Consider the following 104,001-nt stretch of genomic DNA (forward strand, 5'->3'; position numbering starts at 1 on the left):
ACATTTATGAATATAAAATTTTGCTAGGAGAAGTAATAAATTTATAAAGTAAAATTCTTTCTCAAAGTTTTTCTCCGTATTAATAAAACCAAATAAAACATATTTCCAAAATAAAGAAAAATGAGGGTACACAAAATCAGTAACATACCTGCAAAAGCTCTTCCAAAATGTTTTTGTATAGTTACAGTCCCAAAACAAATGTACAGTAGTTTCATCTTGTTCATTACAGAACTCACATTGTATGTCAATGTCAGGTTTAAACTTTTTTAGATAACTTTTCACTGGATAGAATATATGAATTAATTTAAATGAGACTTCTCTGACTTTATTTACAATAAGATATTTATGTGGCAATAACCAAACTTTTCTCCAATCCACAATATTCACAAAATTGCTCCAATAGACAATTACATACGATTTGGTTACTATATCTTTCTGAAAGAGAGCCCGAATAGACCTGTTATTAGAATATGGAACTAGACAAATCTTGCCCACCATTGTTTGAGTGGGATCTAGAACAGGAGGAGTGGCAAACAAAGTCCTATCAAAACCTCTAAACAATGCAATAACACCTGTGGGAATAGCATCGAAAACGATAGCAAATTCTTTAGGCGTGACAGGAAAATTAAATTTATCCAGAAATGCACCATATGTATATAGACATCCATTTTCATTAAAAAGATCACGTACTAATGTAATATTGTTATCATGCCAGTTTTGAAAAAATATGGACTTGTTTTTATAGAGAATATTATGATTGTTCCATATGAAATATGAATGTGGGGAAAAGTTGTGTTTATAAATAAGAGACCAAGCCAGAAGCATTTGTTTATGGAATGAAGAGAGCTTTCCAGGTAATTTCTCAATGTTATAATTGCATAATGAAAGAAAATGTAGGCCACCCAGCTGGGAGAATATATAATTTGGGATAAAGTTCCAGATTGAAGAGGGGCATTTTAAGAAGTGTTTCATCCAATTAATTTTAAAAGTATAATTTAATGTTTTAAAATCTAGAAAATGTAGACCTCCATTTTCATATGTGTTCATTACAACAGTTTTTTTAATATAGTGGGTGCGATTCCTCCAAACAAAATTGAATAAAAGTTGATCTATCATTTTACACGTTTCATTGTCCAAATGTAGAGCTAATGCTGCATATGTTAATCTAGATAACCCTTCAGCTTTAGTAAGCAAGACCCTGCCTTTTAATTAAATATTTCTTTGGAGCCACTGGTTGAGTTTTTTACGGGTTTTGTCCATAGCAGGAATACAATTTTCAGAACATCGTGAAGCTTGATTCTTAGTTATTACAACTCCTAAATATGTGACTTTTTCTCTGACAGGAATATTACAAATGGATAAAATATCACACTCTGTAATGGGTAATAACTCACACTTTGATATATTAAGGTATAGGCCAGAAGCTTTAGAGAATGCATCAATTACCCCTAAAGCTACTGCAACTTGATCACTATTTTTTAAGAAGAGAGTGGTGTCATCGGCCAACTGGCTGATGATCACCTCCCTTCCTGCAATTGAGATACCTACAAGGTTGCTTTGCTTGATATGTTCTACTAAGAGTTGAGCTGCTAATAAAAACAAATAGGGAGAGATAGGACAACCTTGACGTATACCCCTATTTACATCAAATCTAGAAGAAGTCCCATGTTTTAATTTAATTGAACTGTTGGCATTACAATATAAAGTTCTTACCGCATCACTAAAAAAAGGACCAAAACCAAATCTTTCCAAACTAAGAAAAATAAATTTGTGCTCAAGAGTATCAAATGCTTTGTAGAAATCCAAAAATAAAATATAGCTTTGATCCGAAACCAGATGAGAATAATCAAGAACATCTAAAACTAATCTAATATTATTGGAAATATGTCTGTTCTTCATGAAACCAGATTGTGTCTGATCAATAATCAAGTCTAGGACGGTCTTAATTCTCTCAGCAAATATACACACCAGTATTTTGTAGTCATTGTTTAAAAGACAAATAGGACGCCAATTATCAATAAATAATAAATCCTTTTTTGGTTTCGGTATCAAAGTAATAAGACCCTGATTTAAGCTAGGTGGAAGTTGGCCAACAGAAATACTTTCGTTAAATACATTAAATAAAAACGGCATCAGTTTTGGGGCAAAGCACTTATAAAATTCTCCAGTAAGCCCATCCATCCCGGGAGATTTATTATTTTTTAGACGATCAATTGAATGTGCTATTTCTTCAATACTTAGAGGTTTGTCACAAAGATCTTTATTTTCTGGTAGTATACTCTTGGATTTTTCTAGAGAGGCAAAAAAGGAGGATGTTGATTGATCAGAGTAATTAGAAGTATAAAGCTTACTATAGAACATTGAGCAGAATTTAGATATCAGCTTCGAATCAGAAGTAACGGTGCCATTAATGTTGATTTGGTGTACTGTATTATAATTAGCACGCTGTTTTTCCAAGCGGAAAAAATAAGCAGAATTCTGCTCCCCCTCCTCGAGCCATTTCTTTCTGGAGCGAATAAAAGCGCCCTCAGCTTTTCTTTTGTAGATTTCGTCTAATTTGTTTTGCAATTCTGCCAGACTTGATTGATCTTCATTTGTATGCATATCTAATCCCTTTTCCATAATAGAAGAAATGCTTGAAATAACATTATCCTCCTCTGCCCTCCCAGCCCGGATATAGGAACTACCAAAAGATCTTAAAAATTTAGAGGATTCGTACTTAAATAACTCCCAATTATTCGAAAAAGAATTTTCTGTAATAGCTTTCTTTAGATAGTAATCAAGTAAGCGATTAATTTCTAACTTAACAGTTTCAATTTTTAAATATGAATTATTGAGCTTCCAATAAGACGTTCTGATTCCCTTCTCTGGTGCGAAAAAATTAATACGTATCAGAATTGCTTTATGGTCTGTCAAAGGAGTCGGGTGAACAGAAACTGAAATATAATCTTTATTTAAATCCTTTGATATCAACCAGTAATCAATGCGCGAGTAGCTACTAAGATTCTTGTTGGACCAAGTGAATCCTGAATCGTCTGGAAATTTTTCCCTCCAAATATCTCTTAAATTATATCTATCTAAAAATAGATTTAATTGCTTAGTTGTCGAAGAATCCTTACCAGGGGGCCAGCGATCAATTTGGTTATTAAGAGTAATATTAAAGTCCCCTCCAATAATAATATATGCACTAGGAAATTTAGACAACCAGTGTTTCATTCTACTTTCGATCAAGTTGAGTAGCCGTGAATTTTCTGCATTGGAGTTGTAGCCGTACATATTAATAACTAAAATCGTAACATTAATAACAGATATAACATGAATAAGAAAATGACCATTACAATCCCCTTCAGAATGTGAAACATTACCATTTAAACGATCCAACAGAGTAATAACACCAGCTGAACGTTCAGAACAATCGGAGAACCATACATCATTCCCCCATTGCGATCTCCAAAATTTGCTATCCTCAGGAATAGAATGCGATTCTTGTACAAAACAAAGATCAGTTTTAAATTGCTTGACAAACAAAAAAAGAGCTTTACGCTTTAAGGTATTTCGCAATCCTCTGGCATTTAAAGATAAAATCGAAATAGACATTAACAAACTTGAGAAGAAAAAAGAAAAAACCCAATGTCACCTTTGTAACGGAAAGTAAGTATCCTTGAAAGAATTAACCGAACACGGCGCATCAACACCAACAGTGACAAATTAAGTCAAATAATATCTGAGCAAACAAGAACTTAGGTGATCTTTACCTGAATTGAAAAAGTCCCAAAAGTGCCTAAACGGGCAACATATACGGGCATTAACATTAAGACATTTTGTCCTCGTCACCCATTGCATTCCGCTGATCTTCCTCGATCTGTTGTAGACGAAGTTCTACGCCACCGATGAAGGCACGCGCCCCGACAAAGTACGCCGGTTTCCCTTCACTACGTGCCTTTTGAATGGCTGGCCATAATTTAGCTCTGATCTCCTTAACAGCCTGCGGAAGATCTTCCGCAAATCTGAGGCCCTTTTCACGTAGAAATGAGTTGTTCTTCGCCGCGGCCCAGACTGCATCCCGATATGATCTCGAAAGAAAGCGAAGTATGACCCCTCTTGGTTTTGACACACCCGGTTGCCTCTTTCCAAGTCGATGCGCAATGTCGATTGCCTCCGGCAATTTATTCTGATCTTGAGGAAGTATGGCTTGGCAGATCTGAATGGTCTCGATTTTAACATCAACAATCGCCTCCGGAATTCCATAAAGTTTCAAATTCCATCTTCTTGAGTAGTTTTCCAACTCTGTGACTCTTACTTTAAGACGAGCGACCTCTTCTTTTTCTTTTTTCAAGCATTTCTCCACATTTTCAACCTTTTTTTCACATCCTTTATTTCTCTGCAGGCGAAGTCGATTGTCAACTTTAGACCTTCTATTTTCACGGTATTTTCACCTACCATTTTTTCAATGGCGTCCGATCTCGTGTTGATCAGTGTCGAGAGGGTATCAACAATGTTCGAGTTAGATGGAGAGCCCGCACAATCATCTCTCAGGAGAGCTTTTTTAGATGCAGGAGGCTTACATGGTGTAGCCGGATACGAGGGAAAATCGTCTTCAGAGGCCATCAAGGATAGCTGGCCTACCGAATTATCGTAGTCATGACAGCTAGACACGAGAGGGTTTGTCGAACCTGATGCAACTGCCTGTTTAGCTGCCTTCATCACTCTCTTTTTTTCCCGTGTAGACATAAGTATGAACGAATAATCACGTCTAGGCTCTGCTCAGAATCTAATTACAGTCAGTCACTTAGTTTTTGTATATTTTGCACACGCGCTCAGTAAAACAGGAACGGTTAGGTCGCCATCTTGGAGAACCCCCCTAACATAACATTCGTAGGATATAGGGACGTCCCGCGTGACGTCACGCCATTTGGAGCAGCCATCTTGACGGAATAGAAAATGCTAAACCACCGGTGATACTACAGCTCGTCGTGAAATATTCCTATCATACCCGAGCGATGCTGTGCAGTTGGATGCGATCAGATACGTGATCATACAAAAGTAATCTCTTTATACCGTATCCCAAAATAAATAAAACGGAGAAACAAGTGGTTGGTGGCAATAAAGAGGTGATTTTATTTTGTGTTTTTCCCTGTAAACTCAGTTTTAAAATTATTACAGGTAACGTTACTATAATTTGGTGATTAAAATACATTGACCAACCTTGCGGTGATGATTGAAAAATCCTTCCCCGCTGGTGTCCAAATCAAATAGTTGTTGACCCAGCCGGACTCATGATACCGATAGCCTGCTATGCTTTTAATGAAGCTCCGGTGTAGCGTCAGCGTGATGGGAAGTGAATAAACGTTAGCTGTAAATGTCACCAAACTCAATGTCAGGAAGTTTTTCTTCACATTTAATGCCTGTAAAAAGAACTTGTGGTGCTTCATATGGATCTTTTATTCCTAATTCCTTTATCTTCCTCTTGTATCTTTTTCTGATGCTAATAAGTGCGATGATATGACGGCTGACGGCCGCTGCGCTAATAATAGATAGCCTAACGTTAGTGGTGGGGGAAAAAATAGATTCTGTTCAATATTGAGAGATATTTTGCGCACGCAATTATATCAATACTGTAGTGCAAAGTATTGCAAATACTTAGGCTAATTATAAAATAATTATACTAATAATTATATTATAAGTATAATAATAATATATATTACACACCCCTAATAATAGATCCATTGCCACTGAGTAGCTGACGGATGTATTCCGTCAAAATGGCTGACACGCGGTTAGGGGTCACGTGACTGGGAGATCCCTATATGGTCGTGTCAAGGGCGCCGTAAAGGGGTGGAAGGTTAGGACGATTCTAAGGGCCCAGGCTGATTTAGGGCCCAGAAGAGCAGACCCCCTTTTTCTTTTCTTATTTCTTTTCTCTTTTTTATACATACATTAAATATGCTAGGGCCCCTCATTCATTAAATGTGTATTTTGTCCGTTTTGACCATATATTTAATATTTAAAAAACAAATAATGTATTTATTGTTTCAGACACACTCCTCCCTCTCACAATGGTTCATTCCACCTGCGCTATCCAAGCTACGATCGCTAGTGTAGCGTGAGCGTCTGCTTATTGCACTTGCTATGATGCAGCGCAGACACACGCAGGCATGTCACATCAAAAGTCAGGGCATCAAAAACGGAAAGAGAAGACAGAGAACGCCGAAGTCGACAGTGTCACACAGTTTTTCAAAAAGAAAGGTAGCTTGCCCTATTCATGTATTCCAAAACTTTCAGTTACTTATTTTTGTTGCTACATGACCTGCTTTTATCTAGCTAGCTTAGTAAAATAATAACTGAATTATGATTGACATCCAACAATAATAACATCTCTGTTGTCTCCGGGTTATCATGTCTCGTAGTCGACACAGATTCAGCGGCTGTTGCACACCCACGTCCTCCGTCCCCGTCTCAGCCGAACAAGGTGAGCCTGAGCGCGAAACTTCACGAAGATTGAAGCCTCTAAACACGTCTTATCTACTGTGTTCGCCACATGATGATAACTTTACAAAACAAAAAAGTAATCTACACGCTTCAAAAATTACAAAATCAGTTTGCCGGTTCGTGTATTCTGTGAAGTGACAGACAGTGCTGCTGCTACGATCGATGCTGTCAAACTTGACGTTCTTAATATGAATGCCCCAGAAAAAATAATATAAAATTTAATAAAACATGTGTCTGTAGTAATCATTGACTATAAGGAGTTTACAAAATAGATATATTTAATACTTACTTATACTACTTACTTATAATATTAAGTAGCCTATATTACATACTTAATATTATATATTAAGAAAACTAAATAGGCCAATCAAAATAATATGGTTATTACGTGTGTGTCTTGATTTTGAGCCCTTTTGGCCTAGCTAGTTTTATTCCTGGACTGATTTAATTATGGGTTAGTTCTAGCTGATGTTTCCTGATTGAGCAGTTTGACCCAGCTAAAGCTTATATATCTTATATAGCTTAAAGTATATGTCAATATGTGTACAATTATGTTCTGTTATGCTTGCAATTGCAATTGAGATAATAAATGTTCTCCCTTTTATGTAAACAAGTACACATTTCTATATATATATTTTTTTTTTGTAGGCTTTGTAGCCTACTCATCTTTAGACATTTTAACTATGCAATGTGCTAAGTATTTTTTTAAAGTACAAGCACACGAAAAAACTACTTAATTACAGTAACGTGAGTAGTTGTAATTCGTTACTTCCACCTCTGGATTTCACAGAATGTGGCATGTGTGTTTGTCTTCATTAATAAGAGATCAGAGGAATATTACAGTTTCGGGGTTTTATGGGATGTTGCTGTGAACCAGTCTGGAATAAACATGCGTTGTATTTCTGCTGGTTATATAGTGATGGGGAGTCGACTACAAAAGAGTCGACTCCATTTCTGTGTCTGAAATCTTTCACCCGTTCACTGATTCTCTAATCCCTATATAGTGCATGGCAGTTGAGTACATTATATCAGCAAGGAGTGAAGGAAATGAAGCGGTGAATTCAGACACTGGTGTATTTCATGGTGCGTCAGAGAGCTGGAGCAGAAACAACCGTCATATACATTTATCCTGCATGTAGCTTACTTTAAACAACAGATAACAGTCATAGTGACTTCATATTGTAATTATACATGTCTCCTTGCCAGCTTTGTAGTTTAATTGATGTTATATTAATGAAATTAATATAAATTTGGTTCCCTTTCGAGGGAACTTGCGTTGCGTCGAAAGACTGAAGCACCTATGGAACGTCAAGGTTACGGATGTAACCCTAATCAGGGAACGGAGACGTTACGTCGAATGACAACGAAATGGGGTTCGCTTAGAAGTAATAAAACGAGCCAATGGCAAGCAAATGCCATGGGTCTGCTGAATTTGCATAGCGTAACTCTGCCCCACCTCGTGGGTATAAAGGAAGTGCGCCAGCAACATGCAGATATGTTTCTTCGCTGAAGGAGCCAAGGCTGAACTCGGCTGTTCCAGCGGTACAGCGGAAGTGGCAGGAAGATGTAACGTCTCTTTTCCCTACTCAGGGAACGAGGGTTACATCCATTACCGAGACGTTCCCTTAACTCGAAGTGACAACGAAATGGGGTTCCCAGTCCAATCACGCCACCTCGGCTGTCTTCCAGTGCCCTGCGCAAGTCTGAGCTCCCTGTCGTGAGACTAGCACTGACGAAGGACTCCTACTTAACACAGGAATACCAAGGTACACTGGGAAGCATATCTCAGTGGAAATATGCAATCAGCGAGTACACGGGAGGACACTGTCTCCACTCAGAGATTATTGAATCTAGCGAATGTGTTGGGTGTCGCCCAGCCTGCAGCTCTGCAGATGTCTGTTAGCGAGGTGCCATGCGCTGGAGCCCAAGAGGAGGCCACACTCCGAGTGGAGTGGGCCGTCACACCAAGGGGGCACGGTCAACCTTGCTGCTGGTAAGCCAAAGCAATGGCGTCCACTATCCAGTGAGACAACCTTTGCTTGGAGAGAGCCTTTCCCTTCAGCTTCCCACCATAACAGACAAAGAGCTGGTCTGAGGTCCTGAAACACTGCGTTCTGTCTACGTAAGCACAGAGGGCGCGTACTGGACAAAGCAGTGCCAAGGCTGGGTCTGTCTCCTCCAGGGGCAGCGCTTGCAGGTTCACCACCTGGTCCCGGAAGGGAGTGGTGGGAACCTTGGGAACATATCCAGGCCGGGGTCTCAGGATCACGTGAGAAAAGGCCGGCCCGAATTCCAGGCACGCTTCGTCTACAGAAAATGCGTGCGGGTTCCCTACCCTCTTAATGGAGGCCAATGCAACCAGGAGCGCTGTCTTAATAGACAGGAACTTAAGCTCCACTGATTGCAGAGGCTCAAAGGGAGCAATCTGCAGGGCAGTTAGAACCACTGAGAGGTCCCAAGAGGGAACGAGAGAAGAGCGAGGAGGATTTAGTCTCCTCGCTCCTCTCAGGAACCTGATGACCAGGTCTTGCTTTCCCAGGGACTTACCTTCGACTGCGTCGTGATGTGCGACGATAGCAGCAACATACACTTTCAGGGTGGAGGGAGACAGCCTTTGCTCCAACCCATCCTGCAGGAAGGAGAACACGACACTGATCGGGCATGATCTGGGGTCTTCTGAGTGAGAAGAATACCATGAGACGAAGAGGTTCCACTTCAACGCGTAGGCATGTCTAGTGGACGATGCTCTAGCGGAAGTGATGGTAGCCACCACCGCTGGTGGTAGGGTACTCAAACCTACCTCGTCCCGTCCAGGAGCCACACGTGGAGGTTCCAGAGATCGGGACGAGGGTGCCAAAGGGTGCCCCGTCCCTGAGAAAGGAGGTCCTTCCTCAGAGGAATTGGCCAGGGAGGTGCTGTCGCGGGGAGTACAAGTTTGGAGAACCAGGTTCAGGTGGGCCAGTGCGGCGCAACCAATATGACCTGCTCCTAGTCCTCCCTTATCTTGCACAGGGTCTGTGCAAGAAGGCTCACTGGGGGAAACGCATACTTGCGGAGGCCCCGCGGCCAGCTGTGCGCCAGTGCGTCCGTGCCGAGCGTGCCCTCGGTCAGGGAGTAAAACTGGGCGCAGTGGGACGAGTCGTGGGAGGCAAACAGGTCCACCTGTGCATCCCAGAACTGATCCCAAATCAGCTGAACCGCCTAGGGATGGAGTCTCCATTCTCCAGGAAGAGGCTGAAGCCGTGAGAGCTCGTAGGCTGCACAGTTCAGGTCTCCCAGGATATAAATGGCTCGAAACGACCTCAGATGCTTCTGACTCCATAGGAGGAGGTGGCGGGCGAGTTGCGACATACGGCGGGAGCGTAGACCACCTTGTCGGTTGATGTACGCTACTCTCGCGGAATTGTCTGATCGGACTAGTACGTGCTGGTTCTTGAGCAGTGCATGGAAGCGGTGCAGAGCGAGACGTACTGCCAGCAACTCGAGGCAATTGACATGCCCTAAGCGGTGGGGTCCTGTCCAGGAAACCGCGGCAGCATGCACATTGCACATGGCGCCCCAACCCGTGGAGGAGGCATCCGTTGAGACAACAACATGCCTGGAAACTCGTTCTAAGGGTACTCCGGCTCGTAGAAAGCTGAGGTTCATCCACGGGGTGAAGGACTGACGGCAGGTCGGAGTAACTGGTACTCGGAACGTACCTTGATGCCATGCCCACCTTGGGACTCGATCGCGAAGCCAGTGTTGAAGCGGTCTCATATGAAGCAATCTGAGCCGTGTTGCTGCGGCTGCGGATGCCATATGCCACAGGAGCCTCTGAAAAAGTTTCAGTGGAACCGCACTCTTGCCCTTGAATTGTCTCAGGCAAGTCAGCAGTGACTGCGCGCGCTACTCAAGAGCTGCGCGCACATGGCGACCGAGTCGAATACCATACCGAGAAAAGAGATCCTCTGCACGGGGCAAAGTTTACTATTCTCCCAGTTAACCTGAAGGCCCAGACGAGCTAGGTGCCGGAGCTAGGTGTGTTCGCAAAACTGGTCTCGAGAGTGAGCTAGGATCAGCCAGTCGTCGAGATAGTTCAGGATGCGAACCCCTTGTTGCCATAGCGGCACAAGTGCTGCCTCGACGACCTTAGTGAAGACGCGAGGAGACAGGACTAGCCCGAATGGGACAGGTTGGAAGCTCTAGCCAGGCTTGAAGCCAATGTTGATATAAACAAGTCCAACTCGATGCTCACATGGAAGAGTTTTCTTGTCTTCACCTTGTGGATTTCACCATTTCTTGGTACCCATATAAATAATCCCTGATGTTCTGAAGTACAGCAACAATCAGTACAACAGTCCTTTCATAGCATTCCAACTTTTGAATTACCTTCCTCACATGAAAGAAAGCACAGGCATAAAAGGTCCATTGATTGACCAAAAGGAAACAAGTTCCTCAATCATAGGACCTCAGAAATACATGTGGATTAGCACAAGGAAGCCATTGCTTCCTATCCAACTGCTTGCCTCTTCTTCAGGTATAGTACCTGGCTAAATACTCAACTATGAAGATGGTTAGCGCCCCCTAATGGGTGACAAAACATAACCTCTATAGTAACAGGGCTAGAGCTGTTACAAGCTCGCTGGAGGGGTCAGGCTGCATAATCATCTCTAAAACTTCACTACAAGTCAAGCCCTTTCTCATGTTGCTTGCTGTTTAACACTCATTAATATGCTATTATACTCCATATAACTCCATGTAAAAGCCAGAAACTAAGCTTTTTTTTGCACAGGCCTATCTAAAGGGTTAATGGTTCCACCTGGTTATACAAATTTTACCTCTTCCCAACAGAGAAAACCACCAACAATCAAAAATGCATGATTATATGGTGTCATGGCTTTGCAGTCAAAAAATGTGGTTATAATGGAAGTCAATGGGGCAAAAACAGCCACGAACAGTAAATGAGGGAGAAAAAGTTCAAATCTGATGCTACACAAAAACTAACAATGCATCAAAACCAATGTTGTTTCTAATCTTTGACATGTCCAAGACTGTGATAAAAGGTTAAAAAAAAAATCCAGTCCACAATCAAATTTTATATTGAAAATAAGTCATTTTGTGTGTTTTTCCCCAAAATCAGTGACATCATTTATGAATTTGGCAATTAAAGAGTTAAAATCCTGATTTTTTAAAAACATTTAGTAGTTTTGATCAGGACTGAGGTTGATTAATAGATTTATGCAAAAGAAATTGAAAAAAAAAAACATTTATCTGATACATGTGTACAGCAGTTTAAAGTAGTGGCTGTTTTCAGCCACGAACATAACGAAAGGGTAGTACATGTACAATCAAGGCATCATATGAAAGTGTATCTTCCACTCTTTTGAAAGGTTTGCTCAGTTTGTTTCTAGCATATAGTATCAGGGAGATATGGCTCAGGATTCATGAATATAATTAGACCTTTTTAGCATGTTTGGGTGATTCCGGGGAGTTAAAGCAGAATTTGAGGTAGCATTGTTTCGACCCTAATTACAAGTTTCCAGCAGCTTGTTGCAGATTTCATTTTTATATGACAACCTTTTACAGCAGCCCATGTCTGCTAAGCCCCCTTTGCCCCCTGGGTAAAAAATAAACTCATCAAAAAAGATGTTATAGTGTTTGTTCCAATGTAACGTTAGGCTATATTAAACTAATGAATCCTTAACTTTGAAATATGTATGATACTTTACAAAAAGAAAGATTACACTTAAAATATTGTTAAAATTGTAATTGTTGTTTAATAAAATAGCAAAAAATATATTTACAAGGTAGATGTAAAATAATATTTATAGGTCAATATAAGCCTTCTCATTAAATTAATTATTATTGTTTTTTTTTAGTGACACATTTTGGGCAGAGGATGTATTCCAAAACTTTCTGAAAATACAGTATGAGAATTAACTGCACAATTACTAGAAATGTTTACCTTGGATATTATACAATTTGCATGTATACAAAAAATTGTGGGGAAAAAAAGAAAAGTTTCCAAATCTAACTTTGAACCAATTCTGTAGAATGGCTCATATAGCCTATTTGAACAGTATTTGTTTCCAGGTATGACTATGTACTAAAAATGTGCATTTGACTTTAATTTATATTTGGATTATATATATATTTATTTATTTATTTTGTCCTCACATTCTTTCTTGTGTGACACACCTGAATGAAAGGCTCATTATGCGGGGTCATTAAGCGGGTCATTGTCTTCTCAGGTGTGAACCACTTACTATACATGATGGTGTTGGATCAGTCACGCCCCTGCGCATATTGCCTTCCCAAACAAAAAGTGTTTTACAATATGTAAATCAATGTGTTGTTTTATGTGAATGATTAGGTAGGATGATTTTCAGATCATTTTGAAGGAAAAACTCTAGGCGACAACATCCATTACTCAAAAGTATTGTGAACACATATTTACTATGCGTTTTGAGGCGTTATTTCAGACACTTTAATTTTTTGTTTTTTGAATAACCATGCATAAACATTATTCTCTCAAAAATACAAACATGTACATGCATGTTGCTCACATATTATGGTAGCCCTGTTTGTGATAAATAGAGTGTAATTACACCTTTGCCATTAATATGTTTATAAGCAACTGAAAAAAGCACAAATGTCAGGGCATGTCAGAACATCTCAAGGACCCCAAAAACACCTTGGTCCCCAGAGGGTTAAAGATAAAATAGTTCGCACTCCATCCTCTGACTAATTTCAGAACTGGCAAGTTTGTGTCCGTGAGCTCACATTCCCATTGTGCAGTCTCAAAACAATACCGGGTCCCTTAATGAACCAATAATTGAAAGTATGGACTACCCAGAATAATCAAAGATCTAAATTAATTCATAATCAATATTTATGATTATTTTCTATTAATAAAAACAATCTAAAGTTGATAATCATTTGAAATTGGAGTCAGATTAAGCGCAGAGCTAAAGTAAAATTGAAACTAAATTCTAAAAATGAAGTGAACTCTACAGAACGCTGAAAAAACATACACTCATTATACCTTCGCCCACACCGTTGGATTCCGTTGTTGGGCCGACGGGGGTGGTCTTTATAGCAGCATTGAGAAAAGCTTTTGAAAGGGAACAACAACAACAATGTCCAGACGTCTGTGGTCTCTCTCTCTCTCTCTCTCTCTCTCTCTCACATATATATATATATAATGTATCGACTGTGCTCTCTCCTTCCACGCTCATCATTCCTCCTCAACTCCTGGCGAAACTCGAGAAACGCAGGTGTCACTCGCTAGCACTCATTCCTCTGGCCTGAGAAAGCCAGTGAAGAGCAGAAAGCAGGAGACAATATAACGATAAAGAATGAGCAGGGTTTATTGAATAATCTCAGTTGTAAATGTTTCATTGATCAGGCTTCGTCTGACCATAGAGGTGTTCTATTCCAGGTTTTTTGGAGTTGACTCCCACCGTAGGAGTCGATGGATTCAATTACTCGACTTTATTTACTTTACACAAAAACAGGGTCAGTAATAATACAAGATTGCAGTCCTTATTACATACTTAATTAATTTGTATTTCCCCCAACACAAACCTTAAAATACCCTTAAAACTGTCACGACCCACACTCAAGGAGACAAGGGAGATCCAATCGCAGTATTGTATTTATTGAGAGGGTAATCCGTACTCACAAACAAGTCAAGGCAGGGGTCAAAACCAAAGAAGCAATCCAAACATAAAACAAGAAACAAAACAGGAACAAGCGTGATACATAACAAGGACTTCGTGACAAACATGTACATGCATGTTGCTCACATATTATGGTAGCCCTGTTTGTGATAAATAGAGTGTAATTACACCTTTGCCATTAATATGTTTATAAGCAACTGAAAAAAGCACAAATGTCAGGGCATGTCAGAACATCTCAAGGACCCCAAAAACACCTTGGTCCCCAGAGGGTTAAAGATAAAATAGTTCGCACTCCATCCTCTGACTAATTTCAGAACTGGCAAGTTTGTGTCCGTGAGCTCACATTCCCATTGTGCAGTCTCAAAACAATACCGGGTCCCTTAATGAACCAATAATTGAAAGTATGGACTACCCAGAATAATCAAAGATCTAAATTAATTCATAATCAATATTTATGATTATTTTCTATTAATAAAAACAATCTAAAGTTGATAATCATTTGAAATTGGAGTCAGATTAAGCGCAGAGCTAAAGTAAAATTGAAACTAAATTCTAAAAATGAAGTGAACTCTACAGAACGCTGAAAAAACATACACTCATTATACCTTCGCCCACACCGTTGGATTCCGTTGTTGGGCCGACGGGGGTGGTCTTTATAGCAGCATTGAGAAAAGCTTTTGAAAGGGAACAACAACAACAATGTCCAGACGTCTGTGGTCTCTCTCTCTCTCTCTCTCTCTCTCTCTCACATATATATATATATAATGTATCGACTGTGCTCTCTCCTTCCACGCTCATCATTCCTCCTCAACTCCTGGCGAAACTCGAGAAACGCAGGTGTCACTCGCTAGCACTCATTCCTCTGGCCTGAGAAAGCCAGTGAAGAGCAGAAAGCAGGAGACAATATAACGATAAAGAATGAGCAGGGTTTATTGAATAATCTCAGTTGTAAATGTTTCATTGATCAGGCTTCGTCTGACCATAGAGGTGTTCTATTCCAGGTTTTTTGGAGTTGACTCCCACCGTAGGAGTCGATGGATTCAATTACTCGACTTTATTTACTTTACACAAAAACAGGGTCAGTAATAATACAAGATTGCAGTCCTTATTACATACTTAATTAATTTGTATTTCCCCCAACACAAACCTTAAAATACCCTTAAAACTGTCACGACCCACACTCAAGGAGACAAGGGAGATCCAATCGCAGTATTGTATTTATTGAGAGGGTAATCCGTACTCACAAACAAGTCAAGGCAGGGGTCAAAACCAAAGAAGCAATCCAAACATAAAACAAGAAACAAAACAGGAACAAGCGTGATACATAACAAGGACTTCGTGACAAACACTGAAACTAACAGGGTATATATACACAAGTGCTAAACGAGGTGACGAGAAACAGCTGAACACAATGAACACTCAGTGACAGACAGGATCATGGGAAATGTAGTGAGAATGCCTAGACACCGTGAAAACTGAGGACCTCTAGTGTTTAACCCAGGGAAACACAAACCAGACACTGTGACGTGAAGCTCAGGCTCGGCAGGCGTGACGTGAAGCTCAGGCTCGGCAGGCGTGACGTGAAGCTCAGGCTCGGCAGGCGTGACGTGAAGCTCAGGCTCGGCAGGCGTGACGTGAAGCTCAGGCTCGGCAGGCGTGACGTGAAGCTCAGGCTCGGCAGGCGTGACGTGAAGCTCAGGCTCGGCAGGCGTGACGTGAAGCTCAGGCTCGGCAGGCGCGACGTGAAGCTCAGGCTCGGCAGGCGTGACGTGAAGCTCAGGCTTGGCAGGCGTGACGTGAAGCTCAGCCTCGGCAGGCGTGACGTGAAGCTCAGGCTCGGCAGGCGTGACGTGAAGCTCAGGCTCGGCAGGCGTGACGTGAAGCTCAGGCTCGGCAGGCGTGACGTGAGCAGTCTCTGGATCGGCAGACGTGTGCTTCCTCCATGCATGCAGAACCTCCAACGCATAAAAAAGGAAGACCGCTCTCTTGGCCGTGGCAGGACTGATGGTGGGATCGTCCGGGGCGACCGGGGTGGGATCGTCCCGGCCTCCGTGACGACAGCGGGCTGCACGGGCACGGCCTCCGGGACGATAGCGGGCTGCACGGGCACGGCCTCCATGACGACAGCGGGCTGCACGGGCACGGCCTCCGGGACGACAGCGGGCTGCACGGGCACGGCCTCCTGGACGACAGCGGGTTGCTCAGGGACGACCTCCAGATCATTAGGGAGGCATGAAGTCTTCCTCCTCCTCCGCCGTGTTCGAGAGCGAGTGGATGCTGCTGTCTCCCCAGAATCTACCGGGTTCCCACCAAGCGAAACACTCAGATAAGGGCATCTGAGGCTCCGCCTTTGGTTCCTTGGGAAGACTGGAGGTCTTACCCTTCCTCCGCTGTTTCTGATGGCTATGTGCCAGCTCTGGGCTGGATGGAAACCGCGGCGAACCAAGCTCTGGGCTCGGCGGAATCAGCGGCGGTTGGGGATTTGGGATGGGCGGAGTCAGTGGCGGATGGGGCTCTAGGTTGGACATCACCAACCCAGGGTCGAAAAGGGGCCAGAGTGGAGAGTGGTGTAGGGATTCCTCTCGACCACTTCCTCTACTGCGGCCTCCACGGGTCCCGCGAAATTTGACCAAAATCCCCTCCAAAAATTGTCTTCTCTCCCGCTCGATGGCTGGGGAAGAGACATTGACAAACATACCGCTGGATCTTGAGTATGACGGAGTCCTTCTGTCACGATCCACACTCAAGGAGACAAGGGAGATCCAATCGCAGTATTGTATTTATTGAGAGGGTAATCCGTACTCACAAACAAGTCCAGGCAGGGGTCAAAACCAAAGAAGCAATCCAAACATAAAACAAGAAACAAAACAGGACTCGGAAGTGGCGTGATACATAACAAGGACTTCGTGACAAACACTGAAACTAACAGGGTATAAATACACAAGTGCTAAACGAGGTGACGAGAAACAGCTGAACACAATGAACACTCAGTGACAGACAGGATCATGGGAAACGTAGTGAGAATGCCTAGACACCGTGAAAACTGAGGACCTCTAGTGTTTAACCCAGGGAAACACAAACCAGACACTGTGACAAAAACAGTGTCCAAATTAGTCAATTTTAGCGACAACATTACCTTGACTAGACGAGGAGCTATCAACGTTGTTACCTAGCTGTAGCTGATACCTAATTTTACAGAGGGAAAGAAAAACAGCTGTGGTCGAATATTATGTCAGATTAAACGGGAAAGAAGGTATTCCTTTGTGAATTCATCTCATCATATTGAGCGGGTGATGGCTCTAAGCGCACATGATCGTTGTCTTAAAAAACAGCTTGGACAGTCTGGTTCAAGATATTAAAATATACAATACATACAAAAACACAATAATGTACACTTGTTGATGTGTTTATCCTTGATGTCAGTTTTTAATGATTTATGGATAGTATTAATATAACATTAATTCAACTACAATGCTGGCAAGGAGACATGTATAATTACAATCTGATTCTAAATCTAAATCTGTTATTTAAAGTAAACTACATGCAGGATAAATGTATGTGACAGTTGTTTCTGCTCCAGCTCTCTGACGCACGGTGAAATACCCAGTGTCTGAATTCCTGTGAGAGATTGACCGGAATAACCTAAACATGTTATTTTCACTGACAGAAGTTCAGCTGTGTTAGTAATGTAATGAAGAGAAAATAAGAGACTCTGTAACATCTCACTGTTACTGATTTATCATGTAGCCCAAAGCATTATGGGTAGAATCTCTCTACAGTCTAATCTGATTCATCAACACAGTATCACTGATGATCCAACACTATAAAGGCTAAACCCAGAATAGAGTGTGTGTGTGAATGTGGTCTGGACTGTGTGGATGAGTCTCATTGTGTCTCTGTCGACTCTGTAGAATGACGTCACATTCCCGTTTTTATAGCATAAAATAACTAACTAAAACCAAACTAATTAAAAAAACTAACACTTAAATTTACATCAGCGTGGGGGGAAAAAACTACCTAAAATGATAGAAAACACCTTTGGAAAAGATTTATTTAAAGTATTATTTGATTGTTCAGATATATTTATTTGTATAAATTAAATATAATTAATCCTTATTAAAGCTATTAAACAGCAGTGAATTTTCTCTTTTTATTTTGTTATTTGATCAATATTAAGTGTACAGAAGGCATTAGGTTTATTACGCACTGTCACTTTAAGACCGAGTGTGCAGAATGCAGATCCAATTGCACTGATGCACTGTACGTTCTGTAAAGACATAACCGACTGTGTTTACGTGAATGCTCTCCAAAACTGACATTTAGACATAATGTTGTGTGTATTTGTCCATTCAGATGCGAAAGAGAGCTCAATTCAGTCCTTGCGCGCTGTCTATGTGCAGGACTGCACGCTTCGGGTCGCGTATGTGTGTGTGTTCGCACAGAAAAGCATACCGAATAAAGCTCTCTTTCGCGTCGTCTCTCTTATTCAGATCTATCCATGTCTGCTCTTCTCTTTATCCCAGACGTTTTTTAACGATTTGAGACATGCATCAAGCGCATGCCAACTCGTGTGCGCCGGGTAGATCAGCACGTTACAATTCAAATGTGCGCATCTCTACCACAAACGCAAATCAGTTCTGACTGGATCTCTTCCCCAATCGTCCCTCCCTAATTTCCGTCTAGTTTTTATTCGTTGACGTGGTCGTCATTTAAAACGTGAAAAAATTAAATGAACACTGCCTATGTTGCATTTTGGCGACAGTTACCCTTAAAGTACGCAAAGGCGCGTACAAGTGGCATTACGCATTCCTGATTTTTGTCGCGCATGCGTACCTGCGTACCAGTTATGTGCACCCCTGCTTATATGACACTGATATAGACACACATCTCCCACTCCACTCGATCTCCCAGTAACAGCGTTCACACACAGTCTCTTCTACACAACACCTGCTGACGCATATCAAATCTGTCTGGATGATCAGGATACGACTGATCTGTATTATTGTTGGAAATCACTCTGTTCTCCTCAGACAGATGAAGGTGTTTATGTGCTGTGTTCGGATCCAGAGTGAACTGATGGGAATCTGATGGAGAGAAAACGCAACAGAATCAGGAATTATGAATCTGATCTTTTAATGTACACTGTAAAATGATTTTTTCTGTTTGTTTAATTTACTTTAAAAACACACAATTGCTGAACATTTTGTCTTTACTTAATTTTACTGCGTAAAATCCACTTAAACGTCTCTGGTTACGTATGTAACCTTAGTTCCCTGAGAGGGAACAAAGCGCTGCGTTTACGCAATGGGAACACTTCCAAGTGTTGCATCATTAAGCACGTGTATAATAAGTCCAAAGAATGAGTGGGACATCATAGGTGACGTCATAGACCAGGAAACTATAAAGCGCCCCTGAACGCAGAGCGTGACAGCTTCTGAAAAGCCTGAAGCAAGTCGATCAGGGCATGCAGGAAGTATGGCAGGCGAACGCAGCCCTCTCAGGGAACTAAGGTTACATACGTAGCCAGAGACGTTCCCTATCAAGGGAACTCCCGCTGCGTTTACGCAATGGGAACCCCATGCCCACTACACCATAATGACAAGTGCCCGTTCTGTGTGAAGTCCTTGCGCACACTAAGAAGCAAGCAACCTAGCCCCAGGAGTGGAGAGGTCTGAGTCATAAAATTTGACTAATGTATGCGGTGAGGACCAGCCTGCCGCATCACAAACGTCGTGAAGGGAAACTCCCGAAATTAGAGCCATAGAGGCAGGCATACTCCTCGTAGAATGGGCCCGGACAGCCAAAGGTGAAGGCTGTCCGGCCGCTTCATAAGCAAGTGAGATAGCCTCAACTACTCACTTGCTCATTATCTGTTTAGAGGCAGGGCAACCTAACTAGTTAACCCAAAGCAAACAAATAATTGCTCTTATATACGCCACAGGGCAGCTCTGTTGACATAAGCATCCAAAGCCCGGACAGGGCATAACAGATTAAGTTTTTCCTGATCTGGGGTATTAGGTGGAGGACAGAAGGCCTGCAGCACAAATGACCCATACATTTAGTAGGGACCTAGGAATACAACCCGGCCTGGGGTGAAGAAAGACTATCACCCTACCAGGTGCAAATCCAAGTACGTGCAGGCCTCAGCCTCATGTACCATGGAGAAAACAAAATTAAGGATCTCTCCTCAGAGATAACCCAGCAAAGAAACATTCATTGCAGAAATCAAGTACTGTACCATCAGGGCAGATAACAAGATTCAGAAGGTGTTCTCCGCACCAGGCAGAGAACAGTTTCTATTTCAATGCATATTCAGTATTCTCGAGGAGGGAGCTCTAGACTGGAGTATGGTCTCCATGACCTCGGTCGAGAGATCTGAATCTATGAGCTGGGCCCCCTCAGAGGCCAAGCCCACAGTATCCATAACTCCGGAAGAGTGTGAAATATTGTGTTCCTGATTGGGACGCTAAGTCCCTCCTGATCGGAATCTCCAAGGGAGAGCCATCTAGAAGGGACAGTAGATCTGAGAAAAACTCTCGGGCCGGCCAGAATGGGGCTACTAATAATAGATGAGCCCCGACCCGCCAAAACTCCCGGGAGCAAAGATATCGGGAAATGCGTACAGGTGTAGCCTCAACCACACCTAGTACATCGCATCCAGTCCAAGCGGAGCTGGATGCGTCAGGAAGAACCACAAAGGGCAATGCGTTGTATAAACGATGCGAAAGGTAGACTTCAGTTTTACCGAAGTTCTCCCAAAGGAGCTCCACCACCTCGGGGTGAAGTGTTCATTCCCCGGGCCTCAGCCCCTGCCTCAACAGGATATCTGCTCTGATATACGAGACCATCAGTGTGTTGTCCGGAAGGACAGGCACATGGTGACCTCTCGGGTCTGACAGGAAGTATTGAGATTCTCGGAATACCGCCATCACTTCTAGCCAATTATGTGCAAAAAGGAAGATGGTCCTGCCAAAGAAAATCGCAGCATGAGTGCCTCATCGCAGGGAGGAGAAACTGCAGAGCGTACTTCTCACCGAGATAAGGCACTGGATCTGGCAGATGAAAGCTGAGATAGGGCGCGCCCATCTCAACCCCCGCTGTCAGATCCGTTTGCGAACCCCACGATACGAGTCACCGCCGCGCCTCGGCAACAGCGGGACCCACGCCTCGGGGAACGCAAACCAAACCGTCCTCCTCGAAGAACGCCCGGCGGGTGCGGAGCGTCCTCACGGACAGCTTCTCGCAATGCTCACAGTCAGTCCCCTCGAGAACTGACTGTTGGCATGCTCCACTCCCAAACAAGCTGATGTGTGTGTGTCCCCGCTCATAAAATAACGTGGGCAGGGAACAACACAACGCTTGTTTTTTTTGTTTTTTTGCCATAAAATATATATTGCAACTTGACAGACAACAATAAATAAGACAAGACAGATTCACACAGAGAGCGCTTCGCTGAAGAAACAGAAGCTGTCACGCTCTGCGTTCAGGGGTGCTTTATAGTTTCCTGGTCTATGACGTCACCTGACGTCCCGCTCATTCTTTGGACTGATTATACACGTGCTTCATGACGAAACACTTGGAAGTGTTCCCATTGCGTAAACGCAACGGGAGTTCCCTTGATAGGGAACTGAAGTTTACTTAATCATTTGTGTTGGAACTACCTGAAAAATTTGTTGCATTGCATTACTTGTTGCCTATGAAACTATAGGTCCGGTTCAGGAGAGTAAATGTTGAAATTACGTGTAATTTTATGTTTTTGAAGGAAATGACTGTTAGTGTTTAATGTTCAGTTATGTTTGACGGCATGTTCTGGCGGCAGAATACAGCGTTTTTAATGGTTTTCGCGAATCTGTGTGAACAGGGATTGTTTTGACAACGTTATCGTCTGTACAAATAAAAAGTGCAAAGGAAAAACTTTTCAGTATTTAGTACATCGTTGTTGTGTAAACGTACCCTGAGACCAGTCTCTGCTTACTTGCTCATCCTGTACGTTACATAATAAAAATAATTATCATAATTGTCATTAGTATGCTAGCAAGATTTTGCTAATTATTATATTAACACAGGAACGTAAATCTTTTAAGTTGGATTTTAATAAAACTTTATTTGTTTAAATTAACTTGTTTTAGTCTTGTTGTACAGACATAAATTAAGAACAACTTTTTCACACAATTAGTTTGTTCATTGAACAAACTATTTTTTAGTGGACAGAATAATTTCAAATGATGACATCTCAAAAATAACTTGTCTGTTTAATCTAAAAAATAAAAATAAAAGAAGCTTGGTCCAACGGTTTAAAAACTATTTACCTTGGCATTCAAAAATACTTTGTCTGAGTACAATTTACTAGATTTCCTGTGCAAATCATCATTTAAATGATCAACTCTAAAACTCTTCTGTCATGTTTTCTTTCAGCTTCTACAGGAAGAACATGAACACACTGAGTTTTCTGCTTGTTTTCTTAGTGACTTACATTGTAGGAAGTCGTTCCTGGTCTTGGGAACAATGTTGGAGAGAGTGACTGTGGAAATCAACAGACATGAAGAGTGTGATTATCATGTCAAGAGAAAATGATCCCTGCATCCGTTCCTAAGAGATTTTTAATACGATCTTCTACATGATCTGAGATGATTGAGGATTATTTCTGAGAGAAAACGGGCATAGAAATGTGCATATGCAATTTTCTACGCATATATCGGGATTTATAAAAAAACAAACTAGCCGTAAATATGTGTGCACCGTAAGGGCTGTGTAGACTGTGCGTACGCACTCTTTTACCTTAGTGAGCAGCTAGAGTTTTTGTCCAACATTATTTATACTGTTGTAATTGCTGTGTAACTGCATTCACCTCTAAGATTAGGTATTAACATGGTTAGAAGAAAAAAAGCACCTGGAAATCTATTTAAGTGGTCAAATATTGGCCCTTTATGGGAAAGTTAACTTCTGTCATTTCCCTGTAAGTGATATTCCATAAAATATATAAGAAAAGTTCAACATATAAAATTTATTATAAAAACAAATTTACACTTGTGAATTTTCCTTCAACTGTTTTATCTTCAACATGTTTCTTATAATTGTTATATAGGCCTAGTAATATAAAAAAAAAAAAAAAACACTTATAAATACATAATATAATAAATAAATCAATGTATAAATGTATTATTAAGAAAGTTCATAATTTCTGAAGGAAAAATAAGTAAGGTCGAGGCAAATATAAACTCTACTTGTTTCTGTTTGGTATTATGACTTGCTCCCACCTCTGCTGAAAGGTATTTTATACAATTGTGTCAAGCATAATTAGTTTTTCGGCTATATGGGTATTTTTATTCTAAAACGAGACAAGGATTTTTAGCAATGTAACGTGACGGCACAAATGTCATTTGCAGTCCGTATCTCATATTTCCCAACAAGTGTCTTACCGCTAAACACAGAAGTATTACATGGATGGGAATCTGCATGGAAATGACCTGCAGATGATAATATGCATAGTACAACTAGGTGTTGTAAGCTCCATATATGGTTATTTCGGGGAGGAGATGGGGTGGAGATGTACATACATACAATCTTCCACTGGCTGGGATTTATAAAGGGAATTTTGCGCAGATTTGGGTATAAGTACGGTTTTACCAATCTAAACAATTTGTGCATACTTTATACACACCTTTAGGATGAAATGTAAGCAAAGTTTTATACATGAGGCCCCTGGACTTTACCTCTGTCAGAGATCTTCTTGATCTCTTCTTTGCAGAAATCCTCCAGTTTGTCTCTCAGCTGACGGACAGATTCTCTCACGCCATCAAAAGAGGAGAGAGAACTGAAGGGATTGTCATTTATGTCTGTAGATTCAGGAGGAGCTGAGAGAGACTGGAAACTCTACAGAAAACAGAAATCAGAGCTCATCACCTCCACACTTCATCAATAATCTGCACTACTGTCAGATTTGTGCAGATCTCATTGATCTTTAGTAACTCTCCTCAATCCAGCACTTTCACAGCATCAGCTTAATTCTTCTCATATTCATTATTTCATTTTACAGCAATAAGTTCTAGCGTTTGCCACTTACATTAAGTCACTTTGAGTCCTCACTAAGTCTGCCTTCTTTCACCTACGTAATATTGCACTCCGTTTTTAAATACCAATGATGCTGAGACCCTAGTTCACGCTTTCATCACTTCACGGCTTGACTACTGTAATTCTCTTTTCTATGTTTTACCCAATAAATCAATAAATAAGATCCAATATGCTCAGAACTCTGCAGCTAGGGTCCTCACATATACAAAGAAATCTTCCCACATTACTCCTATCCTATGAAGCTACCCGTTCGCTTTCGTATTAAATACAAGATACTCCTTATTACATTCAAAGCACTCCATGGTCTTGCCCCCTGCATACCTAGACCTTGAGTGTGTAGAAAGGCGTTATTTAAAATAAACGCATTATTATTATTATTATTTCACTATATGTGAACTTTCTCAGAAAACCTTTGGCTGATAAAGAATCTGCTAATAATAATTAAGGGCTGTTTCTATCTAGACGGGGTCCCAGTGAACACCCTTAATGCTCCCGTTAACACAGCAACACAATGAGATGAGGATTTAATTGCAGCATATGACAGGTACTCAATATGCCTTTATCTAAACAGTAACAGAAACCAAACTATTTTTTATTCACGGATACTCTGGCTCCTCCTCTGATCTCCAAGTCCATGACTTCTCCTCAGCCGGTCAACTCATCGGCTCCATGCTCTTTTGGCTGCTAGCCACCCGAAGGATTCATAAACAAACAAAAACCCAAAGTAGAAGGAAAAGGGGTCCAGAACCATCGGGTCCACAGTGGCACCGGCGGCGGAGGAGCTGACCATGGAGGAGCTGTTGGAGGAAGAGCCGATGGATGGAGGTACCAGGGTGGAGCCTCGGCGTTGGGTCTGGGTGGAACCAGGGGACCGAGGCGAGGCGGAGCTGGGAGAGGTTCAGATCCGGACAGAGCTGAAGTGTGAAGAGCCAGGGCAACACCAATGATCTGGAGGGCCAAGGCGGAACCACAGGGTCGCGGGACTGAGGAAGAACCGAGGGCTTGAAAGACAAAGGCAGATCCAGTGGGAGCAAGGATGGAGGAGGAACCAGAGGGAAACAGGAACTAAGGGGTGGAGGACAGAGGCGCAACCAGAAGTTCGGAAAGCCGTGGTGAAACCAGGGTAATGCCTTACCAAGGCAGAGCCGGAGAGACGAGGGAGCCCAGGGGCATCTGAGGGATGATGAACCACTGTGGAGACAAAGGAGCGTGGAGCCATGGTGGAGCCGATGGGTTGACAGACCGAGGTGTAGTCATGAGCTTGGAGGCCAGGGGTGGAGTCGAGGAATCTGAACACCTAGGTCAAGCTGAAGACCAGGAAGCTTGAGGCACAGCAGGGAATCTGGGTGGAGCCAGAGGAATGGGAGGAGCCGAGGCGCTGGATGGAACCTGCCAGGACGACATGGCTTTGGATGCCCTCCATGGTTGGGACGCAGGAGCTTGGAGGCCGGACAGAACCAGCAGAGGAAGGAGGGCCAGGGAACAATTCGAAACCAGAGAGGCCTGGTGGGACCGGTGGAGAAGAACAGACCTCAAGGGTGGGAGCATGGGTAGAAGTCCATTCCAGAATATGTAGCTCCGGGACCACCATTGTATGAGCCTTTCAGTGTATTTGTTAATGTCAATATAGTGACACTTGCTGGCTGGTGTTATCGCTGTTTACAATAAATTTGTTTTGGATAACTTACAGTGTACTGATTGTTTATTTTTGTTTATTTCCTTTTTTATGTGAATAAACTAAACCATTGTATCATACCATCTCTTCATTGGAGCACTATTGAATTCCCTGTAACAGCATCTAAAGGAAGTGACTAAACACACTTTAATCAATACAACCGTATTAGGGATCCTCCTCCTCTTCAACCACTGTGAAGGGGGAACCACAGTGGGAGAGTACAGACTCCACGTCCTCACAGAATATCCCTTGAGGGCCATCCCCAGGCATGCACGCCCTCGTCTGCTCTTTGAGCCCGGCATGATATAAGGTGCACAGGGAGTCATCTAGGTAGTGCACCATGCGATCTAGATTGAGATACTCATGGGTGTGATCCTCAAGGGAACGGTCAGACAATTATGAAACTGCACTTCCATCAGGTTTGAAGATCACCTGAAGCAACTTTGGTGAACATTACTCAAAATTGGTACCATCAATTTCACCATGATGTAATAAATCAGAATGAAAATATTTGAAAAGAAAAGTTTAAATGTTATGGAAGTTTTTAACTGTTGGTGGAACTAGTGGAGTTTGGCAGCTGAATAAATCTTTCAGAAGAAAGAGCTTAGAACATGTTTTCTTTCCAGAGCTGAAATGCATTTGTAAGATCAACACTTCAGTCAACGGCGAATTCTGCTCTCATGAAATGTTTCTCTGTGAGTCTCTTGCTCAAGTCCACTATGACCCTGTTCATCTAGATCTCTGTTACCTGCAGGAAATGGATGTGATCCTGTGTGTGTGAAAGCTGCTCCAGCTCAGCGTCTCTCCTCCTCAGATCATTGATCTCCTGCTCCAGTCGCTCCAGTCGTCCTTCAGCTCGACTCACTGCAGTCTTTTCCTGATCTCTGATCCGCTGGGTCGCCTCAGAGCGTCTTCTCTTAATGGAGCAGATGATCTTAGTGAAGATCCTCTCACTGTCCTCCACTGCTGTCTGTGCAGAGCGCTGTTAGGACACACATCACAATCACACAGTGAGCTTCAGTGAGTCCTGACTGAGACGTCTCAAACTTCTCTTCTTCTCCAGACTCACCTTATGAGACTCCACAGCCTCTCTCAGCTGCTGAAGATCTTTCTCTCTCTGCTGGATCCTCTGCTGAAACGACCTATGCGTCTCCTTCAGCTGGTGCTAAAGGACAAACCAATGACAGAGATGTCACTTTATACTAATGTCACTTTATCATCATTAGAAGAATTTAATCTAGTAAATGGTTGTAGGTTCAAAGTCCTGAAGGGATAATTCATCAGATACTACCACTGTACATTAACATGAACCATAAGGCCTATTTCACACGGCAAGCTAAAATTGCATGTTTATATGTCTATTTACTATGTTTATGGTGTCTTTCACCATATTTTCTGTTAAGTTCAGTGCGGAGCACGAATACACTCAGCAGTGAAAGTCCACTTACATTTACATTTAGTCATTTAGCAGACGCTTTTATCCAAAGCGACTTACAACTGAGGACTACAGCAAGCGAGTCATCGTGAAGAGGCAAAAATAACGCAAGAAGTGCTCAAAATACAAAGTTCAGGCATTGCTCCGAGTAGCATAAGCCAAACAAGGGAGGATAAAAGTTTTTTTTTTTATTTATTTTTATTTATTTTTTTTTTATGTCAAGTGCTCACGGAAGAGATGAGTTTTCAGTTGTCACTTGCAGCTTCTGTTCACTTCTGCTGACGTCTGCGGTGTGAATGATGTTTCCTGATCATATGGTGCCAATATAAATAGTGTCAACATTATATCATCAGTGTCTAGTTTATAGTTCATACCTGTTTCTCTGTCCTCTGTGCTGCTGCTGATACAGTGTCGTGGTTTTTATGTTCATCCATCGTACACAGCAGACATATAAACTTCTGATCGGTGCGGCAGAAAACCTCAAGGAGTTTATCATGTGTTTGGCAGATCATCTCCTGCAGTCGTCCAGTGGCATCAGTCAGATTGTGTCTCTTTCTTTTAAAGAAACTCTCGTGTTGTTCAAGGTGATTCTGACAGTAAGAGTTCAGACACCCCAGACAGGACTTGACGGCTTTGCGCTTTCTTCCAGTACATGGAGCTATTATTCTGACAAAATGATTTGAATTTGAATTGTGTAAATTTGAATTATTTGCAAGTGTAATCTAACAAAATTGAATTTTAGGTGGTAGTTTAAATAGTTCTGAATTTGAATTTTTTTAAACGAATATTGAACATTTGAAATTAAACAAATTGAAATGTTTTTATGGCTGAATTTTATAGACATGTATTTTCAAACAGTAATATTCAGTTTAAAAAAATTCAGATTCAAGTTTTCAAGATGAAGAAATTCGGAACTTCAAATTCAGTTTTCTAAAATTCAATGTCAAAAATTCAAGTTCAAAAATTCAGATCTGACAGAAAGTAGGTCACAGGTCATCCACAGGGAAGAGTAGATGATCTCAGAAAAGTCGAACAGAGTATTTTGGCCAATTGGGGACTGCAGAAGTTTTCCAGCGCGAACGTGGTGGTGGTTCAAGAGGTTTCCACTCTCTGAGGGACATTCTAAAACGCTTAACGTGGCTCACTGTACGAAGACAGTGATATTAAAGGACCAAACCCAGTACAAATCATATTAATAAACCATACTTTGTATAAAAAATCAGATGAGCCCAGAATATGAACGCAATACGTTTAATTACGCGTTAAGCATGTTCTTACATAGAAAACCGTTATAAGAAAACGCTTAACGTGGCTTAATAAACCTTAAATGGTCCTTAATAAACCATACTAAGGACCATTTAAGGTTTATTAAGCCACGTTAAGCGTTTTCTTATAACGGTTTTCTATAACATGCTTAATTAAACGCGTTGCGTTCATATTCTGGGCTCATCTGATTTTTTATAGGTTTATTAATATGATTTTTACTGAGTTTGGTCCTTTAATATCACTGTCTTTGTACAGTAAGCCACGTTAAGCGTTTTCTTATAACGGTTTTCTATGGTAAGGAAATGCTTAACGCGTTGCGTTCATATTCTGGGCTCATCTGATTTTTTATACATACTATGGTTTATTAATATGATGTGTACTTAGTTTGGTCCTTTAATATCACTGTCTTTGTACAGTAAGCCACGTTAAGCGTTTTCTTGACGGTTTTCTATGGTGAACATGCTTAACGCGGAAACGCATTGCGTTCATATTCTGATTTTTTACACAAAGCATGTTTTATTAATATGATTTTTACTGAGTTTGGTCCTATCACTGTCTTCGTACAGAGAGCCACGTTAAGCGTTTTTCACGTTAAGCGTTTTAGAATGTCCCCTCTCTGACTCTTGTCATGAATCGCCCGGAAGTGATTCTTAAACATGAATGATTTTGTGTTTAGCGTTCTCAGCACGTGGGACATTTGTCTAAGCGGTCTCTGGTGTTTGTTTTAAAGTATATTTTGTGTAAAATTGATTAGAACGCCACCTTGTCTACTAGACCTCAGTTACACAGACAGGACGCGAGCGGCGCGACGCAACACAGTGCTTGAAGCGACTGTTGCAAAGAGCTGGGACTAGGTCAGAAATAGGATGGGGAATCCGTGCAAGGCTAGTGCTGTCTCGTGAATAATTTACGTCTGAAGGGGTTGCAAGCACTCTGGTTTGCGTCGTATTCACGATACAGCACACCCTCTCGTAGGCTACCTTATGCTTACATGTAGCCTACGACGCAGAGACCGGACGCGACCCGTGAAATCCCCAACAGCACACGGATTCCCCATCCTATTTCTGACCTAGTCCCAGCTCTTTGCAACAGTCGCTTCAAGCACTGTGTTGCGTCGCGCCGCTCGCGTCCTGTCTGTGTAACTGAGGTCTAGTAGACACGGTGGCGTTCTAATCAATTTTACACAAAATATACTTTAAAACAAACAACAGAGACCGCTTAGACAAATGTCCCACGTGCTGAAAACGCTAACCTAACATATAAACACAAAATCATTCATGTTTAAGAATCACTTACCTCCGGGCGATTCATGACAAGAGTCAGAGAGTGGCAACCTCTTGAACCACCACCACGTTCGCGCTGGAAAACTTCCGCAGTCCCCAATTGGCCAAAATACTCTGTTCGACTTTTCTGAGATCATCTACTCTTCCCTGTGGATGACCTGTGACCTACTTTCTGTCAGATCTGAATTTTTGAACTTGAATTTTTGACATTAAATTTTAGAAAACTGAATTTGAAGTTCCGAATTTCTTCATCTTGAAAACTTGAATCTGAATTTTTTTAAACTGAATATTACTGTTTGAAAATACATGTCTATAAAATTCAGCCATAAAAACATTTCAATTTGTTAAATTTCAAATGTTCAATATTCGTTTAAAAAAATTCAAATTCAGAACTATTTAAACTACCACCTAAAATTCAATTTTGTTAGATTACACTTGCAAATAATTCAAATTTACACAATTCAAATTCAAATCATTTTGTCAGAATATTAGCTCCATACCAGTACAGACGTCACACTGCACATCTCCAGCTCCAGCGTAACAGTCAGCAGCAAGTTTAGTCTTCAGCTTCTCCACCAGTTCAGCCAGCATGGTGTTTTTAGCTAAAGCAGGTCTGAAGGTGAAGCTTGGACTGAAGGTCTGTCTGCACTGAGGGCAGCTGTAGACTCTCTTCTGATCCTCCTGATCCCAGTGACATGTAATACAGCTCTTACAGAAACTGTGTCCGTCAGGAGATCCAGACACACTCCTTCAGATCCACTGAAATTCTGGCTTCTGCCATTTTACTGCATGAGACAGACAAACACACAACAGTATATCTTTCCCTGAACTAAAGAGTTTCCTGGTTCTGTGTTTGAGTGACGTGTGCAAAACAGGTGTGTCTGCAAATCTGTAAAGCAGTTTCCTCATTCCTACTGTGTTCAGTTTCGATCAAACTCTCACACACCTGATTGTTATTTTAAATGCAAAAACCTTTTGTTGATTCAAGTGTGTTCAGTAAGAGCTGGAACCAGTGGCGTAGGTTTGATTTTAAAATTGGTGGGGACGGGACATCAATATTTTAAGTTTTGATCGAAATTATTGCTAGGGATATATCAGTGTCACTGTATATTGGTAGGGACATGTCCCTAGCGTCCCTACTAAATTCTACGCCCCTGGCTGGAACTAAACTCTCGTGTCTCTCTCCAGGAATAGAAAGAGGAACCCTGCTGTAAAGTCACATATCATAAATCATCCGCTAGATTTCATTCTCAGACAGTCACTCAAAGAACACAAGTTATTGTGTTCTTCTTTGATCATCTTTGATCCCACCCTCTCCTTTGTACCGCATGTCAATCAGGTAACCAAAATTGCCTTCTTTCACCTTCGCAACATTGCACGCCTCCGCCCATCACTGTCTACCTCTACAGCTGAAACACTCATCCATGCACTCATCACTTTAAGACTGGATTATTGCAACAGCATTCTTTATGGACTTCCAAACAAAATTATCAATAAACTTCAATATGTCCAGAACTCAGCTGCCCGTCTTCTCACCTCCTCCCGCCATCGTGACCACATCACCCCTGTCCTTTACAAACTCCACTGGCTCCCAGTCAAACACAGGATCAACTTCAAAATACTTCTCCTCACATACAAAGCACTTAATAACCTTGCCCCTCCATACCTCTCTGACCTACTAACCCGCCGCACTCTTGCCCACCGCCTCAGGTCCGTTGATGCTGACACACTAAAAACCATCAGGACTAAGCGCCGGACCTGGGGCGACAGAGCCTTCTCAGCTGCTGCACCAACACTCTGGAACGCTCTTCCAGACCACGTTAAAAATTCAAGCACCATAACATCCTTCAAGCTGGCCCTCAAAACTCACCTCTTTGAACTTGGCTTTCGCATTTAACAGACCTTTCCCAGTTCTCCATCCCCCCATCCTTTTGCTTTTGTGTCTATCTTATTTTTGTAAAGCGTCTTTGAGTGTCTTGAAAAGCGCTATAAAAATCAAATGTATTATTATTATTGAGAATCAGGACAACACCTTTACTAACTGCAGTAATACTGTCACGATACGGTGGTTGGAGTGAGGACTTAAATGCAGGTCAGGGTTTAATTTCTTTATTAAACAATAAAATAAAACAAACACAACAAAAACTACCCCGAGGGGGAAACACAGAACCGAACAGACTTGACGGAGGGAAAACATGAAGGGACGCAACATACAAAGACATACCATGACCAACAATGACTATCCAGCACAGGACAGCAAATACAGGGAGACTAAATAGGGAGCAAACAAAAGAGGGTAACGAACAAAGCAGGTGCGGAAGATTAATCAATGATCAGGTAACGAGATGGGAGGGGCTAGACAATTGACAGGAGAGCACATGGCACAAGGAATACAAGACAAGCCATGTGCTCACAATAAACCAGACTAAACAAACACAAGACAAACTGGGAATGTCAGAGCTCTGTCATCAACCAGAATATAACCCAGACCGAAGTGACAGAACCCTGATAAATACTGCATCCTAATTACTATACATGTACTGCAGGACTGAAAAGTGTACCTTATGCTGGGTACACACCAAAAGATAATCCGGCTGATTTTGGGTCGATTACCGTCGGATTTTGGGTCGGAGTGTGTTTATGGGAATTTTTTTCCATTCTTCCAGAAGCGCATTTGTGAGGTCAGGCACTGATGTTGGATGAGAAGGCCTGGATCACAGTCTCTGCTCTAATTCATCCCAAAGCTGTTCTATCGTGTTGAGGTCAGGACTCTGTGCAGGCCAGTCAAGTTCCTCACACTAAACTTCTCATCCATGTCTTTATGGACCTTGCTTTGTGCACTGGTGCGCAGTCATGCTGGAACAGGAACATCCCCAAACTGTTCCCACAAAGTCGTGAGCATGAAATTGTCCAAAATGTCTTGGTATGCTGAAGCATTAAGAGTTCCTTTCTCTGGAACTAAGAGGCCAAGCCCAACCCTGAAAAACAACCCCAGACCATAATCCCCCCTCCACCAAACTATACACTTGGCACAATGCAGTCAGGCAAGTACGTTCTCCTGGCAACCGCCAAACCCAGACTCTTCCATCGGATTGCCAGACAGAGAAGCGTGATTCGTCCCTCTAGAGTCCAGTGACGGCTGCTTTACACCCATGTATACGGCGCTTTGCATTGCACTTTGTGATGTAAGGCTTGGATGCAGCTGCTCGGCCATGGAAACGCACTGTTCTTGAGCTAATCTGAAGGCCACTCGAAGTTTGGAGGTCTGTAGCTGTTGACTCGTAGTTTTACGTGACCTACCACTTCGTGGCTGCTGGAATTCACTGAGCCCCTGAGAGCAACCTATTCTAGGTTATTGATTTTATACAACTGTGGCCATGGAAGTGATTGGAACACCTAAATTCAATAATTTGTAGGGGTGTCCCAAAACTTTTGGCAATATAGTGTATTTAGCCCATGTATTAAATATAATGCATAGCTTACAATGTTATTTATTTATTTTTGTTTGTTTCTAAGAAATGCCTTATACTGTACGGGCATAGATGTACAGTAATTGTTAGTTATGTATATGTATTTTACCTACCCATGAGGAGGAGGAGATAAACTGGACTGCCAGTACACAGAAGTGTGTGCTCAAGGCACTAAGAACTATGGTTCTACTACTAGAACCCACAGACAGTATATAAGATGGACACAGCGACCCCATAGATTTCAACGGAGAAAAGTGAAGCCCATTAGATGCATCACTTCCTGATCGCCAGGCGAACTGCTCAGGCTCAAACTGAGCTTGGTGACGTGAGCAACGTGTCTGACCGTTTGCAGTCTTCTAGTAGCTGTGCCGAGAGAAATCTGAATCATTCACTTCTGAATCTCACAGAGACGGAGAGCGTGAGCATTAGCTGTCCATGAGCTAGCAGCGGGAGCAACTTTATCACTCTCTGTGGGCTTCTCCCTTGACTTTATACCTCCACGTCCCCCCGATTGCCCGTAAGCTTCTCCGCCGGTCTATACGGTAATTTCTCTACAGTGCGACAGAGAGTCGCGTGGTTATGACGTTAGCCTATTTTTACAAAAACTGCTTCTACGGGGCCATAACGTGAGGTACAAGGTAATGGAGCCTTTTATACATTGTCGAGTTTCTTTAGAAATAAATAATGGACAAATGGAGTCTTTGGACGCCTCAGATGTAAAGTTATTCGCTGTCAAAGTGACGCCAAAATGAATGTGAGTCAATGGGATGCTAACAGCAGGTGAAGTTCTGCTACAATGGCGGCGCCCGGGGAGGCTTCAGTTTCCGGCGGATGGATTACCCCCTTGCTAGAACCTGAAAAGTAAATCAGCCATCTTTGTTGAGTTTACTGGAGTTCAAGGACATGAAGCAGCATCCAGCTTGCACCTGCGAGGCCTTGAGAAGGATCTTGGTAACTTTGGGAAAGTTGCAACTTATGTCAATCAAGCGGATTAGAATTTAACTTCAGTGGTAAACAACACGAGTATAAAAGACTGATGAGTTCATTGCCTCTTTGGATACTGATACTTTAGCGGGATTATTGTATTTTATACTTTAATGAGGAAGTTTTATTAGCCTTTAAAAAAAAATTATTACAAAAAAGTAACCAATTAATACATTTAATTGATTAATAAAAACTGCCTACCAAGGCTTTGATTTATAGTGTTTTAAGACTTTGAACAAGAACTGACCACAGAGAAGTCTTCTGACCAAATTTTAAGCATTTTTAATGCTTATAATTTGGACCAGGCTCGACTTACTTTACCTAACAAAATAATAACTCATAATAAGGTTAAGAGTGTTAAGATCAAAGTACACACTGCAAAACATTACTGTAAATATGCAAGCAGAGTTCGTGCATTGAGCACATTGGAAAATCAAGCATTTTTCTGTTGTGGATTTCCTTTTCTGTGAATCAAAGAAGAAAAGATTAAAATTTTTTTGGTTCTGTATTATTAAAAGAAAGTAAAAAATATGTCTTTTAGAGCAAGCCGCCCTTTTCCGACTGAGAATAACAATCATTCAAAACAATACCAAATCATAAAGTCAGTCGGAAAAGGGTGGTTTGCTCACTTCAGGTTGGTGGAGAGTTCCTGCCTCAAGTGGAGGAGTTCAAGTATCTTGGGGTTTTGTTCACGAGTGAGGGAAGGATGGAACGGGAGATTGACAGACGGATCGGTGCAGCTTCCACAGTAATGCGGTCGATGTACCGGTCTGTCGTGGTGAAGAAACTCGATGTACCGGTCAATCTACGTTCCTACTCTCACCTATGGTCATGAGCTTTGGGTCATGACCGAAAGAACAAGATCCCGGATACAGGCGGCCGAAATGAGCTTTCTCCGCAGGGTGGCTGGGCGATCCCTTATAGATAGGGTGAGGAGCTCGGTCACTCGGGAGGAGCTCAGAGTAGAGCCGCTGCTCCTCCACATCGAGAGGGGTCAGCTGAGGTGGCTCGCGCGTCGGCTCCGGATGCCTCCTGGACGCCTTCCCGGGAAGGTGTTCCGGGCGCGTCCCACCGGGAGGAGACCCCGGGGAAGACCTAGGACACGCTGAAGAGACTATGTCTCCCGGCTGGCCTGGGAACGCCTCGGTGTCCCCCCGGAAGAGCTAGAGGAAGTGGCTAGGGAGAGGGAAGTCTGGGCATCTCTGCTTAGCCCCCGTGACCCGGCCCCGGATAAGCGGAAGAAGATGGCGTCTTAAAGAAAAATCATTTTTAAAATCATCTTTCTAAAATGAAAAATGAATGACCAGAAGGAACACGAAGCAGTTATTCATCAAATCAGTTCTTTATTGAATTAAACCAGTTTTCCAGATAAATCAACCACCTTCATTCATGTTTGATAAATGTTCATAAATGACAAAAAACAAAAACATATATATGGCAATGAGATTAATAAGGCTTCAGGGTAAACGATTGTCACATCAGATCATTGGTAGTGTCGTCATCAACTCTATATTATACAGCACATAAAGCCCTTCTATGAGCAGAACACCATCACATCCGCCGCTCCGATATCCTCCTCGTGATCAGCCAACAGTTAACCTGCATTACTGTAGGAGACAGCTGAAGAACTGGGTTTAGATCTCAGAATAGTGCAAAAGTAAACGAGTGCAAATATTTCACTTCAATTACAGATGATATTTGGTCCCCAAAGCACACATAGTGTCCCAAATGACAAACAGAATCCCCATCAAACGCATCAAATGCCGCCCGACTAAATATGAAACAGAAGAAAACAGACCAAAGCGATGGTTGATAATAAGCTCCTTCACGCAGTATCGTAGTGTCTGTGGCGGCTCCAGCGGCGCTCATGTGCCGTAGCGATCCTGCAGGAGCACACACAGTTTAGCCGCGCACATCCACACAGAAGAGCGGGTTCAGCAGAAGCAGAAACTGACCTGTATAGAGGACACCACTCCGCTGGCCATGCCCGACAGCTTTCCCGCCACCGACCGAACGCCACTCTTCAGCTGCATCATGTCCGGCACAGCGGGCATCATGTTACTCAAGCGGGACGAGCCGCCGGACACTGGGACACAACATCACACAGAGGAAGATTTACAATCGATTCAACCGGAGATCACTGTGCAAAACAATAACCAATCATAATGTCAACTCAGAATTGTTTATTTAATGGCAGCGGCTATTTGCAAGAGAAAATAGCAGTATTGTCTTTCCACTAAGAGTGAATAATTGTTAGATGCTCTTTATACTTGGCACAAGAAGTGGCAGAGACTATTGTATAGTATTAAACAGTACGCGATAACAACATATTCAGTGTATATGAATATATTTATTAAAATCATGCTTTATTGGGACATTACTGTCCCTAAATCCCTCCACTGCACGATAAACACTGAATTCCCACTATTACATACCCATTAGGCACTTCATTTTCTTCACTTTTATTTTAAATAAACTCCTCTCTGATCTGATGTGTGATGGAGAAGGAGAAGAAAGAGTTTGTAAAGTCAGGTTAACCGCTAACAGAAACCTCTCTGCTCTCCACGCCACTGCTACTGTTATCAGACAGGTTTCCTCTGTCATTCTCCGGCTCAATCATTAGTGGGCGGAGTCAGTGGAAATAAGGAGAAGTGCGATTGCAATTACTGGAAATAGACAATACATTATTTCATTTATTTTTCTGGAGTCACGTATTTTTAATGATCTTAAACGTGCTGCGACATATTCTAACGCAACTCACACAATGTAATTAACGTCAAGCATTAATTATGATAGAAAAATATCAGATGGAAAAAATAAAGAGAAAATATAGAAGATATAAAGAAGTTACTTTCAGACGAACATGAATAAAAGCTCAGTTGATATTAGAGATGGATATTAATATTATTGTGGGCACATGTTAGGATTTATTATGTAATGTGTGTGCATGAAAAAATAAAATATTCCAGCAATTCTAATTATATTATGATATACATCTTTCAAGAAAAAAAAAAAGATTGTATTGTCGCACAGAGGAAACCTAAGCGTGTTTATTTAGCAACCACAAGCCCTATTAAGATCCATGTTTAGAGTCCAGCGGCTCGTGGACAGACCGACTGAACGACACTTTCACTGCAGCTGGATATCAAGTTACCCGGATTACAGTTTACAGGGCACATGAATCTAACAAAATAAAGATGTGCGCTGATAAATCATCTATAGTAAACACTGCAATATTCCATGAAAGAACAAGAAGTGTTATTTGTGAGGTCATGCTGAGTGTAGAGTACGGCTGAGTGCGCAGATCTCCGAGTAGAGACACGCACCTGCGGACTTCTTCTGCTCATCGAACAGATCCGCGGAGCTGATGGCTGAACTGCCCGAGTAGTTCTCCAGGCGCGCGCGCACGTCATACTGAAACACGAGAAACAGCAGCGGTTAACACAGAGCTCCGCACGCCGCCTCGAGCGCTCGGCGCGGGCGTCACCTCAGAGTAGTCCTGCTTGCCGAAGAACATGTCGGAGGAAATGGCCTTGGCGTTGGCGAACTTCCTCTGGGCGTCGTCAGAGACACACTGTGGCTCCGTCGTCCTCCTCACCACGGCCCTGTGGGACAGCACAACAACACTGCGTTCAGCGCACGGCATGCTGGGACAGGACTGTTTAAGAGCTCAGGAACTCACCTCTCTGTGTCCTGGTCCATGTCAGCCGGCTGGAAGAAGAACGGACCTGAGGACTCCTCGTCCGGGAGCCTACGGGAAGAGGCAGGACACACTCGTGAGCGCACACACACACACGCGCACACGCACACACGCGCACACGCGCACACGCGCACACACACACACACACACACACACACACACACACACACACACACACACACACAGCGCTCTCGGAGGTCAGCAGCGAGGCGTCACCTGCAGGAGAAGCGCTGGTCCTCCTCGTCGTGAGCTCTTCTGCTGGAGGAGCTCAGAGCCGGAGCCTCTTGCTGGATGATCCGCAGGTCCTCCGTCACCGAGTGAGACAGGCCGCTGGAACACAGGGAGACACACGGCTTAGCCCCGCCCACACTGGCATCTCAGCAGTGACACACACTGGCATCTCAGCAGTGACACACACTGGCATCTCAGCACACACACACACTGGCATCTCAGCACACACACACACACACACACACACCTGCGTGCACCGAAGCCCATGCCGAGTCGCTCCGCCTGCTCCTTCCTGTTGCCGTCCAGGCGGCTCATCTGCTGCTCGTCCCTCCTCGCACTCCTCTGCAGCTCCAGACTGTCAAACGAGCGGCTCAGGGACGATCCACTGAGAGCACACACACACACACACTTTTTTTCCAAAATTCCATGTTTCCCATTTTAATTTTCTGGATTCCACTTTCATGGTTTAATGAAAATTGAACAATGCATGTTTAACCATTTTAATTAATAAAACTTTACCCACGTCCCTGTGAAAGAAATTCTGTATTGTTTATGGATTTATAATTGAACACAAGCTCATGATCAATGAGTCTTTAGACACGTGATGAGTGTGAGCCCGTGTTGTCTCGTGTGCGGGGCTGAGAGGCTCACGTCAGGTGTGGAGGCTCGGCGGCGCTGCTCTTCATCTCCTCCTGGAGTCTGTCCACGGCCTGAGCTCGCTTCTGCTGCGTGCTGAAGCTCTGACTGCTGACCTTCTGTGCGCCCAGACCGGCCTTCCTGCCGCCCACCTGACACACACACACACACACACACACACACACACACACACACACACACACACACACACACACGGATGAACGACCTCTGGAACTGGCAGGGGTGATAGTAGAAAAAAATCCTGAGCCTGAGCTTTTTCCCTGGGAGGTAAGCGAAGCCGAGATATATGCCCTGATCAACATAATTGTCGAGCGGGATCCAGCGGTGTGCTCCCCTGGGAGAACATTTGGATAAATAGTCCCTTAAATTATTTTGATATTAAAATAATTTTTTCAACAATTTTTTACAAATATGTTTAATTAGGGATGCACCGATACCACTTTTTGCAGAACGAGTCCGATACTTTCATTTTTGGTTCTCGGCGATACCGATCCCTGCATTTTCACTACATTTGTCATTTTTAAATATATTAGTAGATAAACCAAAATAATATAAATCATATTAGTTGGCTTAATTTGTTCATCAAATATATATTTATTTCAGTTATTTTCCTGCTTAATTAAGCCTGCTAAAATGCATTGTATGGGCTTCTGTTACTCTCACTCTTCATTCTATTGCTCTATCATATTTCATCTTTCATGTAATAGCACAGCACATGTTTAGAGCAGCTCCAGAGGGCTCAGTGCTGAGGATTGGGTCAGTGCTACACATTTAGACAAAGGCAGGCTACAAATGAATTAAACAGTGTTTTTAGAGTTGTTCGGGTAGATCTAACAGGTACAGAAATTTTAATAAAGTAATCAAATGTGAAAAAATGGCATATTCATTTCTGTATAAATGATATATAGATGTATATTTTTGTAAAGTTGAAAGGGTAGCCTATAGTTAGTCAAGAGCAGTGAGTAATTTATTTGACCTTTGTTTATTAACATTAAAACACAGCAGCAGGTTTATTAAACTGCGGCCCCTTTAAGACGAACGCACGGACCCCGTCTGAACATGGCTACGTTCACCTGAGAGAACCGACTGTGTTTACTGGGATACTCACCAAGACGGGCGTTTTTACATCATTTTGAGTGAATTCGTCCATACAAGCACAAGACGTGAAAGACAATTTAATTCAGTATGAGCGCCGAGACACTGGTTTGCGCGGCGCGCGCTTTGGATGTCTGCGTTCATGGAACCAAACGTCCAGTAATAATGTAGGGAACCACTCGTTATACATAAATCGGGTAACAGTTATTTTTTACTTTACTTAAGTTACATATACGATTTAGTTTTCATCCATATAACACGCGCTGAGTGTCAGCAATAAGAGCATTCACCAGAATTGTGCGCGCGGGTTCTCTCTCTCTCGTCAGTAAAGTTAATAATAATCTACATGGCTCGTTGTGATGTCTGTGGGATGAGCTCGACCCTCTCGCGCGTCTGTTCCGCTGCACACTTAATCCACCGCACGGTTTTCTCTTGTCAGCTCGCGCACCACAGCTGTCTGTCACTACACACGCTGCATGGTAGTTGGCCTATCGGTTGTTGCTCGGTATCGATGCATCCCTGGTTTTAATAATTCAAGCACTTTTCAAGTACCTCTTAAAAAAATATGTCTGTTTTACAGGACTTACATAAATAAAAAGTCCAATTCAAGCACTTCAAGCCCCTTGTACGAACACTTGCACTCCATGACTTTGGCTACGTTTAGCGCGGCCAGTGTGGGAAACACATTCGTCGTGTGGGAAACACATTCGTAGTGTATGGGAAACACAAAACAAATTCGCACGTGGAGTGACTGCTGAATTAATCTGATTGGCCAAGATCAGCCCCTACCCTATTACCGATTGGCTGAAGTAGGCTTACTGGTGTGGTTTAGTGAAAGCGCCTCTCAGATCTTGGGAATTGTCAGATCACGCGAACACGAACCTGATTTTTTTTTTCGCAGGCACGTCAGTACGCCCGAGCGCTATCGGGCCTGAACTGGGCATTACTAGCTCTTCTTCGGATTACTGCCGCTTTATGATCCATCGCTTGTTGTGTTTATAAATATTGGTCATGGTGAAAATGACTCTTCTCAACACCCTGAACTCATGTCATGACATCACTTCCTGCTCTACGGCCCGCTGCTGTGAGGAAAAGTGCCAGTAAAGGATCGTGTGTGTGTGTGTGAGAAACTCACGGTTTTCCTGCCGGAGGTGGCGGTGGGTTTCCTCTTGGTCAGAGAGGGCAGCTCTGTAAGAGAGGGTTATGGGTTATGAGTTATGAATATGATGCTGATTGCAGCGGTGCGTGTCTGTCTGCGGGGTGAGGGCGTCACCTGATGAAGATGATGAAGGAGATGTGCCGAGCTGCTCCACACTGGGACCCTCCTCCCCGGCGCCGGCGCCACCACCTGCACCCATCAAACACCAACAGCGTCCAGACACACCACACAACATCTACTGTATATGCCCACACCATCATCATCATCATCATCATCATCATCATCATCACACCGTTATTATTCCTGTCCTGGGCGGAGTCCTGCTGTCGGCTGGTGTTCAGCTGGTGTCCCTCCTTCAGCATGGGCAGCTAAACACACACACACACACACACACATATAACATGAGAGCAGCATCACACATTAACACACACACACACACACACACACACATAACATGAGAGCAGCATCACACATTAACACAGAAACATCCTGTTGATTGCGGAAGAGTTCTGGGAGGTTGATTGGGTGTTGCCAAGAAGTTGCTAGTTCTCACAAATGTTTAATATGGAGTTTTTAACATGTTATTATCATGTTTTATCACATAGCTAGACCATGCTAACATGATTTTGTATGATGCTAGCACATTTAGACTTGTTTTTAATCATGTAGTTAGTATTTGAGCACTTAGCTAATTGCTTTTAGCATGAAGCTATTCACTGCTAGCATGTGTTGCATGTTGGAAGTCCTGTTTGCAAGCATTAGTCAAAAGATCCAACCCCCATGTTTCTACGATGTTCTGATGCAGATGTAGGTCTTGCTAAACGGTTGCTAGGGTACTCTGTTTGGTTGCTAGGAAGTGGCTTGGCAGCTGCCAGTGACAATGATACTCCAAAGGCTGCATGTCAGCACGAATGATACAGACCTACCGCAATCCCTCTATGACATTCAGATGTGAAGATATCGCTCTTTGATTATGGGTTGCCAGGGAGCTCGACAATGGTTGCTAGGGCGTGTCTAGAAAGTGTTGAAGGTGATTGGCTGCCCGGAGCCCACCCTCATGTTTATATGACACTTCTCTCCAAAGATAACCCTTTGATCTCTTTGAATAAAAGTCTATGGATCAGTTGCTAGGGTGCTCGACGACGGTTGCTAGGGCGAGGCTTGACGGACTGATTGATCATCACCAGCTGACCTGAATGTGCTGCGTGAAGAAGTCCTCGTGTCTGTCGACGGGAGACGAGGGCGAGGGCGGAGCCTGGATGTCCAGCCACAGCTAGAGACACAGAGAGAGACATGAGCTTCATCACATGGGTCAGCACAGTGGCGGTCAGCTGACCAGTGATGTCATCACCTCGGTGCCGTGTTGGCGCGTGGCCTGCGTGGCCAGGCTCTTGATGCGCTCGCGGTACAGTAGCGCCGCCCTGCTGCTGTATTTGATGTTGGCGGCGCCGGCGCTGCAGCCGTGCTGACTGAAGAACGCACTCTGTGGAGAACACACACACACACACACACACACACACACGGTCAGAGTCAGTCACATGACTTCATCGTCATCGCCGTCGTCTTCATCACTCACCGCGCTGGCGTTGCCGCCGACCTGCATGCAGCGCAGCTGGAACCAGGACCAGTTGGAGTCCAGCTCCGTCGACCTGCAGACACAGAGCAGTCCGTCATGTGACGTGATCATGTGACCTCCCCCGGCCCCCACAGCGCCCTCTGGTGCTCGAGCGCTCACTGCTCAGGTGTAGTGGAGGAGAGCGGGGAATAAGGGGACGCTGAACGCAGACCTTTATGGTTTATTAAAGTTGATTAAAGGGACAGACTGGACTGATGAAACCAACAACAATTAGACATGATTTTGATGTAAACAATAAATCTGCATAATACTATTGACATGCAGTTCATATAGGGGATAACGTATTAGTCCTACATATTTAAACTTCATTAAAGGTAGGGTAGGTAGGATTTATATACCAAATTAGTTTAAACTGTCTTTATATACCAATACATAATTAAAATGTAAGTACTCTAAAAAAGAGAGTATACAAATCGAGTGTGTGTAGTCCTCTCAGGGATGCAATAAACACAGCTACTTCTCTCCAGTCGGGACGAATGAAATGACCTCGTGTGTGTGTGTGTGTGTGTACCTGATGAAGGACAGGTGAACCCCCAGAGAGCTGTGTGTGTGTGTGTGTGTGTGTACCTGATGAAGGACAGGTGAACCCCCAGAGAGCGGTGTGTGTGTGTGTGTGTGTGTGTGAATACCTGATGAAGGACAGGTGAACCCCCAGAGAGCTGTGTGTGTGTGTGTGTGTGTACCTGATGAAGGACAGGTGAACCCCCAGAGAGCTGTGTGTGTGTGTGTGTGTGTGTACCTGATGAAGGACAGGTGAACCCCCAGAGAGCGGTGTGTGTGTGTGTGTGTGTGTGTGAATACCTGATGAAGGACAGGTGAACCCCCAGAGAGCGGTATGTGTGTGTGTGTGTGTGTGTGTGTGTGTACCTGATGAAGGACAGGTGAACCCCCAGAGAGCAGTGTGTGTGTGTGTGTGTGTGTACCTGATGAAGGACAGGTGAACCCCCAGAGAGCTGTGTGTGTGTGTGTGTGTGTACCTGATGAAGGACAGGTGAACCCCCAGAGAGCTGTGTGTGTGTGTGTGTGTGTGTACCTGATGAAGGACAGGTGAACCCCCAGAGAGCGGTGTGTGTGTGTGTGTGTGTGTGTGAATACCTGATGAAGGACAGGTGAACCCCCAGAGAGCGGTATGTGTGTGTGTGTGTGTGTGTGTGAATACCTGATGAAGGACAGGTGAACCCCCAGAGAGCGGTGTGTGTGTGTGTGTGTGTGTGTGTGTGTGTGTTCCTGATGAAGGACAGGTGAACCCCCAGAGAGCGGTGTGTGTGTGTGTGTGTACCTGATGAAGGACAGGTGAACCCCCAGAGAGCGGTATGTGTGTGTGTGTGTGTGTGTGTGTGAATACCTGATGAAGGACAGGTGAACCCCCAGAGAGCGGTGTGTGTGTGTGTGTGTGTGTGTGTGTGTGTGTGTTCCTGATGAAGGACAGGTGAACCCCCAGAGAGCGGTGTGTGTGTGTGTGTGTGTGTGTGTGTACCTGATGAAGGACAGGTGAACCCCCAGAGAGCGGTGTGTGTGTGTGTGTGTGTACCTGATGAAGGACAGGTGAACCCCCAGAGAGCGGTGTGTGTGTGTGTGTGTGTACCTGATGAAGGACAGGTGAACCCCCAGAGAGCGGTGTGTGTGTGTGTGTGTGTACCTGATGAAGGACAGGTGAACCCCCAGAGAGCGGTGTGTGTGTGTGTGTGTGTACCTGATGAAGGACAGGTGAACCCCCAGAGAGCGGTGTGTGTGTGTGTGTGTGTGTGTGTGTGTGTGTGTGTGTGTGTGTGTGTGTGTACCTGATGAAGGACAGGTGAACCCCCAGAGAGCGGTGTGTGTGTGTGTGTGTGTGTGTGTGTGTGTGTGTGTGTGTGTGTGTACCTGATGAAGGACAGGTGAACCCCCAGAGAGCGGTGTGTGTGTGTGTGTGTGTACCTGATGAAGGACAGGTGAACCCCCAGAGAGCGGTGTGTGTGTGTGTGTGTGTACCTGATGAAGGACAGGTGAACCCCCAGAGAGCGGTGTGTGTGTGTGTGTACCTGATGAAGGACAGGTGAACCCCCAGAGAGCGGTGTGTGTGTGTGTGTGTGTGTGTGTACCTGATGAAGGACAGGTGAACCCCCAGAGAGCGGTGTGTGTGTGTGTGTGTGTACCTGATGAAGGACAGGTGAACCCCCAGAGAGCGGTGTGTGTGTGTGTGTGTACCTGATGAAGGACAGGTGAACCCCCAGAGAGCGGTGTGTGTGTGTGTGTGTGTGTGTGTGTACCTGATGAAGGACAGGTGAACCCCCAGAGAGCGGTGTGTGTGTGTGTGTGTACCTGATGAAGGACAGGTGAACCCCCAGAGAGCGGTGTGTGTGTGTGTGTGTACCTGATGAAGGACAGGTGAACCCCCAGAGAGCGGTGTGTGTGTGTGTGTGTGTGTGTGTGTGTGTGTGTGTGTGTGTACCTGATGAAGGACAGGTGAACCCCCAGAGAGCGGTGTGTGTGTGTGTGTGTGTGTGTACCTGATGAAGGACAGGTGAACCCCCAGAGAGCGGTGTGTGTGTGTGTGTACCTGATGAAGGACAGGTGAACCCCCAGAGAGCGGTGTGTGTGTGTGTGTGTGTGTACCTGATGAAGGAAAGGTGAACCCCCAGAGAGCGGTGTGTGTGTGTGTGTGTACCTGATGAAGGACAGGTGAACCCCCAGAGAGCGGTGTGTGTGTGTGTGTGTGTGTGTACCTGATGAAGGACAGGTGAACCCCCAGAGAGCGGTGTGTGTGTGTGTGTACCTGATGAAGGACAGGTGAACCCCCAGAGAGCGGTGTGTGTGTGTGTGTGTGTGTACCTGATGAAGGACAGGTGAACCCCCAGAGAGCGGTGTGTGTGTGTGTGTGTGTGTACCTGATGAAGGACAGGTGAACCCCCAGAGAGCGGTGTGTGTGTGTGTGTGTACCTGATGAAGGTCAGGTGAACCCCCAGAGAGCGGTGTGTGTGTGTGTGTGTGTGTGTGTACCTGATGAAGGACAGGTGAACCCCCAGAGAGCGGTGTGTGTGTGTGTGTACCTGATGAAGGACAGGTGAACCCCCAGAGAGCGGTGTGTGTGTGTGTGTGTGTGTGTGTACCTGATGAAGGACAGGTGAACCCCCAGAGAGCGGTGTGTGTGTGTGTGTGTACCTGATGAAGGACAGGTGAACCCCCAGAGAGCGGTGTGTGTGTGTGTGTGTGTGTGTACCTGATGAAGGACAGGTGAACCCCCAGAGAGCGGTGTGTGTGTGTGTGTACCTGATGAAGGACAGGTGAACCCCCAGAGAGCGGTGTGTGTGTGTGTGTGTGTGTACCTGATGAAGGACAGGTGAACCCCCAGAGAGCGGTGTGTGTGTGTGTGTGTACCTGATGAAGGACAGGTGAACCCCCAGAGAGCGGTGTGTGTGTGTGTGTGTGTGTGTACCTGATGAAGGACAGGTGAACCCCCAGAGAGCGGTGTGTGTGTGTGTGTGTGTGTGTACCTGATGAAGGAAAGGTGAACCCCCAGAGAGCGGTGTGTGTGTGTGTGTGTACCTGATGAAGGACAGGTGAACCCCCAGAGAGCGGTGTGTGTGTGTGTGTGTGTGTGTACCTGATGAAGGACAGGTGAACCCCCAGAGAGCGGTGTGTGTGTGTGTGTACCTGATGAAGGACAGGTGAACCCCCAGAGAGCGGTGTGTGTGTGTGTGTGTGTGTACCTGATGAAGGACAGGTGAACCCCCAGAGAGCGGTGTGTGTGTGTGTGTGTGTGTACCTGATGAAGGACAGGTGAACCCCCAGAGAGCGGTGTGTGTGTGTGTGTGTACCTGATGAAGGTCAGGTGAACCCCCAGAGAGCGGTGTGTGTGTGTGTGTGTGTGTGTGTACCTGATGAAGGACAGGTGAACCCCCAGAGAGCGGTGTGTGTGTGTGTGTACCTGATGAAGGACAGGTGAACCCCCAGAGAGCGGTGTGTGTGTGTGTGTGTGTGTGTGTACCTGATGAAGGACAGGTGAACCCCCAGAGAGCGGTGTGTGTGTGTGTGTGTACCTGATGAAGGACAGGTGAACCCCCAGAGAGCGGTGTGTGTGTGTGTGTGTGTGTGTACCTGATGAAGGACAGGTGAACCCCCAGAGAGCGGTGTGTGTGTGTGTGTACCTGATGAAGGACAGGTGAACCCCCAGAGAGCGGTGTGTGTGTGTGTGTGTGTGTACCTGATGAAGGACAGGTGAACCCCCAGAGAGCGGTGTGTGTGTGTGTGTGTACCTGATGAAGGACAGGTGAACCCCCAGAGAGCGGTGTGTGTGTGTGTGTGTGTGTGTACCTGATGAAGGACAGGTGAACCCCCAGAGAGCGGTGTGTGTGTGTGTGTGTGTGTGTACCTGATGAAGGACAGGTGAACCCCCAGAGAGCGGTGTGTGTGTGTGTGTGTGTGTGTACCTGATGAAGGACAGGTGAACCCCCAGAGAGCGGTGTGTCCCGGAGCAGTCGATACAGAGAAACACACCGTATGTGATGCTCGCCCAGCTGGGGTTCTTCAGCGAGCAGTCGAAGCACATCTGGACACACACACACGGACACACACACACACACACACACACACACACACACACACACACACACACACACACACACACACACGGACACACACGGACACACACACACACGGACACACACACACACACACACGGACACACACCTTATAAGTGACAATTCGTCTATGACACTTTAAATGATGTTATAATGCTTTGAATTCATTCTGCTTTGCATACAGAAACATTTAAACACACACTCTTATGCATAAACACGTAACATTTTGAAGTTTTTCCACTTTTTGTTTTGTTGTGTACAAGTTAGTTTTCCTGAAAACACGTTCGCCAGAACGCCACGTCCGCTTCTGTACACTAGTGTCAGAGTACAGCTGGTGTTATGAGCAGCGTGACGCGGGCAAACACGGACTTCTTCTGCCATATGCTCCACATATGCTCCATATAAACATGTCCGTGTCAAACAGCAGAGTTGAGCCGGCGGTCGGGCCTCGGTCTCGGGTCGCACTCACCTTGTTGGTGGGCAGGGAGCGCAGTCGCTTGAGGACCGCGGTGATGTCGTGTTTACTGGGGTCCGTCATGTTTACAGCTCTGCGTCAAACCCCGAGTGAACAAACACTGCGAACATCCGCGCTGCACTTCCGCATGCGCTGCTGACGCCACGCGTCGCGCCGCGCGCTGATTGGCCGAAACCCGAAAACACACGTGTGCTCAACTCATGCAAAACAGTCGGAACTAAAATAAGTGGAAAATAAATAAATGACAATAATGATGAGAGGTTGGCCAAAAAAGAAAAATTTAAAATGAATAATAATTCCCATATTATATATTATACAACATATTTTAGTTTTCTATTACTTTACTATAATAACAGTTTAGTAGAAATAAAAATAAATAATTTAATTTAATATATACTAATGTACTTAATTACGAATAATTACTTTTTAAAGTTAAAATGAAAATACATAGATGAATAAAATGTTTTAAAATAAAATACAGCAACAAAGATAATAATTGACTTCACTAGTAATAATGCCAATAATAACTCATGAAAGCAGAGTGTGTGTGTGTGTGTGTGTGTGTGTGCAAAACAGCAGTAAGTCAAAGTTACTTCCATTCTTTTATTATATATATATATATGTTTATTTCCTCCGGTTTATACACAGGCAAGTAATGTGAGGAAAAGACTCAGAAGGAAAATGATTCATTTATTGCCAGCTTGACAAAATACAAAAGTAAATAAACTCCAGCTGTGTAACCGAGTTCTGCCATGTGACGCGTACAGCGATGCTAACACTCATCAGTCCGTTCGTTTGTGCACATGTGTGAAGAACAATGGCAGTCATGTGACACACACACACACACACACACACTCAGCGGACAGCATCCGTATACGACTGCTGTGACAATGACACCTGAGAGGCGGAAGGCTTTGGCGTCGACTTATTTACACACAACGCTAAACCATTCAGCTCAACATTCACAATACATTCTCAGTGCACTGAAACACACACACTCTCTCTCACACACACACACACACACACACAACGCTAAACCATTCAGCTCAACATTCACAATACATTCTCAGTGCACTGAAACACACACACACTCACACACACACACACACACACACACACACACAACGCTAAACCATTCAGCTCAACATTCACAATACATTCTCAGTGCACTGAAACACACACACACTCACACACACACACACACACACACACACACACACACACACAACGCTAAACCACTCAGCTCAACATTCACAATACATTCTCAGTGCACTGAAACACACACACACTCACACACACACACACACACACACACACACACACAACGCTAAACCACTCAGCTCAACATTCACAATACATTCTCAGTGCACTGAAACACACACACACTCACACACACACACACACACACACACACACACAACGCTAAACCATTCAGCTCAACATTCACAATACATTCTCAGTGCACTGAAACACACACACACTCACACACACACACACACACACACACACACACACAACGCTAAACCATTCAGCTCAACATTCACAATACATTCTCAGTGCACTGAAACACACACACACTCACACACACACACACACACACACACACACACACACAACGCTAAACCACTCAGCTCAACATTCACAATACATTCTCAGTGCACTGAAACACACACACACTCACACACACACACACACACACACACACACAACGCTAAACCACTCAGCTCAACATTCACAATACATTCTCAGTGCACTGAAACACACACACACTCACACACACACACACACACACACACACACAACGCTAAACCACTCAGCTCAACATTCACAATACATTCTCAGTGCACTGAAACACACACACACACACACACAAACACACACACACACACACACACACGCGCTTGCTCTCTCGCTCTCTCACACGCACGCACGCACACACACACACACACACACACACACAACGCTAAACCATTCAGCTCAACATTCACAATACATTCTCAGTGCACTGAAACACACACACACACGCACGCATGGTCTCACACACACGCACGCACGCACGCTCACACACACACACGCTCTCACACTCTCAAGCACACACACACACAACGCTAAAACATTCAGCTCAACATTCACAATACATTCTCAGTCATCACAACATCGGTGCACTGAAACACACACACACGCTCTCACACACTTTCACACACACACTCTCAGACACGCTCACATACTCACATACACTCTCAGACACGCTCACACACACACTCTTACACACACACACTCTCACACACACACACACACACACTCTCAGACACACCCTCTCACACACTCTCAGACACTCTCACACACACTCACACACACACTCACACTCTCAACACACTCTCAACACACTCTCACACACTCTCACACACTCTCACACACTCTCACACACTCTCACACACTCTCACACACTCTCACACACACACTCACTATGTATAGTATAAGCGTGTTCAGGAGTGTGTGTGTCTACAGCATGTGGTCCAGTGCACACGTCCAGGTCCAGCAGAAGACCGGACTCATGACCAGAGAGTAGCAGCACACAGTGCAGTCTCAGTGGCCTGGGGGTCGGGGGTCAGGGGTCGGGGGTCAGAGGTCAGGTGTTCAGACGGATCAGTGTGATTATGTTCCTAAAAGCAAACAGCATCGGTAAAACTCTTTAAAATCAGCGGCTCAGTCAGATCACTGTGAACTCTCTCTACGCTCGGCAGCTGATGTGTGTGAGGCACTGTGATGACGTCTCATGATGGAGTGTGTGTGTGTGTGTGAGGCGGCACACACACACTCCGTCTCACTGGATGTCCTCCGCGTAGTTGGCAGGATAGAGTCCGACGGTGCCGTCGCTCAGACGTCCTCTACACCAGCCCTGCTCGTCCTCCTCACCGATCTTCGTGAACTCCTCTCCTGCACACACACACACACACACACAGTCACTGCTGTTCTGCCAAAACACTCGTCGTAATCCAGCCTGGCTAGTGCTAGCGCTCTTCCCGCGATGTTCCGCGTCAGAGAACGGTCATCTGCGGCTGCTTGAGCACATCAGCGTTTACACCACACACACACACACACACACACACACACACACACACACACACACACACACCTGCTCTGAAGCTGAGCTCGTCCTGCTCCTGGCCCTCGTACTCGTACACCGCGCGCACACACACCGACACCGCTGGGGAAGAAGGCTCGTCCTCGAACGGGTTGCCGTTAGCGTTAGCGGAGGCGAAGGGATTCCCTGCTTCCTCATCCGAGCCGTCGGCCACCGGCGTCTTCTTCACCACACTAGCGCTGAGGAAACACACACACGTGTCAGACACGCGACACCGAGCGGGAAGAGCGAGAGGACACACATGACGTGAGTGTGTGTGTGTGTGTGTGTGTGTGTGTGTGTGTGTGTGTGTGTGTGTGTGTGTGTGTGTGTGTGTGTGTGTGTGTGTGTGAGAGAGAGAGAGAGAGAGAGAGAGAGAGAGAGAGAGAGAGAGTGTGTGTGTGTGTGTGTGTGTGTGTGTGTGTGTGTGTGTGTGTCTGTGTCTGTGTCTGTGTCTGTGTGTGTGTGTGTGTGTGTGTGAGAGAGAGAGAGAGTGTGTGTGTGTGTGTGTGTGTGTGTGTGTGTGTGTGTCTGTGTGTGTGTGTGTGTGTGTGTGTGTGTGTGTGTGTGAGAGAGAGAGAGTGTGTGTGTGTGAGAGAGTGTGTGTGAGAGAGAGTGTGTGTGTGTGAGAGAGAGTGTGTGCTGGTGTTTTCAGTGAAACTTCACCACCACTGCAGGCATGCAGACACACACACAGCAGACACGAACACACACACAAGCACAGGCCGGAGGAGGAGAGAGAAACACAGAGAAGGAGGAGAGGAGATCATCTGTGTGTGTCACCAACGTTTGCTCGACCGTCATCACTTCCTGTGGTGTGACCGTGATCTCGGGCCGCTGCTGCTCCACCGGCTCTTCCTCATCCTCGTCATCCTCCTCCTCGAACGGGTTCAAGCACACGGCCTCTGAGCTACTGGCTACAGTCACGCTAACAACACAGAGACAGCGTTACACACACACACACACACACATACACTGTGTGCTCAGCTAGTGCTAACAGAAGCTCACACACACACACACACACACACACACACACACATACACTGTGTGCTCAGCTAGTGCTAACAGAAGCTCACACACACACACACACACACACACAGTGTGCTCAGCTAGTGATAACAGAAGCTCACACACACACACACACACACAGTGTGCTCAGCTAGTGCTAACAGAAGCTCACACACACACACACACACACACACACACACACACACACACACACACAGTGTGCTCAGCTAGTGCTAACAGAAGCTCACACACACACACACACACAGTGTGCTCAGCTAGTGCTAACAGACGCTCTCACACACACACACACACACACACACACACACACACACACTGTGCTCAGCTAGTGCTAACAGACGCTCTCACACACACACACACACACACACACACACACTGTGCTCAGCTAGTGATAACAGACGCTCTCACACACACACACACACACACACACACACACACACACACACACTGTGCTCAGCTAGTGCTAACAGACGCTCTCACACACACACACACACACACACACACACACTGTGCTCAGCTAGTGATAACAGACGCTCTCACACACACACACACACACACACACACACACACACACACACACTGTGCTCAGCTAGTGCTAACAGACGCTCTCACACACACACACACACACACACACACACACACACACACACACACACACTGTGCTCAGCTAGTGCTAACAGACGCTCACAGCCTCAGGCAGGATCTGTATCACACAACACACTGACAGAACCGGTTTCACATTTACATATTTACACACACACACACACACTCGATGATGGCTGGCTCACGACTGCACGGGTTCACACTCTGACATCTGATAATTCACATTTACTAGATTAAAAGTACAAATTATGTGACAAATAGTATCTTGTGTTTTTAACTTTCAACAGTGACCGTTGGCGACAGTGACCGTTGGTGACCGTTGGCGACGGCGACAGTGACCGTTGGCGACAGTTGGAGACGGCGACAGTGACCGTTGGCGACAGTTGGAGACGGCGACAGTGACCGTTGGCGACAGTGACCGTTGGTGACCGTTGGCGACGGCGACAGTGACCGTTGGCGACAGTGACCGTTGGTGACCGTTGGCGCCGGCGACAGTGACCGTTGGCGACAGTTGGAGACGGCGACAGTGACCGTTGGCGACAGTTGGAGACGGCGACAGTGACCGTTGGCGACAGTTGGAGACGGCGACAGTGACCGTTGGCGACAGTTGGAGACGGCGACAGTGACCGTTGGCGACAGTTGGAGACGGCGACAGTGACCGTTGGCGACAGTGACCGTTGGCGACAGTTGGAGACGGCGACAGTGACCGTTGGCGACAGTTGGAGACGGCGACAGTGACCGCTGGCGACAGTTGGAGACGGCGACAGTGACCGTTGGCGACAGTGACCGTTGGCGACAGTGACCGTTGGCGACAGTTGGAGACGGCGACAGTGACCGTTGGCGACAGTTGGAGACGGCGACAGTGACCGTTGGCGACAGTTGGAGACGGCGACAGTGACCGTTGGCGACAGTGACCGTTGGCGACAGTTGGAGACGGCGACAGTGACCGCTGGCGACAGTTGGAGACGGCGACAGTGACCGTTGGCGACAGTGACCGTTGGCGACAGTGACCGTTGGCGACAGTTGGAGACGGCGACAGTGACCGTTGGCGACAGTTGGAGACGGCGACAGTGACCGTTGGCGACAGTTGGAGACGGCGACAGTGACCGTTGGCGACAGTGACCGTTGGCGACAGTTGGAGACGGCGACAGTGACCGTTGGCGACAGTTGGAGACGGCGACAGTGACCGTTGGCGACAGTTGGAGACGGCGACAGTGACCGTTGGCGACAGTGACCGTTGGCGACAGTGACCGTTGGCGACAGTTGGAGACGGCGACAGTGACCGTTGGCGACAGTGACCGTTGGCGACAGTTGGAGACGGCGACAGTGACCGTTGGCGACAGTTGGAGACGGCGACAGTGACCGTTGGCGACAGTTGGAGACGGCGACAGTGACCGTTGGTGACAGTGACCGTTGGCGACAGTGACCGTTGGCGACAGTTGGAGACGGCGACAGTGACCGTTGGCGACAGTTGGAGACGGCGACAGTGACCGTTGGCGACAGTTGGAGACGGCGACAGTGACCGTTGGCGACAGTTGGAGACGGCGACAGTGACCGTTGGCGACAGTTGGAGACGGCGACAGTGACCGTTGGTGACAGTGACCGTTGGCGACAGTGACCGTTGGCGACAGTTGGAGACGGCGACAGTGACCGTTGGCGACAGTTGGAGACGGCGACAGTGACCGTTGGCGACAGTTGGAGACGGCGACAGTGACCGTTGGCGACAGTTGGAGACGGCGACAGTGACCGTTGGCGACAGTTGGAGACGGCGACAGTGACCGTTGGCGACAGTTGGAGACGGCGACAGTGACCGTTGCCGACAAAGAAAACTGATCATTTGTCAAATTCGAATGAGGTTTTAGTAATTTTTGACAGTATGAGTGAGTTTAAGTTGTTGATAGATCATTAATCTGGTGAATTTAATTGAATGCACTGCTATAGTTTATATCACTAACACTCTCCAACAGCAGAATGCTACTTACATTATTTGAAGCCTAATTCCTAGTCAAATTAAAAGGATATCTTATAATATTGTATCAATAACATTAGAGCGACAGCACTGGGAACGCCCACTCGCGACACAGTACAGAGACTAGCGACACACTCACGGCTTCACTTCCACTGGGAAAGGACCTGGACAATGAGACAGAAATCTCTCGGGTCATCATCCATGCTCAACACTCACACACACACACACACACCTGCTGCTGGTTTTGGAGGCCGTGGTCTCTGTGGTGTGACTGATTCCTGTCAGAGTGACTCCATCAGTGGGTTTCCTCTTAGTTTCCCGTCGACTGAGCGTCCGGTTCAAGTCCATGGACAACTCCTACAACACACACACACACACACACACACACGTCCGTGTCACAGAAGTCGTCCGTACGACACTTTAACAGACGTTACGCGCTGGAAATATCTCCCTTCAACAAACACCACTTTATCTAATAATTATAACGAAATATCTAATATATAAATGTAAATGCTAAATTATTAAATCCCATATTTTAGACTACTTCCTCATAATTATGACTTAGTTTCTCATAATGATGATTTTTTTCATCTCGTGATAAACCAAAAAAGGTCCTGATTTAAACTTTTCCTGTTTTTAAACATGTCATTTGGTCCTTTTAGCTCAACATATTGACTTCTCTCCAGTTGTAGTTGCAGTCTCATAATCATGACTTAATATCTCATGATTCATCTTTATAATTATATTTAGACTTCTTTCATAATGACTCAGTATCTCACGATTTAGACTTTTTCCTTATAATTATGATTTAGTTTCTCAGGATTTGGTCTTTTTATCTTGTGATTTTGACTTAATACGTCATGATTTTGGAGCTTTATCTCATAATTCTGACTTTGAATCTTTGAATGGCCCTGTTCTCTTTCATGAATGTCTCGCGTCGTGATCGGCAGAAGACGGGTTTGGAGGTGCCTGTGAGTGTGTGTGTGTGTGTGTGTACCTCGAACTGAGGCCAGTTCATGGGCATGCCGGGCCCGTGGTTGGAGCGGAACCAGCGGAGGTCCTCCTGCGCGTCGGCTGCCTGGATGGTGTCCTCCAGTGTGTGATACACCGTCTTGTACCTGAGGCACAGAGTTTCACTCGTCACACACCATCACAGCTGGAGGCTTTGCGTGAGAGACACACTTCACATTTATGTGGACAGCGCTTCTCACAACACACATTTCAAAGCAGCTTTACAGAACGTGTACGCGTCCACATTATAATCTAGAGTGATCCGTGATCAGAGGAAACGGTCTCAGTCTGGGTCTTATGCGTTTCAGAAATGTACATACAAATCACAGTCAGCGGAAAAGGTCTACATTTAAACGATGTAGTCCTGAACAGGAGTGTGGTTCTGACTTGTGATTGGCCGAGAGGTCGAGGTGCTGCTTGACGCTCAGCAGGAGCTGCTTGAAGAAGGCCAGCCGCTGGTCCTCGAACTGCTGCCACTGCTCGAACACCTGCTCCATGTTCTCCATGTACTGCGGCGTCACCTTCTCCAGCTCCAGCAGAGACTTCTCGTAGCGCTCCTGAGTCTGGCACACACACAAATATATATATAATATATATAAAAATTTGTAACTTTGCTTTTCATTTATTACTTAAATCTCACTTAACCACTACTAGCCTGACTGATGAAGTTTAAACATTATTAAACAGAAGTGAACAGTCAGTAAAACAAGAAGAAATACACAAGCAGAGATGCATGATGAATAAGAAAGTTATAAAGTCTAACAGTAGTATATTAGTGCTTAAGTTCATGACACAGACAACAGCAGGAATATTAGGCCGCCGTCACTTTAAGAGTGTGTCCGGTGTCTTTCTGCACTGTGACGTAACCGAGAGAATACTTGCAGAGACCGGTGTCTTATATATATATCCCTCGACTGCATACTGGGAATGTCTGACACCAGTGCTTCTTCTGCGTTTAAAATTGGCAAGACCAAACACATGTAAATGCCAAACTTTCCCTCTATGATGGTTACATGTGGCAGTTAATCAATCCCTTGCTCCGCTACTAGAGATATAGATCAACAGTGTAACTCCCACGCCTCTCCAGCGGACAGCGCTGCACATCTCAGAAGCACACACATGCCATTCAGTGCTGGGACACTCAGAACGACTGGCTTCTGGAGAGAAGCGCTCAGCCAATCAGAGCGGAGCTGGTTTCCCCGAGAGAAGCGCTCAGCCAATCACAGGCCGTGGACTCGACTGACCTTCTGGACCTCCTGCTGGCACTTCTCCAGCTTCTCCTGCAGCTTCTTCTGCACCTCGGGGCTGTTGTTCTCCAGCTTGCTGGTGCTCTCTCGACTGGTGGCCGCCTTCTCGTCCTTGCAGGCGGCGTGGAACATCTTCTTCATCCCATCCACCTGTGCACCATCATCATCATCATCACCATCATCATCATCATCATCATCATCATCAGTGGGGGACTCATTACTGGAGTACGCAATCACAGTACTTCTCTTACATTTACAACAAAACATCGAAAATACTTTTTCAAATAATGTATTGACTGACAGCTCTCCTGTCCCCATGTTGAGAGAAATAAAGTGAGGAGGTGGTGTGTGTGTCTGTGTGTGTGTGAACATGATTGTAGTTCACTTGCACGAACACATTCAGTATTCCTCAAAATGAATAAAAACCGTAAAATGCAATCTCAGAATTTTACACAAAACTTTTACAATGAACTATATTAAATTACACACACACTTCATGTATTGAATCTCACTTTATTAACCGATGTCTTTGCTGCTGGCCTTCTATGATCTAACCCAACCATACTCATAAGCAAATATTACTCTAGATTATATAAATAAGAGTGTTGAACTTCCTTCTCCTGTCGTTCTTTACTCCAGAATAACAGCAGAAGCTGAAAGGTTAGTGTGAGCGGCGCCCTCTACTGTACACTACATCTACTGTACACTACACCTACTGTACACTACATCTACTGTACACTACACCTACTGTACACTACATCTACTGTACACTACATCTACTGTACACTACATCTACTGTACACTACACCTACTGTACACTACACCTACTGTACACTACATCTACTGTACACTACCTCTACTGTACACTACCTCTACTGTACACTACATCTACTGTACACTACACCTACTGTACACTACATCTACTGTACACTACATCTACTGTACACTACATCTACTGTACACTACATCTACTGTACACTACACCTACTGTACACTACATCTACTGTACACTACATCTACTGTACACTACACCTACTGTACACTACACCTACTGTACTCTACACCTACTGTACACTACACCTACTGTACACTACACCTACTGTACACTACACATACTGTACACTACATCTACTGTACACTACATCTACTGTACACTACACCTACTGTACACTACATCTACTGTACACTACACCTACTGTACTCTACATCTACTGTACTCCACCTCTACTGTACACTACACCTACTGTACACTACATCTACTGTACACTACATCTACTGTACACTACATCTACTGTACTCCACCTCCACTGTACACTACACCTACTGTACACTACATCTACTGTACACTACATCTACTGTACACTACATCTACTGTACACTACACCTACTGTACACTACACCTACTGTACACTACATCTACTGTACACTACATCTACTGTACACTACATCTACTGTACACTACATCTCCACTGTACACTACACCTACTGTACACTGCACCTACTGTACTCCACCTCCACTGTACACTACACCTACTGTACACTACATCTACTGTACACTACATCTACTGTACACTACACCTACTGTACACTACATCTACTGTACACTACACCTACTGTACACTACACCTACTGTACTCCACCTCTACTGTACACTACACCTACTGTACACTACACCTACTGTACACTACACCTACTGTACACTACACCTACTGTACACTACACCTACTGTACTCCACCTCCACTGTACACTACACCTACTGTACTCTACATCTACTGTACTCCACCTCTACTGTACACTACATCTACTGTACACTACACCTACTGTACTCCACCTCCACTGTACACTACATCTACTGTACACTACACCTACTGTACTCTACATCTACTGTACTCCACCTCTACTGTACACTACATCTACAGTACACTACACCTCCACTGTACTCCACATCTACTGTACACTACATCTACTGTACACTACACCTACTGTACTCTACATCTACTGTACTCCACCTCTACTGTACACTACACCTACTGTACACTACATCTACTGTACACTACATCTACTGTACACTACATCTACTGTACTCCACCTCCACTGTACACTACATCTACTGTACACTACACCTACTGTACTCTACATCTACTGTACTCCACCTCTACTGTACACTACACCTACTGTACACTACATCTACTGTACACTACATCTACTGTACACTACATCTACTGTACACTACATCTACTGTACTCCACCTCCACTGTACACTACATCTCCACTGTACACTACACCTACTGTACTCCACCTCCACTGTACACTACACCTACTGTACACTACATCTACTGTACACTACATCTACTGTACACTACACCTACTGTACACTACATCTACTGTACACTACACCTACTGTACTCTACACCTACTGTACTCCACCTCTACTGTACACTACATCTACTGTACACTACACCTACTGTACACTACACCTACTGTACTCCACCTCCACTGTACACTACATTTACTGTACACTACATCTACTGTACACTACACCTACTGTACACTACACCTACTGTACACTACACCTACTGTACTCCACCTCTACTGTACACTACACCTACTGTACACTACACCTACTGTACACTACACCTACTGTACACTACACCTACTGTACACTACACCTACTGTACTCCACCTCCACTGTACACTACACCTACTGTACTCTACATCTACTGTACTCCACCTCTACTGTACACTACATCTACTGTACACTACACCTACTGTACTCCACCTCCACTGTACACTACATCTACTGTACACTACACCTACTGTACTCTACATCTACTGTACTCCACCTCTACTGTACACTACATCTACAGTACACTACACCTCCACTGTACTCCACATCTACTGTACACTACATCTACTGTACACTACACCTACTGTACTCTACATCTACTGTACTCCACCTCTACTGTACACTACACCTACTGTACACTACATCTACTGTACACTACATCTACTGTACACTACATCTACTGTACTCCACCTCCACTGTACACTACATCTACTGTACACTACACCTACTGTACTCTACATCTACTGTACTCCACCTCTACTGTACACTACACCTACTGTACACTACATCTACTGTACACTACATCTACTGTACACTACATCTACTGTACACTACATCTACTGTACTCCACCTCCACTGTACACTACATCTCCACTGTACACTACACCTACTGTACTCCACCTCCACTGTACACTACACCTACTGTACACTACATCTACTGTACACTACATCTACTGTACACTACACCTACTGTACACTACATCTACTGTACACTACACCTACTGTACTCTACACCTACTGTACTCCACCTCTACTGTACACTACATCTACTGTACACTACACCTACTGTACACTACACCTACTGTACTCCACCTCCACTGTACACTACATTTACTGTACACTACATCTACTGTACACTACACCTACTGTACACTACACCTACTGTACACTACACCTACTGTACACTACACCTACTGTACACTACACCTACTGTACACTACATCTACTGTACTCTACTGTACACAACATCTACTGTACTCCACCTCCACTGTACACTACACCTACTGTACACTACACCTACTGTACTCCACCTCCACTGTACACTACACCTACTGTACTCTACATCTACTGTACTCCACCTCTACTGTACACTACATCTACTGTACACTACACCTACTGTACTCCACCTCCACTGTACACTACATCTACTGTACACTACACCTACTGTACTCTACATCTACTGTACTCCACCTCTACTGTACACTACATCTACAGTACACTACACCTCCACTGTACTCCACATCTACTGTACACTACATCTACTGTACACTACACCTACTGTACTCTACATCTACTGTACTCCACCTCTACTGTACACTACACCTACTGTACACTACATCTACTGTACACTACATCTACTGTACACTACATCTACTGTACTCCACCTCCACTGTACACTACATCTACTGTACACTACACCTACTGTACTCTACATCTACTGTACTCCACCTCTACTGTACACTACACCTACTGTACACTACATCTACTGTACACTACATCTACTGTACACTACATCTACTGTACACTACATCTACTGTACTCCACCTCCACTGTACACTACATCTCCACTGTACACTACATCTACTGTACTCCACCTCCACTGTACACTACACCTACTGTACACTACATCTACTGTACACTACATCTACTGTACACTACACCTACTGTACACTACATCTACTGTACACTACACCTACTGTACTCTACACCTACTGTACTCCACCTCTACTGTACACTACATCTACTGTACACTACACCTACTGTACACTACACCTACTGTACTCCACCTCCACTGTACACTACATTTACTGTACACTACATCTACTGTACACTACACCTACTGTACTCCACCTCCACTGTACACTACACCTACTGTACACTACACCTACTGTACACTACACCTACTGTACACTACACCTACTGTACACTACACCTACTGTACACTACATCTACTGTACACTACATCTACTGTACTCTACTGTACACAACATCTACTGTACTCCACCTCCACTGTACACTACACCTACTGTACACTACACCTACTGTACACTACACCTACTGTACACTACATCTACTGTACACTACATCTACTGTACACTACACCTACTGTACACTACACCTACTGTACACTACATCTACTGTACTCCACCTCTACTGTACACTACACCTACTGTACACTACATCTATTGTACTCCACCTCTACTGTACACTACACCTACTGTACACTACATCTACTGTACACTACATCTACTGTACACTACACCTACTGTACACTACACCTACTGTACACTACATCTACTGTACTCCACCTCTACTGTACACTACACCTACTGTACACTACACCTACTGTACACTACACCTACTGTACACTACACCTACTGTACACTACACCTACTGTACACTACATCTACTGTACTCCACCTCTACTGTACACTACACCTACTGTACACTACACCTACTGTACACTACACCTACTGTACACTACACCTACTGTACACTACACCTACTGTACACTACACCTACTGTACACTACACCTACTGTACTCCACCTCCACTGTACACTACATCTACTGTACACTACACCTACTGTACTCTACATCTACTGTACTCCACCTCTACTGTACACTACACCTACTGTACACTACACCTACTGTACTCCACCTCCACTGTACACTACATCTACTGTACACTACACCTACTGTACTCTACATCTACTGTACTCCACCTCTACTGTACACTACATCTACTGTACACTACACCTACTGTACACTACATCTACTGTACACTACATCTACTGTACACTACACATACTGTACACTACACATACTGTACACTACATCTACTGTACACTACATCTACTGTACTCCACCTCCACTGTACACTACACCTACTGTACACTACACCTACTGTACACTACACCTACTGTACACTACATCTACTGTACTCCACCTCTACTGTACACTACACCTACTGTACACTACACCTACTGTACACTACACCTACTGTACACTACATCTACTGTACTCCACCTCTACTGTACACTACACCTACTGTACACTACACCTACTGTACACTACACCTACTGTACACTACACCTACTGTACACTACACCTACTGTACACTACACCTACTGTACACTACACCTACTGTACACTACACCTACTGTACACTACACCTACTGTACACTACACCTACTGTACTCCACCTCCACTGTACACTACATCTACTGTACACTACACCTACTGTACTCTACATCTACTGTACTCCACCTCTACTGTACACTACACCTACTGTACACTACACCTACTGTACTCCACCTCCACTGTACACTACATCTACTGTACACTACACCTACTGTACTCTACATCTACTGTACTCCACCTCTACTGTACACTACATCTACTGTACACTACACCTACTGTACACTACATCTACTGTACACTACATCTACTGTACACTACACATACTGTACACTACACATACTGTACACTACATCTACTGTACACTACATCTACTGTACTCCACCTCCACTGTACACTACACCTACTGTACACTACACCTACTGTACACTACACCTACTGTACACTACACCTACTGTACAAGCGTAACCATGAATGTCCTTCAGCCTGAGGATTATTCACTTCTGGTGTGAAAGGGCCTTAACATTTGACAAAAATATAATATAACTTTTTTTGTTGTTATTAAAAAACAAGCAAGCCCAGTCCAGTCCAGGTGAGAAAAAGTAACGTATATCTTTTCATAAAAAGGAACTAAGTACCGCAATTAGTTACTTTTTTTGGGAGTAACACAATATTGCAATGCATTACTTTTAAAAGTAACTTCCCCAACACTGCCCATCATCATCATTATCATCATCATCACACACACACACACACACCGCAGCATTATGAAGTGTGTGTCAGAGAACGGCAGCAGAAACCGCACGGATGGACGGCTTGCACACGTGTGTTTGGGACGCACCCTTCACAGAACAGATAAGATGCAAATGCAGTCCTCAGGAGCCCAAGAACCATGATCACATGACTGCACTGGCAGCTGTCCCGCTCTGATTCACACTCTATTCATTTTCATATGCGTTTTATATTTATAACACACATATGAAAGTAAATAAGAGCGTGAATCAGAAGACTTAAGGTATCTGAAGTAGTTCATTTCATGGAATTTCATTTTATTTATTTTATTATCATTTTACTATTTTTTTGAGGACTTTAAGGAATCAGATGAATAATTATTTTTAAGGATATTTTTAGTGGAATCAGAAGAAGAATAATTTTTTAGAATATTTTTAATGGAATAGGAAGTAGAATAATTCAGTAATCTGTAAGGAATGGGAAGTGGAAATATTTCAGCCCAGCTGGTTTGGTGATGGTTTAGTAAATAAATGGAAATCAATTCACAGATCTTCCTAAAATGATTCTGCACTGATCAAATGTAGCACAAGCTGACAAATCGAGTGTGTGCTGTGCGGGTGTGTTGTGGTAGATCTACTAGACAGCCCCGTGTGCACACCCAAGCTGAAGAGAGGCTTTGTTAGGAGCTGAAAGCGGTGTGTGCTGCAGGCGTGCGCTTGTACCTCCTTGAGCTTCTTGGCCCAGGGTTTCTGAGCCTTGCGAAAGCCGTCGTCTGCTTCTTTGGTCTCCTTGAAGCCGCCGATCATCTGCTTGTGGTAAGCGTCCTTCTGCCAGTTCTTGACCTTCTCGTAGTCCTCGGCCATCAGGGCAGCCTTCACCTCCATGTGCAGGTCGCTCACCTTCTCGGCCTCGGTCATGAGCGCGCACCAGGCCTGCTCCAGCGTCCCGTACTGGGGCCCTGCAGGACACAGAGCGGTGTTCAGACGGGAGACAGAGCGGTGTTCAGACGGGCACACTGACCCTGCGGTCGCTGCGCTGGGCCGTATCCTGACTCTGGGTCACACACTGAACTCAACATCTACAACAACAGATGCCGGATTCTCAGGAGTGCCCCAGGGTTCGCTACTGGGCCTGCTGATATTCTCATATTCACATATGCGCACTCTTCAAAAACTACACTTCAAATCTCTTAAATGACATTTATATGTATTCTAAATAAAAGACACAGATTGCACTGAATGTCAGCTTGGCTCAAGATGAGGATTTATTGACTGCAAACTAGAAACTCTGCTTCTAACCACAGGTGGAGATGATCTGTCGCTCACACACACAACTGTGCGATGCCGTTTACGAATGTTCATTGGAGCGATGCTTTCAGGAAACACACCCATGAAGGACTCGTCTAGAACAAACTACTGCTAATCTCCTGAAGCACACACTCTTTTCTTCAAAAAAGTGCATGTTTTGAGTGATAGAATGAGATCAGATGATTGATTTCCAGAGAATGAATCCTCCGGTTGAAACTGAAGACTCAGAACAGAGAGAGCTCCGCTTCTAGACTCTGATTGGACGAGACACGCGTGACGCTGATGTTCTGATGTGACAGTGTATTATTATTCTTCATAATCTAGTCATTTCTTTTAGATAGAACGAGTGATGTGAATTATCGACAGTGCTTGAAATGTAGCGCTCAATAATATTATTAATAATTCATTACATTTATATAGCGCCTTTCTGGGTACTCAAATCACTTTACATAGAAGAATCTGCTAAACCACTACCAGTGTGCAGCTCCACCTGGATCTCACACACACACACACGCGTTACATCAGTTCCCGGTGTTGGGAAGCACTGCTTCCTCTTCCTCATAGGCCTCACAGCCTAACTAGTGACCGTGGCCACACGGACGAGCCCTAATGCTGCATTCACACCAAGCGCGAATAGAGCGTCAAATTCCCGTCTAGTTGGACGCTTGAACATTTTGAACATTTTCGCGTGCGAGGCGAAATCCGCTTCTTGTGGGCGGGGCCAGTGCTAGGCGGTTGTCTGTTTGCAAGATGGCGGCTGTTGATCGAGCGTTCCTCGAGAGAGTCACCGCTCTGTGTTTGCTCTGGAGAGCGGAGCAGCGGCGTAGGGGTCAGCGGCGCCGTACTGGGGTCCACAGACCCTCCGGAGGCGAACCCAGGTTGGCGAGTTTCACCATTTGCTCCAGGAGCTGCGCCTGGATGACCTCCGCCTGTCCCGCGCCCTGTTTGATGACCCGCTGTCCCGCATCGGAGCGAGGATCACCCTCACTCACCTAATCTGTCATTTACTCTTGTTTGGATGATGCATGGAGCCAGCCTCCAAAAGTGATTAACCTGTCCTGTGATTTTTGTTTTCACTGTCCAGACAAACTATATTCTTATACACTAAAGTATGTTGGTTGTCTTTACAATAAAATAATAATGTTTCATATAATCTAGATTTAGATAAATAGCATTCAATACAAAATGAATATGTCTCATATATTGAAATCAAGTTTTTCTGTGATAAAAGATGTGCTTTGTTGTGCATTAGAACCACACGTAGGCATTTAGTCATATGACAAAATAAGTTAGAGGTCAAACATATAAAATAACATTATAATCTGAGAAGCGGGACTGCCCCCGTTTATCACGTCACTTCACCACGTGACAGCAGCAAGCAGGCTCCTGATTGGTTAACACGGCGCAAACTGACGGCAAAGTTCATATTGTTCAACTTGGGCGTCAGACGCAGATTTGCATCAAACGCGTGAATGCACAAAAAGCACCAAATAAAATCACGCACCAGATGCTCAATTCGCCTCAGTACGTATGGTGTGAACGCAGCATAAAGCTCCTTCAGACGAGCCAGTGTTCTGGGAGGGAAGTGAATGAGCGCACCTTTTACACAAACACACACTTACACACAAACACACACTCACACACACAGAGTCTGGAGTCTTTATCACTGGAGTCTGAGCCAAGTCTGGAGTCTTTATCACTGGAGTCTGAGTCAAGTCTGGAGTCTTTATCACTGGAGTCTGAGTCAAGTCTGGAGTCTTTATCACTGGAGTCCGAGTCAAGTCTGGAGTCTTAGTCTAGTCTGGAGTCGTTATCACTGGAGCCCGAGTCAAGTCTGAAATCTTTATCACTGGAGTCTGAGTCAAGTCTGGAGTCTTTATCACTGGAGTCCAAGTCAAGTCTGGAGTCATTATCACTGGAGTCTGAGTCAAGTCTGGAGTCATTATCACTGGAGTCTGAGTCAAGTCTGGAGTCTTTATCACTGGAGTCCAAGTCAAGTCTGGAGTCATTATCACTGGAGTCTGAGTCAAGTCTGGAGTCATTATCACTGGAGTCCAAGTCAAGTCTGGAGTCTTTATCACTGGAGTCTGTGTCAAGTCTAGAGTCTTTATCACTGGAGTCTGAGTCAAGTCTGGAGTCTTTATCACTGGAGTCCAAGTCAAGTCTGGAGTCTTTATCACTGGAGTCTGAGTCAAGTCTGGAGTCTTTATCACTGGAGTCCAAGTCAAGTCTGGAGTCTTTATCACTGGAGTCTGAGTCAAGTCTGGAGTCTTTATCACTGGAGTCTGAGTCAAGTCTGGAGTCTTTATCACTGGAGTCCAAGTCAAGTCTGGAGTCATTATCACTGGAGTCTGAGTCAAGTCTGGAGTCATTATCACTGGAGTCCAAGTCAAGTCTGGAGTCTTTATCACTGGAGTCTGAGTCAAGTCTGGAGTCATTATCACTGGAGTCCAAGTCAAGTCTGGAGTCTTTATCACTGGAGTCTGAGTCAAGTCTGGAGTCGTTATCACTGGAGCCCGAGTCAAGTCTGGAGTCGTTATCACTGGATCCCGAGTCAAGTCTGGAGTCTTTATCACTGGAGTCTGAGTCAAGTCTGGAGTCTTTATCACTGGAGTCCAAGTCAAGTCTGGAGTCATTATCACTGGAGTCTGAGTCAAGTCTGGAGTCATTATCACTGGAGTCCAAGTCAAGTCTGGAGTTTTTATCGCTGGAGTCTGAGTCAAGTCTGGAGTCGTTATCACTGGATCCCGAGTCAAGTCTGGAGTCTTTATCACTGGAGTCTGAGTCAAGTCTGGAGTCTTTATCACTGGAGCCTGAGTCAAGTCTGGAGTCGTTATCACTGGAGCCTGAGTCAAGTCTGGAGTCATTATCACTGGAGCCCGAGTCAAGTCTGGAGTCTTTACCACTGGAGTCTGAGTCAAGTCTGGAGTCTTTATCACTGTAGTCCAAGTCAAGTCTGGAGTCGTTATCACTGGAGTATGAGTCAAGTCTGGGGTCTTTACCACTGCAGTCCGAGTCAAGTCTGGGGTCTTTACCACTGCAGTCCGAGTCAAGTCTGGAGTCTTTACCACTGCAGTCCGAGTCAAGTCTGGGGTCTTTACCACTGGAGTCCGAGTCAAGTCTGGAGTCTTTACCACTGGAGTCTGAGTCAAGTCTGGAGTCTTTATCACTGTAGTCCAAATTAAGTCTGGAGTCGTTATCACTGGAGTATGAGTCAAGTCTGGGGTCTTTACCACTGGAGTCCGAGTCAAGTCTGGGGTCTTTACCACTGCAGTCCGAGTCAAGTCTGGAGTCTTTATCACTGGAGTCCGAGTCAAGTCTGGAGTCTTTACCACTGCAGTCCGAGTCAAGTCTGGGGTCTTTACCACTGGAGTCTTTATCACTGGAGTCCGAGTCAAGTCTGGAGTCTTTACCACTGGAGTCCGAGTCAAGTCTGGAGTCTTTACCACTGGAGTCCGAGTCAAGTCTGGAGTCTTTACCACTGGAGTCCGAGTCAAGTTTGGAGTCTTTATCACTGGTGTCCGAGTCAAGTCTGGAGTCATTATCACTGGAGTCCGAGTCAAGTCTGGAGTCTTTACCACTGGAGTCCGAGTCAAGTTTGGAGTCTTTATCACTGGTGGTGTCCGAGTCAAGTCTGGAGTCTTTACCACTGGAGTCCGAGTCAAGTCTGGAGTCTTTACCACTGGTGTCTGAGTCAAGTCTGGAGTCTTTACCACTGGAGTCCGAGTCAAGTTTGGAGTCTTTACCACTGGTGTCCGAGTCAATTCTGAAGTCTTTATCACTGGAGCCTGAGTCAAGTCTGGAGTCTTTATCACTGAAGTCTGAGTCAAGTCTGGAGTCATTATCACTGGAGTCCGAGTCAAGTCTGGAGTCTTTATCACTGGAGTCTGAGTCAAGTCTGGAGTCTTTATCACTGGAGTCTGAGTCAAGTCTGGAGTCTTTAGCACTGGAGTCCAAGTCAAGTCTGGAGTCCTTATCACTGGAGTCCGAGGCAAAGTCTGGAGTCTTTATCACTGGAGTCTGAGTCAAGTCTGGAGTCCTTATCACTGGAGTCCGAGTCAAGTCTGGAGTCTTTATCACTGGAGTCTGAGTCAAGTCTGGAGTCCTTATCACTGGAGTCCGAGTCAAGTCTGGAGTCTTTATCACTGGAGTCTGAGTCAAGTCTGGAGTCTTTATCACTGGAGTCTGAGTCAAGTCTGGAGTCTTTAGCACTGGAGTCCAAGTCAAGTCTGGAGTCCTTATCACTGGAGTCCGAGTCAAGTCTGGAGTCTTTATCACTGGAGTCTGAGTCAAGTCTGGAGTCTTTATCACTGGAGTCCGAGGCAAAGTCTGGAGTCTTTATCACTGGAGTCTGAGTCAAGTTTGGAGTCCTTATCACTGGAGTCCGAGTCAAGTCTGGAGTCTTTATCACTGGAGTCTGAGTCAAGTCTGGAGTCCTTATCACTGGAGTCCGAGTCAAGTCTGGAGTCCACACACACACACCTCTCTCCACCAGCTGTCTCCAGCGTTTGGCCCACTCGCTCAGCTGCTGAGAGTAGCTCTTCTCGATGCTCAGACACACACACACATACACAGACACAGACACAGACAGAGACACAGACAGAGACACACACACACACACACACACACCTCTCTCCACCAGCTGTCTCCAGCGTTTGGCCCACTCGCTCAGCTGCTGAGAGTAGCTCTTCTCGATGCGCGCTCGCTCATGAAGGCAGTTCATCATGTCGTTGCATAGCCGGTTCCCATCGTCCACGCGCTTCACCACACGCTTGTAGTTCCCCACCTGACACAAACACACACACAGGCGTTACACACACGCTAGCGGCTAACAGGACACACAGCGTGCGCGGGGTTGAGAGACACATACCTCCCAGAAGCTGTCGCTGGAGACGTCCACCAGAGAGTCGTGGAAGTCCGACATGCTGGAACGACAACGTTAGAAACATTACTGATCTCAGACAGAACTGCATATTCACACACAACACAACACAACACAACACAACACAACACAACACAACACAACACAACACAACACAACACTGGCAACATCAAACCAAATCAAATCGAACCTTTTCTGGATTCCAAATTTCTACGATTTAGTTTAATGGTTAGGCTAAATTAAATAATACGTTAAATTATATTAAACAAAAATAAAATAATAATAAAAATAATAAAACATAATTTAACTAATGTTTTAATTTATAAAAGTTTAACAAAGATTATATTTTAGCGCCCTTTCAGCGTTTCCCCCCCCCATTTTAATATTTCTGGATTTCATTTTAATGGATTAATTAAGTTTTAATAATCAAAACGTATGTCAAGTCAAAAGAATTCATAAAACTAAAAAAAAAACTAAAAAAACTTTAAATCAGTTAAAAAATTTATTATATTTATAATTTATATTAAAAAAAAAAGTTATATTAGTAATGGTAATCAAATTAAGGCATAGAAAAATAACAATTAAATTCATCGTTTAAAATGTAATCAACTGAAAATTCCTCATTTTATCAAGTAAAGTGCTGCACAGCATATGTTCTCTTGAATATATCACACTTAAAGTCATGAAAGGAAAGTTGCACTAGTGTTTTCTTCTCTACAGTGTGGGAACTGATTGGCCGGTTGTGGTTTGCTATTGGCTGATCTCATGTGAGTGACAGGTTATAGCCCCGCCCTCTTCACCAGAGAAGAGAAGCTGCTGTTGTTCAGAGGATTATTAACACAATAATAATGCAGCCCTGCCTTTAATAGTGTTACAAGCTCTGCATACAGAACTGGAAATATGAACCGAAAACACAACTGCGTGTGTGTGTGTGTGTGTGTGTGTGTGTGTGTGTATTGAGTTTCAGTCGCTTCATCTAAAACTGAAGTTCAGATCGCTGTGAGCGACACACACTCTTTCCAGGGAAGTGATGCAAATTCCTGCCATTCCTCCAGCGGTGTTCCTGATCCGCTTTATCTTACACACACACGCACACACACACACACACACACGCGCACACACACACACACACACACAGAGTAAACTCATACTTTCCACGATTAATGACTCAAACAATATTACATAATAAGATTATTTCACAGTGGGAAAGAGGAAGATGGAAACTTCTAGAAGCTGAGCTCTTAAAGACACACACACACACACACACACACACACACACACATTGTTCTTCAGCTGATTTGAGCACATCCGTGTGTTCGTGTCTCCGCATGTTTCTTACGCGAGGTCAGTGGAATGTCACCTTCCCAAGATGCTCCTCAGCTCTTGATACACACGTGCTTATTAAAGCGATATTGCATGCGATTCGTTCAGCTACTGTCATTGGTGGAGAAGAAACGCATGAACATGAACACATTTAAATCCATCAGTCGATTAGTGACGCGCCCAAACTCCGGCAACCAAACAGTCACCGATAATATTACATGTTTGTTTATCAGACTGTGCCAGTAAAGCTAGTGAAAAAGATTATTGACAACAGTAACATGCAAAAAAAGTCATTTTTACAGGGAAAACTGTAATGCGCGTGTCAAATGCACCACAGTGACCTGCCGACGGCTTCAGCGATTATGAAGGAGCGCTCTTTACTTGCTTTCTGTGTCATGAAGTCACAATGCTACTGCGTCTGCTTTCCCCCATATGTTAGCGGTTGGAGAGGCGTATAGGGGAATTAGCGCTCCTCCGCCGCCATCTACTGGCTACAGTGGTAATCAATGTCTCTCTTTAAATAAGTGCTTGTTTGCCACGAACTGTTGGCTTTCCTTCATCTTTACACTTTCAGTTGTACAAATCATCACGTTAAACTCAACATGAACGACTCGGATCATATTTAGTGCGTTCGGGTGCTGGAGTAAGTGTGAAGCACTTTAGAAAGTCCGTGAATCTCCCTCTCCCACACTTAGCATGAACCCTGTAATGACTAGCGTAGCTCGCATCAGGCTAGTTCCGCCACGACCGCAGGGCTACAGTTAGCGTAGCTACATCCGCGGCGAGCGCTGGCCGTCTGAGGGGGAGGAGCCGTGCTTGCTCATGGCACAGCGTGTACACATCAGCGCTGCTAGTTTAGCTGAGCACACAGATGTGAACGCACAGATGTGAACGCACAGATGTGAACACACAGATGTGAACACACAGATGTGAACGCACAGATGTGAACGCACAGATGTGAACGCACAGATGTGAACGCACAGATGTGAACGCACAGATGTGAACGCACAGATGTGAACGCACAGATGTGAACGCACAGATGTGAACGCACAGATGTGAACGCACAGATGTGAACGCACAGATGTGAACGCACAGATGTGAACGCACAGATGTGAACGCACAGATGTGAACACACAGATGTGAACACACAGATGTGAACACACAGATGTGAACGCACAGATGTGAACACACAGATGTGAACACACAGATGTGAACACACAGATGTGAACACATGGCTGATACGATAACTCATATCCGATAACCGATATATTTGGCGGATATCCTTTTGAGAGCCTGACTACAAAAGCACCAGTATCAGAAACTCTTATGAGGACTTGTGCTGCACACCATCTGCTTCTCTCATCTGACCGATACCGATAACATAAAGATGAACGTGTATCGTCCGATATTGATATTGTTTTACTGAACCTGTTCTTCAATATTTCATGTAGCCTATGTCACGGAAACAAGTTATTACAGCCACAGTTTATGTTTCAATTAATTGGAGAAGAAACATAATTTTGATATTAAAAAAATGTATACAAAAACTGCCTTATGTGCAATTTAGACATATTCAGTTTTCACCAAATCAACTTTCTAAGTTCTGGTGTTTTTGATTACAATTTTTATTTCTGTGCATCACTATCTTAGTCTATGAGATTATCAATATCTATATCTCTGTCCATCCGTCTGTGTGTGTGTGTGTGTGTGTGTGTGTGTGTGTGTGTGTGTGTGTGTGTGTGTGTGTGTGTGCGTGTGTGTGAGAGAGAAACTGCTGGTCAATCACAGCTGTAGCTTCATTGTGTTCAGTGAGCGTCATGTGAGCTTCACACTCCAACAACAACAACAACACCACCACCACACTGATGCGGTTACACACACACACACACACACACACACACACACACACACACACACACACCTGTGAGAGGAAGTTACTGAACTCCACTGACCTTGAAGACTCGTAGTGCTTTAGTGAAGTGTGTCCCGTTCATCTCTCCCGTAGGGATTTAATAAAGCGGTATATGAACATGAACACTGGTGATTGATTGAACGAATGGAGTTTGTACTTCCAGAACCGACCGCTGCGCTCTATTATATGCTGTTATCTGGTACATTCAATGCGCACGCACACACACACACACACACACACAGCTCATATTAGTCCTCAGACTCTCAATACTGAGCTGAACACGAGGTTTCACACACCAGAGTCACACACAACCTCAGCAGTGACGACTGATTGACAGCTGAGTGGACTGATGCAGCTCACACACACACACACACACACACACACATCATTCAGCGTCACACATCATGAACAAACACACTGAAGCGGCAGCACTGGACACGCGTGATTAATAACCAACGGCCCTCTACACTAGAATAACACTAGTCATAAACACACTGACTCAACTGAGACTCATACTGGTTTGTGTTACTGGTCCTATTATGCTCTTTCATTCATTTCATTTCATTTATATTTTTATTTCATTCTTTTGAAAAAGAAATGAAAAGGAGCAGAAAGAAGATAAACTTATAATATCTGCCCCTTATCAACATAAGTTAAAATACAAAGAGGTGCGCTTACAACACACATCTACTTTGCAACACATATACAAAGACATAAATCAAATATCACATTTCCTGCTAAATTGATGCATTATATTTTTCTATTAGTAATGCTTTTACACTCTTCTTAAAAACAAAAAACGATGTTGAAGTTTTAATTTCACTATTTAGATTGTTCCACAGACTGACACCTTGTATTGAGACACATCTTTCCTTTAATTTTGTTCTAAACTCGGGTTTCTGAAAGACTTCAGTTCCTCTTAAATTGAATTTACTAGCTCTCTTGATGAATCTATTTAGCAATTTATCCGGTAATGTTTTCAGATGAGCTTTATACATTATTTTTAGAAGGCTATATTCTAATAAGTCATTGAATTTTAACGTTTTTAACTGTCTAAATATTGGATTTGTGTGGGCCCTACAGTATATTCACTTCCATGTACAACGCGAATGGCACGTTTTTGTAATTTAAAAACAGGTTCTGTACAAGTCTTGTTTGCACTTCCCCATGCTTCAATGCAATAGGTCAGATGTGGAACAATCAATGAATTATATAACAAAATTAAGGCACATTTATTAGCAGATTCGTTTACCTTACGTAACACGTCTATAATTTGGGATACCCTAGATTTAACATGGTCATCAATCACAACACCTAAAAACCTAAACTCATTAGTCCTTTTAATCTGTACTCCTTGTACTGACAACGCTGCATCTAAATCCTTATTTATACAACTAAAAATCATACATTTTGTCTTACTGATATTTAAAGACAGTCTATTTGCGTTAAACCATCTCATAATTTCCCCAAACTCAAACTCTACAACTTGTAATACCTCATTTATATTTTTGCCAGCATAAAATAAAGTAGTATCATCCGCAAACAAAATACATTTTAGTAACTTAGAAACATTTGCTATATCATTCACACAAACTAACAGACAACATGTACCAAGGACACAGAAATAAAGTGTACCACATGTTTTCCCATTTCTAACTCGCACTAATACCACCGTGTTCATGTTCTCTACACCAATGACAATAATAAAGCCACGCCAGAAGTGTCTCTGTGCAGATTTCCTCCAGGTTAAAGCAGTTCAAACACACACTTGTAAACATACACACACGACTGTGACGTTACTGAGGGAGATCGTGTCGTCACACCGCCGGGTTATCGCGTCACAGCGACGGACGATCGGTCAGAAGAGCCGAGTTAAAGAGCCAGAAACCGGGTGTACATGAGCCGCGGAAAGCCCCACACCGCCCCGCCCTGTGAACACACAGCTGTCGGTGTCGAGTACGCGCGCACACACACACACACACCCGGCGCTGTGGACGGACACTTCAGCGTCTGAGGACTCGCAGTGTGTGTGTGTGTGTGTGTGTGTGTGTATGACAGAGTTTGATCCGAGGATAGACAGACTCTGGTCAGCAACGGACGCGTAAGAAAGTCAGAAAACTCAGACTGCGCGGAGTGTGTGTGTGTGTGTGTGTGTAAAGTGTGTGAATCACAGCACACGCGATGTTTGTATCGTTACCTGAGTGTGTGTGACAGTCCCGATCCAACGCTCGCGTGTCTGTGGATGATGTGACGCTCGCTGACTTTCTCCGATTCTCATCGATACATTCAACGACTGCGGAGCGGGGGCGCGCCTCTCTGACGTCACATCCCCTCAGCGCGCGCGCGCGCACACACACGCACGAGCTCTGTCGTTATATGTCGCGTGCTATTTTTATTTTTACCATAGTAGTTCTTCTAATACTACATTCATGATGAACGATTCATCAGTAACATGAAAAAAGTATATATTTTATATTGATTTCATTTAAACATTCGTATTTTTTTTATTTCCGGAAAATGATTAAGTTTGCAGGATTGTTTCACTTTCAAAAAAGAAGAACCCCCCGCCAAAAACAAAACATAAAATATGATTAACTTTACATTTATCAGTCGTGTATATATCACAGTAAATATTTATCCAGGAGACATTCCACAGTGAATAAATATTTACACAGTGAATATTCCTGTGGTTTAGTGTAAACACGAGTCTAACGGGGCATGTTGTCACTGAATCTGCCTTGAACACCTTAATATTGCTTAAACCGAGAAAGACTAAATATTTCGTAAAAACTGAAGGCAAAAAAAAAAAGATAACACCAAATATGAAGATATTATAACTTATAATCTTATACAGTGTAAATGTGCCAACTTGCGTCGCTCCCAACATTTGTGCACAACACAGTTGAACCTTCATTGCGTTTTTGATTGTGTTGATAGTGAGTTTGGAGGACAGAATTCCCTGAATGTGTCAAACCAACATATAATATGAGCATTTATGACTCAAAACCTCACAGAGACAGAGATCAGAGGCTGTGACAACTAGCCCCGCTGTGCCTACACTACTCACTGCACATGAAGCGGTCACTCTCCTCGTCTATCCTCTACACTGGTCAGGAGTCTCTGTTATGTGATCAGCTCATCAGTGAAATATTATTATAATGTAGATCATCTGTTCTCTGTGTGAATATACAGTAGTGTCATGTATTCCTGTGATCAAAGCTGAGTTTATCATCATTACTCCAGTCTTCAGTGTCACATGATCCTCCAGAAATCAGTGTAATGTGATGAGTTGATAATAATCGTAAATGTTTGCAACAGTTCATATTTTTGTGGTACTGTGATAAATGTTATTTTTCAGGATGCTTTGATGAATAGAAAGGTCAATAGACCAGCATTAATTTGAAACAGAAAATCTTTTGTAACATTATTTATTTGTTTATTTATATTTTTTTACCCCTTACCTTATATATATACAGTATATATAAAGTACATAAATATTATATATTACATTGCACAATATAGAATAAAATGTAACACAAAGCAAACAGCACAGACACATGTAAACTATAAGACGGCACAGATAATACGTGCAATACAGACACAGAGAGCGGAGGCGTGAGGATCAGGACCAGTCTAAGACACCATCTCTTATTTAGAGACGTCAGTGTTGGAGTGTGTGTGAGCGTTTCCCTGCTCTCTCATAATGAGTTTGTTTTGTGCTAAATAAACACTGTAGTGAGCGTGACGGTCTGTGTGATGTCTGTGTTGTTGATCTTCTTCTTCATGTAACTGGTGTTGGGCCCTGCGTCCCTCAGGAGAGCGTAGAAGCGGCCCATGTTACGCCGGGTCAGAGACTCATCCAGTGCTGTGCGTGTGGAGATCACGAGGTCTCGCTGTGCGACAGTGGAGCGTTAGAGCGCCCCCTTGTGTAGCGCCGTGGTGAGGGCCGTGTCCACTGGAGCGGGTCTGAAGGAGAATGATAGAAGTCTTCACTTCCTTCAGAACATCTGCTGAACGTCAGAGATACACAAGCACTGATCTCAGCTCCTCTGCAGATCCACCACTCACTCTCTCACACTCACTCACACACACACACACACTCACACACACACTCACTCTCTCAGACTCACACACACACTCACTCACTCACTCTCTCAGACTCACACACACTCACACACACACTCACTCACTCTCTCAGACTCACACACACACTCACTCACTCTCTCAGACTAATAGACACACACACACACACACACACACACACTCACTCACTCACTCACTCTCTCAGACTCACACACACACTCACTCACTCTCTCAGACTCACACACACACTCACTCACTCTCTCAGACTAATATACACACACACACACACACACACACACACACACTCACTCACTCACTCACTCTCTCAGACTCACACACACACTCACTCACTCTCTCAGACTCACACACACACTCACTCACTCTCTCAGACTCACACACACACTCACTCACTCACTCAACACAGGCGTGCGGAGGTCAGGTGATCACACTGAACAACCACACGTGTGTGTGTCTCATACTCAGACTCTCACTCACACACACACACACACACACACACACACACACACACACACACACACACACACACACACACACACACACTTTCCTGCAGTGTCTCCAGCGAAGGCCTCATGTGGACAGTCTCACTTCCAGGTGGCGGGGAACGGTGGCCTCACGCTGCCGGATCTGCTGCCCTTTGACCCCAGCGACTGACCCGACCGGCTCCTGAGGTCAGCGCTCTCGCTCAGGGCCTGCTCCTCGTCATATCTGAGAGAGAGAGAGAGAGAGAGAGAGAGAGAGAGAGAGAGAGAGAGAGAGAGAGAGAGAGAGAGACAGAGAGAGCGAGAGACTGATACAGGAGCCACTCCTCACGGGGCCACACATACAGAGAGAGAGAGAGAGAGAGAGAGACAGAGAGAGAGAGAGAGAGAGAGAGAGAGAGAGAGAGAGTCACTCACAGCACTTGATAGTGTCCCAGAGCCTCTTTGGGCAGACAGCGGTTCCAGCGGCAGTCGGGGATCTCGCCGTTGGGCGTCACGATGTTCAGCGTGTCGTTGATCAGGTTGTACTTCAGGATGCGGTCGTTGGCCGTGCTGGAGGTGAGCGACGGGGACGCATTCACCTGAGAGACACACACACACACGAGAGACACACACACACACACAAGAGACACACACACACACACACACAAGAGACACACACACACACACAAGAGACAAACAGACACACACACATTTAAAAAAGAAAATCATATTAACAGTAAGTTACGGTCACTGAAATAAAGCTTAATATAAATATTAGGTGAAGAACATAAACTTAAAACTGTTACTGTTAAATAAACTTTCAATGTTAGGCTGCATAGTTTAGAACAGCCGGGACCGGGAACACTTCCCGTAAATCCTGATGTACTTGGTACATCATAAGAAGGATGGCGTCTACGCTAATATTAGTCTCTCTGTCTATCCCGAGGTTTACCGCTGTCCATCGGAACCAGGCCGTATCCAGATCTGATGAAGGACCAGCGCCAGGACACGACGACGACGCCGCTGACCTGAAGTGTCAACCAGTCTCTCCTCCTCTCCACTCCGACTTCAACCAACCGGAACTGGACAAATACTCTGATTCATTCTGAACTTCATACACTGTTTACTCATTGGCCAGAGGAGAACTGGCCCCCGACTGAGCCTGGGTTCTCCCAAGGTTTTTTTCTCCCTTCTGTCTCCTGATGGAGTTTTGGTTCCTTGCCGCTGTTGCTTTGCCTTCTGGCTTGCTTAGTTGGGGACATTTAATATTCAACAATATTATAGATCTGCCTTAAAGGTGGACGATGATGTAATTGTTTTTTTGTATTATTTTCATGTTATCACTGTGAAGCTGCTTTGATACAATCTGTATTGTAAAAAGCGCTATATACATAAAGATGACTTGACTTAAATGACTGAAACCAAAACTAGAAATGTTGCCATGCCAACTAACTGAAATAAAACAAGTTTAAGGTGAGCTACTAAAATTATTAAAACTGAAAGATAAAAATAAAGATAAATAGAGTTTTGTACACAAAACTGATACAAACAAAAAAGCACATAACAAAATGATTACACAAAAATTGGGAATGGAAAATAGACAAAGCAGGGAAAAGCATGAATAAAGATGATAATAGAGTATAAATAACACTGCATTAACAGCAAGACTTGCACAAACATCTGCTCCGGTCCCGGCCGTGACCCAGCGCCGCTACACCAGCCACACTTCAGCGACATAACCCCGCTCCGCACCATCACGCTCACGCGGCGGTGCCCTAGTTATGTGGAAGAGCGTGGTTACGTTCCCTAGGGCCCGTGCGGGGGACTCCCTGTCGTCCGCAGTTAATAACCCCGGGGTTTCAACAGCAGGAGCAGACGTGCTGTCGAGGCCGAGGCTCGGGGAACGGAGACGAGCTGGTGGAGTATGGGAAGGTTACGGCCAAGCGGAACTGGATCTGTTTGCATCTGTAGAGACAACACACTGTGCTCTGCGGTTCTGCCTCACGCATCCAGCTCGCCTTGGGCTCGGTGCTGTGGCACAGGCGTGGATCTGTACGGGAGATCGGGAGATCTGGAGAGGGTTCGGGTAGCCCCGTACTGGCTCGCCCGAGTGTGGTTCTCGGACCTGGTGTCTCTCCGTGAGGACTCTCCCCTTGAGACTCCAGTCAGGAGGACCCGTGGTCCCATGTGGGGGGCACACTCTTATGGGAACTGTGGGCCTGGCCCCTGAGGAGCTCAGGTCTCTCAACCGAGGCTGCTGAGACCACACTTCAGTCCAGAGCTCCCCCACGAGGAGACTGTCCGCCCTAAAGTGCAGAGGTGTCACTGTATGGGGCAGAGAGCCAGCCAGACACAGGTAACTGCCCTGTTGTGTTTCTCTGCAGCTCTGTCCCCTATGTGGCGGCTACAGCTGCCTTCCACACTCCTTTGGGTGGTTCACCTTTGGGAAGAGATCCTTTTTTACGCGTTTCCTTCGTGGCACTTTGAGGCTGAGACCTGCACAGCGCACTACACCCTAGAGCAGAGATGCCCAAACTAGGGCCCAAAGTTGGCCCGCGGTAACCTTTGATTTGGCCCACCATACCGTCCGAGGGGAGGGAGGGAGAGACGTCGCAAAGGGGCCATTCACACATCGCGTCTTTTGTGCGCTCAAGTTCGTTCAAATGTAGGCGCGCGCTCATAAATGAAGCGACCCGCTAATTTTTTCCAGGCGCAGCGAGAACTTTTCAGAATGCCGTTGGAAAACCATTAGCTACTAAAACCTCTTTGTCGTTGTGGAGCGCGCAGTGCATGGTTGCATAGCAACAACAGACACCACGGGAAAATCAGACCGAATTTATAAAACATAAGCTAATGTGCATTGTAAATGTCAGTAATTTATCTTTTTTGACTTAAAGCCTGAAATATGTGAGGTTTATCGTTTTATAAAACCTATTTGTCAAAACTTTATTTGAACTTGTACATGTTAGTAGATAACATGTTGCAAGACACTCTTTTAAAATCTGGCCATCATTTTTAATGTTATTATTTGAATGTTTATGTAAACAAAAGGTGCGTACTAATTTTATTTGTTACATAAAACTTTGTGAATTGATTTCATTGTGTAGTATTAGCACTTTTTGAACAGGATTCTGTGATAAACGTGATCATTTTTGTAACTATAATCATGAAATGTTTGTGCCATTTCATCTCTAGTTATGATCAACTAAAATCAACTAGAATTATGTGTTTTTATAGTATAATATGCAAAATATAATTATTTTTATAAAATAATTTGATTAAATTTATAAAAGGACACAACAGATGATGCATGCATATAATTAGGTTTAAAAATGGCTTTATAAAGGTAAAAATGCCCATATTAGGTAAAAATCGATTGAAACATTGGGGAAATAGTGTCTGCCACTGCTGTGACCTGACCACCACACAGAGTATGGAGAATATCCTAAACGCAGGGAGTCGGGTGTCCACGACAGTCCTAAACCTGCCAAAGTACCAGCACAATAAACTCAGCAAAATATCGCCTAATAATCGTTATCGAGGAAATCCCAGAAAATATAGATATAATTTTTTGTCGATATCGCACACCCCTAAACATTTGTGTTTGTTTTATTGTTAAACTACAACAGAGTAAACTGAAATTACATGTTTAAATTAAATGTAAATGCATTAGATTTTTCCTGTAAATGCGCAATTCAAGGTGCAGCACCGAGTGCTTTGCGACACTTGACGTCAATTAACGTCAACAAATTACCGTAAACGCATTCATTAAAATGCTAAACTTTACCATTAAAACTGCATTAGTTAATCAGATTAAAGTTGTTTTATATTTATTTTAAATATTATGAAATAAATAAACCCATAGCAACTTTAATGTAATACAGTTTGATTTATGATGCTAAATCTACTTTTGGCCCACGGCCCTCAATCAAGTGTGATTTTTGGCCCTTCATACGAAAAAGTTTGTGCACCCCTGCCCTAGAGCATGGGATCTGGCTATTGTGTTGGAAGGCCTTACGGCGACTCCCTTTGAGCCGATGGAAAAGTTCCTCACTCTATCTTCCTTCTTGCCATCTCGTCTCTTAAAAGAATTGGAGACTGACAGGCCTATCGGTCACTCCCTCATGCCTGGAGTTTGCTAGAGGCATATTCCTAAGTTCCTGCAGGCCTTTTGCCCTCCACCTTTCTTAACCCCAGACCAGGAGAAACTTAACCCGCCGTGCCCTGTTAGGGCTTCAGATGCTTATGCCCACAGAGCTGCCCTGTGGTGAAAGTCTGATCAATTATTCGTCAGTTTCGGGTCAGCATCCAGGGGTGCCCAGCATCAGCATCCAAGCAGAGGATGAGTAAGTGGGTAGTCGAGGCTCTCTCACTTGCATACGAGTCGGCCGGTCAGCCTTCACCTATGGCTGTGCGGACCCGCTTCTAAAGATTAAAGCTTCCCTTAATGGCAAGCGTAGTACGGCAGCGTGGGTACAGGGTTCCAGTTCCCTCGAAAGGGAACGCCTCAGGTTACGTAACCCTGGTTCCCTGAAGAGGGAACGAGACGCTGCGTCCCCTGCCATACTCCCTGCATGCCTGTGATCGACTTGCTTCAGCCTATCAGAAGCTAGCGTGGTTTGATTCTGGGTGTGCTTTATAGTTTCCTATAGTTCCCTAATTGGAGTGATTACAGACGCGCTTCACAACGGATCACGCAGAGGCGTTCCCACAGCGTCTCGATGCAGCGCCTCGCTCCCTCTTCAGGGAACCAGTGGTACACACCCAACCTGAGACGCTTTCATTCATGGAAATAACACTGAAAATAAATATTACACAAAATACCTGAAGTCAAATGAAAATAAGAAATGTTGCCTTGCCAACTAATTGAAATAAAACAAGTTTAATTTAAACTACTAAAAAAGTGGAAATAAAAGCAAAAAACCACACACTTAAACTTGAAAATTAGAAATGTTAGAAATTAAATAACTGAAATAAATTAAGTTTAAGTACTAAAGTTACTAAAAATAATAAAATAATATTAAAGCTAAATAGAAGTATTAAAAAAATTACTAACAAAAATTACAAAACAACTGTAATAAAGTGTTTAAATGCTAAAATTCAAATAGAAATATGACAAATGTAGAGAGCGAGGATGATATCTGACCTCGATCAGCCACGGCTTGAGGCGGTCGTCGATGATGATGTCATAACCGTAGCACTCGAAGCAGTGCTTGTCGTTGTTCATGACGGGCTGCAGCCGAGAACAGAAGCACATCATCATCATCATCATCATCATCATAATGGCAGTCCTCCAGCCCAACACTTATGAATCAGAAGGACACGTCCTGCATCCGCATCTCCCGCTGGACTTACAGCCACGGCTTTGAGCGACTGCACGATGATCCAGTGGATCTGGTCGAACAGGTGGTTGGTGACGTCCCGTCCTCGAGTGCTCTCCAGATAGAGGCGCAGGTTACCGACCGTCCACTTCCCGCCGTGGACGTGATTGTAGTCGTCCTGCGGTCAAACACACACATATACTATAGACTGTATGAATCAGCCATGGGGTGTTTATACAACCAATCAACTGGGTTTACCACAGCGGACTCCACTGAGGTTGTGGAAACCAGTGGAAACTGGACGCACCTGAGCTCAATATCCAGTGTCAAGGCAAAGGCTATGAACACTTCTGGACACTTTTTCATGTTGTCATAGAATTTTGAGGGAAATAATGAATTGAATCCGTTTTGGGATATGGCTGTAACATAACAAAATGTGGAAAAAGTGTAAATGCTTTCTGGATATTACTATTGTAATCGTACTGTTTTCCTGTGAAACAACATTATTATGATGACTATAAAACAGGGCCGTAACCACCACAGCAGGGGGGGAGCACCTGGTAATACCAGTTTATTCTGACCTTTGTCTAATTTACAGGGTTTATTTTGTCTTATTTCCTATGTTTAACTGGCTAAGAAATCAAATACACTGCTGAACAGTAACCAATATTTTTTTATTTTATAACATTATGTCCTAATGACAAGTTTATGATTGTTTTATGCACTACAGACATTTGTGCATCAAGTCATGATAGATTTTATGTAAAAAAATGTAATTTTTACCACAGAATAAGGCAGTATATTTTAGTGTTTTACTGTAATAAAGGGTGTCAATTAGCACCGCAAGATGGAACATAAAAAATATATTGTTGCAATCATGTTTTTAACGTCTTCACGTTTCATCAGTCAAAATGTTTCTGCTTTTTTACTCAGCTCAGCGATGGCTGGATGTCTTTGTCCATGTAAGGGATTTCCTGGAACGTCATAAGTTATGAATTGAGTCCGTTTTGGACTTTCTGCGACTCGAGAGAGAAACATATACTATATCCGACTGACCGTCAGCTTGTCCCTTTGAAATGAAACATTCCCAGTATCTCAGGGAACCGAGGTTACGTCTTTGCTAGACGCTATGGGGAAAACTCCTTCGCTTGCTCTGTGCTCACTTGGCGGGATGCACCGCGATTGGTCGGACACAAAGCAGCGCTTGCTTACCAGTTTGAATAACAGCACCGAATCAAATCTTGATGGCCTATGCGTTTACTTTGGATGAATCGTTTACAGCCCTACTTTAACGGACTCCTATCTTACATGCACATACACACTAGTGTAATGTTATTAAGGAACGAGCCGCTGACTCAAGCATGCAGAGAAGACTGTTGTAAGCACACAGACACTGGCTGCGGGTGTGAGGGACTTACGCCGTGCTTCTGGATGGCCACGTTGGTGAGGTGCACGAACATGTTGTCCAGCTCACTGGTGCTGGGCGTGTATTTGACCGTGCAGAAGCGGCAGAAGCCCAGTTTGTACCTGCAACACACAGCGTTTAGTGCGGGGCGAGTGATGCGGTGGCGTGCGGCGGTCACACACTCACATGTAGCACTTCAGCGGCCTGTAGCTGGTCACCAGCACGTACAGACGCAGGTCGAACTTCTTCCCGCCGATCAGCAGAGGGTTGTCGATGTACAGAGAGATGACGTAGGCCTCCTTCCCGCTGTTCGCCGCCACGAACCTGTCAAACGCCAGCACATCAGACAGAAGCTGATGCCACTTTAACTGTGATATATGTAAGCATTACAATAATCTAGCCTTGAGGTCATGAACGCATGAACTAATTGTTCTGCATTATTCATTGAGAGCATATGACGTAATTTAGATATATTTTTAAGATGGAAGAACATACATGTCAATAAAACACAGCTATTGACCAATCAGAATCAAGGATTGGAACTAACCGTTTTATAATTACTATTAGGGATGCACCGATATGAACATTTGGGTGATACCTTTATATTTGAAAGCCGATATCCGATATATTGGCCGATAAATCTACATCCACATTGTTTGTTTTTTTATCAAATAATTTTGAGAGCCTGATTACAAAAACAAAAGCCTCATCATTAAAAGCAACGTTCCAATTACACAATTATAACGATGTTCTCATTATACTTTTGTCGCCTATATGACAGACTTGTGCTGCACATTGCACTGTTTTTCCTTTTTATTTTCCAATCATATTTCAGGAAATTAAAGTCCATCATGGCAAACAGTGCATATCTGAAGTGTCTCAGCCGAAGGAAGTGATCCATTATCCAATATCGCCCACATTTTTTATCAGGTCGATAACATTACAAATGAACATATATCGGTCAATATCAATATGGCGGCTGATATATCATGCATCCCTATTAACTATATACATTTTTATGGAGCGAGGGATGTAATGTATGTAACGTGCTCCATACATTTTAGTATCATTATATAATTATAACATTTCTCTGGGTAATTTGCCTTCGCATTTTTCATTTTTCTTATTGTATGAAAATAAATCTATAATAATAAATTGCAAAATCTAAATAAGTAAAGAACTAAAATACTAATGGAAAAAAATATAATTGTTTCTCTAGATATTTAGCTATTTGTGTGTTTGGCATTATTTCCTGGCCACCTGCGGACTCACGTGGACGTGCGGCTGTCGCGGGACCACTTCTTGATCTGAGAGAGCTTGTTGATGAGGAAGATGCCCTTTCCCTGCGCCTTCCCGCACGGCTTCATGATCCACGTGCTGGACGGGCTCTTCCGGAACTCCTCCACGAACAGGTTGTAGTCGGCCGGCAGCATGAACGTCACCGGCACGAAATCTGTGGTCAGAGTCCGAGAATGAGCGGCGGCGGCACATATACGAGAGACGGAGGCGAGAGGGAGAGAGCGGCGGCGGCACGTACGGGAGAGACGGAGGCGAGAGGGAGAGAGCGGCGGCGGCACGTACGAGAGAGACGGAGGCGAGAGTGAGCGGCGGCGGCACGTACGGGAGAGACGGAGGCGAGAGGGAGAGAGCGGCGGCGGCACGTACGGGAGAGACGGAGGCGAGAGGGAGAGAGCGGCGGCGGCACATATACGAGAGACGGAGGCGAGAGTGAGCGGCGGCGGCACGTACGGGAGAGACGGAGGCGAGAGGGAGAGAGCGGCGGCGGCACGTACGGGAGAGACGGAGGCGAGAGGGAGAGAGCGGCGGCGGCACATATACGAGAGACGGAGGCGAGAGTGAGCGGCGGCGGCACGTACGGGAGAGACGGAGGCGAGAGGGAGAGAGCGGCGGCGGCACGTACGGGAGAGACGGAGGCGAGAGGGAGAGAGCGGCGGCGGCACATATACGAGAGACGGAGGCGAGAGTGAGCGGCGGCGGCACGTACGGGAGAGACGGAGGCGAGAGGGAGAGAGCGGCGGCGGCACGTACGGGAGAGACGGAGGCGAGAGGGAGAGAGCGGCGGCGGCACGTACGGGAGAGACGGAGGCGAGAGGGAGAGAGCGGCGGCGGCACGTACGGGAGAGACGGAGGCGAGAGGGAGAGAGCGGCGGCGGCACGTACGGGAGAGACGGAGGCGAGAAGGAGAGAGCGGCGGCGGCACGTACGGGAGAGACGGAGGCGAGAGGGAGAGAGCGGCGGCGGCACGTACGGGAGAGACGGAGGCGAGAGGGAGAGAGAGCGGCGGCGGCACGTACGGGAGAGACGGAGGCGAGAGGGAGAGAGCGGCGGCGGCACGTACGGGAGAGACGGAGGCAAAAGGGAGAAAGAGCGGCGGCGGCACGTACGGGAGAGACGGAGGCGAGAGGGAGAGAGCGGCGGCGGCACGTACGGGAGAGACGGAGGCGAGAGGGAGAGAGCGGCGGCGGCACGTACGGGAGAGACGGAGGCGAGAGGGAGAGAGCGGCGGCGGCACGTACGAGAGAGACGGAGGCGAGAGGGAGAGAGCGGCGGCGGCACGTACGAGAGAGACGGAGGCGAGAGGGAGAGAGAGCGGCACGTACGGGAGAGATGGAGGCGAGAGGGAGAGAGCGGCGGCGGCACGTACGGGAGAGACGGAGGCGAGAGGGAGAGAGCGGCGGCGGCACGTACGGGAGAGACGGAGGCGAGAGGGAGAGAGCGGCGGCGGCACGTACGGGAGAGACGGAGGCAAGAGGGAGAGAGCGGCGGCGGCACGTACGGGAGAGACGGAGGCGAGAGGGAGAGAGCGGCGGCGGCACGTACGGGAGAGACGGAGGCGAGAGGGAGAGAGCGGCGGCGGCACGTACGGGAGAGACGGAGGCGAGAGGGAGAGAGCGGCGGCGGCACGTACGGGAGAGACGGAGGCGAGAGGGAGAGAGCGGCGCCGGCACGTACGAGAGAGACGGAGGCGAGAGGGAGAGAGCGGCGGCACGTACGGGAGAGACGGAGGCGAGAGGGAGAGAGCGGCGGCGGCACGTACGGGAGAGACGGAGGCGAGAGGAAGAGAGCGGCGGCGGCACATAGAGAGAGACGGAGGCGAGAGGGAGAGAGCGGCGGCGGCACGTACGGGAGAGACGGAGGCGAGAGGGAGAGTGAGCGGCGGCGGCACGTACGGGAGAGACGGAGGCGAGAGGGAGAGAGAGCGGCGGCGGCACGTACGGGAGAGGCGGAGGCGAGAGGGAGAGAGCGGCGCCGGCACGTACGAGACAGACGGAGGCGAGAGGGAGAGAGAGCGGCGGCGGCACGTACGGGAGAGACGGAGGCGAGAGGGAGAGAGAGCGGCGGCGGCACGTACGGGAGAGACGGAGGCGAGAGGGAGAGAGAGCGGCGGCGGCACGTACGGGAGAGACGGAGGCGAGAGGGAGAGAGAGCGGCGGCGGCACATACGATACAGACGGAGGCGAGAGGGAGAGAGAGCGGCGGCACGTACGGGAGAGACGGAGGCAAGAGGGAGAGAGCGGCGGCGGCACGTACGGGAGAGACGAAGGCAAAAGGGAGAGAGAGCGGCGCCGGCACGTACGGGAGAGATGGAGGCGAGAGGGAGAGAGCGGCGGCGGCACGTACGGGAGAGACGAAGGCAAAAGGGAGAGAGAGCGGCGCCGGCACGTACGGGAGAGACGAAGGCAAAAGGGAGAGAGAGCGGCGCCGGCACGTACGGGAGAGACGAAGGCAAAAGGGAGAGAGAGCGGCGGCGGCACGTACGGGAGAGACGGAGGCGAGAGAGAGAGAGCGGCGGCGGCACGTACGGGAGAGACGGAGGCGAGAGGGAGAGAGCGGCGGCGGCACGTACGGGAGAAACGGAGGCGAGGGAGAGAGAGAGCGGCGGCGGCACGTACGGGAGAGACGGAGGCGAGAGGGAGAGAGCGGCGGCGGCACGTACGAGAGAGACGGAGGCGAGAGGGAGAGAGCGGCGGCGGCACGTACGAGAGAGACGGAGGCGAGAGGGAGAGAGCGGCGGCGGCACGTACGAGAGAGACGGAGGCGAGAGGGAGAGAGAGCGGCACGTACGGGAGAGATGGAGGCGAGAGGGAGAGAGCGGCGGCGGCACGTACGAGAGAGACGGAGGCGAGAGGGAGAGAGAGCGGCACGTACGGGAGAGATGGAGGCGAGAGGGAGAGAGCGGCGGCGGCACGTACGAGAGAGACGGAGGCGAGAGGGAGAGAGCGGCGGCGGCACGTACGGGAGAGACGGAGGCGAGAGGGAGAGAGCGGTGGTTTTACCCAGGTAGAGGTATTTCCCGCTCTCGTCCTTCTCGGCCAGGGGACTGGCTTCCTTCTCCAGGTCCTTGCGGTAGCGCTTGATGTTCTTGATCATCAGGTCCTTCCTGGTCAGCTCGTAGTGGTTGGGGAAGTGGTTGACCATCTGGTCGTCAGTCAGCCGGTAGCCGGTGTCCACGCTGAACACGCTGCGGATGGTCTGGATGCTCATCCTGCCAAAGAGATCACATCAGTAGAACATGAGACGTGTGTGTGTGTGTGTGTGTGCGTGTGTGTGTGTGTGTGTGCATGTGCGTGTGTGCGTGCGTGCCTGCGTGTCGCACAGAATCATTTTGAAAAAATATTTTCATTGAAATATATAAAAAATTGTAACTTGTAGAAGCAAGGTGTTGCGGTAATGAGAGAAATCACTAAACAATCATTTAAAAATAATTTTAATAATTTTGACTGTTAATAACCCATTTTTACAAATGTGAAAATATTTGCTTTTCTAACAGTGTTGATGTTTTCAGACTGTTGCGGTAATGAGATTTTTTAGGACTAGTTTTGGAAATTATGTTCAAAAAAGGTCTTAAACGTATTTAAAGTAAGTGCTGGTCTGGTGAAACTGGGATTCAGCCCTAGTGCTGGTCTGGTGACACTGGGATTCAGGCCTAGTGCTGGTCTGGTGAAACTGGGATTCAGCCCTAGTACTGGTCTGGTGAAACTGGGATTCAGCCCTAATGCTGGTCTGGTGAAACTGGAATTCAGCCCTAATGCTGGTCTGGTGAAACTGGGATTCAGCCCTAGTGCTGATCTGGTGAAACTGGAATTCAGCCCTAATGCTGGTCTGGTGAAACTGGGATTCAGCCCTAGTGCTGGTCTGGTGAAACTGGGATTCAGCCCTAGTGCTGGTCTGGTGAAACTGGGATTCAGGCCTAGTGCTGGTCTGGTGAAACTGGGATTCAGGCCTAGTGCTGGTCTGGTGAAACTGGGATTCAGGCCTAGTGCTGGTCTGGTGAAACTGGGATTCAGCCCTTGTGCTGGTCTGGTGAAACTGGGATTCAGCCCTAGTGCTGGTCTGGTGAAACTGGGATTCAGCCCTAGTGCTGGTCTGGTGACACTGGGATTCAGGCCTAGTGCTGGTCTGGTGACACTGGGATTCAGGCCTTGTGCTGGTCTGGTGAAACTGGGATTCAGCCCTAGTGCTGGTCTGGTGAAACTGGGATTCAGCCCTAGTGCTGGTCTGGTGAAACTGGGATTCAGCCCTACTGCTGGTCTGGTGAAACTGGGATTCAGCCCTAGTGCTGGTCTGGTGAAACTGGGATTCAGCCCTAGTGCTAGTCTGGTGACACTGGGATTCAGGCCTAGTGCTGGTCTGGTGACACTGGGATTCAGGCCTAGTGCTGGTCTGGTGACACTGGGATTCAGGCCTAGTGCTGGTCTGGTGACACTGGGATTCAGCCCTAGTGCTGGTCTGGTGACACTGGGATTCAGCCCTAGTGCTGGTCTGGTGACACTGGGATTCAGGCCTAGTGCTGGTCTGGTGACACTGGGATTCAGGCCTAGTGCTGGTCTGGTGACACTGGGATTCAGGCCTAGTGCTGGTCTGGTGACACTGGGATTCAGCCCTAGTGCTGGTCTGGTGACACTGGGATTCAGCCCTAGTGCTGGTCTGGTGACACTGGGATTCAGGCCTAGTGCTGGTCTGGTGACACTGGGATTCAGCCCTAGTGCTGGTCTGGTGACACTGGGATTCAGCCCTAGTACTGGTCTGGTGAAACTGGGATTCAGCCCTAGTGCTGGTCTGGTGACACTGGGATTCAGCCATAGTGCTGGTCTGATGACACTGGGATTCAGCCCCAGTGCTGGTCTGGTGACACTGGGATTCAGCCCTAGTGCTGGTCTGGTGACACTGGGATTCAGGCCTAGTGCTGGTCTGGTGAAACTGGGATTCAGCTCTAGTGCTGGTCTGGTGACACTGGGATTCAGCCCTAGTGCTGGTCTGGTGACACTGGGATTCAGCCCTAGTGCTGGTCTGGTGACACTGGAATTCAGCCCTAGTGCTGGTCTGGTGACACTGGGATTCAGCCCTAGTGCTGGCCTGGTGACACTGGGATTCAGCCCTAGTGCTGGTCTGGTGACACTGGGATTCAGCCCTAGTGCTGGCCTGGTGACACTGGGATTCAGCCCCAGTGCTGGTCTGGTGACACTGGGATTCAGCCCCAGTGCTGGTCTGGTGACACTGGGATTCAGGCCTAGTGCTGGTCTGGTGACACTGGGATTCAGCCCTAGTGCTGGTCTGGTGAAACTGGGATTCAGCCCTAGTGCTGGTCTGGTGAAACTGGGATTCAGCCCTAGTGCTGGTCTGGTGAAACTGGGATTCACCCCTAGTGCTGGTCTGGTGACACTGGGATTCAGCCCCAGTGCTGGTCTGGTGACACTGGGATTCAGCCCTAGTGCTGGTCTGGTGACACTGGGATTCAGGCCTAGTGCTGGTCTGGTGACACTGGGATTCAGCCCTTGTGCTGGTCTGGTGAAACTGGGATTCAGGCCTAGTGCTGGTCTGGTGAAACTGGGATTCAGCCCTAGTGCTGGTCTGGTGAAACTGGGATTCAGCCCTAGTGCTGGTCTGGTGAAACTGGGATTTAGCCCTACTGCTGGTCTGGTGACACTGGGATTCAGCCCCAGTGCTGGTCTGGTGACACTGGGATTCAGCCCTAGTGCTGGTCTGGTGAAACTGGGATTTAGCCCTACTGCTGGTCTGGTGACACTGGGATTCAGCCCCAGTGCTGGTCTGGTGACACTGGGATTCAGCCCTAGTGCTGGTCTGGTGACACTGGGATTCAGGCCTAGTGCTGGTCTGGTGACACTGGGATTCAGCCCTTGTGCTGGTCTGGTGAAACTGGGATTCAGCCCTAGTGCTGGTCTGGTGACACTGGGATTCAGCCCTAGTGCTGGTCTGGTGACACTGGGATTCAGCCCCAGTGCTGGTCTGGTCAAGTGCTTCAGTGTGTAGTTCAGCAGTGATCATGTTTGCGGTGTGTCAGTGTGAACGGATGAAATGAAACGAGCTCTTGCCAGTAGAAGTTCCAGTCGTCGCTGTCCGTCACCTGGATCCATCCTCTCTTCTCAAAGTTATTGATCAGCACAGACTTCTCGATGTCCGTCACCCACTTCACCTTCCCAGCCATCGCTCTCTCTCACACACACACACACACACACACACACGCTCCTGAGAAACACACACGTCACTTCCGTCTCAGAGACACCGAACACGACAGCTCAAAACACTCATGCAGAGGAGCAGCTCAATCACTGTGACATTATTAATGGAAATAAATTATATATAATTATGACAAAAATGACACTTTAGAATAAGATCCCATTAGATGACATCACTTTTATCAAGTTAAAAACACAAGTGTTCAGCGTCAGCTCAGGTCCATTAAAGGGATAGTTCACTTTAAAATGAAAATTCTGTCATATACTCTGAAACCTGTATGAGTTTCTTTCTTCTGCTGAACACAACGGAAGATGTTTTGAAGAATGTCAGTAAATAAGTTACTATGGAAGTCAATGGGACCTGGTGTCTGGTGGTTACTGACATTCTTCTAAACATCTTGCGTTGTGTTCAGCAGAAGAAAGAAACTCATACAGGTTTCAGAGTATATGATGACAGCATTTTCATTTTAAAGTGAACTATCCCTTTAAATGATGTTAACAGATGCAACTTTTGATTGAATAATGTATTAGTTAATGTTAAAAAATAACATGAACTAGGATTAATACATTCTAATGTTGTTAGTATGAAACCTTATTGTAAAGTGTTACCAATATCATAAATACTTGGACTAGTTAATTCTATTATTGCACTTAGTGTGTCATTAAAACGCATAATCATGATGTGTGTCACATTATCCTTCAGTAATGTCTTTGCTAATCTAGCAGATGTGCATGTGTGTTTAGAGGGAGATCTCAGTGTCAGTGCTAAAACACTCTTCTTGCACACGGCTGATATAGCAGCTAAACCACAGGCGCTGCTCGAGCGCTTCATTATACACTGACACACTGCAGATCACATACTCAATCAAACAGCGGATTGAACTCACAACCACCGCTGTCAATCCGCGCAGCGATCAGCTCATGCTCAATGTCGCTGGAGAAATGAGCTTTTCTTCAGAAGAGGAGCATCACAACATAGACAGTATATAAACGCATCACAACAGCGGCAGCGTCGGCCCATAGCAACGGCTCTTCACTTCCTGGACTACGTCATTTCCGCAACGACGCGCCTGACACGCACATAGGCCGTTTCTCAATACCAAGTACGCAAACTTCGGACTTGGTAGTTCAGAATCTTTTTACGTATATTTTAGGCAACAATCAAACGAAATATGGTATAAAACAACACTTTGCCTCTTTTCATTTAAAAAAAAATCTTAAACACATTAAATGGCCACACAAATGCGGTGCAGGCAACGTGTACATTGATTATCTTCACTGCATATATTTATAACAACACGAAATATAAAACACAACCCTGCTTCTTTTTGTTTTTGTTTTAAAAATATGAAACATTATTGAACATTAAAACTGACATTTAAAAAACAGAGACGGGGTTGTGTCATTTTATTTTATTATACATGTGCAGTGAAGAGAATGTATAATACAATAAATATATATAAATAAATATAAAAAATGTTCTATATATTTAAAAATATATAGCCTAAAATAAAATTACACAACCCTGACTCTTTTTTTTAAAATGTCAGTTCTAATTATCTGATATCCAGTATAAAAGTATAAGTAAATAAAAAATAAATAAAGCAAACAATTCAGTCAAACATAAGTCAGCTTAAAATAGCCTAAAAATAGCTCAAGTTAAATAGCCTAAATATATAAAATTATGAAACTTCACTTTGCCCTCAGCCAAAACGATTTGCCATAGAACAAATGATAGATTAATGAGAGCAAAGATCGCCCGTTAGATATACACAAGACGAACTATATCTCATGTTTAGCCAGTAGAGACACCAGAGCCAGCGGCAAACGGGTCATTCTATGAAAATGGTGGCTTTTTAAACAGACAACTTTTTAAAAATGTAATTCTTTTTTTTATACCAAAACCTATAGTCAGATCATAGTCAACCTCATTGTCAACATTATAAATCAACTTAAATGACAGCTTAATGTATTTTTATATATTTTTACTACATTACTTTCAAAAATGCTTGTGCTGCTTTTTTGTCACTGGTGTTCCCTATATTTTAGATGACAATTCAGGCTTCCCAGAATGTAATTTGACTATTTAATTTGCATACATAATTATATAAAGAAAAAGTGAATGTAATATTAAGAAATTGTCTTAATTAGTAATAATTTACTTTAAACAGGAATGTGTAAAGTTCTATTGTGTGACATTTTTCTATTTCTACCATTGTGTTTTTTGTTGTAACATTAGAAATAATTGAGGTTGAGTGATCAAAATTGAATGATCATATCCTTAAAATGCTTAAGTAGATACAAAAACCATATTCTATGAAACTGGGCAACTCTGATGCCAGAAAACCAATATGCCATGCGGTAACACCAGTGACGCAATGTGACACCAGTGACGCAAAGTGAAACCAATGACAAAACATAAGCTTATTTCAAACAATTTGATACGTTTATTAGTAATATTTTACATTACAAATAATTTCGTATTCCATAAAATGTGTAAATTTTATATGAACAATAAAATAAAGGTTATTGGTCAGATTAAGACAGAAAAATTAAGCCTTTTGACTAAAATGTGTCTTTCATAACACAACATTGTCATAAACAAAACATGTCCACTAGAACATTAGAAACACTAACATTGAACGCAAAACTAAAACTGTTTTCCCAACAGCACTGATACGAACATTTTGTATGCAGTAAAACATGTTGATGGCGTATTTCCTATACTAACTGTTCTTCACTTTTACTTGAGATATGTTTGTCTTTGCCATGTTATTGTGCTGCGTCCATCTGATATCATTTCTGAGTCAGTCTCCATTGAAGCCACTGATGGCTTCTTCACTAGTAGCTAGTTCACATCTGACACTTTCATACATTCAGGTGCTCCTCCAAGTACTTCCAGATACTGTGGTCAATCTGAACCGATCTTTTGTTCACTGGCAGCGGCTCTGGCATCAGACAAACAATCTGGTCATCTCCATAACAGTTGATATCATCTCTTGGGCTTGGCCAGTAGAACTTGTTTACTCCATTCCTGTGCATGCACTTAACTTTCACATCATGTTCTTCGACATCCAGTATAATGCCAGGGTATGGTTGTTCGTCATAGTTCACGATGCACCACTGTCCACTGTGGTGAGACTCGATGACATCTGGACGAAGTGGAGCTGAGGTATCCGGGTTGATGACACCTGGTTGATGTGGAGGTGAGAAATCACGGCCATCAGCCAACACTGTCGGGAGGGTGACTTCTTGGAGTCCATAACATGGGCAATCCCACACGCCTTCCACTGCTTGGCAGATACAACTAATGTCTCTATATTTTAGGATGCCAGGTGTGATACTTATAACCTGGTACATTCGCATGGTTCCTTTTATGGTTACCAGATGTACCCCAGACATCATCTGTGCCTTTCTTTCCACCTCTTCCTCGCTGACATAATACAACTGTATTTGACTGCCAGAGTTCCTCAACTCCTGGTAGAAAGACATTGCATCCGTTATGTCTCTCCCGTGGCGGACCAAGAGGTCAGCTGACCTCTTTAATGAACCCCCCACTCCATCCGGGGCACCCTTTCCGTGACTGGCCTCGAAAAAGTTCCATGTAGTCCCCTGGAAGCCCTTGTTGTAGGGTTCCGTGCAAACCATGTAAAAGTTGCCCTTCTGTTTATATTGTGTGGCTGGACCATCACTGAAAAAGTGAAGGTGTTGCACGGCAGGGTACTGATGTTTTATCATGTCCAGGATGGGGTCCAGGTAAGCCCATATGGCTGCTGGATCATGCCTTCTGCTGGGTGAGATGGTGCAGAAGGAGATGGGGGGCTCCTTCCCCACATAGAGGACACCAGTGTGGAGCGTCACTTGCTTGTGTGACCCCCCAAAGTGAACTGACTGGATCTCTGAAGCGTACTTGCAAGTGAAGTTCTCACTAAAGTCTATATGGATCAGGCAATCATTGGTCAGGTTTTCCCTCAGGGTCCGGTAGATGCTGTACTGCCATCTGATGTTGAACATATGTCTCCTGAATTTAAAGAGCCTATTTTGGAATTGGTTCACCAGCTCTTCCTCTGTTATGGTTATATCCTTCTTCACAGTGATTAAGCTACTTTTCTCTTGTTCTTCGTTTGCTCTGGTGTGCTCTATCTTCTCCAGACACCACTGGGTGAGCGACACCTCTTTGTTGGATTGCTGTCTGGCCGGTGGTACAGTGGAGTATTCACATTTTTGGCATTCACCATAAGCACATGTCTTTGAATTGTTACAGACTGTGCTATCTGCCATCTCCTCCAGATTGCTGGACAGTGAAAGACCAAGTTTGTGAATTTTTTCCACCATTAACTGTAGGTTCTCATGGGTCTTGCACTGGCAAGTTTCTCGGTCTCTCTCCTTTGGTGTCACCACCCAAAATGGTCTCTCCCTACAGAAGAAGGCATATTAAATGTTTTGCCCATGCTCAGCAACACATTTCCTGTGAAGGTTTTTCTGGGAATCACAAAGGAGCCTCCTCTGTTTCTTCATTTTTCTTAGTGTGATTGTGTTTTTCTTGCCAGGGGTTTGCCTGCTGACATCATCTCTTAGGTAGAACTGTCTTACAGCTCTCTTGTTTATTTCGGCCAAGCTTGTTTGTCAAGCTCTGTTTTGTGGCTTCCAGGCTTTGTATGAAAAACCAATCATCTGCCCGCACAACTTTTTGAATTTGTATTTCTTTATCAGCTTTCCTGTCAGTACATTTACAACCCCCTGTTTGGCTTTGTCTGCTTTGTACTTTGCTCTTAGATCCCCCAAGAGAGCATAATGGAAGTTTAAAGTTCTTCTAATTGATGAAGAGGCAGGGCAGTCTTGTAGAGTGCTTCTCGTCTTCGTTCTTGGACTTTCAATGTCTTGATTTTTACCCTGCAAACGGCGACAACGTTTTTTTGTATTTGTGGTATAGTCTTTTGTGCTTTTCTAACTTCTCCTGCAACTCCTGACATTTTCTTCGGCCTATCTGTGCTACTCTCCTACGCACTCTACGCCCTTGGATTCGTTGTCTGTAAAGCATAAAGATGTAATATCAAATTTTATTAGATTTCCAATGTGAGATGCATACAACATAATACAACCATGAAATCTTACTCCATTTCTGTCATGCCTATGCATTGTCTTAAAACCTGACCTTGCAGTACTGGGTTGACTGTCTGGAATGGATGGGGGGGTCAACACTGTTTTTCCTGCTCTCAATCTCTCTCTGTGTTTTGCCTGTCTGACCCGCCATTTCCTTTGCTCCTGTCTTTTTTCCCTTTCTGTGAGATCCTTCACTCTCTTTCTTTTTTGACCCTCCAAATCTTTTAAGTAAGTCTGGTGTTTCTGTTTAAGGTAGGCTGCTCTGCGGTCTGGGTCAGCATCCCTGCGCTGCCTGTAGAGTCTTTGCTTTTCAGCAGCACTTAATTTCGCCATATCTGTCAAAAGGAAATCAATTTTATGTGTTTACAATATTAAAACAGTAATGAAATGCTAACAAGTCTTTATTAATATAATTGTTTAGGCTTTTATGAAACCTTATGTTGAGAAAAAAAGTTAGTGGTGTTATTGATTGTCACTGGTGTTATCATCATGTCACTGGTGTTACCAGCAGCAACAGTAACACCAGTGACGATAACACCAGTGACAAATCTGCAGACAAAATGGCATATCTAAGATGGCGGCCACAGTAGCTCAAACCACACTTCTTAAATTGTAAATTAATCACTTAATCATGCAATTTGAAAAATTATATTAATAAAATTTCCTTTCCCCTTATTAAAAACTGTAGAACACCAGTGACACATCTTAAGTCCTCGCATGAAATTAGCAAATTATTTATCAAATTGCTAAGAGATGAAGAGAGAGTTCACACTCACCATGTGCTTTTCAATAGGGCTGTAATCTCCCAGTCGATTAGTCGATTGTTGGTCGATACGTTCTGGCTCGACCAAAATTCTGTTTGGTTGATTTTTTGGCGCGTTCATTTCATCAGTTTTGCCGCGTTCATTTCATCAGTTTTGCCGCGTTCATTTCATCAGTTTTGCCGCGTTCGTTTCATCAGTTTTGCCGCGTTCGTTTCATCAGTTTTGCCGCGTTCGTTTCATCAGTTTTGCCGCGTTCATTTCAATTCATTTAATTTAAAGTTTTTTTTCCTAACGTTGTTTTTAGTTGAACATTTCAGGACTTCAGTCGACCAAGATTTCCTTTGGTTGATTACAGCCCTACTTTTCAAAACAGCCACGCTGGGGATGGGCGATATGGCCTAAAATCCATCCGCCGGAAACTGAAGCCTCCGCGGGCGCCGCCATTGTAGCAGAACTTCACCTGCTGTTAGCATTCCACTGACTCCCATTCATTTTGGCGTCACTTTGACAGCGAATAACTTTACATCTGAGGCGTTTAAAGACTCCATTTGTCCATTATTTATTTCTAAAGAAACTCGACAATGTATAAAAGGCTCCATTACCTTGTATCTTACGTTATGGCCCCGTAGAAGCAGTTTTTGTAAAAATAGGCTAACGATTGCGTCATAACCACGCGACTCTCTGTCGGACAGATGAGAAATTACCGTATAGACCGGCGGAGAAGCTCACAGGCAATCAGGGGGACGTGGAGGCATAAAGTCTGATAAAGTCAAGGCAGAAGCCCACAGAGAGTGATAAAGTTGCTCCCGCTGCTGCTCATGGACAGCTAATGCTCACGCTCTCCGTCTCTGCGAGATTCGGAAGGGAATGATTCAGATTTCTCTCCGCACAGCTACTAGAAGACTGACAGCTGTCAGACACACGTCACATCTACGTCATCAAGCTCACTTTGAGCCTGCGCAGTTCGCCTGGCGATCAGGAAGTGAGTGCTTCAAATGGGCTTCACTTTTCTCCGTTGAAATCTATGGGGTGCTGTGTCCATCTTATATACTGTCTATGGTACAGACAAGAACGCATATTGAGAAACGTCCATATTTTATGAAACAAATTACTAACCCTAACATCATTCGTTATAAATCTATTTACAGTTATTTATGCGTTTACTCGTTGCTGAAAGGAAATACAGTGTACACAACTCTTCAATTCAGAACATTTCCCAAAATGCGTTGATATGACATGAAAAAAGAAATATATATATATATATTACAACATAACAGGGTAATAATCAATCAATAAGAAATCAGAAAAAAATACAGAAAACAAGAAATCGAAGCATAATAAATAAATAAATAAATAAATACATAACATACCACTATTACTAATAATGATACATAAAATATTAATAAATAGTTGTAATAATAACATCACAAGTAAACAATGTAAAAGAAAAGCTAATGGTAAATCTTGATTATAAGCACAATAAGACTTTAATTTACAATAATGTTTTCATCACTATTGTATTTTCAGAAAACTGTATGTGAAAGTAACAGATTTATAAGATAAAACTCTTTACCCACATTAAAGGGGTCATGACATGAGAAACCAAATTTGCCTTGATCTTTTGGTATATAAGAGGTCTTTGTACCATTTAAACGTCCTGCAAGTTTCATAGCTTAAGACGTCCTCCCCATTATAAACGAATCATTTATTTAATCAAGCTCTAAATACAGCTCGTTCTGGATCCATGGTAAGAAGTGACGTCACGGTACGAAGTGACGTACCAGCGTTTGCATAATGACCGCCTCCAGCAGAAGACAGTTACGCTTTAAGCGCAAGACAACTACGCTCATTTCGTATCGTTGTCGCGCCCGCGCGCCTCACAAGTGTTCAGTCGACGGACAGCGAGTGGGTCTGTGTACAGGGAAATTACGATGCCGCAGATGTGCTGTTCCTGGATGTGGACAAACAACATCTTTGAATACGCTGCGAAAGATCCAGACGTCAGGGAAAAATGGATGCACTTTATTTTTTGCGGACGTCTCAGTCACGGCAGTGTTAGTTTAAGCGTTTGTTCTATACATTTGAAGGATGACTGTTTTGAGCTTTGCCAGAAAACTGTTGCTCAAAGATAAGTCCGTGCCGACTATTCTGGGCTCAACATCGACGACGCAAACTGTAAGTAATGTATTTAAAACTTTAAACTACTTTTTAAATACGCTGAAAGATCCAGTCGTCAGGGAAAAATGGATGCACTTTATTTTTTGCGGACGTCCCAGTCACGGCAGTGTTATTGTAAGCGTTTGCTCTATACATTTAAGGATGACTGTTTTGAGGAAAAAATCCCAATATGATGCTTGGCTTTGCCAGAAAACTGTTGCTCAAAGATAAGTCCGTGCCGACTATTCTGGGCTCAACAACGACGACGCAAACTTACTTTTTACCATGGCTAATATAAACAGATTTGTATAAGAGAATCTTGAAAATATGTCGCCTTTCTAGTAGGCCTACATGTGATTAGTTAAATAATGTTAAACTGTTAGCAAATTAAGCTATAGGATAATTATGCAACAATAATCCGTTTTCAAGTGTCTCGGGTTAATTTTTTTTTATTAATTCAAAATAGTTTCACTTTCCATGTGGACACGGGCTGATCCAGTCTTCGTTGTTGTGGTGATGGTTCATTTTCCTCTGATTCCGGCTCAAACATAATAAGGGTTTATCATTGCAAGAGCCATCGCTTCGCATGCATCACCCGCTAATAAACAGTTGCGCCGAATCCGCAAATGTTCTGGCTGGGGGCGTTAATAATTGATACACAGGCACTGACGTTAGCCAATCATATCAGTGGGCGTTAACACTGAACTCTTAAAGGGGAAACACCCCCAAAACAGACTGTTTGAATCAGAGGATGAGAAACAGGGTGGGAAAAGGTCATAAATCACTACATTTTAAAAGTTTTTTGTAAAAAAAACTATAGTAATACTATAATTGCACCTAAGGGAACATAATAATAAAATAAAATAAAAACATGTCATGACCCCTTTAATGAAGGCAAACAACACATTTCACTCACACAATGTCAGATAATGAACTTCACAATAAGAGACAGTCCTGACTCTCTCTCTCTCTCTCTCTCTCTCTCATACAGAACTGAACAGAAGCAGGAGTGTAAATAAATACACAGAACTATAATCAGAGACAGAGGAATAAAGATCAAGAGAAAACTCAAATATGAACAAAAACACAGCAGAACTAAACATAACCCTGACAACAACAATAATAATAACATGACAACTTCATACATTAAATAAATAAACACACAGTGACACACACACGTTTCTATTACAGTTTTTTTCAATTGCTACCATCATTTTGTCCAATCTATAGTCACATTTTCAAAACTCTAAACACAATTAGCACAACATCTGTCTGTTGTGGCCATAACATTAACACAATTCATGTTGATTTCACACAAAATGCAGCCAATTAACACGTTTCTAGAATGCCTACATTTTCTTTACATATAAGCATACCCAATACCAAAATCATGGATCTTTATAGTCTTTTTTTTAAATGATTAAATGCAGCATGCCAGAAATGAAGACCTAATGTTCCAAACCTTAGTATAAAGCCTATACTCAGGGGTGCATATAACTTTTTCAGTGAGTTACTCAGATGAGGACCAGGAGATGGTGTTTGGTACTCACCCCATATGTAGCGTGGCCACAGCTGTCAATCATGACGTCACATTTCCGTTTTTATAGCATAAAATAACTAACTAAAACCAAACTTATAAAAAATAAATAAACGAACACTTAAATTTACATCAGCGTGAAAAGAACGACCTAAAATTATAGAAAACACCTTTGGAAAAAAATTATTTGAAGTGTTATTTGATGGTTCAGATATATTTATTTGTATAAATTAAATATAATTAATCCTTATTAAAGATATTAAAGAGCAGTGAATTTTCTCTTTTTATTTTGTTGTTTGATCAATATTAAGTGTACAGAAGGCATTAGGTTTATTACGCACTGTCACTTTAAGAGTGTGCAGATCCAATTGCACTGATGCACTGTATGTTCTGTAAAGACATAACCGACTGTGTTTACGTGAATACTCTCCAAAACGGACATTTAGACATAATGTTGTGTGTATTTGTCCATTCAGACGCGAAAGAAAGCTCGATTCAGTCCTTGCGCGCTGTGTCTATGTGCGGGGCTGCACGCTTCGGGTCGTGTGTATGTGTGTGTGTGTTCGCACAGAAAAACATACCGAATAAAGCTGTCTTTCGCGTCGTCACTCTTATTCAGATCTATCCATATGTCTGCTCTTCTCTTTCTCCCAGACGTTTACATTTTTTAACGATTTGAGACATGCATGCCGACTCGGTAGATCAGCACGTTACAATTCAAATGTGCGCATCTTCCACAAACGCAAATCAGTTCTGACTGGATCACTTCCCCAATCGTCCCTCCCTTACATTTCCGTCTAGTTTTTATTCGTCATAGTGGTCGTCATTTAAAACAAGGTTTTTATTTAGTTATCGTCTCGTTTTCATCTGTGAAAAATTTTAATTAACACTGCCTAGGTTGCATTTTGGCGACAGTACGCAAAGGCGCGTAGTAACACAAGTGGCATTACGCATTCCTGATTTTTGTCGCACATGCGTACCTGCGTACCAGTTATGTGCACCCCTGCCTATACTACTGCAACAATATAAGCTCAAAAGTATTGAAACAAATATTTAAAAAAAATATTCCAACAGCTGATAAGCATTTTAAAATGACTAATCATTACAGTAAGAAATAGCTGATTCCAATCTCAATCAGAGACATAGCCAAGCTTTGAAGACTTTCCATTACATGGACATACACAATAAAAAGGCACTCTTTGGATTAGTTTTGTTCAAAGCAACACAGAACAAGAAAAAGAAGAAAAGAAAAAGAAGGAAAATGTCTGGACGAGGTAGAGGACTGGTTAAACGAGAGAGGACTAGATGGTCGAGCGAGAGGACTAGTTGGACCAGGGAGAGAACTAGTTGGACCAGCCAGAGGACTAGATGGTCGAGCGAGAGGACTAGTTGGACCAGGCAGAGAACTAGATGGTCGAGCGAGAGGACTAGTTGGACCAGGAAGATGACTAGATGGTCGAGCGAGAGGACTAGTTGGACCAGGTAGAGGACTAGATGGTCGAGGTAGAGTACTAGTTGGACCAGGGAGAGGACTAGATGGTCGAGCGAGAGGACTAGTTGGACCAGGGAGAGGACTAGATGGTCAAGCGAGAGGACTAGTTGGACCAGGGAGAGGACTAGATGGTCGAGCGAGAGGACTTGTTGGACCAGGGAGAGGATTAGATGGTCGAGCGAGAGGACTAGTTGGACCAGGGAGAGGACTATATGGTCGAGCGAGAGGACTAGTTGGACCAGGGAGAGGACTAGATGGTCGAGTGAGAGGAATAGTTGGACCAGGGAGAGGACTAGATGGTCAAGCGAGAGGACTAGTTGGACCAGGGAGAGGACTAGATGGTCGAGTGAGAGGACTAGTTGGACCAGGGAGAGGACTAGTTGGACCAGGGAGAGGACTAGATGGTTGAGCGTGAGGACTAGTTGGACCAGGCAGAGGACTAGATGGTCGAGCGAGAGGACTAGTTGGACCAGGGAGAGGACTAGATGGTCGAGCGAGAGTAATTGTTGGAACAGGGAGAGAACTAGTTGGACCAGCCAGAGGACAAGATGGTCGAGCGAGAGGACTAGATGGTCGAGCGAGAGGACTAATTGTACCAGGGAGAGGACTAGTTGGACCAGGGAGGGGACTAGATGGTCGAGCGAGAGGACTAGTTGGACCAGGGAGAGGACTAGATGGTCGAGCGAGAGGAATAGTTGGACCAGCGAGAGAACCAGTTGGACCAGCCAGAGGACTGGATGGTCGAGCGAGAGCACTAGATGGTCGAGCGACTGGACTAATTGGACCAGGAAGAGGACTAGATGGTCGAGCGAGAGCACTAATTGGACCAGGGAGAGGACTAGATGGTCAAGCGAGAGGACTAGTTGGACCAGGGAGAGGACTAGATGGTCGAGTGAGAGGACTAGTTGGACCAGGGAGAGGACTAGTTGGACCAGGGAGAGGACTAGATGGTTGAGCGTGAGGACTAGTTGGACCAGGCAGAGGACTAGATGGTCGAGCGAGAGGACTAGTTGGACCAGGGAGAGGACTAGATGGTCGAGCGAGAGGAATTGTAGGAACAGGGAGAGAACTAGTTGGACCAGCCAGAGGACAAGATGGTCGAGCGAGAGGACTAGATGGTCGAGCGAGAGGACTAATTGTACCAGGGAGAGGACTAGTTGGACCAGGGAGGGGACTAGATGGTCGAGCGAGAGGACTAGTTGGACCAGGGAGAGGACTAGATGGTCGAGCGAGAGAAATAGTTGGACCAGCGAGAGAACCAGTTGGACCAGCCAGAGGACTGGATGGTCGAGCGAGAGGACTAGATGGTCGAGCGAGAGGACTAATTGGACCAGGAAGAGGACTAGATGGTGGAGCGAGAGCACTAATTGGACCAGGGAGAGGACTAGATGGTCGAGCGAGAGGAC

At 44.8% G+C, this 104,001-nt stretch overlaps 3 protein-coding genes and 1 pseudogene across 11 annotated transcripts; all 4 read right to left on the bottom strand.

The window, feature by feature from the left end:
* Nucleotides 1–15,636: 15,636 nt before the first annotated feature.
* On the bottom strand, nt 15,637–31,802 carry LOC307004562 (tripartite motif-containing protein 16-like; annotated as a pseudogene). Its single transcript, XR_013800703.1, has 9 exons — nt 31,786–31,802; nt 31,550–31,690; nt 30,370–30,631; nt 27,709–28,011; nt 26,969–27,064; nt 26,648–26,881; nt 23,867–24,026; nt 22,627–22,674; nt 15,637–19,237 (listed from the first exon to the last, which is right to left on the bottom strand). The product of XR_013800703.1 is annotated as a tripartite motif-containing protein 16-like (transcript).
* A 4,108-nt stretch (nt 31,803–35,910) lies between these two features.
* Nucleotides 35,911–48,039, bottom strand: arfgap3 (ADP-ribosylation factor GTPase activating protein 3). The gene is made up of 16 exons (XM_079623105.1): nt 47,844–48,039; nt 47,225–47,343; nt 42,756–42,828; nt 42,531–42,662; nt 42,372–42,452; nt 41,472–41,547; nt 41,294–41,368; nt 41,156–41,208; nt 38,920–39,056; nt 38,516–38,653; nt 38,254–38,367; nt 38,020–38,088; nt 37,825–37,942; nt 37,664–37,751; nt 36,293–36,423; nt 35,911–36,220 (listed from the first exon to the last, which is right to left on the bottom strand). The coding sequence occupies exons 1-16, from the start codon at nt 47,910–47,912 to the stop codon at nt 36,203–36,205; spliced, it is 1,491 nt and encodes a 496-aa protein (XP_079479231.1). The 5' UTR covers nt 47,913–48,039; the 3' UTR covers nt 35,911–36,202.
* Nucleotides 48,040–48,458: 419 nt separating this feature from the next.
* Nucleotides 48,459–75,115, bottom strand: pacsin2 (protein kinase C and casein kinase substrate in neurons 2). 2 transcript variants are annotated; one of them, XM_079623106.1, is made up of 11 exons: nt 74,950–75,115; nt 69,506–69,560; nt 69,265–69,421; nt 64,051–64,286; nt 56,827–56,979; nt 55,970–56,145; nt 55,569–55,689; nt 54,804–54,928; nt 51,761–51,901; nt 50,986–51,173; nt 48,459–50,786 (listed from the first exon to the last, which is right to left on the bottom strand). In XM_079623106.1, the coding sequence occupies exons 2-11, from the start codon at nt 69,557–69,559 to the stop codon at nt 50,674–50,676; spliced, it is 1,464 nt and encodes a 487-aa protein (XP_079479232.1). In that variant the 5' UTR covers nt 69,560; nt 74,950–75,115; the 3' UTR covers nt 48,459–50,673. The 2 variants fall into 2 exon arrangements, with proteins under 2 accessions (XP_079479232.1, XP_079479233.1); XM_079623107.1 differs by lacking the exon at nt 51,761–51,901 and having other exon boundaries at nt 74,950–75,103.
* A 1,069-nt stretch (nt 75,116–76,184) lies between these two features.
* ttll1 (tubulin tyrosine ligase-like family, member 1) lies at nt 76,185–92,610 on the bottom strand (the record flags this gene model as incomplete). 7 transcript variants are annotated; one of them, XR_013798921.1, is made up of 11 exons in its annotated part: nt 92,430–92,607; nt 91,399–91,552; nt 88,342–88,550; nt 85,316–85,496; nt 84,230–84,367; nt 84,057–84,165; nt 82,673–82,816; nt 82,464–82,550; nt 77,753–77,916; nt 77,227–77,561; nt 76,185–76,851 (listed from the first exon to the last, which is right to left on the bottom strand). XR_013798921.1 is itself a non-coding variant. In XM_079623114.1 (11 exons), the coding sequence occupies exons 2-10, from the start codon at nt 91,509–91,511 to the stop codon at nt 77,438–77,440; spliced, it is 1,269 nt and encodes a 422-aa protein (XP_079479240.1). In that variant the 5' UTR covers nt 91,512–91,552; nt 92,430–92,610. The 7 variants fall into 7 exon arrangements, 6 of the variants coding, with proteins under 6 accessions (XP_079479236.1, XP_079479237.1, XP_079479240.1 ...); XM_079623114.1 differs by having other exon boundaries at nt 76,186–76,718; nt 77,397–77,561; nt 92,430–92,610; XM_079623113.1 differs by having other exon boundaries at nt 76,186–76,762; nt 77,397–77,561; nt 92,430–92,608.
* Nucleotides 92,611–104,001: the final 11,391 nt, after the last annotated feature.

This window comes from Phoxinus phoxinus, assembly GCF_949152265.1.
Source record: "Phoxinus phoxinus genome assembly, chromosome: 9".
Lineage (NCBI taxonomy): Eukaryota > Metazoa > Chordata > Actinopteri > Cypriniformes > Leuciscidae > Phoxinus > Phoxinus phoxinus.

Coding starts and splice junctions, on each gene's coding strand:
- arfgap3 (XM_079623105.1), bottom strand. CDS start 47,912: ATGACGGACCCCAGTAAACACGACATCACCGCGGTCCTCAAGCGACTG. Junction 47,344..47,843: donor GCTCCCTGCCCACCAACAAG/GTGAGTGCGACC, acceptor GTGTGTGTCCAG/ATGTGCTTCGACTGCTCGCT. Junction 41,209..41,293: donor TCCTTCATCATCTTCATCAG/GTGACGCCCTCA, acceptor CCTCTCTTACAG/AGCTGCCCTCTCTGACCAAG.
- pacsin2 (XM_079623106.1), bottom strand. CDS start 69,559: ATGTCGGACTTCCACGACTCTCTGGTGGACGTCTCCAGCGACAGCTTC. Junction 56,980..64,050: donor GGGCCAAGAAGCTCAAGGAG/GTACAAGCGCAC, acceptor GATGGTGCACAG/GTGGATGGGATGAAGAAGAT. Junction 50,787..50,985: donor CGAGCTCAGCTTCAGAGCAG/GTGTGTGTGTGT, acceptor GTGTGTGTGCAG/GAGAGGAGTTCACGAAGATC.